General features: G+C 37.0%; 2 protein-coding genes across 2 annotated transcripts; both read left to right on the top strand.

Annotated features, from left to right (window-relative positions):
• Positions 1 to 9,018: 9,018 nt before the first annotated feature.
• Positions 9,019 to 13,742, top strand: LOC122043596 (bidirectional sugar transporter SWEET5-like). The gene is made up of 6 exons (XM_042604209.1): positions 9,019 to 9,086; positions 9,175 to 9,211; positions 12,857 to 13,073; positions 13,167 to 13,328; positions 13,426 to 13,545; positions 13,629 to 13,742. Exons 1-6 carry the CDS (start codon positions 9,041 to 9,043, stop codon positions 13,740 to 13,742), a joined length of 696 nt encoding a protein of 231 aa, XP_042460143.1. The 5' UTR covers positions 9,019 to 9,040.
• A 27,448-nt stretch (positions 13,743 to 41,190) lies between these two features.
• Positions 41,191 to 126,522, top strand: LOC122040960. Its single transcript, XM_042600458.1, has 6 exons — positions 41,191 to 41,381; positions 92,778 to 92,902; positions 94,061 to 94,122; positions 118,163 to 118,197; positions 118,267 to 118,386; positions 126,466 to 126,522. The coding sequence occupies exons 1-6, from the start codon at positions 41,354 to 41,356 to the stop codon at positions 126,489 to 126,491; spliced, it is 396 nt and encodes a 131-aa protein (XP_042456392.1). The 5' UTR covers positions 41,191 to 41,353; the 3' UTR covers positions 126,492 to 126,522.
• The last annotated feature ends 17,657 nt before the right edge of the window (positions 126,523 to 144,179 follow it).

Here is a 144,179-nt window from a genome sequence, read left to right as displayed (position 1 = left end):
AGGTTCTCTTAGGTCGTCTGTTTCTCAAAATACAATGGCAAAAACGACGCACGCAACCAAACACTGGTTGTTCGTGGTGAACTGAGAATGCACCCGAATGTTATCACAAGTAGTTCAACCGAATGAATGCACGACTAAGAGAAAATAATCGGGGAACGAAGGTAGACGAACTCTTTTACTTTCGCTCTCACTATTTTTCTTACTTTGCTCAAGATCCAACCTCCTTATATAGGAGCACTCACCTTGCCTGCAATGAATAACTAAATTATGATCATTTAATACTGGATTTAATATCGTCATTAATAGGTTGAATGTCTTCATTAATGTTGAAATGCTACGAAATTGTCATTAATTTTATATTAATGCTTCTGTTATATTCTTTAACATATAGCAAAAAGATATTCAGATGGTAAAATATTGATTTATACACTTACATAAATATAATAAATCTAATGGGAAAAAATTATTTATTGGTCATTGAATTATAATTGAATAATTTACTCTAATAATTTTTAATATGTATTATATTATTTTATCATTCAATGTTTTTAATATAATTAAAATTTCAAAATGTTTTTTCAAATAAATAAATTTCAAAACGAATATAAAATATAATTAGTCTTAAAGAATAATATTTAAATATTTTTAAAGTTATTCCAATTAGATAGGAAAAAGCCATCATATTTGATTTAAAATATATTAATCATATTTTAATCGGTAAATTTAACTAAATCTATTATTTATTTTACCATAATATTAAGTATTTTTAAAAATAATATAATATTGTGCAAGGATATATTAATTGTAAATTTAAAAATTAAAAATAAATATATAATTTTAGGTTTATTTTCAGACTCTTTCTTTTTTGAAATTTAAAGAATTTTTATTTGAACTAAATATTTAAACCTATTTTGAAAGTACTATTTCATATTTAAACTACTATAAAATTTTTACTCTATATTAATTTAAAACTTTCTTTTTCAAAGTTAAATAAGAAAGAAATAATTAAAGATCAAATTTTAAAATTTATTAAATTTGAAAGAGATTTTCGAATAGCAAATTAGAGTAGTCTTCATAGCGGCTTAAGCCGAACGTGAATCGAATACACAACCTTCTGAACTGGAGTCAAACGTACTACCACTGCGGCACGAATCCATTTTATATAAATTGATATGATATGTGTATTCTTATTCTAAATAATGGTATAGAGAACCACTCAGGTTTTTTATTTTTTAATAGTTATATATTTAATTACTTATATTAATTTTTTTATATTTATCTTTAAATATTACAAATGAAAAAAATGGTTGGGAATACCGTCCACGTTTAAATATAAATGGAAAAAATAAACTTCAAATCATGAAAAATGAAGTTTTTTTTTTCAAGGTAGTTGATCCGGTTGTAAGAACAGGGCCCCCCGTTCGGTGGAGTCAACGTCACGTGGAAGTCAAAGTGGCAGGTAGCGGGTCGGAGAGGGGTGGGTTCGGCCGGCCGGTGTCTAGTTGATGGTTAAAGGCGCCCTGTCGAAAGTCAGGGTTCCGGCACTCAGCGGACAAGATCGCAGGGCCGATCGGACTGCACGCTCGGCCAAAGCCATCAGGTAGCATACTGCTAATAGTCTCCACAAAGCACGTGATTAAGAATCTCCCTAAGTAAACCACCGTATACATCCGGCCGGATGTCGCGGAAGATGGCCGGCCAGACGCCCTCCAGGGAGTAAGGGCAAAAGGACAAGTGACACCTTTTTCTGACAGCGGGTATGTTCTACTTGTAGGCCATACTCCAAATCTTATGACAGGGGGTTCCGCTGTCCCATCGAGGATATGCTTGGACTGTAGCAGTATGGGTCAGGTAAGCTCACTGACAAGCCCTTACTGGGGTATTGGCCACGGACACGTGTACATCTCGGTATGTGTACACTCGCTTCTCCGTTGCCCTATATAAAGGCTCTCATCCTTCGCCGGAGGTACGCGTTCTAATATTTTGAGAGCCACTTTTTCGCTGCTTGCTTGCCTGACTTGAGCGTCGGAGGGTCGTCGTCGGGAACCCCTTCCCGGCCCGACTTTTGTGCAGACTCGCCGGAGATTCGTGCGACCAGACGGAGGCCTACGTCATCGACTAGGAGAGCGCCACGTGCCCAGCGTCCGTTGGTTCAGCGATTCGGACAGGATCAAATTTGGCGCCGTCTGTGGGAACGCTCCTTCATCTGAGCGGAAGACCGTCGAGCTCCGACGTTAAATATCGAGAGACGAGCCGGCGTCTATAAACCTTCCGAGCGGAAGACCGTCGAGCTCCGACGTTAAATATCGAGAGACGAGCCGGCGTCTATAAACCTTCCGAGCGGAAGACCGTCGAGCTCCGACGTTAAATATCGAGAGACGAGCCGGCGTCTATAAACCTTCCGAGCGGAAGACCGTCGAGCTCCGACGTTAAATATCGAGATATGAGTCGGCGTCTATAAACCTTCCGAGCGGAAGGCTGTCGAGCTCCGATGTTAAATATCGAGAGACGAGCCGGCGTCTATAAATCTTCCGAGCGGAAGGCCGTCGAGCTCCGACGTTAAATATCGAGAGACGAGCCGGCGTCTATAAACCTTCCGAGCGGAAGACCGTCGAGCTCCGACGTTAAATATCGCGAGACGAGCCGGCGTCTATAAACCTTCCGAGCGGAAGACCGTCGAGCTCCGACGTTAAATATCGAGAGACGAGCCGACGTCTATAAACCTTCCGAGTGGAAGACCGTCGAGCTCCGACGTTAAATATCGAGAGACGAGCCGGTGTCTATAAATCTTCCGAGCGGAAGGCCGTTGAGCTCCGACGTTAAATATCGAGAGATGAGCCGGCGTTTATAAACCTTCCGAGCGGAAGGTCGTCGAGCTCCGACGTTAAATATCGAGAGACGAGCCGGCGTCTATAAACCTTCCGAGCGGAAGGTCGTCGAGCTCCGACGTTAAATATCGAGAGATGAGCCGGCGTCTATAAACCTTCCGAGCGGAAGGCTGTCGAGCTCCGATGTTAAAAATCGAGAGATGAGCCGGCGTCTATAAACCTTCCGAGCGGAAGGCCGTCGAGCTCCGACGTTAAATATCGAGAGACGAGCCGGCGTCTATAAACCTTCCGAGCGGAAGACCGTCGAGCTCCGACGTTAAATATCGAGAGACGAGCCGGCGTCTATAAACCTTCCGAGCGGAAGGCCGTCGAGCTCCGACGTTAAATATCGAGAGACGAGCCGGCGTCTATAAACCTTCCGAGCGGAAGACCGTCGAGCTCCGACGTTAAATATCGAGAGACGAGCCGGCGTCTATAAACCTTCCGAGTGGAAGGCCGTCGAGCTCCGACGTTAAAAATCGAGAGACGAGCCGGCGTCTATAAACCTTCCGAGCGGAAGACCGTCGAGCTCCGACGTTAAATATCGAGAGACAAGCCGGCGTCTATAAACCTTCCGAGCGGAAGACCGTCGAGCTCCGACGTTAAATATCGAGAGACGAGCCGGCGTCTATAAACCTTCCGAGCGGAAGACCGTCGAGCTCCGACGTTAAATATCGAGAGACGAGCCGGCGTCTATAACCTTCCGAGCGGAAGACCGTCGAGCTCCGATGTTAAAAATCGAAAGACGAGCCAGCGTCCATAAATCCTCCAAGCGGAAGATGCTAACAAAAAGGATGCAATTGCCCCAGAAACTCGCCTTCAATATCGTTAGATTGTCTCTACGTTCCGCTCGGCCCAGCACCCAAGGGTACTTCATCGGTATTTAGCGAGCGATCTCTGCTATCAACGCGGAATATTAAGTAATTAAGTAGTCGAAATATTACATATTAAGCCGAGCGGAAGGGCAATGCCAAATACTTAGTAACCTTTCGAATACCAGAGAGGTGATAATAGGCGAGCGACCAACACACATATTCACCAGCAAAAGGACATAGTACATGAAAGAAAAACATTGCATTAAAATTAAAACTTTAGGCCGAGCGGCCTAAGCACAAAAAAGGATCATTTTTTGGCTTAGCGACCCAACTACATCTATCGACGTTTACTCAATGAAATCATAAAGGGTCTTGGGGATGTTATCCAGAAGCGCCACCTGATCGCCGGCCGGAATAGTAGTGGACTCCGGAAGAAGGCCCTTAGACTTCAGATATGTCATGGTGGCAGTCATAGCCAAGTCGAAGGCTGTGTACATCCGCTCGCAGATTTTCTCCGAGAATTCGGGCGAGCGGATGTAGCCCTGTCTCAGAGCAGCAACCCGACTCAGCTCGGCCTCTTGGTACTCTTTGAAGGCCAATTGAGATGCAGCGAGGGATTCCTGCAAAGTGGTCAGCTCGTCCTTATGCTTGGTGGCGTCGGCCGAGCGGCCCACCTTCTCTCTGTCAAGTTGCTCCGTCAGCTCCTTTACCTTCAGCTCCAGGCCCCAAGCCTCCACGTTCTTCTTTTCTAAGTCGGAAATGGCCGTGTTTTTCCGAGTGGTAGCTAAGGTTATTTTTGTGTCGAGCGACTTGACTTGTCGCTCGGACTCGGCCAGGGCGTGGGTCTGATCGGCCGTCTTTTTCTGCTCGGCCGCCAGCAAATCTTGAGCCTTCTTAAGCTTCTTCTACAGCTCGGAGTACGACGGGCCTTGAGAGCCGGACGGACCGCATGCCGCCTTCAGCTGCCTTAACTCCTCATCCACCATGGCTAGGCGGTTGGAGACTGCAATCTCCTCCACCCATCTCTGGCAAAATAAAATTAGAATTGTTAGTGGCCGATCGGAAAAAATGCATACAAAACTTCGGAGAAAGCGAACTTACCCCCGTGGCCTCCTGCATGTGGCTATTGGCCAAGTTTCGGAGGGGGATCAGCGCGATGCGCGCCCGAGCATCAGCCCACGTCTCAGCTAGGGGCCCTTTCAAGGTAATGGTGTGCTCGGGCGCGGTTGGTCGGTCGGCCTCTGGCAGCAGCTCTTCAGTCGGGAGATGAAGAGTGACCCGAATCGTGCGGCCATGACCGGGGGTCGTCCGACCGGCGATCGGAAGGGGATCAGAAGCCGCCGCAGAAAACTGGGAATGAATGGTTGAGCGCTGGACTGAGTGACGAGCGGGCGGAAGGGTGCTGACCGGAGTAGCCTCAATTGGAGCAGCCGGCTCGTCCCATTCAGAAGGCGTCTGGTCGGACGAAATGGCTTCGACCTCTGGCGCCTTGCCCCGAGCAGTCGCAGTGACCCGCTCGGATGGTTGGACCGCGGAGGTAGCCGACCGAAGGGGAGTCTCCACTCGGCGCCTCTTTTGTAGAGGTTGTCCCTCTTCCCGAGCGGAACCTTCTTCAAGGGCAGTTTGTCCTCCGCTGGGAGTGGCTACGCTTGCCACGTTCTGTTGAGAAGCCGGAGCGGTTGACTCAGCCTGAGTCCCACTTTCTCCTTCATGGGATCCGACCGGCTAGATACCCAGCGCTTCCATTTCTTTAGCCGCCGCGGCTTCTAGCGTTGCCGCCTTCCTCTTCAAAACGCCGGCCATTACCGAATTCATGACGATGTCCGCTGCAAAGGAAAGAAGCGAAATCAGTTAGCAATCAAAGCAAATGCCCAAGTAAAATTCTTACCGAAGCAGGTCGGAAGAGGAGTCCGTATGGGACTCAGGCCGAAGATGTACATCACTCCTTCGTGAAGAAGCTTATTGATGTCAAGTCGCAGACCGGCTAGCATATTTGCAGCATGGAGGTAGTCCGGTCGGGTCTTGAATTTCTTCAGCTCGGGAGTGGGGGGTAGGTTGACCTGCCACTTGGTCGGGAAGTTGGCCTGATCGGGCATACGGATGTAGAAAAAATAACCCTTCCAATGTTTATTGGAAGAAGGTAGTTTGTTGAAGAAGACTAAGCCGGGCCGAGCTTGGAACATGAAGGTGCCCAGCTCGGCTTGCTTGGGATAATAGAAATAAAAAAAGACCTCCGGTCGGAGGGGGATGTTGTGAATCTTGAACAAAACAACAACACCACAGAGGAGACGAAAGGTGTTGGGTACCAGACTGCCGAGCGGAACACCGAAAAAATTACAAACATCTATGATGAACGGATGTACAGGGAAACGCAGACCGGCGGTAAACTGGTCGCGGAAGACACAGAAAGCTCCGCGCGGCGGCCTGTGCGGCCGGGCGGAAGGACCGGCTAAAAGAAGTTCAAAATCTTCGGGGATTTCAAAATTATCGGTTAGAGTGTCAAAGTCACGCTGATCAAATCGTGACTGCATGGTAGTGTACCAAGGGCCAAGGGACTGGTCTTCGGGATGGGAAGAGCTAGCCATAGGCCGATCGGAAGAAATCAAAAAGGCAAAAAGGCAGGAGAAAAACAACAGCAAGCGAAAAGAGGTTTCAAGGATTGAAACTGGGGAAAGAAATACGGAGTAAACACCGGAAGCAAGAAAGAAAAGGTATAGAGCCTTCCTGCGAGGAAAAAGGATCAAGGAAGAGGTGTCGGAGAGCGTCGGAAAGCAGGAATGGAATCGTCAGAGCACCGAAACACCAGAGACAAAGGTAGAAACCGCGAAAGCAAATGAGGGGAATAGGAGAGAGCGAAGATTTTATATAGCGGGGGCCGGGCGGCCTCCGCCGTTGGATCCAGGTCATGGGAATCCAAGTGCACATCGTGCCGTCCATTTCGAACCGCCTCGATCCCATCAAAGCACCACACCGCCGCCGCCGTACGATGACGACAGTTCGCCACGTGGCGTTCGGTCATTCGATGCATTTAATGAGCGCATGCTCAGCCTTAATGTCGAAGATTGGCACGGGTTACGAGGAGATCCGAGGAAGGTTGCTGTTGACTAACCTTAAAGGCCATCCCTGCGAAAAGTCGAGCGGATTAGATATGCTTAAAGGCGCCGCCCGGCTAGGCTAACAGTCCAGTCAGTCGAACTAATCGCCTCCTTCGACTAGACTTGAAGGGGAGGCAAGTGATCCGGTTGTAAGAACAGGGGCCCCCCGTCCGGTGGAGTCAACGCCACGTGGAAGTCAAAGTGGCAGGTGGTTGGCCGGAGAGGGGTGGGTTCGGCCGGCCGGTATCTAGTTGATGGTTAAAGGCGCCCTGTCGAAAGTCAGGGTTCCGGCGCTCAGCGGACAAGATCGCAGAGCCGATCGGACTGCACGCTCGGCCAAAGCCATCAGGTAGCATACTGCTAATAGTCTCCACAAAGCACGTGATTGAGAATCTCCCTAAGTAAACCACCGTATACGTCCGGCCGGATGTCGCGGAAGATGGCCGGTCGGACGCCCTCCAGGGAGTAAAGGCAAAAGGACAAGTGACACCTTTTTCTGACAGCGGGTATGTTCCACATGTAGGTCATACTCCAAATCTTATGACAGGGGGTTCCACTGTCCCATCGAGGACATGCTTGGACTGTAGCAGTATGGGTCAGGTAAGCTCACTGACAAGCCCTTACTGGGGTATGGGTCACGGACACGTGTACACCTCGGTATGTGTACACTCGCTTCTCCGTTGCCCTATATAAAGGCTCTCATCCTTCGCCGGAGGTACACGTTCTAATATTTTGGGAGCCACTTTTTCACTGCTTGCTTGCCTGACTTGAGCGTCGGAGGGTTGTCGCCGGGAACCCCTTCTCGGCCCGACTTTTGTGCAACCTCGCCAGAGATTCGTGCGACCAGACGGAGGCCTACGTCATCGACTAGGAGAGCGCCACGTGCCCAGCGTCCGTTGGTTCAGCGATTCGGATAGGATCAGTAGTGTTGATAAAAAAATTGATAGGAGCTTAGCTTAAAATGGATAATATAATATTATTATAGAGATATATGAATTTTTTTATCTTAATAAATGATATTAAAGTTATGGTCAAAATCAGATATCATATGAGATGATGTAGAACAAATTGAAAATATATGAAAAAAAATTATGAGTTTAAAAGTTAAAAAAATATCTCGATTGGTACGAGTTCTTTAAAGTAGAGCTTAAAAATAAATCCAGAATTTAGGCACAATATCATACTATTGCGAATATATGTGAAATTATTTTTTATCTTACCAACTCCCTATCATTAATTACTCGACTTAATAAATAATTAATAATAAAAATATTATTATTATCAAGGAAATTACGAGATTTATTTTTATATTATAAACTTGTGATCATTAGTTACGTTGACTTAATCAATAATTATTATGATTAATTATAAAAAATAGAGATTCAGCTCTCTTATCTTATAAACTTACTATCACTAGTTGAATTAATCAATAATTAATAATAAATAATAAAAAACATTATTATTATTAATAAAATTAAGAGATATTTATTTATTTTCTTATGAATTTAATATCATTAATAATTGACTCAATCGATAATTAATATTAAATAATAAAAACGTTATTATTATCAAGACAATTAACTCATTTAATTATCCATATTATTTAAACTATTTTATTATTTAATGAAACTTTTTTTTCACTAAATACCTAAATAATTTAAACCTTTAAAATTCTCTTTTTTTTTTCTAAAATATTCGCTTAAATTACACGAAAACATAAATTAATAATTCAAGAATAATCTATCAAATTATTAAATAATATTTAATCCATTAGATTAACTAAAACTTATTCATTCATTAGACCATGTTTTTTAATCTATTATGCTAATTAACTAAAATAATTTGAACTTTTCTTTTTATATTAAAAATGGAATATCCTATCTTAATAAAAAAAGAGTGAAATTCACTAAGTCCAACAATAACAAATGATTATAACATTATCCATAGATATTATGAAAAAATATAACAAACTAAGTCATATAATTAGGATATAAAATACAACCTTTGCATGCCCATCGTAAGATCTAGAGAAAGAGGGACAGCTCCACCGTGGAAGAGTAGAGGAGTTAGCAACATACTCTTGGATATTACAGATTCATCCTCCTCCTTTTTGGCACGTACAAATTATCTGATTTAGTTTAGTTTTTTAATATGTTTTTCTTTTTAATTAATTCATTTGGATGAAATGGAAAGGTATATTTGATTTGATTATACTTTCATTGATTTACAATGCAGAATTTGAGTTAACAATATTACAATAAAGATGATTATCAACCAAAGCATCATCCGCAACATCATTGGAATAATAGGTATATGCATTTATTATACTTTAAAAAAATCAATAATTTCATATATCTTCCAGAATCTATGATAAACAAAAACTCATCTTCATTGCAGGCAATGTAATCTCGTGTGGTTTATTTTTGTCGCCCATGTAAGATTTTAAACTCTTTATTTTTCTTGTTATTGATAATTACTTACAAAGATTCACTACAAGAATTATGATATTCGGCGACGCATTTTTGCGTCGCCAAATGTTAGGCAAACGCGTCACCAACCATTTGACGACGCAAGAACGCGTCGCCGGGCTGCGTCGCAGTTGGTTCGTTGGTAAATGTCAAATATCACATTTGGCGACGTGTTATGTAAAACGTCGCCAAAGGTGTAAGCATATGGTGACGACTCATAGCCGCGTCGCCAAATGTCTTACCATTTGGCGACGTGTGCCATGCATCGCGAAATGCAGTTTAAAATGCGAGCTATGATTATTTTCTGCGACGTACCTTATATGTCGCCAAAAGTACTGGACATTTGGCGACGCATGAAAAGCATCGCAGAAAGTTATACATATATTTTAATATTCTAATATTTGAATTTATTTAATTATTATATTTAATATTAATATCAAATAAAATAATTAAAAAGAACCACAATCAATAGATCTGCAAAACAATGATATTATAACTAATCAAATGTTTTTAACAACGATATATAAGTAGTCAAATGTTGCCAAAAACATAACATAGTAGACAACAACTAGATAAAGTTGAAAAAAAACTACATAGTCATTTTGGGATTCAAGGGAAATACTGGAGGAGATCAAGTCGAAGAACATGCTGGTGGAAGCTGAAAAGTGAAACCAGGAATGGCTTGTTGAAGCTGTTGCAATAATGCATCAAATTTTTGTTGTTGCTCACTAATTGTCTTCTGTTGCTCGCCTATAGTATGTTGTTGCACATCAATCATTTGTTGCATATCCATAATCTTTCGACTCTCGTCATGATGCTTTGAGTTGATGTTTGTTGCTCTAGGACCACCTACTATAGATAGTTTAGGTAATGGACCTAAACCCTTAACGTAGCGAGACCGTGTACCTAAAACTTGCGTCATGATACTGATATCTTTGGGCTGATGCACATCATTGATACTAGAGTCAGACACTTCCCCTTCCTGCTGAGTCAATCGAAGTTCCACCATTTCAGCCTAAAAGAAAAGAAAATATTAATATATAAGGAAAAAAAGATTAACTCATTCTGATGCAAGGTAACCTGAAAATATATTGAATCCAGGAAAAAAATAACAAGTCTTGATAAGTTCGCATTAGCGGGTAAAAGTTCACCTGCACAATTCAATTTTCCTTCTCTAAATCCAACATTCAAACTGAAATAATGTTTAGAAAATTGGTCCAATGCTAATCTTGGTAATGTTTTATGCCAATACCTCCCACATACCATGTCATACCAATCATAATGGTAATCATTTTCATTATATCAATGGAATTTTACAGTGCACTACATTGTTGTGCACTGTAAAATCCGATCCAAAAAATACTTACATATTTTTGTGCAGCCCAATCAGTCTTCCACTGTCCTCCTTTGCGATACAATTTCTCGAAGGTGTCGACTGCACTAGGAAGTTCTCCCGTCTCAAGATTGGCCTAAAAAGACAAAAAAAAAAAAGAAGTTATTATCATTTTACACAAATAGGCAGTGCAAGAATCTTTGGTGCATTCTACACCAATTGTAAAACGATGGGTTACACAAATAGACAGTGAGAATATTTGAAAGCAACTCAATGGGTTACACAAATAGTCTCTTGCACAAGGGAGAAAAATATTAGTTTAGATTGGCTCGTACACAAATGAACAATAACTTGTTGGGTTAAAAAAATGAATGTCATGCAAGATTAGCCTTAAAGTAATGTTACACAATTAAGTATACAGAAATATTGCTTTCAAATAGACTTACATCATCATGATAGTGTTGGACTAAAGTTTTAGATCCATGAGCACCCTCAAGTGGCCTACTAAATCGATTATTAGTATTTTTCTCAGATTTTTCCTACAAAAAAAGAATAATATTAGAGCAATTAGTATGAAATATTTATCAACTAATCTAATTATTACTAACCATTTGTTCTTTTTTTCCAAAATAATCACAAAGAAAATTCCAATCCTCTTGGCTTTTGTGTGAAATACTGTGAGAAAAATATCCTCTTGGCTTCTATTACTAATCTAATTATTACAATACTGTCTAGCTCGATAATACTAACTCAAAGAAGAAATATAGTTTATTTTTAGGTTGAAACCTCTCAGAAAGAATCTAGCTAGGATATTTACTGTCAGAGCTCATTGTGTGAAAATATCAAATTTTATCTCTTTTAGATTTTGAATGTTGACAAATAAGTAAATGTGGACATAAATATCCCACCACCTTTTAAGTTTTAACGCATTTTTAATGTAATCCTGAGTTCATGAATGATTATATAAATTATCTAGAGATCTTTGCTTAACATTGAATGTATGGTTCTCTAGTTTATTATTAGTTTAGCTCGCTTGTTTTCAGTTCACTTATTGTTCAGCCCAAATTATTTTTGCGACTTACATTTATTTGAGATATGAATCTTTACATCTTATTTTCGTCAATTTACAAAAAAAACTAGATCAAGATACTAGTGGCATTCTCACAACAATTTGCCATCATTCTTTTCACTGTTCATGCATATCTAAATGGACAGATTCATCTTGTCCCGGTAAGAAATGTGGTTTCTTTATATTGATGCTTATTTGGAACTTCTCCACCCATCCGTTTTTCCATCAAATAAGCTATAGTTAGTTCTGTTCTCATAAAACACATTGGTTGAGAATTTGAGACTAAACAAAAACCCAAAGATATATGTAGAGGGAGCTATGAAATCGCAAGGAAAAAAATATCAACCATTTGGCAATTTTGATGAGGCGGAAGAGAAATAGTTTGGGTGGGAGAGAAATTACCTCAAGATGAATCAGACGATGACGACGATGGAGGTTCTCTAGCGTCGCCTGGTCCGCAAGAGAAGAAGATGAGGTGTCGTCGGCTGGTCCGCAGGAGAAGAAGATGAGGCGTCGCGGTCTTGAGAAGATACTGAGGGCGGCGATTAGGGATTAAGCGCACAATCCTAATAGAAATTAGTAACATTAATATAAATAAAATTTATTTTATAAAATTTCGCATTAAAATATAATAAAAGATCTAACATAAACTATAAGAATGCGATTTTTTTAATAACTTTAAATAAACCCCCATAATAAATTAAAGTTTTATTAAAACATAATTTTTAAAAAATAAATATATAATGTGGAAAACTTTAAAATTATAATTAAGTGGGAGTTTTCACAGATTTAGAAATTTTTTATTCTTGGATTTAGCGGCGCTTAATGTCTCCACGTCGCCAAATGACCACAATTTAAGGCGGGAAAACTTCCCGCTAATATTAGCGACGTTGAATGAGGAGTGTGTTGTCAAAGTATCACATTTGGCGACGCATTTTCTATGTTGTGTCCTTTTAGCGACGTGGAATGATGTACACGTCACAGAAGACCTTCTTTTGGCAACGCGTATGATTTAACGCGTCGCTGAATGACACCAAATACATATGGAAAAATTTCCTCTTAATATGTTATCTTTTAGCGACGCAAAATGCTCCAAGCGTTACCAAAGGGTTACATTCTGCAACGTTGACCGCATTGTGCGTCGCTAAAAGTCATAATTCTTGTAGTGATTATATGTTAATTTAAATGCAACTCTTCCACGATTTATAGGCCGACGTATATACAAATCATCAAGAGCAAGGATGTGAAGAAGTTTTCGCCAATCCCTTACCTCGCTACATTACTCAATTGCTTGCTTTGGTTTTTCTATGGGTTGCCCATTGTCCACCCCAATAGCCTTCTCGTGATCACCATCAATGGCATCGGTATAGCCTTTGAAGTATTCTACCTCACTGTTTTTTTAATCTATGCTGCTCGCCAAGGCCGCGTAAGTATAACATGTCCATTATTTTTTCCTCTATCATATTTGTACCATCTAAAACTTCTCCCTAACCAATCTACTCATATAAATTCAATTTAGTTGAAGGTCATGAAACTATTAGCACTTGAGACGGTGTTCATGATAGTTGTAGTAACTTCAGTGCTTTTGTTGATCCACACAACCACTAAGAGATCCTTAGTTGTGGGTATCCTCTGTATCATCTTTGGAACTTGCATGTATGCCTCCCCTCTTGTTGTGATGGTAAGAGCATTCTATCTTATGCCTAATTTAACTATGACTTATATTTTATATATATAGAGAAAGAGAGTCTCATAAATTTATTATTATACTTTTGTAGAAACTTGTGATTCAAACAAAAAGCGTGGAGTTCATGCCTTTCACACTTTCTCTTGCTAGCTTCCTCAATGGAATTTGTTGGACTAGCTATGGTTTCCTCCCCTTCGACATCAATCTCCTCGTAAGTATTTGTATAATTAAGTCCATATATATAATCTTGATCAATCAATTAATATATATTTTTCTATCACTTTCTTTCATTAGGTTCCAAATGGTTTGGGAACTCTCTTTGGCCTTGCCCAACTAGTTCTCTATACTTGTTATTTCAAGTCCACATCGAATAAGGATGCTAGAGCTGAAGTGGAGCTCCCCGTCTAAAGATTTGAGTTTTGAATTTTGATTAATATATGTTTTTATATTCTTTCCTATATTAATTAGCATTAATGATTAAACAAATCAATCTCTTTTTTTTTCTCTATGTGATGTATTGCGTCATGAAGTATGATCTAACAAAAAAAAAAATTATTTATTGATCATCAAATTATAATTGAATAATTTATTCCAAGAGTTTTTAAAATTATATGATCTTGTCATTCAAAAATTTTAAAATAATTAGAAAATATAAAATAATTTTTCAAATAACCAAATTTCATAATGTATATAACTAGTCTCAAACAACATCTTTAATTTTTTTTTTTTAAAAAAAAAGTTATTCCACTAGAAAGAGAAAAAGTTATCCTTAGAATATATTAATTTCTCATTGATTAATGATTAATCTTATTTTAATCGGTACATTTAACTAAATATATTATATATTAATAATATAATATTGTATAAGAATACTTTATTAATTTTAAATTTAAAAATTAAAAATAAATATATACTTTTAGCCTTATTTTCGAGCTCTTTCTCTTTTTAAATTTGCAGAATTTTTATTAGAACTTTAGAATTTTAAAATTTAACTTTTTTCAAAAAATTTAAATGATGAAATTAAATTTGTAAAAAAAGTATGAAACCTATTTTGAACGTACTGTTTCATATTTTAACTATCATAAAATTTTAATTCTTGATTAATTACAAACTTTTTTCTAATTGAAAAAATAATTAAAGATCAAATTCCAAAAATTATTAAATTTTAAAGAGATTTTAAACTAAGAAATGATAATCACTAAAAAAAAAATTAACTACAGAATTAGAGACAAATATATTTTCATCTTTAACTTAGAGACGACATTATAAATTCGTTTCTAAATATAGACGGAACTATAGAGCCGTTGCAAAAAGGATCGTTAATAATAAAAAGAAACATAGTTAATTTGGAATTATTAGCGAAGAGAAAATAATATTCATCGTTGAATAGAGATGAAATTTAGTGTATTAAGTTTCCATTGGTAATTATTACTACGACATTTAAATGGTATTGACATAGCCTTTGAATTAGTATTCTACCTAATCATTTTCTTAATCTATGCTTCTCGCCAAGGCCGTGTAAGTATAACATTCCCTAAATTTTTTCCTCTATCATATTTGTTGTATCATCTAAAACTTCTCCCTAACCAATCTATACATGTAAATATAATTTAGTTGAAGGTCATCAAACTACTAGTACTTGAGATGGTGTTCATGATAGTTATAGTAACTTTAGTACTCTTGTTGATCCACACAACCACTAAGAGATCCTTAGATGTGGGTATCCTCTGTATCATTTTTGGAACTTGCATGCATGCCTCGCCTCTTGTTGCACGGGTAAGAACATTATCTCCAATACCGAATTTAACTATGAATTATATTTTTATATATAGAGAGAGAGTCTTATGAATGTATTATTATATGTTAGTGCAAATTGCACTAATAATCTAGTTTTGATTAGGGATGTAAATGAACCAAACGGTTCGCGAGCTATTCGGAATTCGATTCGGTAAAAAGCTCGTTCGAGTTCGTTCGTTTATCTTATCGAGCCGACCTCGAGCTCGATTTCGAGCTCGACAGTTTTATCGAGCCGAGCTCGAGCTTAAGGATATTCGGCTCATGAGCTCGCGAATATATTCGTTTATAAGCTCACGAGCAAAAAAAATGAGCCTTAAAATGAGCCTTAAATCGAGCCAAAAAATGAGTTTTAAAACGAGCCAAAAAAACGAACTCTAAAACGAGCCTTAAAATGAGCTTTAAAATGAGCCAAAAAATGAGCTCTAAAACGAGCTCTAAATGAGCCTGAAAACGAGCCCGAGCTCACTTAACGAGTTAGGCTCGTTAACTTTGATAATCGAGCTAATAACGAGCCGAGCTCGAACTATTCGCGATCTTGATAATTCTAAAACGAGCCGAGCTCGAGCCTTGTGATAAAAGCTTGATTCGAGCTCGAGCCCGAATATAACTTAAACGAGCCGAGCTCGAGCCTAATACTGTTCGGCTCGGTTCGGCTCGTTTACATCCCTAATTTTGATGTATGATAAATATGTTAAAATTAGATGTGATGTTTTACTAATCTTTCTACCAAGTGTGCAGGAGTTGTTTGGTATGAAGGACCTGACACTAAACTGAAATCCAGCTAGATCCGTGGACTCATAGCTAGTGGGAAGTCTATATAGGTCTGTGAGGCCCGATATCTGGCAGGAAGTCTGGTTGGATCCGCGGGACCTAACAACCAGCCGAAGTCCTATTGGGTCTGCGGACCTGACAACTAGTGGGAAGACATGGTGAGTTAAAGGCAAGTCAAGTGACTATAGTTGATTAGTGGAGGTAAGCAACTGGATGAGAGATCCAGTGAGGGCGTGTTCCCCGTTGAGGGAACTATAAATGTTGGTTCAGCTTAGGTCCATTTGGGAAACCTAAGCTGAGACCTTGACTATATCCTGATCTCGAGATATAAAATACGATACCTAAATAATAATTAAATAATACGATTATTTGATAAATAATCTTATTGGAATTTTTAGAAATTTTCTAGGATTTAAATGGAGTTCGTATGAGCTATTTAAGGGGATAAAGCTATTCGGTATAGAGAAAGTCTGTTTGGAATAACCCTTTTGTGGGAGTTGATTGAGATATCAACCTTAGGTTTAATTAAAACTACCTAAGTTATAAATATTCCTTTTCATCCTTACTCGTTCCCTAAGCTTCCACTGCTGATTTCCCTTTCCTCTCCTTCCTAACCCGACATTGATCCTCGCCGCCTTCCGACGCCGCGATGCTTCTTCTCCCCTCATACATAACCACCGACCAAGGAGAACCCCGAGCCTATCTCATTTCTCTTGATTCATGTCGCTGCCCTTCCCTCTCGCGATGCCCCGATCGTGTCGTCCCCGTCAAGCCATCGATCATCGATTCTACCGGTCGTTGTGGGAGCAGCCGTCGGCCCTTCTTCGGTCATGAGCAGGAAACTAGGGGTTTCCCCAGCCACCGTCACCCATCCTTCTCAAGGGTCTAGGTCGGCAACGCTGATGCCACCAATCATTGCGAGAGTGCAGTGTCCATGGTGTATCGCCCCTTCATCCTTTTTCCACCGGTCATCACGGATCGCCACAAACAGTCTCTGCTATTCATCATCGTCGCCACCCTTTCTTCTTCCGATCCCGTTGCTGGCTCTTCACCGCCATCGCCTAACCTAAATCTACCAACATCATTCCTCTGCTCCAGCCATCATAGTAGCTCACGACCATTGTTGTTGTTTGATTCTACCAGCATCTCATTTGAGATTGGGTAAGTGTTAGTTTATAGGTTGTTGAAGTCAAGCTCAATTTGGATTACAAGGTTAATTAATGGATTCATTGTTTGGATTGTTAGGTTTACAAGGGAAGGAGTTAGCAAACAGTAGTGGATCGCTGCTGTTGGTTGTGAGTCACTTTCAGTGACACCTAGTTGCAAGACTTGGGGTAAGTCATGTTGAGATTTGATTTCTTTTCTACATTGGATTTGATAAGTGAATTGATGATGAAGTTGAGTTAGTAGAGATATGAGTTGCTTTATGGGAATGTTGATTGTCGAATATGAGTTATGGACTTGATTAGTTGATATACATATTTTAAGCTTGGTATTGATTAATCTAAAAGATGTTTGTGTTAATTGAGGATTAATTGATACATGATTTATTATATTAGTTGGATTGTTAGTTTAGATCTTGAATTGATTGGTGGATTAAAGATGAACTTATAATTTAGTTGAATTTGGATTTTTAGGTGAAATTAAACAGTTACCGAATCAAATTAGAATTGAGCTTTAGGTTTAGCTAGTTGTTGTATATGTGATTAGCTAAACTGTATATCATGTGATTTGCAGGACGTTGGTTCGAGAAGACTCGACGTGAGGATTGTTTAGTACGGACTATTGATAAAGATGGATACTTCTTGCTTTATCTCTTTAGTATATTGATCTTAGTACATGAGCTATATTTTCGGATAGTTTCTGTGTTTATCTTTAATTCACTCGTATTTTTCTTGTGCTTGAAGCTTATCCACTCAATTTTTGAGCTACTCGTTTCTGTATCTATACAGTCTCTCATTGTTATCCATGATATTTAGCAGATACCAATTATCAGATACTAAATATTAGATATTGGATACTAGATACCATATACCAGATACTAGATATTAGATATTGGATATATAGATACTAGATACCATGCTTATTTGCTTGAATGTGGTTATTTACACACCTTACTGAGCATGCTGGCTTCATGTAGCATACCTGTTTTCTGTTTACATATATATGTTGGAACCCCAAGGTGTTTTGATGTGATCAAACAAGTTAAGTTAGGTCCTGTTTTGTCTAACCCTTGTGTCTAAGTGTGCAGGAGCTTAGGAACACAGGAAGTCGAGCGGAAGACGCGGCTAGCGAGAAGAACGACATGGGGAGAGAGCCGACGGGCTCGGTACATCCGAGGGACGAGGTGACCGTGGAAGAGTACACCGGTGGACGAGAAGAACGTGCGCGACGTTCGAGGGACAAGAAATCGGGAAGGAAAGCTGCTCGAGGAGAAGGCCGGAACTTGGGTTCGGGTGAGCCCTATTCCGAATGGTCGAGATCACCCAAGCTAGCAGAGCCGAAGCGAACAAGACCCGGACCGAGACGAGCTGAACTGGAGATGAAAAAGTCAACTTCTGTTGACTTTAAGGCTTGGGGCGCCCGGAACCATTCCGGGCGCCCGGAGCAACCCAGGGCGCCCGGGATGAAGTTTTTGACCAGATCAATTTTAACGCGATCTGAACGTTGGGGGATAAAGTTTTATCCCCCCAGGGCGCCCGGAACCCCTTCGGGGTGCCCCGACCAATGCTATAAATATAGCACTGGTTTGCATAGATTTTTCAACTCAACTTGTAATTCGTTTTCTCTGTGCTTTCTATTCTTTTGTACTCTCAACGCTGTAAGAGGCTACTCCACCCAGAGAGAATCAGATAGTGCGCCATCTTTGCCTTGGATTAGCAATCCTCTGATTGCAAACAAAGTAAACCCTCTGTGTCTGAATTTGTTTCTAATTAGTCTCTTTCATTTATTATTACAAGTTCTTTTAAATTAGTTGAATATCCGAGAAAGGTTTGTGGTTTATTTTTTGTAGGGAAATTCAGCCCTCCCCTCTTGTCGGCCTCCAAAGGGATCAACAAGTGGTATCAGAGCAAGGCGCTTCAGGAGGACTAACCGCCGATCGAAGCAACGAGATGGCCGGACCAAGCATCGTTCCACCAAAATTCGAGGGGGACTTCACAGACTGGAAGCGTCGTATGGAGGTATTCCTAAAAACTAATTTTGAAATTCGGTTTATTATGCAGTATGGTTTTGTAGCTCCGATGAATCAAGTTGGAGAAGAAAAAGAAGAGAGCCATTGGACAAAGAAGGAGCAGAATGAGTCTGTAGCGAACATGCATGCGGAATATCACCTGCTGAGCATGTTGCTGCCTCAAGAGGTCAACCACATCGGAAGTTATTCATCTGCTAAAGAACTTTGGGAGAAGTTCCTGGAACTCCACGAAGGCACGTCCGAAGCGAAGCTCGCTAGAAGAGACATCCTCTGGAACAAGCTGATGAACATCCGTCTGGAAAAAGGTGAGAAGGTAGCCAATTTACATGCGAAGGTAAAAGAACTGATTACTGGTCTCGAGAACCTCGGAGAAACGGTAACAAATCGGGACACAATACTCTATGCACTCAACGCGTTTCCCAGAACTTCAGAATGGACATCAATCGTCGACGCTTACTACATTTCGAAAGACCTGGAGGTAAGTGTTGGGATCCTTTGGATGGCTAGAGGGGGGGGGGGGGGGGTGAATAGCCTCCACCAAAATCTTAATCTTTTCACAAAAATTCTAAGCGAGTTTGTTAGCGCAGCGGAAAATAAGCAAACAAAAAGAAATTATACGAGAAAAGAACCAAGCACCACTAACACAAGATATACGAGGTTCAGGGATAACTTGCCCCTACTCCTCGGCGTGTCCGTAAGGTGGACGAGCCCTTGATCTTCGGTAGATCACACCCCGGATGACTCCGGCTAATGAAGCTCTCCTTCTCGATGGAGAAACCTCTCCACAAAGTCTTCGAACAGATTTAAAATGAAGCACACAAGACTTACAGATCACAGTGGCTCAAAGAAAATCGAAGTAAGCTCACAGCCACGAAGATGATGAAGACAGAGTCCAAGAACACAGCAAGCTCTCAACCGAAACACACACAGCTTTTCACTTGCTTCTTGTTCTCTTTTCCTTTCCAGCATACACTGCTTCTTATGTCTCTGCATTCGATCAGCCTGCACCGGATCACTGCCAACCTGCACCGAATCCCTGCTGCAAGCTACGGCGTCGCCAATCGATTCTCTTCCTCTTCTGATTCTCTAAGCTCACACCAATAGAACCACGGTCTTCACTGGTGCCTCTGAGCTCGAACCAATCACCAGGAGTTAAGCCAATCGCCGCCTGATCACTGCCAGAAACACAGCCAATCGCAACCTGTAGCCGTTGCTGCTTAAAATGCATTTGACGCAGAGAAAGCAGTGGAAAGATCCTTTGTCTCATTCCTTTGATGAGGCTTAATTTGAAACTAAGCACTGGTATGGTATCTGCAACCTGTATCTCCAAAAGACTCACAGCAGAAGGTTAAACAGAGATGGGCAAAAAGAAGTGCGAATCAGAAAATATCAGAGAAAGCGCATGCACAATGAACTTAATTGTGGATCGGTCAGCAGACCGATCACAGACCCTTGGACCGATCAGACAACATCCTGATCGGTCTGAGGCTGGTCTGATCGGTCGTGACGACCGATCAGATTGAATGTGGATCGGTCTATAGACCGATCCAACGCCCTTTTCCTTCTGCGACCGATCAGATTGCACTCAGTGTGCTACTGAGTGTTTCCTGATCGGTCACCAGACCGATCAGAAAATTTAGTCTCACTAGATCGGTCTGCGGACCGATCAGTCATCCAAAGTATCACTAGATCGGTCTGTTGACCGATCCAACGCCTATGTGATACTAGGATTGGTCCGAGAACGAGCTACCGAGCCCTCTCTGACCTAATCCAGTCCAGAGAACGAGCTCCCGAGCCCTCTCTGACCTAGTCCGGAGAACGAGCTGCCGAGCCCTCTCCGACTTCGTCTGGTCCAGAGAACGAGCTACCGAGCCCTCTCTGACCTAGTCCAGAGAACGAGCTACCGAGCCCTCTCCGACTTCGTCCGGTCCAGAGAACGAGCTACCGAGCCCTCTCTGACCTGATCCGGAGAACGAGCTACCGAGCCCTCTCCGACCTAGTCCGGAGACCGAGCTACCGAGCCCTCTCCGACTTCGCGTGCCAAGTTTCCAACTTGGACTTTTCTCTTCCACATGATCAACCTTGATCAGTAATCAATCCGAGTTCAATTAACATCTGATACAAACTTAAATTAGTGTCAACATCAAAACAACAGCCAGGTCAGACTGTATCAACAGTAAGTACTTTAGAAGAACTGTTCTCCACTCTTGAATTGCATGAAACCAGGTGTGCAGGAACAAAGGAATCAAGCCAGATGATCGCACTAAACGCAACCAAAAGGGATGAACCCGAGTCAGATTCAGAAGATGATCAGGAAGCATACATGGTAAGAAACTTTAAAAAGTTTTTTAGATCTAATAAATTTAAAGAAATGTAGAATAAAAAGAATCCAAGAAATAGAAGAAGGATGCGTTGCTACCAGTGTCAAAAGGAAGGACACCTAAAAGAAGATTGCCCTGAACTAAAGAAGGACAAAGGCAAGATTCCCAAGAAGCACAAGAACCTAAAAGCTACTTGGGACGACATTTCTTCATCTGAGTCTGAGATTCAAGAATATGCCGGGACAGCACTGATGGCAAGCTACGAAGGGCAAAGTACATCAGAACCCAACATCGATGAAGGGGGAGCGACCTCAGATGAAGGTAGCGAAGCAGGGGGAGATTCAGGCTTCAAGTCTGATATGGTAAGTGAGGTATGTCTCTTACCCCTTGATCAACTTTATTTTGGTATTAAGGCAATGGTAAAATCCATGTATAAATTAGAAAATAAAAATACCAAATTAGAAAATGAAATTTTAGAAACAAAAAGAATTTTGGCAAAATCATGTCTTATAGAGGATTTTGAAAAATTGAAAATTGAAAATGAAAAACTAAAAGAAGAAATAGTAAGGCTGAAAAAGTCCAACGGTTCAAATGGTTCTGATTTTAAAAATTATAGAGGACTAAACTGATATTATAGGCTTCACCAAAATCAAATTAGAAAAATGTCAAAGGCCTATGTACCTAGAAAATATTTAATTAACCCTATAGGTAGGAATCTCTATTGGGTTCCGAAAACATGTTTAACTTAAAATTTTAAATTAAACTTAGCATTTTTCAGCAAGAAAGTTAAACAGATAGTTTCTTTATAAGGCTTTGTCTAAAGAAGTGATTGTTGCTCCAATAACCAAGAAGGCCTAGTGCCTCGCCATGACCTGGAAGCCAAAATACTGAAATCAAATGTTTAATCAACTTTTTGGAAAAAGTATTAAAGTTAGAATTAAATAATACTTAAAAGTTGTTAAACATTTGTTTTAAAAATTTTGTTTAACTTAGAAAATGTTTCTGTTGCAAATATGCTTTAAAGGGTTATTCAATTTGTTTTAGAAAATATTTTCAAAAATATTCAGTTTAAAAACAAAAAAAAATTACTTAGAAATTTTTTTGGAAATTACGTTAGAAATTTTTTTTGACTTAAAATTTTTTTTTTAAAAAAAAATTTGCCTTAGAATTTTTTACTTATGGAAATTTTTTTTTAAAGGAAATGTTGAAATAAGTTTCACACTTAAATTTTAAGAAATTTTTTTTAACACTTATGATTTTTTTCTGAAAAATATTTTACTTAAATTTTTTTTATGAAATTTTTCGAAAGAACTATTCTGAAAAGTGTCTTTACTTAGACATTTTTGCAAAAAAAAACTTTTGAAAATGTTCTCAAATTACTAAAAAGAATTATGGACTTATTTACATATTTAAAAGGAGTGTTTCGGAAGAAATTTTTTTTTACCTTAGACTTGTTAAAGGGAACTCCATTTTTTATATGATCAAAGGGGGAGAAGTATGTTAAGTCTAGGGGGAGGTACATTTTAAATCTTTAGACTTATTTGTAAATTAATTATTTTTATTACAATTTGTTTACCCTACCTTAACTTGGGTTGCTCACATCAAAAAGGGGGAGATTGTTGGAACCCCAAGGTGTTTTGATGTGATCAAACAAGTTAAGTTAGGTCCTATTTTGTCTAACTCTTGTGTCTAAGTGTGCAGGAGCTTAGGAACACAGGAAGTCGAGCGGAAAACGCGGCTAGCGAGAAGGATGGCACGGGAGAGAGCCGACGGGCTCGGTGCGTCCGAGGGACGAGGTGACCGCGGAAGAGTACACCGGTGGACGAGAAGAACGTGTGCAACGTTTGAGGGATGAGAAACCGGGAAGGAAGGCTGCTCGAGGAGAAGGTCGGAACTTGGGTTCGGGTGAGCACTATTCCGGATGGTCGAGATCACCCAAGCTAGCGGAGCTAGAGCGAACAAGACCCGGACCGAGACGAGCTGAACCGGAGACGAAAAAGTCAACTTCTGTTGACATTAAGGCTCAGGGCGCCCGGAACCATTCCGGGCGCTCGGAGCAGGCCAGAGCGCCCGGAACCCTTCCGGGCGCCCGGGATGAAGTTTTTGACCAGATCGATTCTAACGCGATCTGAATGTTGGGGGATAAAGTTTTATCCCCCAGGGCGCCCGGAACCCCTTCCGGGCGCCCCGACCAATGCTATAAATATAGCACTGGTTTGCACAGATTTTTCAACTCAACTTGTAATTCATTTTCTCTGTGCTTTCTATTCTTTTGTACTGTCAACGCTGTAAGAGGATACTCCGCCCAGAGGAGAATCAGATAGTGCATCATCTTTGTCTTGGATTAACAATCCTCTGATTGCAAACCAAGTAAACCCTCTGTGTTTGAATTTGTTTCTAATTAGTCTCTTTCATTTATTATTACAAGTTCTTTTAAATTAGTTGAATATCCAAGAAAGGTTTGTGGTTTATTATTTGTAGGGCAATTCAGCCCTCCCCTCTTGTCGGCCTCCAAAGGGACCAATAGATGACTGTTGTATTTTACGCATTATGTCATTGCATGCATGTCGACGACCATGTCTCCCTTGTGGTTGAGAGGGTCGTTGGTCAGGGTCGCACGCTCGGCCACTCATGAGTAGTGGTAGCTGGAGCGTGTCGATTGTCCTGACGTGCTCCCACTCGCTCACTCATGGATAGTGATAGTTGGAGTTGCGAGCAGCAGAGACCCCCATCGCAGGCATAGCTGGTTAGCTACTATGCAACTGCCCCCTCGACCACTAGAGAGTAGTGGTAGCTGCAGTGGTGTACAGTCTGTCATTGTCCCGGCCTCTCGACCATACAGGGGTCATGGTACGAGGGGTGGGCGGGAGTGACCATCCGTGCATATGTTGTTATTATTTATACTATTGTTACTTACTTATGCTACTATTGCTTATTTATGCTGCTGTTGCTTACTTATGTTGTGGCATTAGTATATCCATATGTGAGGTATGCTTACTTATGTTGAGTTATATACCTGTGGTATGTGTTTAGACACTGGGTTACTTATTGTTAATAAGTATATACCTCACATGTTACCCATGTAGTTATGAGCAGTATTGTAGCAGGTCTTTACTACACCTAACCTTCTATTACTAGCCTAGGATATGGTTTCAGGTATGGACATTTATTATGATATCACTGTTGTATTTGCTATTTTCCCTACGAGACTGTATATCTTTATATCTCTAGTTCTTTACTATATTCATGCACTATCTGTCTATTAATCGCTGAGTCTTAGTACTCACCACCCTGTAAATTGGTTTATTTCGCTAGGTAGCAGGTACAGGACTTACGGAGTGGCTTGGACAACCTATCCGCCAGTCCAACGTCACATCTGAGGACGATCTTCTGGTTTTGGTTTCCTTTGCTATTTGTGTTTTGGTTTTGTGATCTTTGTATTGTAATAATTCGATGTCGACTTGGAGTTTTGTCTTGTGGTATCTTGTATTGGTTTGGTAATGTTGTGTCAAGACGAGCCGACTCGCAGTTAGTTATTTTGTTCGTTTCATGTTCGTTATTTTGTGATTTCTGCTGTGCTATGTTTTAACCGAGTGAGTTGTATTATTAACTGCATGGTTATACTATGTTTCAGTCATGTGGATTACATTATTAATTGCGTAGATGTGTGTATATTTCAGCCGTATGTGACTGATGTATTTTATATATATATATATATATATATATATATATGTCTCAGATAGTTAGATTGAGAAAAAGTTATCATAATAGACTTAAAATATATCAATTCCCCATTCCTTCATTTTTTTTAATCAATATACTTAACTAAATTTATTATTTTACCATAATATTATATATATTTTTTAAATAATATAATATTGTATAAGGATGTTTTATTAAATCTAAATTTAAAAACCAAAAATAAATATATACTTTTAGGCTTATTTTCAAACTTTTTTTTTTTAATTTGAAGAATGTTTAGTTGAAGTTTGAAAATTTAAAAATTAACTTTTTCAAAAAATTTAAATGATGAAATTAAATTTGTAAAAAAATCAACCTATTTTGAATGTACTATTTCATATTTTAAATATCATAAAATTTTAATTCTATGTTAATTTCAAATTTGTTTTCAAAGTAAAAGAAACATGATAATTAAAGATAAAATTTTAAAAATTATAAAATTGGTAAGAGATTTTAAACTAACAAATGTCAGTAGTCTTCATAAATATTCAATAAAAATTGATATTTATTTATAAATTTTAAAAGGAAAATTTTAAATTCGTGAAAAAATAAATCAAGATTTTTAATTGAATTATCTATACTTTTATGAATTTAGTTAGGAGTTTACATAATCTTCTGATTTTTTTAATATCGAAGATATACATGCAGATCATTGAAAATTTTGATAATAGATTTACTTTCACATATAATACGATGTAGAAATGGAACCAATAATAATAATTAAGTCTTATACCACCTTATGAGTTGGCTATGTGCAAGTGAATTCAACCTTCAAAATCCAATCGAAGACAATTAAGATCAAGTCGACCCGAGACGGTTGTGCGTGGTGAGATGCTGAGCTCATATCTGCTGAACTCTGACTTGGTTAGAGGCTAGAGCACAACTTTCAAAACATGCTAAAACATTTCAGCTAGCTTGTCCATCGGCTAGCTATAGAGGCACATCAAGTTCTCATGATTTAAAACATGGAAAAAAATTGGATATTGGCTCCCATGATCTTGAGCAGAATAATAGTGTTGGCGAACAATCTACGGTTAGAGATTTATGGATATTAATTGAATTTAAATATATTAAATTAAATTTACTTATTTATTAAAATGATCTGAACTGATAAGTAGTTGTGCGGGCTAGCTCCCGAGCGAGCTTACAACCGGTCGGGTGAGCAAAGAGACTGAGTGGCCGAGTGAGTTGAGAGATCGTCTGACCGAGCGAGTTGAAGGTCAGATGGGCAGATTAGTCGAGCGAGCTTGGCGATTGAGTGCCGAGCGAAATTAAGGCCGGTCAGGCAGATGGACCGAGCAAAAGGGCCAGCGGTCGAGTGAACTGGAGGTTGGTCGAGTAGTAAGGTCGAGCAAGTTCGACCAGACAGAGAAGTCGACCGGGTGAGAGGCCGGTCGGGCGAAGCAGACAGACTGAGAGAGAGGTCGATCGAGCGAAGTAGATAGACCGAGAGAGAGCCCGGTTCGACGAAGCAGACAGACTGAGAGAGAGGACGATCGCGCGAAGCAGACAGGCCGAGAGAGAGGCCGATCGAGCAAACAGATCGAGTGACCGACAGAGAGAGCGTGCAGCCGACCGGACGGGAAGGCCGACTGAGTTATCTGCCAAGTAAATTTTGCCGAGTAGAACGACCGGACGGGCGATGAGGCCGAGCGGGCGCTTCAACCGAGTGAGCGATGAGAGCAGCCGAACGTGTGAACCGAGACTTGCGATTCACAGTTTCCTTGAAACAGATTCGCCCCACATCCGGCTGTGCTTCAAGGCTTTCTTGGGTCGTCTGTTTCCCAGGATATAACGGTGAACCATGATTCCCACCAAACGTTGCACGACGAAGGAGGGAACGTAGGTGGATAACTTCTGCTGTTTTTCTATACGTGTAATCTTTAATACATCCATTACACAAGTAATAAAAAGATTTACGTGACAAAAAAAATTGATTGTTCCGATCGGTCCGACATTTAAGGGATAGTAGATTGCTAACATGCATGCAAAGACCTCATCCAAACCACTCTAAATGCACTAACCAAGATGTAAGTTTGGAGCTTGGTAGTCAAACACTATCCCATTTGCTGAGATCTCGATGTAAGTAGTTTGGATAAATTATTTTCTGAGCAATTGTATGGACACTGAAATATTGCCTTGTCTGAAAGGGAAAAGGAGAAAAAAGGATGAGCATCTTCTTTTGAATCTCTGAGGAGTTCACTATGAAGGATAAGAACGATGGTGAGACATATTTGGTAAGGTAAGCAAATTTAAAAATAAATTGACATTGATAGGGAAGATCCAGAGGAATACTTGAGGCACAAAAAGAAGGTGAATAAAAAAAATGAATGGTTCAATCCTACAATTGCCAAAATGATTTGCTTGAGAAAGATCAATGCCTAAAGTTGAAGAAATAAACTGACAAGATAGGAACCTCAATAGAAAAAACAAAGAACAAACATTCTAAAACATGAAGGTCGTTTGGGATGAGACTAGCTCTATGTTGAGTTTTAATTCAAACTATTTCTTTTATGTTTTGGTAATGTATATATGTAAGTATTTAGTTCCACATTGTTAAGCTAAGAAGGTTAGAAGGCCTTATATATGGAGTCCTTCCATGCTTGCTTAACAAAGTTAAGAGGACCTACACGCATGCGCGGCCCGAGCCCAAATCAGGTGGTTTCGGGGGGTTCGAGCCGGAAATCCATAAACTGGGCGCGACGTACGACCTAGTTTGTTTTTGCCAGTCTTTGGTTCGCTTGTAGGCGACCTCACACTGCCTCTGTTCCTGGTTAAACACACTCTAAAGCATTTTGCTTTCTCCTTCTTCCCTCTCTAGTGTGTGCACTGCCTTCTTCTTCTTTTCCGAGTTTTCCCTTATTCTGAGGCTTGGTTCTGCGATCTGAGGTTGAGTCCGAGTGTGTCGTTCGTCTTGGAGTGCACCTACGGACGACGCGAGTGGTTGTCGGATCTTAGGAGGATTTTACCGGAGAGCCTCTGCACCGTGGGCGACAATAAATTCTCTAAAGATAGTCGACAGGCATGCCGACACTTCAACCGGAAGATAACAATTTCTGAATCTTACTCTTTTATTTACCTGTTTATTGCATGCTTGCTATTTTGGTGCAATTTACTACTGTTTAGTACTCTCCTATCAACAACAATTTTAGAGAATTTATTGTAAGTATCAATAGACATGATGAATGATAGGGTAACGGGGTCTGATGAGGCTAGCGTCAGACCCGAGAAATTTTTCGGGCAAAACTTCAGACGTTGGCAACAACGGATGAAATTTTGGCTTACTACGCTAGGGCTATTCTCCGTTATAGAAACAGATCATCCTTCACCTGATGAAGAGGAACCTGCATATAGTACTGCCTTACAGAGGTTTAAGCAAAGGGACTATCTCTGCCATGGGAGGATCTTGTCTGCCCTCTCAGACGCACTATTTGATGTGTACTGCTCAACAACTTCAGCTAAAGAGCTATGGAAATCTTTGGATAAAAAATACAATTCCGAAGATTCTGGTTTAGAAAAGTACACTGTGACAAAATTCCTAAACTTCAAAATGGTTGAAGGAAAATCTGTGGTTGAGCAGACACATGAATTCCAAGTTCAAATTCATGGTCTTGCTGAAGGAGATATGTCATTACCCTAAAAATTTCAGGTCTTGTCTATCATCGAAAAATTACCTCCGAGTTGGGAAGATTTTGGCATGACTCTTAAACATCTAGAAGATTTGATGATTGCCTTAAATATCGAAGAAGAACATCGGAAGCAACATAAAGATGATGATAAAAGAATGCCTATGGATTTTATTCCAAAGGTAAACGTAGTAGTCTCATCTGACAAGAAAAAATTCAAAAATCAGAAAATGAAGAACAAGATGAAACCCAAACCAAAGGTTCAAAAGAAAAATGGAACCAAGTCGTGCTGGGCATGTGGACAAGTTGGACATTATGCCAAATTCTGCCCTAAGCAAAAGGACAAGAAGAAAAACCAGAACAATATGTCCAACACCAAGGCACAAGCAAATGTTGTGACTGCTAGTGACGACACCAGCGATAGGTTTGTTACCTTCAAACCCGAACTAAACTTGATCTATCAACCCAATGAATGGTTAGTTGATACAGGTGCTAATGTGCACTATTGTGCTGATCACTCTGCCTTCCTTACTTATTAGGTAATTGAAGGCACTTCCGTGACAATGGGGAACCATTCTGTAGCCAAGGTGTTTGGGATAGGACAAGTTGACCTGAGGTTCACCTCTGGAAAAGTCCTGTCACTGCATGAGGTGCATCATGTTTCAGCGGTCCGTTAGAATTTGATTAGCAGGTCAAAGTTAGTCCACGCTAGTTATGAGCTAAACTTTAAATATAATAAAGTTGTAATATTACATTTAGGAACATTTGTTGGAAAAAGTTACCTTAATGAAGGTTTATTTAAACTCAATGTAGAAAATGTTACTTTAAATAAATCTACTGATATTAGTTGTTCATACAACATTGAGTCTTATGATATATGGCATGACAGATTAGGACATGTCAATTTTAATACCATAAAAATGATGATGAATCTAGACATGATTCCTAAGCATGCTATAAATGATAAGAAAAAAATTTAAAGTTTGTGTGCAATATAAACAACCCCGTAAACCTTTCAAATCAGTTGATAGAAATTCTGATATTTTAGAATTGATTCATACTGACTGTTGTGAGTTTAACGGTGTAATAACGAGAGACCATAAACGATATTTCATTACCTTCATTGATGATTACTCTCATTATTGTTATGTTTATTTGCTGAAAACTAAGGATGAAGCTTTAGACAAATTTATGATTTTTAAATCTGAAGCTGAGAATCAAACAAATAAATCTATTAAGAGGTTAAGGTCTGATAGGGGTGGAGAGTTTACCTTGAACCTGTTTCAAAAATTTTGTCAAGATGCAGGTAATTCACGAGGTAACTGCTTCATATAGTCCTCAATCCAACGGTATAGCAGAACGAAAAAATCGAACCCTTGAAGACATTATTAATTCCATGTTAGGCAGTTCTGGGTTACCCAACTTCATGTGGGGGGAGGCTATATACACTGCATGTCATGTGTTAAATAGAGTCCCCATGAGGTCAAGGGATAAAAGTCTATATGAGCTTTGGAAAGGCCGGAGGACAAGTTTGAAATACCTTAAAGTGTGGGGGTGCCTTGCAAAGGTATTAGTACCTGAACACAGAAGGAAAAAACTTGGTCCAAAGACCGTAGATGGTATCTTCTTAGGTTATGCTCAAAATAGTATTGCATATAGGTTTCTGATTATTAAATCTAAAATTCCTGGAATAGATGCAAATACTATTGTAGAACTTCGCGATGCTATATTTTTTGAGGATATATTTCCTATGAAGACGAGAACACCTCAGTCTATATCTAGTATTCCTATTAGAGATAAGCCAGCTGCCATAGAGGTATCATTATCCGTGGTAGGTACACCTTCCTCAAGTCACTCTAGACTAGATGAATCTAGTGAGTGTACAGAACTGAGAAGGAGCAAGAGGCAACGTGTGTCTACTGATTTAGGTCAGGATTTTATCACCTATAATATAGAAGGTGACCCTGTGACATATAATAGAGATGTTATGGCTTCTCCTGAAGCTAAGCACTGGAAAGAGGCAATTAAAAGTGAAATGAACTCTATTATCTCTAATGTCACTTGGGAGTTGGTAGATCTACCTCCTGGGTGTACCACTATAGGATGTAAATGAGTGTTTAAGAGAAAACTAAAACCTGATGGGTCAGTAGATAAATTCAAAGCATGTCTAGTTGCTAAGGGATTCAAACAGAAAGAAGGGGTTGACTATTTTGACACTTATTCAACTGTTACCAGAATTACTATAATCCGAGTGTTAATAGCATTGACATCCATATATCATCTTGAGGTCTATCAAATGGATGTTAAAACGACATTCCTTAATGGATTTCTTAAAGAAGAGATATATATGGATCAACCTGAGGGACATGTAGTTTCTGGAAATGAGAATAAAGTCTATAAGTTAGTCAAATCACTTTATGGTTTGAAGCAAGCCCCAAAGCAGTGGCACGAAAAATTTGATAGAGCTATGTTATCGTTTGACTTTGAAATGAATGACTCTGATAAATGTGTGTATGCTAAAATGAAAGGTGATAATTGTATTATCTTATGTTTATATGTAGATGATATTCTACTTTTTAGTTCTAACCTTTCTATTATTAATGAGACTAAGGTCCTCTTAAGTGGTAAGTTTGATATGAAGGATATGAGTTGTGCTGACATGATTTTAGAGCTGAAGTTGACTCGTTCAACTGATAGAATAGCAATTTCTCAGTCACTCTATGTTGAGAGAGTATTAGAGAAATATGGCTATAGCCAAGTTAAATCTGTCGTCACACCCTATGATCCTTCAAAATCTCTACACAAGAATAAGAGTGGTGTGACAGTGTCTCAATTAAGATACTCACAAATAATAGGTAGTCTAATGTATTTAGCAAATTATTCTAGACCTGATATTTATTTTGCTATAATGAAATTGAGCAGGTTTACCAGCTGTCCAGACAAAACGCATTGGGATGCATTAGACAGAGTACTCAGATATCTAAAATGCACTATATCCTTGGGCTTGTGGTATATGGAAGATTCCCTGCAGTTCTGGAGGGATATAGTGATGCTAGTTGGATAGCAGGAGACCTAGTTTGTTTTTGCCAGTCTTTGGTTCGCTGGCAAGACTTGGTCAAGTCCCACACGTGAGGAAACGATGCACGCTTTGGTTTTGTCCCACGCGTGAGGAAGCGGAAGCGCCACACTTCGAGCCGGAAATCCATAAATCGGGCGCGATGCACGCGATCATCGTGCGCAGGGGGGGTGCAAATCCCCAGCTCGTGGGCCTCACGCTTGCAGGCGACCTGGTTTGTTTTTGCCAGTCTTTGGTTCGCTGGCAAAGCTTGGTTAAGTCCCGCGCGTGAGGAAACGACACACGCTTTGGTTCTGTCCCGCGCATGAGGAAGCGGAAGCGCCGCACTTCAAACTGACGCACACTTTGGTTTCTGGTGTGCGTGCACTGCTTCAGAGTGTATAAATACACTGCCTCTATTCCTGGTTAAACACACTCTAAAGCATTCTGCTTTCTCCTTCTTCCCTCTCTAGTGCGTGCACTGCCTTCTTCTTCTTTTCCGAGTTTTCCCTTATTCTGAGGCTTGGTTCCGTGATCTGAGGTTGAGTCTGAGTGCGCCGTTCGTCTTGGAGTGCACCTACGGACGATGCGAGTGGTTGTCGGATCTTGGGAGGATTTTGTCGGAGAGTCTCTGCACCGTGGGCAGCAATAAATTCTCTAAAGACAGTCGGCACGCCGACGCTTCAACCGGAAGATACCAATTTCTGAATCTTACTCTTTTATTTACTTTTATTACATGCTTACTATTTTGATGTAATTTACTACTATTTATTACTCTCCTATCAATAACACTCTATTGGAGGATATCGAACCAAACAACTGAAATCTGCTAATACTTCTAAAAATCTACAATAAAGCAAGAAGAACAGAAAAATAAAACAAGTTATTGAAAAAGGACAATGTATTGTTGGGATATGATTACGCTAAAACAGTAATCTAATATATAATTGCACCAATAAATGACGAGCATGCAATAAACGGTAATAAGAGTAAGGTTAAGAATTTGTGTATCTCCGGTTGAAGCGTCGGACTTGCTGACTGTCTTTAGAGAATTTATTGCCGTCCACAGTGCAGAGGCTCTCCGGCAAAATCCTCCCAAGATCCGACAACCGCTCGCGCCGTCCGCAGGTGCACTCCAAGATGAACGCCGCACTCGGACTCAACCTCAGATCGCAGAAACCAAGCCTCAGAACTCGAACTTGGGAAGAAGAAAGGAGAAAGCAGAGAGCAGAGGAATGCTTTTCTTTGGAGTGAGTTGAGAAGGAAGTGAGGCAGTGTATTTATACGCTTGAAGCAGTGCACAGGAACCAAAGTGTACGTCGGTTCGAAGAAGTGCGTTGCTTTTGCTTTCTTACGCGGAGACCAGCCAGGTGCGTCTCTTCGCTTCGCTTTCTCAGATGCGGACCAAATCACGCACAGATACCATCAGGTGCGAACCAAACCGAACTCAGGTAGCCAAATCAGACTGGCAAAAACAAATCGGGCCGCCCGTAAGCGCGAGGCCCACGAGCTGGGGATTTGCACCCCCCCCCCCTGCGTGCGATGTTCGCGTGTGTCGCGCCCGGTTTATGGATTTCCGGTTCGAACCCCCTGAAACCACCTGATTTGGGCTCGGCCCGCGCATGCGTGTAGGTCCCCTTAATTTTGCTAAGTATGGATGGGAGGACTCCATATATAAAGCCTTCCAACCTTTCTTTTCTTAGCAATGTGGAACTAAAATCTTACACTTATGCATTACCAAAAGCAAAGGGAATAATGTGAATTAAAACTCAACAATCCCCCACTAATTCAAATTATTTTAGTTGAAAATAAAGATATGTTCTGAGTCTTGGTTGCAATGAGCTTTCAGTGAAAATACCTTCCGGTTTGAATTTTCACCTAAGTACACCAATTTTATTCACATAGGTTTGAAGAGAACTGAGTCTTGATCTTAAACCTTTTATATGTGAAGATCAATTGGTAACAACTCATCACTGGCGATGATTGAATCCTTCTGGGTTGGTGCATTACGTCCATGCCACCGAATCTTGTTTCATAAGTGCTAAGGAGAGTTGCCTAGACCCCCCACACTGCGGCCCCATAGTTACACTTACATAGGTGAGTTCTCCAAGGATGTACTGCAAGCATCCTATCATTAAGACCTTGAACTCATTAAGAGCTCCTAAGCTCATCCTTACTAGCAGTCAAGCATCTATCCAGGGAAGAGACTATGAGATTACATCTCAATCAATTTGATGCTTACGATTCATCCTTATAGCTTGTTTATACCACATTGAACCTACTTCTTGTAATATCCAATCAGATAGGTTGGGTTGCTGCTATAGATGAATCCAGGACAGGCCTCAGTCCCATTCCCTTACTGGATCTCTTGATTTTCTCAGAATCAAGCCCTTTAGTGAGTGGATTAGCAATATTGTCCTTTGAACTTACAAAATCCAATGACACCACTCCAAGAGACACTAACTCACGAATAGACTTTAATCGTATTCGTACATGTCTCTTCTATTTCTGATTATACTTGGAGCTTCTAATCTGAGCTATTGTTGTTTGATTATCACAGTGTACTGAAATAGAAGGTATTGACTTCATCATCAAGGGAATTTCATAAAGAAGACTCTTCAGCCAATCAGCTTCAGTTACTGTGGTATCCAAAGCACACAATTCTGCCTCAGATGTAGAACGGGTTATAATCGTCTATTTAACAGACCTCCAAGCAACTGCACCGCCTCCAAGTGTAAAGACATAACCAGTAAGGCCTTTACACTCAGCAGTGTCCGCTATCCAACTAGCATCACTATATCCCTCTAGGACTGCAGGGAATCTCCCATACCACAAGCCCAAGAATGTAGTGCCTTTTAGGTATCTGAGTACTCTGTCTAATGCATCCCAATGCGTTCTGTCCGGACAGCTGGTAAACCTGCTCAATTTCGATATAGCAAAAGAAATATCAGGTCTAGAACAATTTACTAAATACATTAGACTACCTATTATTTGTGCGTATCTTAATTGAGACACTGCCACACCACTCTTATTCATGTGGAGAGTTTTTGAAGGATCATAGGGTGTGACGACAGATTTAACTTGGCTATAGTCATATTTCTCTAATACTCTCTCAATATAGAGTGTCTGAGAAATTGCCATTCCATCAGTTGATTGAGTCAACTTCAGCCCTAAAATCATGTCAGCACAACCCATATCCTTCATATCAAACTTACCACTTAAGAGGGCCTTAGTCTCATTAATAATAGAAAGGTTAGAGCCAAAAAGTAGAATATCATCTACATATAAACATAAGATAATACAACTATCACTTTTCATTTTAGCATACACACATTTATCAGAGTCATTCATTTCAAAGTCAAACGATAGCATAACACTATCAAAATTTTCGTACCACTGCTTTGGGGCTTGCTTCAAACCATAAAGAGATTTAACTAACCTACAAACTTTATTCTCATTTCTAGAAACTACATATCCCTCAGGCTGATCCATATATATCTCTTCTTCAAGATCTCCATTAAGGAATGTCGTTTTGACATCCATTTGATGGACCTCAAGATGATATATGGATGCCAATGCTATTAACACTCGGATTGTAGTAATTCTGGTAATAAGAGAATAAGTGTCAAAATAGTCAATCCATTCTTTCTGTTTGAATCCCTTAGCAACTAGGCGGACTTTGAATTTATCTACTGACCCATCAGGTTTTAGTTTTCTCTTAAACACCCATTTACATCCTATAGTGTTACACCTAGGAGGTAAATCTACCAACTCCCAAGTGACATTAGAGATAATAGAATCCATTTTATTTTTAATGGCCTCTTTCCAATGCTTAGCTTCAGGAGAAGCCATAACATCTCTATATGTCACAGGGTCACCTTTAATATTATAGGTGATAAAGTCCTGGCCTAAATCCGTAGACACACGTTGCCTCTTGCTTCTCCTCAGTTCTGTACACTCACTAGATTCATCTAGCCTAGAGTGACTTGAGGAAGGTATACCTTCTACGGATAATGGGGCCTCTTCGGAAGCAGACTTATCTCTAGTAGGAATACTAGATATAGACTGAGGTGTTCTTGTCTTCATAGGAAATATATCCTCAAAAAATGTAGCATCGCGAAGTTCGACAATAGTATTTGCATCTATTCTAGAAATTTCTGATTGAATAATCAGAAATCTATATGCAATACTATTTTGAGCATAACCCAAGAAAATACCATCTACGATCTTTGGACTAAGTTTTTTTCTTCTGTGTTCAGGTACTAGTACCTTTGCAAGGCACCCCCATATTTTAAGGTATTTCAAACTTGTCCTCCAGCCTTTCCAAAGTTCATATGGGCTTTTATCCCTAGACCTCATGGGAATTCTATTTAACACATGGCATGCAGTGTATAGAGCTTACCCCCACAAGAAGTTGGGTAACCCAGAACTGTCTAACATGGAATTAATCATATCTTCAAGGGTTCGATTTTTTCGTTCTGCTATACCGTTGGATTGAGGACTATATGGAGCAGTTACCTCGTGAATTATACCTGTATCTTGACAAAATTTTTGAAAAAGGTTCGAGGCAAACTCTCCACCCCTATCTGACATTAATCTCTTAACAGATTTATTTGTTTGATTCTCAGTTTCAGATTTAAAAATCATAAATTTATCTAAAGCTTCATCCTTAGTTTTCAGCAAATAAACATAACAATAACGAGAGTGATCATCAATGAAGGTGATGAAATACCTTTTATGATCTCTCATTATTACACCGTTAAACTCACAACAGTCAGTATGGATCAATTCTAAAATATCAGAATTTCTCTCAACTGATTTGAAGGGTTTTCGGGTTTGTTTATATTGCACACAAACTTCATATTTTTTCTTATCATTTATAGCATGCTTAGGAATCATGTCTAGGTTCATCATCCTTTTCACGGTATTAAAATTGACATGTCCTAATCTATCATGCCATATATCATAAGACTCAATGTTATATGAACAACCAATATCAATAGATTTATTTAAAGTAGCATTTTCTACATTGAGTTTAAATAAATCTTCATTAAAGTAACATTTTCCAATAAAGGTTCCTAAATGTAATATTACAACTTTATTACATTTAAAGTTCAACTCATAACCAGCACAGACTAACTTTGACCCGCTAATCAAATTCCGACGGATCGCTGGAACATGATGCACCTCATGCAGTGACAAGACTTTTCCAGAGGTGAACCTCAAGTCAACTTGTCCTATCCCAAACACCCTAGCTGCAGAATGGTTCTCCATGGTTACGGAAGTGCCTTCAATTACTTGATAAGTAAGGAAGGCAGAGCAATCAGCACAACAGTGCACATTTGCACCTGTATCAACTAACCATTCATTAAGTTGATAGATCAAGTTTAGTTCGGGTTTGAAGGTAACAAACCTATTGCTGGTGTCGTCACTAGCAGTCACGACATTTGCTTGTGCCTTGATGTTGGACGTATTGCTTTGGTTTTTCTCCTTGTCCTTCCGCTTAGGGCAGAATTTGGCATAATGTCCAATTTATCCACATGCCCAGCACGGCTTGGTTACATTTTTCTTTTGAACCTTTGGTTTGGGTTTCATCTTGTTCTTCATTTTCTGATTTTTAAATTTCTTCTTGTCAGATGAGACTACTACATTTGCCTTTGGAGTAAAATCCATAGGCATTCTTGTATCATCATTTTTATGTTGCTTCCGATGTTCTTCTTCGATATTTAAGGCAATCATCAAATCTTCTAGAGAGATTTTACCTCTCCGATGTTTAAGAGTCATGTCAAAATCTTCCCAACTCGGAGACAATTTTTCGATGATTGATAAGACCTGAAATTTTTCGGGTAATGGCATATCTCCTTCGGCAAGACCATGAATTTGAACTTGGAATTCATGTGTCTGCTCAATTACATATTTGCCTTCAACCATTTTGAAGTTTAGGAATTTTGCCACAGTGTACTTTTCTAAACCAGAATCTTCGGAGTTGTATTTTTTATCCAAAGATTTCCACAGCTCTTTAGCTGAAGAGGTTGAGCAGTACACATCAAATAGTGCATCTGAGAGGGCAGACAGGATCCTCCCATGGCAGAGATAATCCCTTTGCTTAAACCTCTGTAAGACAGCACTATAGGCAGGTTCCTCTTCATTAGGTGAAGGAGGATCTGTTTCTATAACGGAGAATAGCCCTAGCGTAGTAAGCCAAAATTTCATCCGTTGTTGCCAACGTCTGAAGTTTTGCCCGAAAAATCTTTCGGGTCGGGCGCTAGCCTCATCAGACCTCGTTACTCTGTCATTCATCATGTCTATTATGCTACAATAAATTCTCTAAAATTGTTGGGATATGATTACGCTAACACAGTAATCTAATATATAATTGCACAAATAAATGACGAGCATGCAATAAACGGTAATAAGAGTAAGGTTAAGAATTTTTTGTATCTCCGGTTGAAGCGTCGGGCTTGCCAACTGTCTTTAGAGAATTTATTGCCGCCCACATGCAGAGGCTCTCCGGTAAAATCCGACAACCGCTCGCGCCGTCCGCAGGTGCACTCCAAGACGAACACCGCACTCGGACTCAACCTCAGATCGCAGAAACCAAGCCTCAGAACTCGGGAAGAAGAAAGGAGAAAGCGGAGGAATGCTTTTCTTTGGAGTGAGTTGAGAAGGAAGTGAGGCAGTGTATTTATTTATACACTTGAAGCAGTGCACAGGAACCAAAGTGTACGTCGGTTCGAAGAAGTGCGTTGCTTCTGCTTTCTCACGCGGAGACCAGCCAGGTGCGTCTCTTCGCTTTCTCATATGCGGACCAAATCACGCACAGATACCATCAGGTGCTAACCAAACCGGACTCAGGTAGCCAAAACAAACCAGGCCGCTCGTAAGCGCGAGGCCCACGAGCTAGGGATTTGCACCCCCCTGCGCGCGATGTTCGCGTGCGTTGCGCCCGGTTTATAGATTTCCGGTTCGAACCCCCTGAAACCACCTGATTTGGGCTCAGCCCGCGCATGCATGTAGGTCCCCTTAATTTTGCTAAGCATGGATGGGAGGACTCCATATATAAAGCCTTCCAACCTTTTTTTTTCTTAGTAATATGAGACTAAAAACTTACACTTATGCATTATCAAAAGTAAAGAGAATAATGTGAATTAAAACTCAACATGTATGCTAGAAGAAAGATTTAATATTATAGCGCTTTGTGATAAATTGCATACATCAGGATTCAAGAATTAGAATTAGAAAATTAATCACTAAGGAAATAAATTGATTCTTTGACATCAACATTAGAAAAATCGTTATTGGATCACAAAATGTTAATATGCTAATTGGTAGTCAAAGGATTATTTTTAGCAAAAAACTTGACTTAGGATAAGGGATATAAGAAAGAAAATTTTTACTTTAGTTTATAAGCAAAGAGGGAAAGTAAAACTAGAAAAATAATAAGAACGTGAATACCTAAACAATTTTTAGAGAAGTCAGTTGAACCCAACTTGTTTTAGGTACCAAAGTCAATACATTTAGGGTCAACCATATTAGCATACATTCAAATATTATCATATGGTTGACATGACATAAATGTTTAATGTATTTTGAAGAAATTATTTTTTTTCAAAATTTTGAAATTTGATATACTATTTGCAAATCATGAATTTTATATTTGATTTATGAGCTTGATATGTAGTTTCTGAATTGGTATCTAAAATCATCATTTTGACATGCAAATTTATGCAAATGATTTTTTTTTCCTAGCTAATAATTATGTATCAAAGTAAGGTCGGTATAAATTTTAATTTTTTCTAAAATTTAATGAAAATTTAAAATTTACCACTGAAGTTGATTTCTAACTTTAGTTTTGTAGATGTAGTAGTCAATGGAAACAGATATATTAATTGATTGATATACCCTAGTTATTTGATTCTTGATTTTTAATTGATTGACATGCTTGGCAAAATCTCAAACATTTAGTAACACCAAAAGACACTTGATAAATACAAAATAGTATGGCAAAATAAAATCAAATATGGAGTTAGTAAATCAAGAATCATTGAGCAAATCTAAGTATTAGCTTAAACCAATTGTAACTTTTTAAATTTGCTTGCAATATTGAAGGTCAAGGAAAAATAGAAAAGTGAGTACAAATTTGTGATGTAGGTAAATAGGAAAGATATGCTTGAGTTTGTTCTTGATTAAAAGAAAGGAAATAGGTAAATCATAATTTGTATTACTACTTAAATTCTCATTTGACTTCTTTAATTAAAAAGTGAATTATTAGAACTAATAGTCTGAGAGCGACCTCGCACTAGCACCATAAAATCCTCATTAGTGATATATAACAATACATAAATAAAGTTATTGTGAGCTACCTCGCACTACCACAAACTCATCAAGTTCAAATCGACAATATTTCATATTGTGCTTAACATTATTTGATTCTTGTTAAAGATTTTCTCCACCTCTTTTAAAGGAATCATTATATTTTATTAAGACAACGTTACAAATTTATTTTGTTTATATCGTTGTGAGTTTAATTAGTTTATGCCATTATAAGTTTAATTTATTCTTTTTTTATTATAAAGTTATTTAGTCTTTAATTCTACTACTGCAAACTCTTATTGTTGATTGTTTTATTTAGTTATTTTTACTATCAACTCATAAAATTAGTAAACACGTTAGTCACCCTTTCTAGTGTGATTATGATCTTATAAATTGGTATTAAAACAATTTATAAGTCACTCTAATTATCCATGAGACAAGACATGGTGTGGTGGCGTAGTTCACCGATAAATAGTATTAGTCTATGCATAGGATTTGATATGAGAAGTTTAACATCCTTTGATTAGAACCATGGATATTTGAATGATAATTTAAATATCCTACCATAATATAATGATCTTGAGGACCAAATCAACTTTACAAAGATGTTATTTGTAATTGACATAAAAAAAAATCACCTAGTCGATCAGTATCACAAATCAATCTCATCCGTGTGAATGAAAAAGATTGTATCCTTAAATATTTATTTAATTTTGGCTATGAAATTCATCCATTAAACAAAAAGAGAGGAGTTTGTAAAAAAAAAACTAAGGAAAAATAATCGTGGCCATTAGAAGATAAATTATTGGTTTTTTCAAAATAAAAAATAATTATAAGGTTAAATATTATTTTATTTTTTAAAAAATACATTTTAGTAAAATGAAAAAATGAAGAAGACAAAATGTCAAAATCTTTTCGCATTTACTTTAAAAATTATGGCCCTCCCCTTTTTTATACCAGCCTTGTTTCATTCGATAAAACAAAATAAAAAATTCGAAATGCTATATAGTCCCAAAGCAAGAAGAGCAACAGCATTAAGGGCAACGGCATTATTTTTCGCCACAAGGAAGGGCAACGGCAGACGAGGGAGGGGGAAGCGGGGAAAGGATGACTCCTAAACCCTACGCCCTGGCATGGAAAGAAGACGCTTTCCCCCTGAACCCTTTGCTCTGCCCAAACTTCTTGAATAGAGGAGACGAGGAATGATTTCTCTTGACTTCACATCAACCGGTAGGCTTTCCAATCATTTGATGCAATCTGGGAAATAGAAGTGTTTCTTTGGTTGAAAAATGTCGTTTTTCTCTTCCTAGTTCCATATTTATCAGAACCTTGTGATGATTTTGTTCATTTGCTGCCAGCTAGGATTCCAATAATTTTCTTCTAGCGGTTTGAGATTTTTCCATGTGTTCTCTTAAACTTCCTTTCACCATCAATAATTTTTTTTTAAAGATTTTGATTCTTCTATTAGTGAGATTCTTGAAGATAGAGGTATTTAAACTTTTAATAAAGCAACTACAAGTTGAAAACCTGAACGCTTCTTTGTCTTTCTTTTTCTTGATTTAGTTTTAGGTTGTTTTCATCGTGAGATATAAAGATTTAGAGTTTTCTTAAATCATCCTGAGAGACGTCTTGATTGGAATGATTTTCTTATCGTCAATATGGTTATAGGGATAAACGATGTTGTGGAATTCAGATTTTTGTTAAACCAGATATGTTCTACTATTTTCTTCCAATTACTTGTGTAAGCGGCGCACAGTGAGGCTGAGAGCAAAGTTTCATTGAGCCGCTTGCTTAATTTGTTTGATGATTCTGTTGGAGACAAGTGTGATTTCTTTCCTCCAATCTATACAGGTGCTTGCTGATAACAAGCATATTTGTTATAGATGAAACCCTATCTTTTGCACAGTGTTCAGTGTTCATCCTAGTGATTATGTCTTCAAGAATGTTTGTGAAACAAATAATTTCTTGAAAATCATACTTATGATGGATTTCCACTCTTTAAAGTTCTTCCAATCTGTAAAATTTTTCTTGAATACTTGGCTGTAAAAAACTTCCCAAAATATGGTAGGTCTATGAGCTTGAATGACACACCCTATACATAACTGGTTAAGTTTTGTTTGCAATGTTTGATAGATAGGTCAATAAATCAACCATCAAATTTCATTATTAACTAGTATGCATCAATTTAAGTTATGTTTAACATCTTAATTTTTTTCCTTGTTTGAAGTGCTTCTAAACATTTGCCTTCTATTAAATTGAACTAATTAGTTTTGAGTTTAAAGAGTCTGAGTAATCTTTCTGTTTGTCTATAGTTACATTTACAGTATTATTTTTAATGGCAAATAAATAGTGTGATGGTCATTATAAACATTGTATTTGAAACTTGAAACTAGGCCAACTATAGGCATCAAAATTCTTCAATAGTACAACCTATATCAAATCACTTGAATACACTACAATTCTTAAATGATATCGTTAGGTTATAGTTGTTCTAAAGTCTGTGCTTTGGATCGTTAGGTTATAGTAGTCAATTTAGATAGGCTGAGCTGGTAGGTGTTGTAGGTTTAAATTTCTTATATCTTAGATGATATCGAGTGAGAGGAATTCTCCCTCCCTCGAACTAGGAACTAAACACTATGGAAACATAAGAATTTGTGAAACATCATTAGATGATTAAAACAACATGAAAATATGTCAATTGAGAGGAATTCTCCCTTGAACTAGGAACTAAACACTATGGGAACATAAGAGTTTGTGGAACATCATTAGATGATTAAAACAACATGAAAATATGATTAATGGTGGAGATTTCTATGTTATCAAACACTTCTCTCTGTTTTCTAGATGCAAAAGCTTTGAACTAGCTACTTTTCCTACTATTCTTATGCCATAGTTAACTAATTGTTCTTTGTTAATTTCATTTGCACTGACTTGAAAAATTTAGGCAAATAAAAGTAATAAAGGGTTTGTTCTCTCTTGTTTCACAAGATATGCACAAGCTATTATTCTCACACAAATGACATGATTTGATTTTAATATATTTAGCTTTATAGATTTATGATAATTTATGATGTAATTTTTAATTATTTTTTTGCCCACAATATAGACTTTTTATTTGGTTTCATATTGATAATTGGATGTTGGTTCAATGAATGTCACTATTTATCATTGAATTCAAAATTCAATGAATATCATCATTAAGCCTCACTTGAGTCTAACTCAAGTCTAGCCTCACTTGAGTGTAATTTAAGTCTAACTCAATCGAGTCTTATTCAATTAATCTAATTTGGATTACTCTTAATCTAATTTGGTTCATCATATGAACCTAATCCTCTTAGTTCATCATATGAACCTAATCTCCATCTAATTGCCCTTTGTGTGTAACCCTACATGTTCTTGTAACGTTGGCAATGCTCCTAAACCCATTTAGAAGAATAAGTAATGAGCGGTTTCTACCAACACATCATTACTACCCAAATTACAAGAATGTTGAGATTCAACATCACCTTTGTGACTACTAATTGTGACTCTCACAATATGTGACAATGTCCTTCTATCATTGACATCTAGATTGATCAATTGAGACATAGACCGTGTCATCCTCTAATCAATCTATGTCTTGAACTTCAAGTAGACTCACTCTAAACAAATGAGCTCAATATCTCATATTGACTCATTTGGGCATGACCATGCACTTAGTGGTCTCACTCTATCAAGACTCATGATGTCACTTCCGTCATATAGGAGAGATAGATCCCATCTACATTACTCACATCCTTTCGCATAGTTTGTTACATACCCAGTAATCGCCTTTATAGTTCACTCAATTACAGGTGACGTTTGACGAAGCCAAAGTACGTAACTCCTTATGTAGGGAACCATGGTGACTTCAGATCCAAGGACCGATAGTCACATGAGAAAGTATATGACACTCATATAACAATCCATGATACTTTCTCATGACGGGTCATTCAGTATACATTTTCCAATGCATACCCATGTGTCAACTTGATATCTCTATATCCATAACTTGTACCCTTGTTGCGAAGCCCTTCGTTTATCCCGCTCGTCCAAAAAGATGCCGGATCTCGAGAGTGTTAAGCGTATACTCCTCTATATCTATCCACACGGACAATAGGTGGAGAAGAACAACTTAGAGTGTGCTAGCACTCTTGGGTGGCTCGGCAATGGAGGAGAGGGAGAGAGAGCTAGAAGAGATAAAGAATAATGATGATCCGTTCATAATAAAAAATAAGAGTAAAAATGACTTAAGTATAATGCTCATTAACTCCATTAATGAGTCTCATTAATGAGTATTTAATGAATATTCATTCTTCATTAAATGACCATTTTGAAACTTCTCTTCTCTTCATAATTTGAATCGAAATTTGAATCTAATATTCAAATTGAATTCATAATTCAATGAATGTCACCATTTATCATTGAATTTAAAATTCAATGAATATCATCATTAAGCCTCACTTGAGTCTAACTCAAGTCTAGCCTCACTTGAGTCTAACTCAAGTCTAACTCAATCGAGTGTTGCTCAATTAATCTAATTTGGATTACTCTTAATCTAATTTGGTTCATCATATGAACCTAATCCTCTTGGTTCATCATATGAACCTAATCTCCATCTAATTGCCCTTTGTGTGTGACCCTATAAGTTCTTGTAATGTTGGCAATGCTCCTAAACCCATTTAGAAGCATAAATAATGAGCGATATCTAGCAACACATCATTACTACCCAAGTTACAAGAATGCTGAGATCCAACATTACCTTTGTGACTACTAATTGTGGCTCTCACAATATGTGACAATATCCTTCTATCCTTAACATCTAGATTGATCAATTGAGGCATAGACCGTGTCATCCTCTAATCAATCTATGTCTTGAACTCCAAGTAGACTCACTCTAAACAAATGAGCTCAATATCTCATATTGACTCATTTAGGCATGGCTATGCACTTAGTGGACTCACTCTATCAAGACTCATGATGTCACTCCCATCATATAGGAGGGATATATCCCATCTACATCACTCACATCCCTCCGCATAATTTGTTACATACCCAGTAATCGCCTTTATAGTCCACCCAGTTACGGGTGACGTTTGACGAAGCCAAAGTACGCAACTCTTTATGTAGGGAACCATGGTGACTTCAGGTCCAAAGACTGATAGTCATACTAATAGTCACATGAGAAAGTATATGACACTCATATAACGATCCATGATACTTTCTCATGGCGGGTCATTCAGTATACATTCTCCAATGCATACCCATGTGTCAACTTGATATCTCTATATCCATGACTTGTACCCTTGTTGCGAAGCCCTTCGCTTATCCCGCTCGTCCAAAAAGATGCCGGATCTCGAGAGTGTTAAGCGTATACTCCTCTATATCTATCCACACGGACAATAGGTGGAGAAGAACCACTTAGAGTGTGCTAGCACTCTTGGGTGGCTCGACAATGGAGGAGAGGGAGAGAGAGCTAGAAGAGAGAAAGAATAATGATAATCCGTTCATAATAAAAAATAAGAGTAAAAATGGCTTAAGTATTTTCATCTAAGGAAAATACTTAATGCTCATTAACTCCATTAATGAGCCTTATTAATGAGTCTTAATGAGTATTTAATAAATATTCATTCTTCAATAAATGACCATTTTGAAACTCCTATTCTCTTCATAATTTGAATCGAAATTTGATTCTAATATTCAAATTGAATTCATAATTTAATGAATGTCACCATTTATTATTGAATTCAAAATTCAATGAATATCATCATTAAACCTCACTTGAGTGTAACTCAAGTCTAGCCTCACTTGAGTCTAACTCAAGTCTAACTCAATCGAGTCTTACTCAATTAATCTAATTTGGATTACTCTTAATCCAATTTGGTTCATCATATGAACATAATCCTTTTGGTTCATCATATGAACCTAATCTCCATCTAATTATCCTTTGTGTGTGACCCTATAGGTTCTTGTAACGTTGGCAATGCTTCTAAACCCATTTAGAAGCATAAGTAATGAGCGGTATCTAACAACACATCATTACTACCCAAGTTACAAGAATCTTGAGATCCAACATCACCTTTGTGACTACTAATTGTGGCTCTCACAATATGTGACAATGTCCTTCTATGCTTGACATCTAGATTGATCAATTGAGGCATAGACCATGTCATCCTCTAATCAATCTATGTCTTGAACTCCAAGTAGATTCACTCTAAACAAATGAGCTCAATATCTCATATTGACTCATTTGAGCATGACCATGCACTTAGTGGTCTCATTCTATCAAGACTCATGATGTCACTCACGTCATATAGGAGGGATAGATCCCATCTACATCACTCACATCCCTCCGCATAATTTGTTACATACCCAGTAATCGCCTTTATAGTCCACTCAGTTACGGGTGACGTTTGACGAAGCCAAAGTACGCGACTCCTTATGTAGGGAACTATGGTAACTTCAGGTCCAAAGACTGATAGTCATACTAATAGTCACATGAGAAAGTATATGACACTCATATAACGATCCATGATACTTTCTCATGGCGGGTCATTCAGTATACATTCTCCAATGCATACCCATGTGTCAACTTGATATCTCTATATCCATGACTTGTACCCTTGTTGCGAAGTCCTTCACTTATCCCGCTCGTCCAAAAAGATGTCGGATCTCGAGAGTGTCAAGCGTACACTCCTCTATATGTATCCACACGGACAATAGTTGGAGAAGAACCACTCAGAGTGTGCTAGCACTCTTGGGTGGCTCGACAATGGAGGTGAGGGAGAGAGAGCTAGAAGAGAGAAAGAATAATGATGATCCGGTCATAATAAAAAATAAGAGTTAAAATGGCTGATGAAAATACTTAATGCTCATTAACTCCATTAATGAGCCTCATTAATGAGTCTTAATGAGTATTTAATGAATATTTATTTTTCATTTTGATACTCCTCTTATCTTCATAATTTGAATCAAAATTTAAATCTCATATTCCAATTGAATTCATAATTCAATGAATGTCACTATTTATCATTGAATTTAAAATTCAATAAATATCATCATTAAGCCTCACTTGAGTCTAACTCAAGTCTAGCCTCACTTGAGTCTAACTCAAGTTTAACTCAATCGAGTGTTACTCAATTAATCTAATTTGGATTACTCTTAATCTAATTTGGTTCATCATATGAACCTAATCCTCTTGGTTCATCATATGAACATAATCTCCATCTAATTGCCCTTTGTGTGTGACTCTATAGGTTCTTGTAACGTTGACAATGCTCCTAAACTCATTTAGAAACATAAGTAATGAGTGATATCTAGCAACATATCATTACTATCCAAGTTACAAGAATGTTGAGATCCAACATTACCTTTGTGACTACTAATTGTGGCTCTCACAATATGTGACAATGTCCTTCTATCCTTGATATCTAGATTGATCAATTGAGACATAGACCGTGTCATCCTCTAATCAATCTATGTCTTGATCTCCAAGTAGACTCACTCTAAACAAATGAGCTCAATATCTCATATTGACTCATCTGTGCATGACCATGCACTTGGTGGTCTCACTCTATCAAGACTCATGATGTCACTCCCGTCATATAGGAGGGATAGATCCCATCTACATCACTCACATCCCTCCGTATAATTTGTTACATACCCAGTAATCGCCTTTATAGTCCACCCAATTACGGGTGACATTTGACGAAGTCAAAATACGCAACTCCTTATGTAGGGAACCATGGTGACTTCAGGTCCAAGGACTGATAGTCATACTAATAGTCACATGAGAAAGTATATGACACTCATATAACGATCCATGATACTTTCTCATGGCGGGTCATTCAGTATACATTCTCCAATGCATACCCATGTGTTAACTTGCTATCTCTATATCTATGACTGATGAGATCAAGTCATCGTGTTGACCTACATACTAGTCTCATCGCATTAACATTGTTCCTGAATGTTAAAACTTGACTAGGAATGATTAAGAGTAGTGTTCTTTATATCATCTCACTATTAATTCAACCAATCGATTGATATAGATAAGAACTTTCTACTCAAACACGCTATTATACTTATTTATTTGACACCAATATAAGTAAGTATAATAACCATAAAGAAATGCCTTAATTAATATATAGGAATATGATACATCGAGTCCATATAACAATTATCATATAATTAGCTCTAGGGCTCTAACTAACATTCTCCCATTAGCACTTGTGCCAATCAGTGTAGGCTCTAAGGCCCAATGACCTAGTGTGACCATCATGCTTTCTCTGTGCCAAAGCCTTGGTCAAGGGATCAGCGACGTTAGCCTCTGTGGGTACTCTACAAATCTTCACATCTCCTCTATCGATGATCTCTCGAATGAGATGGAAGCGCCGTAGTATGTGTTTGGTCCGCTGGTGTGAGCGAGGTTCCTTTGCCTGTGCAATTGCTCTATTGTTGTCATAATAGAGCTCTATAGGATCAACTATGCTAGGAACCACCCCAAGCTCAGTAATGAGCTTGCGGATCTAAACTGTCTCATTTGCTGCTTCTGATGCAGCAATATACTCGGCCTCTGTTGTAGAATCAACAATTGTGTCCTGCTTCGAACTCTTCCATTCAAGCAAAACACAAACTCAGACTGCGATCTATAATCATCCTGGTCAGTTTGGAGGTTGGCATCACTGTAACCCTTTACAGCTAGCTCGCTCTCGCCTCCAAATATCAAGAAATATTCTTTAGTCCTTCTCAAGTATTTAAGAATATTCTTGACCGCTATCCAGTGGCGTTCACTTGGATCTGACCGGTATCTGCTCGTCATGCTCAAAGCATACGAAACATCAGGACGAGTACATAGCATGACGTACATGATAGATCCTATGGCTGAAGCATAAGGGATCTTATCCATGCGGTCTCTCTCCTCTCTAGAAGAGGGACTTTGAGTCTTTGAAAGACTCACACCATGTGACATCGGCAGAAATCCTTTCTTGGAATTCTGCATGGCAAACTGTAGTAATACCTTGCCAATATATGTACTTTGACTTAGGCAAAACAATCTCTTAGACTTATCTCTATAGATCTTTATGCCTAGAATACAGGCTGCTTCACCTAAGTCATTCATTGAGAAACAATTCCCTAGCCAAGTCTTTACAGACTGCAGCAAAGGGATGTCGTTCCCAATGAGTAGTATGTCATCCACATACAATATAAGGAAGACAATTGTATTCCCAACAACCTTCTTGTAGACACAGGGTTCATCTTCATTCTTGATGAAACCAATCTGTTTGATCGCATCATCGAATCGAAGATTTCAGTTCCGAGAAGCTTGATTTAGTCCATAAATGGACGTATGCAATTTGCATACTCTGCCAGTATGCAGTGGATCTAAAAACCCTCAGGTTGTGTCATGTACACATCCTCGAGCAAGTTTCCATTCAGAAACACGGTTTTGACATCTATCTGCCAGATCTCATAATCGTGGTATGCTGCAATAGCAAGCATGATCCGAATGGATTTAAACATCGCTACTGGAGAAAAAGTTTCATCATAGTCAATACCATGAATTTGCTTGAAACATTTAGCTACCAAGCGACCCTTATAGTCCATCCATGTCAGTCTTTCTCTTAAAGACCACTTACACCCAATGGGTTTGACGCCTTCAGGTGCATCAACCAAAGTCCATACTTGGTTGGTGTACATGAATTCCATCTCGGATCTCATGACCTCTAGCTATGACTCAGAATCTGGTCTCATCACAGCTTCCTGATAGGAGGTAGGTCATGATGGTCAGACAAGAGAAATTAGTATCTCTCAGACTGACGACGTACCCTATCAGAACTGCGAAGAGGTAGGTCTATTTGAACTGGTTGTTGTTCCTCAACTCCTTGTGGAACAATCTCATCATCCACAACAATTTGTGGTTCTAGTTCAACTTCCATCAATGCTTCAGTGCTATGGTCTATATCTTGAACTTCTTCAAGATCGAACGTACTCCCATTAGTTTTTCTAGAAACAAAGTCCCTTTCTAGAAATACCCCAGTCTTAGCCACAAACAATTTGTGTTGACTGGGAATGTAGAAGTAATATCTCTTCGTTCCTTGGGATATCCTATAAAATAGCATTTAGCGGATTTGGGTCCTAGTTTGTCCGAGACTTGACGTCGAACATAAGCATCACAACCTCAAATCCTTATAAAAGACACCTGGGCATCTCTCCAGTCCATATCCTATATGATGTCTTTATTACAGCCTTGGATGGAACACGGTTAAGTGTGAAGACTGCTGTGTCTAGAGCATATCCCCAAAAGGATATAGGAAGATCTGTGTGACTCATCATAGATCGTACTATATCTAATAAGGTACGATTCCTCCTTTCGGGCACACCATTCCACTGTGGTGTTCCAGGAGGAGTGAGTTGGGATAGTGAGATGATAGTGAGATGATATAGAGAACACTACTCTTAATCATTCCTAGTCAAGTTTTAACATTCAGGAACAATATTAATGCGATTAGACTAGTATGTAGGTCAACACGATGACTTGATCTCACCAGTCCTCTGACTTTGCTTGCTCATCAGTTTTCCCAAACCACTTTTTTTAGATATAGAGATAGCAAGTTAACACATGGGTATGCATTGGAGAATGTATACTGAATGACCCGTCATGAGAAAGTATCATGGATCGTTATATAAGTGTCATATACTTTCTCATGTGACTATTAGTATGACTATCAGTCATTGGACCTGAAGTCACCATGGTTCTCTACATAAGGAGTTGCGTACTTTGGCTTCGTCAAGCGTCACCCGTAACTGGGTGGACTATAAAGGCGATTACTGGATATGTAACAAATTATGCGGAGGGATGTGAGTGATGTAGATGAGATCTATCCCTCCTATATGACGGGAGTGACATCATGAGTCTTGATAGAGTGAGACCACTAAGTGCATGACCACGCCCAAATGAGTCAATATGAGATACATATATTGATTAGAGGATGACACGGTCTATGCCTCAATTGATCAATCTAGATGTCAAGGATAGAAGGACATTGTCACATATTGTGAGAGCCACAATTAGTAGTCACAAAGGTAATGTTGGATCTCAGCATTCTTGTAACTTGGGTAGTAATGATGTGTTGCTAGATATCGCTCATTATTTATGCTTCTAAATGGGTTTAGGAGCATTGCCAACATTACAAGAACTTATAGGGTCACACACAAAGGGCAATTAGATGGAGATTAGGTTCATATGATGAACCAAGAGGATTAGGTTCATATGATGAACCAAATTAGATTAAGAGTAATCCAAATTAGATTAATTGAGCAACACTCGATTGAGTTAGACTTGAGTTAGACTCAAGTGAGGCTAGACTTGAGTTAGACTCAAGTGAGGCTTAATGATGATATTCATTGAATTTTAAATTCAATGATAAATGGTGACATTCATTGAATTATGAATTCAATTTGAATATTAGATTCAACTTTCGATTCAAATTATGAAGAGAAGAGGAGTTTCAAAATGGTCATTTAATGAAGAATGAATATTCATTAAATACTCATTAAGACTCATTAATGAGGATCATCATTATTCTTTCTCTTTTTTAGCTCTCTCTCTCTCCTCCATTGCCGAGCCACCCAAGAGTGCTAGCATATTCTAAGTGGTTTTTTTTCACCTATTGTCCGTGTGGATCTCGAGAGTGATCCGGCATCTTTTGGACGAGCGAGATAAGCGAAGGGCTTCGTAACAAGGGTACAAGTCATGGATATAGAGATATCAAGTTGACACATGAGTATGCATTGGAGAATGTATACTGAATGACCCGCCAAGAGAAAGTATCATGGATCGTTATATGAGTGCCATATATTTTCTCATGTGACTATTAGTATGACTATCTATCTTTGGACCTGAAGTCATCATGATTCCCTACATAAGGAGTTGCGTACTTTTGCTTCGTCAAACGTCACCCGTAACTGGTGGACTATAAAGGCGATTACTGGGTATGTAACAAGTTATGCGGAGGGATGTGAGTGATGCAGATGAGATCTATCCCTCCTATATGACGGGAGTGACATCATGAGTCTTGATAGAGTGAGACCACTAAGTGCATGGTCATGCTCAAATGAGTCAATATGAGATATTGAGCTCATTTGTTTAGAGTGAATCTACTTGGAGTTCAAGACATAGATTGATTAGAGGATGACATGGTCTATGCCTCAATTGATCAATCTAGATGTCAATGATAGAAGGACATTGTCACATATTGTGAGAGCCACAATTAGTAGTCACAAAGGTGATGTTGGATCTCAAGATTCTTGTAACTTGGGTAGTAATGATGTGTTGCTAGATACCGCTCATTACTTATGTTTTTAAATGAGTTTAGGAGTATTGCCAACGTTACAATAACCTATAGGGTCACACACAAAGGGCAATTAGATGGAGATTAGGTTCATATGATGAACAAGAGGATTAGGTTCAGATGATGAACTAAATTGGATTAAGAGTAATCCAAATTAGATTAATTGAGTAAAACTCGATTAAGTTAGACTTGAGTTAGACTCAAGTGAGACTAGACTTGAGTTAGACTATGATTAATGATGATATTCATTGAATTTTGAATTCAATGATAAATGGTGGTATTCATTGAATTATGAATTCAATTTGAATATTAGATTCAAATTTCGATTCAGATTATGAAGAGAAGAGGAGTTTTAAAATGGCCATTTAATGAAGAATGAATATTCATTAAATACTCATTAAGACTCATTAATGAGGCTCATTAATGGAGTTAATGAGTATTAAGTATTTTCATTAGATGAAAATACTTAAGCTATTTTTACTCTTATTTTTCATTATGAACGGATCATCATTATTCTTCATCTCTTCTAGCTCTCTCTCCCTCTCCTCCATTGCCGAGCCACCCCAGAGTGCTAGCACACTCTAAGTGGTTCTTTTCCACCTATTGTCCGTGTGGATACATATAGAGGAGTGTACGCTTGACACTCTCGAGATCCGACATCTTTTTGGACGAGCGGGATAAGCGAAGGGCTTCGCAACAAGGGTACAAGTCATGGATATAGAGATATCAAGTTGACATATGGGTATGCATTAGAGAATGTATACTGAATGACCCGCCTTGAGAAAGTATCATGGATCGTTATATGAGTGTCATATACTTTTTCATGTGACTATTAGTATGACTATCAGTCCTTGGACCTGAAGTCACCATGGTTCCCTACATAAGGAGTTGCGTACTTTGGGTTTGTCAAACGTTACCCGTAACTGAGTGGACTATAAAGGCGATTAGATATGTAACAAATTATGCGGAGGGATGTGAGTGATGTAGATGTGATCTATCCCTCCTATATGACGGGAGTGACATCATGAGTTTTGATAGAGTGAGATCACTAAGTGTATGGTCATGCCAAATGAGTCAATATGAGATATTGAGCTCATTTGTTTAGAGTGAGTTTACTTAGAGTTCAAGACATAGATTGATTAGAGGATGACATGGTCTATACCTCAATTGATCAATCTAGATGTCAAGGATAGAAGGACATTGTTACACATTGTGAGAGTCACAATTAGTAGTCACAAAGGTGATGTTGGATCTCAACATTCTTGTAACTTAGCTAATAATGATGTGTTGCTAGATACCGCTCATTACTTATGCTTCTAAATGGGTTTAGGAGTATTGCCAACGTTACAAGAACCTATAGTGTCACACATAAAGGGCAATTAGATGGAGATTAGGTTCATATGATGAACCAAAAGAATTATGTTCAGATGATGAACTAAATTAGATTAAGAGTAATCCAAATTAGATTAATTGAGTAACACTCGATTGAGTTAGACTTGAGTTAGACTCAAGTGAGGCTAGACTTGAGTTAGACTCAAGTGAGGATTAATGATGATATTCATTGAATTTTGAATTCAATGATAAATGGTGACATTCATTGAATTATAAATTCAATTTGAATATTAGATTCAATTTTCGATTCAAATTATGAAGAGAAGAGGAATTTAATGAAGAATGAATATTCATTAAATACTCATTAAGACTCATTAATGAGGCTCATTAATGGAGTTAATGAGCATTAAGTATTTTCATTAGATGAAAATACTTAAGCCATTTTTACTCTTATTTTTCATTATGAACGGATCATCATTATTCTTTCTCTCTTCTAGCTCTCTCTCCCTCTCCTCCATTGCCGAGCCACCCTAGAGTGCTGGCACACTCTAAGTGGTTCTTCTCCACCTATTGTTCGTTTGGATACATATATAGGAGTGCACGCTTGACACTCTCGAGATCCGACATCCTTTGGGACGAGCGGGATAAGCGAAGGGCTTCGCAACAAGGGTAACACTTTTTATTAATACAGTTCTAAGGTAGATCTAGGTCAGAAACATGTACATGATTTATTTTTATATCTTCGCACGGATCCGTGGCAAGACTTCGAGGTTTCCGCAACGCAAAAAGCGATTTTTGCGGCTCGAAAACCCCAACTATGGTATCAGAGCCACGTGCGAAGTATATACAAGTTTATATTTTATTTTTATGAAAATATTTCTGATCTGTAAGTTTCTGTAAATTTGTTATTTTTTTAGATTTTTTGAGTATTTTTCTCGTAGAAGCGAAGCAACAAGTGCTTGGACACTTGTAGGTTTTGACTACCGAGAAAATTTTTCCGAAACGGCATGGTCTCGCCCAAATCGTTTTGTGACAGCGGCTTAAGGCGCTGGTTGATCTAGATGGGACACTCGCGATATTCATTTCACGAGAAGGGGCGCTGCCCCTAACCCCGTAAGGGGCATTGTCCCACGATCAAGATGATGCATTAGATGTGTCATGCCTCATGCTCGCGACCATGAACTCTGAGATTCAGAAGCAACATGAGTTGATGACTGCTTATGATATGGTTGAACATCTTCGTCAACTCTATCAAGGACAAGCAAGGCACGAGAGATTTGAGATCTCCAAGGCATTGTTTCAGTGCAAGATGCAAGATGGGACTCCCGTAGGTCCATATGTGCTCAAGATGATTGGGTACATAGAGAACCTATAGAGGTTGAGATTCCTACTTGGCCAAGAGCTGGCCACAGACTTGATCTTGCAATCCTTGCCAGAGAGCTATAGTTAATTTGTCATGAATTATAACATGAACGAAATTGACAAGCCACTGCCTGAGCTTCTAAGTATGTTGCAAACTGCTGAGCTCAACCTTAAGAAGGTAAAGCCCAACTCTATTTTGATGGTGCAAAAGCATAAAGGCAAGACACTGAAACCTATAGGAGGGGTTGCTAAGGATACTACCTGCTTCCACTGCGGTTAGACCGGGCACTGGAAGAGGAACTGCAAAGTATATCTGGAAGATCTTAAGAAGAAGAGAAGTGAGACTTCTACTTCAGGTATATATGTTATAGAAGTCAATCTATCTATTTCTGCATCGTGGGTATTGGATACCGGATGTGCTTCTCACATTTGTACTAATGTGCAGGCGCTGAGAAATAGCAGGGCATTGCCGAAGGGCGAGGTGGGCCTACGAATAGACAATGGAGCACGAGTTGCTGCTGTTGCTGTAGGAACTTACTATCTATCTCTGTCCTCTGGGCCTTTATTAATATATAGGAATATGATACATCGAGTCCATACAACAATCATCATATGATTGACTTTAGGGTTCTAACTAACATTGGAGGTATATGATATTGATTTCTTAATTTTTCTAAAAAAATTTAGTGCAACTTTACTCATATTCTAAAGGGAAGTTTTATAAAAAATAAAATCAAATACATTATCTTTGTTTCTCTTGGGGATTTCCTTATGTTCTTGTTATTTATTTATTTTTTTTTTATGTGCACACCTCTAGAATATTAGTGTTTAGCATATCTTATGTAACTTTGAGTTTAAATTACTTTTTTTTTCTTTATGACTGAATCTCTTGAATAAATGTACTTTTCATGTATGAATTTGAATATTCTTAAGAGAAAGTTGTCTGTGATGACTTGTATTGAGTTAGTAAAATTTTAAACTTAGTTTTTTTTTTGTTGTCTTTGTGTTGTGTTTATTTTTTTATTGTTATTTTTATTTTTGTCCCTTTCATTTCATTCTTATTTGTTTCATTGTTCTTTTATCTCTATGTCCTTTTTTTTGCTGTCGTGTTGTCTTATATTTTTTCAAATTTTTTCTTCTCATGCTACTTTTCTTTGATTTCTTCTTCTTTCTTTATCTTTATTTTATTTTTTATGTTTTCCACTGACTTAATTTCTTTTAATTGGTCCCCTTATCTTATTTTCTTCTTGAATTAATATCTTTGTTCTCTTCTTTCAATTTATCTCTTTTGTAGGTTTTTTCTTTATTTTGATTGTCTTTGTGTTGTTTTTGTTTCTCATCTTTGTTTCTCTTGAGGACTTCCGGATGATACTATTCTTTATATTTTTTTGTGCACACCTAGAGAATATTAGGATTTAACATATGTTTTTTATGTAATTTTGAGTTTAAATTTCTCATTTTCCTTATGATTGAATATCTTGTATCTTATTCTCTTAAATGAATGTATTTTTCATGTATGGATTTGAATATTCTTAAGAGAAAGTTGTATGTGATCACTTATATTTAATTATTAAAATTTTAAACATAGTTTTTTTTTATTGTTTTTATGTTGTGTTTATTTTTTTTATTTTTGTCTCTTTCTTTTCTTTCTTCTCTTTTCTCATTGCACATTAGTTCTCATCCTTGTAATGTTTTTTTATTACTTTCTTTTTTCCTCCTATTTTCCCTTTTTATCTAATCATTTTTCTTGTAATTTTTTTTTTCAACATCTCTTTCATTTCATTCTTATTTACTCTTTTATCTTTTTGTTCTATCTCTTTTTTAAATTTTTTCTTCTTATTCTACTCTTTGATTTCTTCTATTCTCTTAATCGTTATTTCTTTTTTTATGTTTTTCACTATCTTAGTTTCTTTTAATTGGCCTCTTTCTCCTACTTTTCTTAATGAATTAATATCTTTGTTCTCTTCTTTTAATTTATCTATTTTGTTTGTTTTTTCTTTATTTTCATTGCCTTTGTGTTGTTTTTTTTTCTCTTCTTTGTTTCTCTTGAGGATTTCCTTATGATCCTATTCTTTATATTTTTTTGGGCACACCTTTAGAATATTAGTGTCTAGAATATATTTCTTATGTAATTTTGAGTTTAAATTTCTATTTTTCCTTATAACTAAATCTCTTTTATCTTTTTTTTTCTAGAATAAATATATTTTTCATGAATGAATTAGACTATTCTTAAGAGAAAGTCGATGACTTATATTAGTTAAAAAAATTTTAAGCTTAGTTTTTTTTTTTGTCTGTGTTACGTTTATTTTTTATTTTTATTTTTATCCCTTTCTTTTCTTTCTTCTTTTTTCTCGTTGCACATTAGTTCTCATCATTGTAATATTTTTTTATTATTTGCTTTTCTTCTCATATTTTCTTTTTTATTTAGTCCTTTTTTTGTATTTTTTTTCAAAACCTCTTTAATTTCATTGTTTTTTGTTTTGTTGCTTTTTTTTTAATCTTTTTTTCCTATTTTTGCTATGATTTCTTTCTCTATTTCAAAATTTTCTTATCAGGATACTCTTCTTTGATTTCGTCTCTTTTCCTTATCCCTATTTTCATTTTGTGTTTTCCATTAGCTTAGTTTCATTTAATTGGTGCCCTTCTCTTATTTTTTTTCATGAATTAATATCTTTGTTCTCTTCTTTCAATTTATCTCTTTTGTAAGTTTTTTTCCCTTCATTTTCATTGCCTTGTTTGTTTTTCTCATCTTTGTTTCTCTTAAGGATTTCCTTATTATCCTATTCTTTATATTTGTTGTGTACACTAGAATATTAATGTTTAACGTATGTCTCTTATATAATTTTGAGTTTAATTTTTTCCCTTATGACTAAATCTTGAATAAATGTACTTCTCATTTATGAAGTTGAATATTATTAAGAGAAAGTTGTATGCGATGACATATATTTAGTTAGTAAAATTTTAAACTTAGCTTTTTTTTTTGTTATCTTTGTGTTGTGTTTATTTTTTTATTTTTATTTTTATTTTTATTTTTGTCCCTTTCTTTTCTTTCTTCTTTTTTCTCGTTGCACATTAGTTCTCATCCTTGTAATGTTTTTTTATTACTTGCTTTTCTTCTTCTATTTTTTTATCTAATCCTTTTTCTTGTAATTTTCTTATTTTTTCAAAACTTCTTTCATTTCATTTTTATACATTCTTATATTGATCTTTTATTTTTTTGTCTTATTTTTGGAATAACTTGTCTTCTCTTTTTCAATTTTTTTTCTCATGCCATTTTTTTTATTTCTTCTCTTTTCTTTAACTTTATTTTCTATTTTGTGTTTTCCACTTGTTTAGTTTCTTTTAATTTGTCCCATTCTCTTATTTTTCTTCTTGAATTAATATCTTTGTTCTCCTATTTCTATTTACCTCTTTTGTAGGTTTTTTTTCTTTATTTTCATTGTCTTTTTTTTCTCATGTTTGTTTCTCTTGAGGACTTTCTTATGATGACCTTATTCTTTATAATTTTTTTTGTTCACACCTCTAGAATATTAGTGTTTAGAATATGTTTCTTGTGTAATTTTGAGTTTAATTTTTTTTCCTTATAATTGAATCTCTTGTATCTTATTTTCTTGAATAAATGTATTTTTCATGTATGAATTTGAAAATTCTTAAGTAAAAGTTGTATGTGATGATATATATTTAGTTAATAAAATTTTAAACATAGTTTTTTTTTGTCTGTGTTGCATTTATTTTTTATTTTCATTTTTGTTCCTTTCTTTTCTTTCTTATTTTTTCTTGTTGTACATTAGTCCTCATCCTTGTAATATTTTTTTTATTATTTGTTTTTCTTTTCCTGTTTTTATTTTATATTTAGTTATTTTTCTTGTGTTTTTTTTAATTTTTCAGCACCTCTTTCATTTCATTCTTTTTTGTTTTGTTGCTTTTTTTTTTTTTTTATCTTTTTGTCCTATTTTTGTTGTGACTTGTTTATCTTTTTCAATTTTTTTCTCATGCTACTTTTCTTTGATTTCTTTTCTTTTCTTTATCTTTATTTTCTTTTTTGTATTTTCCGCTAGCTTAGTTTCTTTTAATTGGTCCCCTTTTCTTATTTTTTTCATAAATTAATATCTTTGTTCTCTTCTTTTAATTTATCTCTTTTGTAGGTTTTTTTCTTTATTTTCATTGCTTGTGTTGTTTGTTTTTTCTCATCCTTGTTTTTCTTGAGGACTTCTTTATTGTAACGACCACCCTTCTTACTACTACTATTCTCTAAGGATGACCGTTACTTAACTACTAACTCTATTTGACCGGTATGATTAAAAATCACATGGAAACCCTACCGAAAAATTTCGGCAGAGTCTCCCCTGTTCCGGTGACCTTATTCAACAATACATACAATATATACTCAGCCACAAGCGGCTGGAACACATATCAATCAACCACGCAGTATAATAAATCCAAAATAAAGAAAACAACACAAGAAATCATCACACAAGATTACAATTCTTCTACTACGTCCTAATCATAGTAAAATAACATATACTATCTCAAATACTCCTAACATAACAAAAGACAATAAAAACTAAACTAAAACTTCTTTCCTAGTCCCAAGGCTTCCATAGTCCTGACATCACACACCCTTCGAACACCTCCTTATCGCCTTCCTTTCTATATCTTTTCCTTTCCTGTATCTGCAGTAAGAGGAAGTGTAGTCTATAAGCAAAATTTGCTTAGTAAGCGCTATCTAATTCACAAAATCTCGATATGCATGAGGATATACTGAAATCTAAAACTGAATGCTCAAAAGGAAATCTATTCATGCTCATCTACTAGTGAAAGAAACATACTGAAAGGCTAAACATGTAAAGTAAATCTATACAATCATGCTAGCATAAAGAACTAAGCTTACTGAATTCTAAACACCTTCTGAATCTTATTTCACTTGTTTAAAGACTTATTCTTTAAATACTTTATACTTATGTAAAACTTTCAGAAACTTATACTTATAATACTTCAAAATAATAATCAACTTCTTCTTGGGCCCGGCAACTGTGCTTTTACTTTTGTAACGACCCGACCCATTCGGCGGCCCATTTGGCGGCCCATTTGGCGACCCTATGGTCGTCGACCGTCGACCGTCGGCCGAGCCGTTACTACTAGGTTATCTAAACCTAGGGACGACTATGGGAGCCCAGCCCAAGGACAGAGAGTCCAGTACAGTGACACTGATAAAAGTAAAATACTTGTTATCTTTTAATACTTCTATATAATGCCTCGGCATTTCCTTTAGCACCTTGTGTGCCAAAATCCCTAAAGTCTTGACTTTGGGATCCACTTAAGGCCTTGGCCTTCTTCTTTCTTTTCTTTATCTTTCTTATACTTGTTAATACTTCTAAAAGAATACTTCTTTAAAAGAAACTGAAATGTTTAAACAAAGTCTAACTTTGAAATGCTTAAACCAAAAATCTGTCTATTATGCTAATAAAATTCTGCATATTAAGCTTAATAAAAATCTATTTTAAGATTGGAATTCTGCATTCTTAGCTAATAAATTTCTATGCTATAATCTCTAAAGCAAATCAAAATTCACAGAACCGGATTGTTCATTCCTATAAGTCCTTTATACATGACTCGTTATATCAAGGATTAACTCTACCATAATCTGTCCGAACCTTTAGAAAACCTTAGCTATTTAATGATACGGAAATATCAGGGATTGACTCTACCATAATCTGTCCGAACCTTTATTACATCAAGAGAAAACAAATTCAATCAACATTTATGCTACTACCTTAGCCTTCCACAGAAATGGATCAAAACCATCAAAGAACACAACATCTTCATTCTTATGTCTAATTCTATCAAAATCTGCGTACAACAGTACTAGAGAAAATTCCAACAGAACATCATCAATCAAAAACTTAGTCCCCATAAACCCAATCCAGGTTTCCAGAACCAATAACAAAAACACACATCTCCATCCCTAGGTCTTATTTCCATCAGCAATCAGTCCACTAAACAGCAGCAATAAGAAAAATGAAAAACTTCTCTAATCAAACCTTAATCTATCAATGATCTGCTCAGCAACCGTAACTCTCTGTGAAGACAATACACGCTAAGCTAGCACAAGCAACCCAACACAACAATTCCAATTGTCCAGCAATTAAAACTAACTCAGAAAACAACCTTGGATCCAAAACACAGGAAAAATCTAAACCAAGATGCTACCCAATGCCATTAAACTGCTACATATACTTATACCTGCCTTTTTTTTTTAAGAATCCAAATTGAGATACTTTGACAGAATTAAAACAAAGGAACATAAACCTAAATTCTACATGTTCCGAAAGCATGAAAGAGAGGCTAAATCCCTAACCATAATTTCTGTGCAACACAATCCGAAACAAAGAAAGAAACTAAAACTCGAAACTAATTCTCCTGTTCTTCATGCTTAAACTCAATCAATCCTCCTCTTCTTTCTTTAGGGCTCACGGCAGCATACAAAGCCAAGAAGAAGTCAACAACAGAAATTAAAATCCCTAAAGCAAGCTACAAAGATCAACACGGTAGTAAGCTCCATAATTCATGAGCACTAAGATCCGAAACCTCAAATTCACAGCAACAAAGCAGAAAATCTCGGAACTACTCTTCCCGCAGGTGAGTGAGCAACTTACATTGGTTCCTTGGACTTACAGCCGGCGAGAACAATTCTAGGGCTTCGGAGAACTCGAGCTTTCGGTCCCTCCTTGTGCTCACGGCTCCTCCTCGACGAGAGGAACGCAAGGAGATGAAGAAGCCTTTGAATGAGCCTTTGGCCGGCCACCGGAGACGCCCTAAAGCTCGGCTGCGTTTTTCGCCCGAGAGGAGTCGCCGACGCGAGAGAGGAGAAGAAGAAAAGAGAAAAGAAAAATAACTTAACCCCTCTCTTACCTATCCTTTTATAACCTAGGGTTATGGCTTAAGATCAATTCGTGATTGATTTGTTCACGAAACATCAGCGTGCTCGCTTGGTCCGCTGGAAAGTCGGATTCCCGAAGGTCTCGGGTTCGAGCCGCCCTCGGCTCCTTTTTAAACGGTATTTTAATTTCATTTCTTACAACTACTTAACTACATTTAATTCCCCTATATTATAACAAAACTTGCTTAGCTCAGTTGGTTGGCTGACCTTGGTTAAGGTCTAGTTCGGTCTAGGGTTTAGGGTTCAAAACTCAACCTTAACACTTTATATATATATATATATTTTTTTAAACTTCTTTCGTTTGGTAAAAATATCAAACAAACTCCAAAAATTACATAAAAATACTCTATAAATTCCTAAAAATATCTAAAATTTTTCTAAAGTATTTCTAAATATTTTAAAGTACTTTTAGAACTCCTAATGAGGAAAATTGGGTCGTTACATTTATAATCCTATTTTTTTATATTTTTTTGTGCACACCTCTAGAATATTAGTGTTTAACATATATTTCTTATGTAATTTTGAGTTAAAATTTTTTTTTTTTCCTTTTATGGTTGAATCTCTTGTATCTTATTCTCTTGGAATATATGTACTTTTCAGGTATGAATTTGAATATTCTTAAGAGAATGTCGTATGAGATGACTTATATTTAGTTAGCAAAATTTTAAACTTGGTTTTTTTTTTTTGTTGTCTTTGTATTGCGTTTATTTGTTATTTTAATTTTTATTTTTGCCCGTTTCTTTTCTTTTTTCTTTATTCTCGTTGCACATTATTTCTCATCCTTGTAATATTTTTTTTATTTCTTGCTTTTCTTCCCCATCTAGTCCTTTTTCTTGTAATTTTTTTTAAATTTTTTCATCACCTCTTTCATTTCATTTTTATTTGTTTCATTTCTCTTTTATCTTTTTGTCCTATTTTTGCTGTGACTTGTTTTCTCTTTTACAAATTTTTTCTTCTCATGCTACTCTTCTTTGATTTCTTCTCTTTTCTTTATCTTTATTTTTTTTTTATGTTTTCCACTAGCTTAGTTTCTTTTAATTGGTCCATTTCTCTTATTTTCATCATGAATTAATATTTTTGTTCTCTTCATTCAATTTACCTCTTGTCATTTTTTTTCTTTATTTGATTGTCTTTGTATTGTTTTTTTACTCATCTTTCTCTCTTGAGGACTTCCGTATAATCCCATTCTTTATATTTTTTTGTGCACACCTCTAGAATAATAGTGTTTAGCATATGTTTCTTATGTAGTTTTGATTTTAAATTTCTTATTTTCCTTATGACTGAATTTCTTATATCTTATTCTCTTGAATGAATGTATTTTTCATGTATGAATTTGAATATTCTTAAGAGAAAGTTGTATGTGATGATTTATATTTAATTATTAAAATTTTAAACTTAGCTCTCTTTTTTTTTTTTTTTTTGTTGTTTTTATGTTGCATTTATATTTTTTATTTTTGTCTCTTTTCTTTCTTCTTTTTTCTCATTGCACATTAGTTTTCATCCTTGTAATGTTTTTTCTTACTTGTTTTTCTTCTTCTATTTTCATTTTTTATCGTAGTTTTGTTTTTTTACAACACCTAGTTTATTTCATTTTTATTTGATTCATTGCTCTTTTATATTTTTGTCTTATTTTTGCTGTGACTTATATTCTCTTTTTCAATTTTTTCTTCTCATTCTATTTTTTTTATTTCTTCTCTTTTCTTTATTGTTATTTTATTTTTTATATTTTCCACTAGCTTAGTTTCTTTTAATTGGCCTCTTTCTATTATTTTCTTGATGAATTAATATCTTTGTTCTCTTATTTTTTATATTTTCAATTTATTTATTTTGTTTGTTTTTTTTCTTTATTTTCATTGTCTTTGTGTTATTTTTTTCTCATCTTTATTTCTCTTGAGGACTTTCTTATGCATATTCTTTATATTTTTTGTGCACACCTCTAGAATATTAGTGTTTAAGATATTTTCTTATCTAATTTTGAGTTTAAATTTCTTTTTTTTTCCTTATAACTAAATCTCTTTTATCTTATTCTCTTGAATAAATGCATTTTTCATGAATAAATTTGAATATTCTTAAGAAAAAGTTGTATGTGACGACTTATATTAATTAATAAAATTTTAAACTTATTTTTTTTATCTGTGTTGCGTTTATTTTTTTATTTTATTTTTGTTTCTTTCTTTTCTTCATTGCACATTAGTTCTCTTTCTACTAATATTTTTTTATTATTTGCTTTTCTTTTCCTATTTTCTTTTTTATTTAGTCATTTTTCCTATAATTTTTTTCACCACCTCTTTAATTTTTTCAAATTTCATTATTATTTGTTTATCTTTTTATCTATTATCATTTGTTTATCTTTTTATCTTTTTTTCCTCTTTGATTTGCTCTCTTTTCTTTACCTTTAATTTCTTTTTTGTATTTTCCTCTGGCTTAGTTTCTTTTAATTGGTCTCCTTCTCTTATTTTTTTTCATGAATGAATCTCATTCTCTTCTTTCAATTTATCTTTTTTGTAAGTTTTTTTCTCATTTTTGTTTCTCTTGAGGATTTTCTTATGATCCTATTCTTTATATTTTTTTTCACACCTTTAGAATATTTGTGTTTAGCGTATATCTCATGTAATTTTGAGTTTAATTTTTTTTCCCTTATGACTATATCTTGAATAAATGTACTTTTCATTTATGAATTTAAATATTATTAAGAGAAAATTGTACGTGATGACATATATTAAGTTTGTAAAATTTTAAACTTAGCTTATTTTTATTATCTTTGTGTTGTGTTTATTTTTTTTTTATATTTTTATTTGTCCTTTTTTTCTCGTTGCATATTAGTTCTCATCCTTGTAATATTTTTTTATAACTTGCTTTTCTTTTTCTATTTTTTATCTAATCCTTTTTCTTGCATTTTTTTTTTTATTTTTTCAACTCTTTCATTTCATTCTTATTTGTTTCATTGTTCTTTCATTTTTTTTGTCTTAATTTTGGAATGACTTGTCTTATCTTTTTCAATTTTTTTTTTCTCATGCCACTCTTCTTTGATTTCTTCTCTTTTATTTAACTTTATTTTTCTTTTTGTGTTATCTTTGTGTTGCATTTATTTTTAATTTTTAATTTTAATTTTAATTTTAATTTTTATTTTTGTCCCTCTCTTTTCTTTCTTCTTTATTCTCGTTGCACATTATTTCCCATCCTTGTAATGTTTTTTTATTACTTGTTTTTCTTCTCCGAATTCTCTTTTTATCTAGTCCTTTTTCTTGTATTTTTTATTTTTATTTTTTCATCATCTCTTTAATTTCATTGATATTTGTTTTGTTGCTTTTTTATCTTTTTGTCCTACTTTTACTGTGACTTGTTTCTCTATTTCAAATTTTTTCTTCTCATGATACTTTTCTTTGGTTTCTTCTGTTTTCTTTATCTTTATTTTTTTTTAATGTTTTCCATGGCTTAGCTTCTTTTAATTGATCTTCTCTTATTTTTCTTCATAAATTAATATCTTTGTTCTCTTCTTTCAATTTATCCTTTTTGTCATTTTTTTCTTCTTAATTTTCATTGCCTTTGTGTTATTTTTTTATTCATCTTTCTTTAGGATTTCCGTATGTTCCTATTCTTTATATTTTTTGTGCATACTTCTAGAATATTAGTGTTTAACATATGTTTCTTATGTAATTTTGAGTTTAAATTTCTTATTTTCCTTCGAACTATATCTCTTGTGTTTTATTCTCTTGCATGAATGTATTTTTCATGTATGAATTTAAATATTCTTAAGAGAAAATTATATGTGATGATTTATATTTAATTATTAAAATTTTAAACTTATCTTTTTTTTGTTGTTGTTTTAATGTTGTGTTTATTTTTTTATTTTTGTCCATTTCTTTTCTTTCTTCTTTTTCTTATTGCACAGTAGTTCTCAACCTTGTAATGTTTTTTTATTACTTGATTTTCTTCTCCTATTTTCCTTTTTTATTTAGTCATTTTTCATGTAATTTTTTTTTCAACACCTCTTTCATTTCGTTCTTATTTGTTTCACTGCGCTTTTATCTTTTTGTCCTATTTTTGCTGTGATTTGTCTTCTCTTTTTCAAATTGTTCTCATTCTATTCTTTTTGGATTTCTTCTTTTCTCTTTATCGTTAGTTTTTCACTATCTTAGTTTCTTTTAATTAAGTCTCTTTCTCTTATTTTACTTGATGAATTAATACTTTTGTTCTCTTCTTTCAATTTATCTATTTTATTATTTTTTTTCTTTTATTTTCATTGCCTTTGTGTTATTTTTTTTTCTCATCTTTGTTTCTCTTGAGGACTTGCTTATGATCCTATTCTTTATATTTATTTGTGCACAATTCTAAAATATTAGTGTTAAGAATATGTTTCTTATGTAATATTGAGCTTAAATTCCTTTTTTTCCTTTAACTAAATCTCTTTTATTTTATTCTCTTGAATAAATGTACTTTTTATGATTGAATTTGGATATTCTTAAGAGAAAGTTGTATGTGATGATTTATATTAGTTAAGAAAATTTTAATTATAGTTTTTTTTGTTGTCTTTGTGTCGTGTTTATTTTTTATTTTTATTTTTATTTTTGTCACTTTATTTTCTTTCTTCTTTTTTCTCGTTGCACATTAGATCTCATCCTAGTAATATATTTTTTAATTTAGTTTTCTTCTCCTATTTTCTTTTTTGTTTAGTTTTTTTTATTGTATTTTTTGAACACCTCTTTAATTTCTTTGTTATTTGTTTCGTTGCTGAAGTTTTTTTTTTTATTTTCATTGCCTTTGTGTTGTTTTTTTTCTCATCTTTATTTCTCTTGAGGATTTTTTTATTATCCTATTATTTATATTTTTTGTACACACCTCTAGAATAATAGTATTTAGTGTATGTCTCTTATATAATTTTGAGTTTAATTGTTTTCCCTTCTGACTAAATTTTGAATAAATATACTTTTTATTTATGAATTTGAATATTATTAAGAGAAAGTTGTATTTGATGATTTATATTTAGTTAGTAAAATTCTAAACTTAGCTATTTTTGTTGTCTTTATATTCTGTTTATTTTTTTATTTTTATTTTTGTCCCTTTCTTTTCTTTTTTCTCGTTGCACATTAGTTCTCATCCATGTAATATTTTTTTATTACTTGCTTTTCTTCTATTTTTTTATCTAATCCTTTTTCTTGTAATTTTTTTTTAATTTTTTCAACCCCTCTTCCATTTCATTCTTATTTGTTTAATTGATCTTTTATCTTTTTGTCTTATTTTTGAAATGACATGTCTTCTCTTTTTCAATTTTTTTTCTTATGCCACTCTTCTTTGGTTTCTTCTCTTTTTTTTTTAACTTTATTTTCTTTTTTGTTTTTTTCCACAAGTTTAGTTTTTTTTAATTTGTCTCCTCTTATTTTTCTTCTTGAATTAAATTTTTGTTCTCTTCTTTCAATTTTGCTTTTTTGTAGATTTTTTTTCTTTATTTTCATTGCCTTTGTGTTTTTTTGCTTTTTTCTCATGTTTATTTCTCTTGAGGACTTCCTTATGATCCTATTCTTTATATTTTTGTGCACACCTTTAGAATATTAGTGTTTAGAATATGTTTCTTATTTAATTTTGAGTTTAAAATTCTTGTTTTTCGTATATCTGAATCTCTTTTATCTTATTCTCTTGAATAAATGTACTTTTCAAGTAATAATTTGAATATTTTTAAGTAAAAGTTGTATGTGATGACTTATATTTAATTAATAAAATTTTAAACTTAGTTTTTTTGTTGGGTTGCGTTTATTTTTTTATTTTTATTTTGTCCCTTTTTTATGTTTCTTCTTTTTTCTCGTTACACATTAGTTCTCATCTTTGTAATATTTTTTTATTATTTACTTTTCTTTTCCTATTTTTTATTTAGTCCTTTTTCTTGTATTTTTTTTTAAATTTTTTTAACACCTATTTCATTTCATTCTTTTTTGTTTCGTTACTCTTTTATCTTTTTATCCTATTTTTGTTGTGACTTGTTTCTCTTTTTCAATTTTTTTCCTTTTCATGCCACTCTTCTTTGATTTTTTTTTTATTTTCTTTTTTGTGTTTTCCACTGACTTAGTTTCTTTTAATTGGCCTCTTATTTTTCTTCATGAATTAATAGCTTTGTTTTCTACTTTCAATTTATCTCTTTTGTCTTTTTTTTTCTCTTTATTTTCATTGCCTTTGTGTTATTTTTTTATTCATCTTTCCTCTTGAGGACTTCCGTATGATCCTATTCTTTATATTTTTTTTGTGCACACCTCTAGAATATTAGTGTTTAGCATATGTTTTTTATGTAATTTTAAGTTTAAGTTTCTTATTTTTCTTATAACTGGATCTCTTGTATCTTATTTTCTTGAATGCATGTATTTTTCATGTATGAATTTGAATATTCTTAAGAGAAAGTTGTATGTGATGACTTATATTTAATTATTAAAATTTTAAACTTAGCTCTTTCTTTTTTTTCTTGTTTTTATGTTGTGTTTATTTTTTTTTAATTTTTGTCCCTTTCTTTTCTTTCTTTTTTCTCATTGCATATTAATTCTCATCCTTGTAATATTTTTGTATTGCATGCTTTTCTTCTCCTATTTTCCTTTTTTATCTAGTCATTTTTATTGTAATCTTTGTAGCATGGATACGGGTACGGGTATCGTATCGAACACGACATGGATATGGCGATACGAAATTTTTTGAAAATATAAGACACGATACGGCTAGGATACGACGATTATTAAAATATATAAATATTATATATATATATATATATAATATAATATAAAAAATTAAAAATCCTAGAATAGAAAATCACATTACATCAATCATAATATCCATTACAAACAAAAAGTAAACATAACAAAATATAAAACACCAAATCCATCTTAAACAAGTAAAAAAATCAAACATCCATATCTGTATCATCACCAACACCACTTTCGTCAGTAAACAAGTGTCACGCCCCAGGTAGTCCCTGTCCGAAGAAATTTCGGCAGCATCTCCCCTGTACGGCGGACAATATGAAGCTCAGTATACATATATCAATACCTCGGCCACACTCGGCCGAAACAATACAGACAAATAGTAAAACAATCCACGCAGTTATATTCAATATTTCTACACAGATATAATATATGATCAATCCACGCAGTTTAATAAGGAAAGACGATATAGAACCCCGAAGATATATGTAAACAGCCTACTCCACTACAACGAAGAAAACAAATCCACGAAGTAATGAAAATACAACCGCAGCGGAAAACCAAAAGTAGTAAACCCGAATGTTCAATGTAAAGTCCACAATACAAACCCACAATACCAGTATATAAGATGCAAAAGCAAAATATAATCCGACACAGAAAATCCTCGCGATAATGGGGCTAGCGACTGGAATATCTCTCGACGGCCTCAACCTGAAAAATAGTAACAACGGGGTGAGTTCAAAGAACTCAGCAGGTAATCCAATAGATATGTACAGCAACATATAACTACCAGTAATATCCTAAGGTACAGTCTCCTAAATCATAGGACCTACAGTACAGTCTCCTAATAATATAACAGGTATGCATAGCTGAATAAACTGTAATGAGTAACCAGAAGCATGTAATACAGTTTACAGCAAGAATAATAAGAAATGCATAACTGAAATAAACTGTACTCACCTGCGAGGCTTGGGCGAATGACTGTGGACATACACAGATAAAGATAGTCAGAACAAATACGCATGTATCCTGTATGCATGTCAATCATATGCAGTCACCCAAGTGCATCATCCAATATGCAACAATCACAATAAATGCAATCTGTGCATATGATGCAATATGACATGGTCACCCCTGACGCCAGTCTGTATCTCACACACAATGGTGAGACCGCGTGGGTAGGGCTGTGACACCGTGCACTCTGTCGTCACTACCCCTGAAGAGTGACCGAGTGGACGGGATGCTGTCGGAGTACACCTATCCTCCTACCTCAAACATAGTGAGGGAGCGCAATGCTCTCAACTCCCGGTACGCGATGACGGGGAGGGATCCCTGCCTGCAACCACGCTGCAGTCGCACTACCCATGAGCACCAGCGGTGCACCACCGAGCAACCGCCATACACACCCTGGGTGTTGACCCATGCAGTAGACACGTTGTGTGCAGGCCCTCATGTAGCCGGCCGACAAGCTCAATAATAATGGAGTCGTCCATCGCCCAGCATGCAATCATGTGGTATGGTGCATGCGGCTACAGAATGTCATACCTGAACGTATCCTCCTCCATATACGTAGGTGCCCAAAAAGGTAAACGTAGATATATAACAGAGATATAAACAACATGAATCCAATAATATATAACAAGTATCTCCAACATCTAATCATGGGTAGATAAGCACTATAAGTAACCATAACCACGAACACATATACACATGGCAGGAGATAAAAGTAAACCCGACTAATGTAAAGCATCTAACAGTAGAAGCATGTGATAGGTATCAACTAAGCTAAGAACAGGGAAGAAATAAATCTACCATCTATCACTAGTAACTATATATAAACTATACATATCATAAGACAGTATCAAAAGATAAGTCAAAGGGTACCCGCCTCAAAAGAAGGTACAATCCAGTCCTAATTCAATGTCGGGATGCTCGTCTCGAATCAGAGTCCTGTGTAAATAAATACATTTACATTTATTTAGCTAGAATACAAACAAATAGCTAAATAAATCCTAAACAGAAATTTAGGGACAAACCCTAACCTATAACCCTCCACCTTTCTAACGGTTAATTAGGAATAATTTCCTAATCCTTAGTTACCAATTAGACTAGTTATCTAATACCTAAACTAAATCCAATAGTCGATTAGGGTTATTTGTCTTAACCCTAATCATTCCATTTAGGTTAATCTAAGCAATTAGATCTAATCACAAATAACCACTACTAGAATCCAAACCTAAATAATCAAATCCAACAATGGTCTACATCTAAGATCAAATCTACATCCAACTACTCAACCAATACATAAACCCTAATTCATCCACACTAAGATCAATCATCTAAACAAAACAAACCCTACACACCTTACCTCGATCCAGTTGCTGTTGATTGCTGGAACCAGAGAAGCTACCGGTTGAAGTGTTGTCGGAACCAAGAACAACTCCACAGCAAGAACAGAACAAGACCTCACCTTGCTGCTATCAATCTGATCAAGCAAGAGGTCAAGCGATGGAGATCACCAATCAAGCAAGAACTCTCCTAGCCTCTGCCGACAGCTCAAATGATCCCATCATCTTCAACCGAGACCTAATCAACCACAAGAAGATGAGGATCAAGAACAGGGTATCGGTGAACAGAGAAGAGATCGGGGGAATGGCTCCCGGCGATCTAGGGCACAAATCAAAGAACAGGAAAGAGGAATAAGGTTCGGATTGCTTACCCATTGAAGCCCTAATCGCCCCTTCCACGCCGGCGATCGGGTGGCACGGCTCGATCCAGATCCGGCCAAAGAAGAGATGGATCGCACTGTGAGCAGTGCGAGGAAAGGAAAGGGAAGGTCGATTGGCTAGGAGACAACACGAATCAACCCCCCGCTGTGCCCTAGTTGCCGTATCGCCGACGATCGATCGTTGAATCCACCGAACCGCAACCCCTCGATCGAAGGAGATCGGTACTCCACCAATCCCGTCGTGCTCCAGCAAGCTCCGGTGACTCCACTGGTTTCCGTCGAGGTCGACAGCCGCCGGAACCGTCGGCTTTGCTTCGTCCGCAAGAGAGAACAGAGAGAAGGGAGGGGAGATCGGGAAAAAGGAGGAAGAGGCTCGATTCGGGAAAACGGCGTTTGGTTGAGGAATAAAAAGGAATTTATAATTAAACAATTCCTCACTTAAACGGGTATCCCAAACAGGCTTTATCCGTACCCGTAATTAATCCCCCTCAAAACTCGTCGTACGAGCTCCGAAAAATTTCCAGAAAATTTTTAAAAATTCCGGAAAAATATTATAAGGCTATTTCTGAAATAACCCTATTTATTTAAATTTTTTCCGAGATCTCACATCCTCCCCTACTAATAAAAATTTGATCCCTAAATTTCGCTATAACCAATAGCAAATACTGAAATATAACCATGCAGTATAAATACTGAAGATACTCTAACCCACATACCTCAAGTAAAAAGATGAGGGTATCGAGCTCGGATCGTATCCTCCAGCTCCCAAGTAGCCTCCTCGTCAGAATGATGCTGCCATCCGACTTTAACCAACCGGACAATCTTGTTCCGTAGCTGACGCTCTCTGTGGTCCAGAATCTGCACCGGAACCTCCTCGTAAGTAACATCAGGCTGAATAGGAACAGATATATCTGACAGAACATGTGCCGGATCAGATACGTATCTCCTCAGCATAGATACATGGAATACATCGTGAATGCCAGCTAGAGATGGTGGTAGCGCCAGACGGTAAGCTACTACTCCAATCCTCTCCAAGATCTGGAATGGTCCAATATATCGGGGAGCTAGTTTACCTCGGAGACCAAATCTCTTCACCCCCTTCGTGGGTGAAACTCTCAGAAATACATGATCACCAATGGAGAACTCCAGGGGTCTCCGTCTCTGATCAGCATAACTCTTCTGACGGTCCTGAGCCTCTGACATCCTCCGTCTGATAGTGCGAACTAACTCTGCATCCTGCTGAGCTCTCTGAGGTCCTATCAGCTGGGCCTCCCCAACCTCTTCCCAGAGGATGGGTGTCCGACAAGGTCTACCATACAACGCCTCAAACGGTGCCATCTGTATAGCTGAATGATAGCTGTTGTTGTAGGCGAACTCCACTAATGGCAGGTGGTCCTCCCAACTGCCTCCGAAATCCATAACGCAAGACCTCATCAAGTCCTCCAAAGTCTGAATGGTCCGCTCTGACTGCCCATCTGTCTGCGGATGGAATGTCGTACTGAAACGAAGCTGTGTGCCCAAGGCCTGCTGCAGACTCTGCCAGAATCGGGACGTGAACCGTGGGTCTCTATCAGATATAATGCTCAACGGAACTCCATGCAATCTGATAATCTCTCGACAGTATAATTCAGCTAATCGATCCAGAGAATCAGTCTTCCGGATTGCTAAAAAGTGTGCGGATTTGGTTAATCGGTCAACGATTACCCAAATCGCATCATGGCCTCGTCGAGTCCTAGGCAATCCTACCACAAAATCCATAGTAATATGCTCCCACTTCCACTCTGGAATAGGGATCCTCTAAAGTAAACCAGCAGGTCTCTGGTGCTCAGCCTTCACCTGCTGACAGACAAGACATCTAGCTACAAAATCTGCAATGTCTTTCTTCATACCGTTCCACCAATAGGAACGCCTCAAATCACGATACATACGGGTCCCACCTGGGTGGATAGCAAATCTAGAACGATGCGCCTCCTGAAGTAACTCCTCCATGACCGGGTGAGACTGAGGTACACATAATCTACCTCGGAAATAAACAATCCCCTCGTCGTCTCGTGTAAACTCAGTCTGCTAATGAACTGTAAATGTTGATCTCCGGCCTGGGCCTCTCGAATCCTCATCCTGATCGACGACTGAGCAACCATGGTAACAAGAATACCCTGCTCTGTCCGTCCCTGCTCCTCAAGGGCCAACTCGGAGAATCCCTGAATCAAGTCCGTGACTGTAACTCGATGACAAGCTAAAGTCTCTCTGGACTTCCTGCTCAGTGCATCAGCAACCACATTAGCTTTACCCGGATGGTAGCTAATAGTACAATCATAATCCTTCAGGAACTCCATCCATCTCCTCTGTCGGAGATTGAGTTCCTTCTGGGTGAAAATATATTTGAGACTCTTATGATCAGTAAGAATCTCAAAAGTAATACCATAAAGATGATGTCGCCAAATCTTCAAAGCAAAGATAATAGCGGCTAGCTTTAAATCATGTACTGGGTAGTTCTTCTCATGCTCCTTCAACTGACGAGAAGCATAAGAGACTACCCTACCGTGCTGCATCAATACAGCGCCCAAGCCCTGAAGAGATGCGTCTGTATAAAGTACGAATCCATCATCACCAGAAGGTAAAACCAAGACTGGTGCTGATACTAATCTCTGCTTCAGCTCCTGGAAGCTGGTCTTATAATCCTCTGACCACGTGAACTTCACGCCCTTTCTGGTCAGACGTGTCAACGGCATAGCAATACGGGAGAAACCCTCAACAAATCGTCTGTAATATCCAGTCAGTCCTAAGAAACTGCGGATCTCCTGGACTGACTTCGGCTGCGCCCAGCTAGTGATAACCTCGATCTTCTGTGGATCTATTGAAATACCTCGGCTTGACACCACGTGTCCCAGGAAACCCACTGAGGAAAGCCAAAATGCACACTTGCTGAACTTCGCATATAGATGATGTCGTCGAAGAGTCTCCAAGACTATGCGAAGGTGCTGCGCATGTTCCTCCTCGGAACGTGAATAGATCAATTTGTCATCGATAAATACAATCACAAACTGATCCAGGTACTCCAAAAAGATACGGTTCATCAGATCCATAAATACTGCAGGAGCATTGGTAAGCCCAAATGGCATTACCAAAAACTCCTAATGTCCGTATCTGGTGCGAAATGCTGTCTTCTGAATATCAGAATCTCTAACTCTCAGCTGATGATATCCAGACCGCAGATCAATCTTAGAATACACTGATGTATCTCTAAGCTGATCAAATAAATCCTCAATCCGTGGCAAGGGATACTTATTTCTGATAGTCACTGCATTCAACTGCCTATAATCGATGCACAACCTCAGAGTATCATCCTTCTTCTTGACGAATAATACAGGAGAACACTAAGGCGGAATACCGTGGGGTTCTCCACAAGGACATCGGAATGCTCCTGCTCGTGCATGCCATATGCAGCTGCTGCAGGAGGGGTTGTCCTCTGTTGACGATGCGAAGATTGGGCTTTCGACCCGCCTCGCTGAGTCCCGGACTGACCCAACTGTCCTCCCGGAATAGAAATCCCGGAAGCTACATGCTGAGCCTTCAGCGAACAGTCTTGGCTCAAGTGCCCAGACAGTTTGCAATAATAGCAAACTAACTGTCCCAGGGTGCATGCAGAGGTGATGTGATCTCGGAATCCACATCGAGTGTAGTGTCACCGGTGGACTGTTTCCGATTCTGTTTAGAAGACCGGAAACGTCCAGATGAAGATCGTCCTGACTTTTGGGGTTGGCCAGATGACCCAGAAGTACTCTGACCCGTCTGAGTGTGGCTGCTCTGCTGCTGTCCAGTAGTCTGTGACTGCTGGCTCTGTCCGGAAGTCCGATCAGTCTGCTTCCTCTTCTTGTCTACTTTCACTCTCTGATGAGCTGACTCAATCATAAGAGCCCTATCTAGTGCCTCTGTGTATGATACTACACCAAAACCGGCAATCTTCACCTGAAGATGCTCGTCTAGTCCCTGGATAAACTGGAGCATACGAGATATGTCCTCGGCAACCAACTCAGGACAGAATCTAGCCAACCGATTAAATTCGGCATTATACTCTATCATTGAGCGGTTATTTTGCCGAAGACTCATAAAATCCTGCCGACGTGTCATCTGATATGCGCGGGGAAAATACTGACTCTTAGATGCCTCCCTAAATCTCACCCAAGTAATATGCTGCTCGCCTATAATCGAGCGCTGTGTGTCCCACCAGATCTCTGCCTCATCTCGTACCTCAAGTACGCAGTAGTAGGCACGCCTGGAGTGGGTGTCGAGTATACTAAAAGTGATACCACTAATGATATAGTCGAGGTATGTACCTCTGAAGTCGGAACCGTTGGGATCTTATAATCCGACGTGCCTATAATATCCTGACGAGTCTGTCCTTGACGGACAAGCTCAACCCTAGCAGATCTCTCTGGAGACTCTATCTCCAGAGAATCTATCGGCCTCTTACGTGGATGACCACGTCTCAATATCGAAACACGTGTATGTACCATATCAGTAAACAAAATATTACCCAGATATCACTGCAGGTATAAAAACTATAAAATTACCTGTTTTACCTATTTGCCGTCTGGAGATATCCTATCGCTGCTTAGCCCCAAATAGAACCAATAAAACCTCGTCAAAATGCCTTGGAATTCCGAAACGAGAAAATCGACGGAAATCCGCAAAATCCGAACATACCGAGAAATGCTCACGAAAGTAAGCATTGTAAATCCGAAACCCGACAAGTAGGTATCGCAAAACTTTGCTCTGATACCAAATAAATTGGTATCAGATAAACCTCGAAAATCCAAAACGAAGAGCAAGTATCGTGAGCCTAGCTCTGATACCAAATAAATTGGTATCAGATAAAATCCAAAAAAAAAAAAAACCAGATACGCTAACATACTCCAGGACACAAAAATCTGAAATCGGAGCCTAGCTCTGATACCAAATAAATTGGTATCAGATAAAATCCAAAAAAAAAAAAACCAGATACGCTAACATACTCCAGGACACAAAAATTTGAAATCGGAGCCTAGCTCTGATACCAAATAAATTGTCAGACCCCAGGTAGTCCCTGTCCGAAGAAATTTCGGCAGCATCTCCCCTGTACGCCGGACAATAAATAAATTGTCAGACCCCAGGTAGTCCCTGTCCGAAGAAATTTCGGCAGCATCTCCCCTGTACGCCGGACAATATGAAGCTCAGTATACATATATCAATACCTCGGCCACACTCGGCCGGAACAATACAGACAAATAGTAAAACAATCCACGCAGTTATATTCAATATTTCTACACAGATATAATATATGATCAATCCACGCAGTTTAATAAGGAAAGACGATATAGAACCCCGAAGATATATGTAAACAGCCTACTCCACTACAACGAAGAAAACAAATCCACGAAGTAATGAAAATACAACCGCAGCGGAAAACCAAAAGTAGTAAACCCGAATGTTCAATGTAAAGTCCACAATACAAACCCACAATACCAGTATATAAGATGCAAAAGCAAAATATAATCCGACACAGAAAATCCTCGCGATAATGGGGCTAGCGACTGGAATATCTCTCGACGGCCTCAACCTGAAAAATAGTAACAACGGGGTGAGTTCAAAGAACTCAGCAGGTAATCCAATAGATATGTACAGCAACATATAACTACCAGTAATATCCTAAGGTACAGTCTCGTAAATCATAGGACCTACAGTACAGTCTCCCAACAATATAACAGGTATGCATAGCTGAATAAACTGTAATAAGTAACCAGAAGCATGTAATACAGTTTACAGCAAGAATAATAAGAAATGCATAACTGAAATAAACTGTACTCACCTGCGAGGCTTGAGCGAATGACTGTGGACATACACAGAGAAAGATAGTCAGAACAAATACGCATGTATCCTGTATGCATGTCAATCATATGCAGTCACCCAAGTGCATCATCCAATATGCAACAATCACAATAAATGCAATCGGTGCATATGATGCAAAATGACATGGTCACCCCTGACGCCAGTCTGTATCTCACACACAATGGTGAGACCGCGTGGGTAGGGCTGTGACACCGTGCACTCTGTCGTCACTACCCCTGAAGAGTGACCGAGTGGACGGGATGCTGTCGGAGTACACCTATCCTCCTACCTCAAACATAGTGAGGGAGCGCAATGCTCTCAACTCCCGGTACGCGATGACGGGGAGGGATCCCGGGTGCAACCCCGCTATATCGTGCTACCCATGAGCACCCCGGCGGTGCACCACCGAGCAACCTGCCATACACACCCTGAGTGCTGTGCCACTACCCATGCAGTAGACACGTTGTGTGCAGGCCCTCATGTAGCCGGCCGACGAGCTCAACAATAATGGAGTCGCCCATCGCCCAGCATGCAATCATGCGGTATGGTGCATGCGGCTACAGAATGTCATACCTGAACGTATCCTCCTCCATATACGTAGGTGCCCAAAAAGGTAAACGTAGATATATAACAGAGATATAAACAACATGAATCCAACAATATATAACAAGTATCTCCAACATCTAATCATGGGTAGATAAGCACTATAAGTAACCATAACCACGAACACATATACACATGGCAGGAGATAAAAGTAAACCCGACTAATGTAAAGCATCTAACAGTAGAAGCATGTGATAGGTATCAACTAAGCTAAGACCAGGGAAGAAATAAATCTACCATCTATCACTAGTAACTATATATAAACTATACATATCATAAGACAGTATCAAAAGATAAGTCAAAGGGTACCCGCCTCAAAAGAAGGTACAATCCAGTCTTAATTCAATGTCGGGATGCTCGTCTCGAATCAGAGTCCTATGTAAATAAATACATTTACATTTATTTAGCTAGAATACAAACAAATAGCTAAATAAATCCTAAACAGAAATTTAGGGACAAACCCTAACCTATAACCCTCCACCTTTCTAACGGTTAATTAGGAATAATTTCCTAATCCTTAGTTACCAATTAGACTAGTTATCTAATACCTAAATTAAATCCAATAGTCGATTAGGGTTACTTGTCTTAACCCTAATCATTCCATTTAGGTTAATCTAAGAAATTAGATCTAATCACAAATAACCACTACTAGAATCCAAACCTAAATAATCAAATCCAACAATGGTCTACATCTAAGATCAAATCTACATCCAACTACTCAACCAATACATAAACCCTAATTCATCCACACTAAGATCAATCATCTAAACAAAACAAACCCTACACACCTTACCTCGATCCAGTTGCTGTTGATTGCTGGAACCAGAGAAGCTACTGGTGGAGTCGGAACCAAGAACAACTCCACAACAAGAACAGAACAAGACCTCACCTTGCTGCTATCAATCTGATCAAGCAGGAGGTCAAGCGATGGAGATCACCAATCAAGCAAGAACTCTCCTAGCCTCTGCCGACAGCTCAAATGATCCCATCATCTTCAACCGAGACCTAATCAACCACAAGAAGATGAGGATCAAGAACAGGGTATCGGTGAACAGAGAAGAGATCGGGGGAATGGCTCCCGGCGATCTAGGGCACAAATCAAAGAACAGGAAAGAGGAATAAGGTTCGGATTGCTTACCCATTGAAGCCCTAATCGCCCCTTCCACGCCGGCGATCGGGTGGCACGGCTCGATCCAGATCCGGCCAAGGAAGAGATGGATCGCACTGTGAGCAGTGCGAGGAAAGGAAAGGGAAGGTCGATTGGCTAGGAGACAACACGAATCAACCCCCCGCTGTGCCCTAGTTGCCGTATCGCCGACGATCGATCGTTGAATCCACCGAACCGCAACCCCTTGATCGAAGGAGATCGGTACTCCACCAATCCCGTCGTGCTCCAGCAAGCTCCGGTGACTCCACTGGTTTCCGTCGAGGTCGACAGCCGCCGGAACCGTCGGCTTTGCTTCGTCCGCAAGAGAGAACAGAGAGAAGGGAGGGGAGATCGGGAAAAAGGAGGAAGAGGCTCGATTCGGGAAAACGGCATTTGGTTGAGGAATAAAAAGGAATTTATAATTAAACAATTCCTCACTTAAACGGGTATCCCAAACAGGCTTTATCCGTACCCGTAATTAATCCCCCTCAAAACTCGTCGTACGAGCTCCGAAAAATTTCCAGAAAATTTCTAAAAATTCCGGAAAAATATTATAAGGCTATTTCTGAAATAACCCTATTTATTTAAATTTTTTCCGAGATCTCACAACAAGACTGACTCCAACTCAGGTTCATCAAGAGACAAATTGGCAATTTCAAGGATAGAAGCACCCTCTATGTCCATGGAATCAAATCCAGCTGCTCTAACATCCTACATCTTACTTTCTCCTTCACTATAATGTAGACTCCTCCTAGATAAAAGACGAAGATTATAGTGAACATACACCAAATCTTCCGCTCTTTGTGGTATTATCTTGTTCCTCTTCAATGAGTGTATGAAACTGTAGGTGCTCCAATTTCTCTCACAACAAGAAAAAGAAGATGGTTGTCCAAGTAGCTTTAAAGCTAAACTTTGAAGAGTTGGTGCAGAAGCACCATGGATAACCCACCACTTAGTTGGAGACATCAAACCTCGATCACGCATTGCATCATTATTAGAAAAATCATCAATGGCAGTTGAAAAAGAGGCAAACTCCTCATTGACACTTCTTCGTTCGGATGAATTGGAGTAATATCTTTCAATGCACTTTTTCCTTTCCCTTGAAACTTCAATGTCCCTATGAGGAGGAAGACGATTGGGAGATTCTTGGAGCCACTCATGGCTATAATACCTATATAAAAAGATTGATAGTTTAACATCATTCACAAACTAATATTTCTAATTTGCTAAAACTTAGAAAGTTAAAATTTTTTAGAGTTTTACCTTGGATTCAAAGAATACACCAAACAATGTAGAGGTGTATTGCTTTTATTCCATCGCTCCACCAGAATATTATGAACAACCTTATAAAACGTTGAATCTTCACTATGAGTCTCCTTTGAGATAGCAACTCTCATTTTCTCTATCATTTCGTCTCACCACTCATAGACTAAATGAAGACAAGGTTGATCAGTGTCTGCTTTCCTTAGCATCTCATAAATCAGACTTGTGAAAGTAAGTATATAATCATTTTTTTCCCAAAATTGATCATCCAGTATCTTGTATTTCACTACTCTGGCCTTCACTACATCATTCTCCTTGTACACATCCCATCTTTCACTAATCACCATGTTTTCAAGACATTTCTTGATTTGTCTGAACCTTTTAAGCATAATGATCGTGAAAGCAAATCGAGTATCTGCAAGTGATAGCATCTTCAAGTTTGAGTTATCGTTGAACATCGATAATCTCATATTGTGATTCAGGATAAAATTCTTGATCATTGAAGCATCATTTGCTACTTTTGCTATCCACTTGCACTCATCAAAGTCTTCTTTGTTTTGTAGAGAGTCAGTTGGTGTACAAATATTCTTCCAAGCAAGATTCAATGTGTGCACAACACAAGGAGTCCAAAATATATGTGGATACTTTGCCTCAACGAGTAACCCAGCATTGCAAACAGGAGCATTATCGGTGACTACTTGGACAACATTCTGATGTCCCACTTCATTTATAACATTAATGAGCAACTTAGAGATGAAAATCTTATCCTTGTGCTGGCCTTCACAATTTATAGTCTTCAAAAACATAGGACCACTTTCACACACGGTTATGATATTAATTAACGGTCTTCTTTGCACATCCGACCACCCATCACTACAAATACTAACCCCCTTTTGTTTCCAAGCAGTTTTTGTTGGCTCCAACAACTTTTCAATTTGAGCTTTTTCTTTTTGAAGAAGTGAAGTTCTCAATAAATTGTATCCAGGTGGAAGATAACCTGGAATCGTTCATTGAGTAGCCAAACTGAAAGCACGAACATAATGAGGATTCCTAGCAATATTGAAAGATAATCCCCCGGTGTAAAAGAGCCTCGCAATTTCAGAGTGAAGCTCATATCTAGCATTCAAGTTAAAAGCTTTTTCAAGAGGGTCAAGTTGTCCTTTCCTCTTCTTTGTTAGAGTTGGATCATCATTTTGCAAAGGATCAAGACCACTAAATGATGATTTTGAAGCCATGTTTGATGATGCAGATGACAAAGGCAACGAAACTTCTTTCGGTTTAGAATTCTTCTTTCTCAATTCTGCATCATCCACAAGTTGTTACATACGCTTCATTTGATCCATTGTAACAGCTGTACAACCAGTAATTCCAGCCCCTTTTTGTTTTAACAAATGTGCTTTTACCCTCGAATATGATCCTTTGCACACTTTAGTACATATATTGCATGACCAAGTGACATTTCCTCCTCCAACTGTCTTTTCCACCTCGGTTACAAATTTCCACATTGGTTACAAATTTCCACAGAGGAGAATAATCATCAATATCCTCTTGTCCACTCTCATTTTGAAAACTTTCCATAGCGAATAGGCTGGAGAAATAACATAAACATATTGATCAATAGACTTTCCAGTTTACAACAAATTAAAAAAATGTTGTTCTATTGACCATTGCACTATTTTCACACTGCACTATTTGCACACTGCACAGGAAGCCCTAACCAAAATGTGCAGTGCAACCAAAATGTGCAGTGTTAAAACTGATATGAGAAAGGTCTCATGGATGTGCAGTTCTTTTTTTTTCAGATGAAAGAAAAGCGAAAAAACAAAAAAACAACTTCAGAACCGTGATTTCAGAAGAAAAAATAGAAAGGGAAACTTGCCAGAAACTAGAGGACGGCAGCGAGTAGTGACGAGGCGAGCATGGCGAGCAAAGGCGAGTAGAACAATGGCGAGGCGAGCAGAATAATGGCGACTCTGGCGAGGCGAGCAGAGCAGGCGAGGCGAGCAGAGCAGGCGAGGCGAGCAGAGAAGAGAAGCGACGAGAGCAGAGCAGCGGGGAAGGTTTGCAGCGAGCAGGGGCGAGAGTAGGGAGGAAATAATCGGGAGCAATACAAAACCAAAGGAATTTAGGGTTTTGTTATGTCAAATTCATTTTAATTTATTTATTAATCAATCCTTAGAAATTTATTATTTTTCAATTTGAGCCTTATAACTTTTAGGTTTTTTACATTTGAGCCCAAATATATCCGGAAATGTGTCCCATCCGTGTCCTAGCCGTATCCTAACCGTATCCGGCTGGTCAAACTTTTAAAAAGTCAATGACACGGATTTTGCCGTATCCGACATGCGTATTTGCGTGTCGTGTCCGTATCCGTGTCCGACACTTGAAAAAAAAAACTGCAAGTGTCCGTGCAACATAGCTTGTAATTTTTTTTTTCAACTCTTTCATTTCATTCTTATTTGATTTATTGCTCTTTTACCTTTTTATCCTATTTTTGTTGTGAATTGTCTTCTTTTTTTTTAAAAAATTTCTTCTCATTCTACTCTTCTTTGATTTCTTCTCTTTTCTTTTTTGTATTTTTCATGTATAAATTTGAATATTCTTTTGAGAAAGTTTTATGTGATGACTGGTATTTAATTATTAAAATTTTAAACTTACTTTTTGTTTTTTTTGTTGCATTTATTTTTTTTATTTTTGTCTCTTCCTTTTCTTTCTTCTTCTTTTTCATTGCACATTAGTTCTTATCTTGTAATTTTTTTAATACTTGCTTTTCTTCTCCAATTTTCCTTTTTTATCTCATCATTTTTCTTGTAATTTTTTTATTTTTTCAACTCCTCTTTCATTTCATTCTTATTTGATTCATTGCTCTTTTATCTTTTTACCCTATTTTTGCTATGACTTGTTTCCTCTTTTTTCGAATTTTTTCTTTTCATTCTACTCTTCTTTGATTTCTTCTCTTCTCTTTTTCGTTATTTTCTTTTTTGTGTTTTCCACTAGCTTAATTTCTTTTAATTGATCCCTTTCTCTTATTTTTCTTGATGAATTAATATCTTTGATCTATTCTTTCAATTTATCTATTTTGTTAGTTATTTTTCTTTACTTTCATTGCCTTTGTGTTGTTTTTTTCTCATCTTTGTTTATCTTGAGAACTTCCTTATGATCCTATTATTTATATTTTTTTTGTGCACATCTCTAGAATATTAGTGTTTAGAATATGTTTCTTATATAATTTTGAGTTTAAATTTCTTTTTTTCCTTATAACTAAATATTTTTTATTTTATTCTCTTGAATAATTGTACTTTGAATGAATGAATATCAACATTATTAAGAGAAAGTTATATATGATGACTTATATTAGTTAATAAAATTTTAAATTTAGTTTTTTTTGTTGTCTTTGTGTTGTGTGTATTTTTTTATTTTTATTTTTGTCCTTTTTTTTCTTTTTTCTCGTTGCACATTAATTCTCATCCTAGTAATATTTTTTTATTTTTTGCTTTTCGTCTCCCATTTTTTTTATTTAGTTCTTTTTCTTGTATTTTTTTAACACTTCTTTAATTTCATTGTTATTTGTTTCGTTGCTCTTTTATCTTTTTTTTCCTATTTTTGCTATGACATGTTTGTCTTTTTAAAATTTTTTCTTCTCATAATACTCTTCTTTGATTCCTTCTCTTTTCTTTATCTTTATTTTCTTTTCTGTGTTTTCCACTAGCTTAGTTTCTTTTAATTTGTCCCCTTCTCTTATTTTTCTTCGTGAATTAATATTTTTATTCTCTTCTTTAGTTTATTTTTTTGTAAGTTTTATTCTTTATTTTCATTGCCTTTGTGTTATTTTTTTTCTCATCTTTGTTTCTCTTGAGGATTTCCTTATGGTCCTATTCTTTATATTATTTGGTGCACACCTCTAGAATATTAGTGTTTAGTGTATGTCTCTTATATAATTTTGAGTTAATTTTTTTTCCGTTATGACTAAATCTTGAATAAATGTACGTTTCATATATGAATTTGAATATTATTAAGAGAAATTTGTGTGTGATGATTTATATTTAGTAAAATTTTAAACTTAGTTTTTTTTGTTGTCTTTGTGTTGTGCTTATTTTTTTATTTATATTTATATTTATATTTTGTTGTTTTCTTTTCTTCGTTTTTTTCGTTGCACATTAGTTCTCATCCTTGTAATGTTTTTTATTACTTGCATTTCTTCTCCTATTTTTTTATCTAAACCTTTTTTTTGTATTTTTTTGTATTTTTTCAACCTCTCTTTCATTTCATTCTTATTTGTTTCATTGATCTTTTATATTTTTGTCTTATTTCTGGATTAACTTGTCTTCTTTTTTCAATTTTTTTTTTCTCATGCTACTCTTCTTTGATTTCTTCTCTTTTCTTTAACTTTATTTTCTCTTTTGTGTTTTCCACTAGCTTTGTTTCTTTTAATTTGTCTCTTATTTTTGTTCTTGAATTAAATTCTTTGTCCTCTTTCAATTTAGCTCTTTTGTAGGTTTTTGTCTTTATTTTCATTGCCTTTGTGTTTTTTGTCTTATGTTTGTTTCTCTTGAGAATTTCCTTATGATCCCATTCTTTATATTTTTTTTTGCACAACACTAGAATATTAGTGTTTAAAATATGTTTCTTATGTAATTTTGAGTTTAAATTTTTTTTTTTTCATGTATATTATCCTCTTGAACAAATGTACTTTTCATGTATGAATTTGAATATTCTTAAGTGAAAGTTGTATGTGATGACTTATATTTAGTTAATAAAATTTTAAACATAGTTTTTTTTGCCTTTGTATTACGTTTATTTTTTTTTAAATTTTTATTTTTATTTCTGTCCCTTTCTTTTCTTTCTACTTTTTTCTCGTTGCACATTAGTCTCATCCTTGTATTATTTTGTTATTATTTACTTTTCTTTTCATATTTTTTATTTATTCCTTTTTCTTGTATTTTCTTTTTTATTTTTTTCAACATCAATTTCAGTTCATTCTTTTTTGTTAGTTGCTCTTTTATCTTTTTGTTCTATTTTTATTGTGACTTGTTTCTCTTTTTCAATTTTTTTTCTTCTCATGCTGCTTTTCTTTGATTTCTTTTCTTTATCTTTATTTTCTTTTTTGTGTTTTCCACTAGCTTAGTTTCTTTTAGTAGGTCCCTTTCTCTTATTTTTCTTCATGAATATTATATATCTTTGTTCTCTTATTTTAATTTACATCTTTTGGAGATTTTTTCCTTTATTTTCCTTGCATTTGTGTTATTTGTTTTTATCTTTGTTTCTCTTGAGGACTTCCTTATGATCCTATTTTTTTTTTATTCACATCTTTAGAATATTAGTAACTCCGCCCATGACGACCGGTCATGCCCGGTCCCAAGCCTGGATAAAAGAGGATGGTTGCGTTAGGTTGCCAGTCAGCGTCAAACTATGACAAATATTTAATGAATGAATCCATTAAACTATCTCTAGAATATCAGTGTTTAGCATGTCTCTTATGTAATTTTGAGTTATAATTTTTTTTTTCCTTATGACTAAATCTTGAATAAATGTACTTTCCATTTATGAATTTGAATATTATTAAGAGAAAGTTATATGTGATGACTTATATTTAGTTAGTAAAATTTTAAACTTAGCTTTTTTGTTGTCTTTGTGTTGCATTTATTTTTTTATTTATGTTTGTCCTTTTTCTTTCTTCTTTTTTTCTCGTTGCACATTAGTTCTCATCTTTGTAATGTTTTTAACTTGCATTTCTTCTTCTATTTTTTTTATCTAATCCTTTTTCTTCTATTTTTTTTTTCAACCTCTTTTATTTCATTCTTATTTGTTTCATTGTTCTTTTATCTTTTTGTCTGATTTTTGGAATAACTTGTCTTACTCTTTTTCAATTTATTTTCTCATGCCACTCTTCTTTGATTTCTTCTCTTCTTTTTAACTTTATTTTCTTTTTTTGTGTTTTCCACTAGTTTAGTTTCTTTGAATTTGTCTCATTCTTTTATTTTTCTTCTTTAATTAAAATCTTTGTTTTCTTCTTTCAATTTAGCTCTTTTATAGGTTTTTTTCTTTATTTTCATTGTCTTTGTGCTTTTTTTTTCCTCATGTTTGTTTTTCTTGAGGACTTCTTTATGATCCTAATCTTTATATTTTTTTTTGTGCACACCTTTAGAATATTAGTATTTAGAATATGTTTCTTATGTAATTTTGAGTTTAAAAATTCTTTTTTCCTTATAACTGAATCTCTTGTATCTTATTCTCTTGAATAAATATATTTTTCATGTATGAATTTGATTATTCTTAAGTGAAAGTTATATGTGATGGCTTATATTTTGTTAATACAATTTAAACATAGTTTTTTTTTTCTATGTTGCGTTTATTTTTTTATTTTTATTTTTGTCCCTTTCTTTTCTTTCTTCTTTTTTCTCATTGTACATTAGTTCTCATCCTTGTAATATTTTTTTTATTATTTGCTTTTCTTTTCCTATTTTTATTTTTTTTTTACCTTTTTTCTTGTATTTTTTTGTTTTTTCAACAAGTATTTCATTTTATTCTTTTTTGTTAGTAGCTCTTTTATCTTTTTTGTCATATTTTTGTTGTTACTTGTTTCTCTTTTTTATTTTTTTTCTTCTCATTCTTTGATTTCTTCTTTCTTCTTTTTTCTTTATCTTTATTTTCTTTTTTTTTGTGTTTTCTACTAGCTTAGTTTCTTTTAATAGGTCCCCTTTTCTTATTTTCTTCATGAATTAATATCTTTGTTCTCTTTTTTTAATTTATCTCTTTTGGAGTTTTTTTCTTTATTTTCTTTGCCTTTGTGTTTTTTGTTTTTTTATCTTTATTTCTCTTGAGGACTTCCTTATGATCTATTCTTTATATATTTTTTTTATGCACACCTCTAGAATATTAGTGTTTAGCATATGTTTCTTATATAATTTTGAGTTAATTTTTTTTTTCGACTGAATCTCTTGTCTCATATTTTCATGACTATATGTACTTGTCATGTATGAATTTAAATATTCTTAAGAGAATGTTGTATGAGATGACTTGTATTTATTTGGTTAAATTTTAAACTTTGCATTTTTTTGTTGTCTTTGTATTGCGTTTATTTTTTCTTTTTGTCCCTTTTATTTCTTCTTTATTCTCGTTGCATATTATTTCTCATTCTTGTAATATTTTTTTATTACTTGCTTTTCTTCTCCTAATTCTCTTTTTTATCTAGTCATTTTTCTTGTAATTTTTTTTCAACATCTTTTTCATTACATTCTTATTTTTTTCATTGCTCTTTTGTCTTTTTGTCCTATTTTTATTGTGGCTTGTTTTCTCTTTTACAAATTTTTTCTTCTCATGCTACTCTTCTTTGATTTTTTCTCTTTTCTTTATCTTTATTTTTCCTTTTAATGTTTTTCACTAGCTTAGTTTCTTTTAATTGGTCATCTTCTTTTATTTTTCTTCATGAATTAATATTTTTTTCTCTTCTTTTAATTCATCTCTTTTGTCTTTTTTTTTCTTTATTTTTTTTTGATTTTGTGTTTTTTTACTCATCTTTCTTTCTCTTGAGGACTTCCGTATTATTCGATTCTTTATATTTTTTTTGCACACCTCTAGAATTTTAGTGTTTAGCATGTGTTTTTTTTTTGTAATTTTGAGTTTAAATTTCTTATTTTCCTTATGACTGAATCTTTTGTATCTTATTCTCTTGAATGAATGTGTTTTTCATGCCTGAATTTAAATATACTTAAGAGAAAGTTGTATGTGATGATTTGTATTTAATTATTAAAATTTTAAACTTAGTTTTTTTAAAAAAAATTTATGTTGTGTTTTTTTTTTATTATTTTCCCTTTTTTCTTTCTTATTTTTTCTCATTACACATTAGTTTTCATCCTTGTAATGTTTGTTTATTACTTGTTTTTCTTCTCCTATTTTTCTTTTTTATCTAGTCATTTTTCTTATATTTTTTTTTCAGCACCTCTTTCATTTCATTCTTATTTGATTTATTGCTTTTTTATCTTTTTGTCCTATTTTTGCTATGACTTGCCTTCTCTTTTTCAAATTTTTTTTTCTCATTCTACTCTTCTTTGGTTTCTTTTTTTTTTTTTTATCTTTATTTTCTTTTTTGTATTTTCCACTAGCTTAGTTTTTTTTATTGGTTCCTTTCACTTATTTTTCTTCATGAATTAATGTCTTTGTTCTCTTCTTTTAATTTATCTTTTTAATAGGTTTTTTTTCTTTATTTTCATTGCTTGTGTTTTTTGTTTTTTCTCATCTTTTCTTCTCTTGAGGACTTCCTTATGATCGTATTCTTTATTTTTTTTGTGCACACCTCTAAAATATTAGTGTTTAGCATATTTCTTATGTATCTTTGACTTTAAATTTCTTTTTTTCTTTATAATTGAATCTCTTATATCTTATTCTCTTGAATATATGTACCTTTCATGTATGAATTTCAATACGCTTAAGAGAATGTTGTATGAGATGACTTATATTTTGTCCCTTTCTTTTCTTTCTTCTTTATTCTCGTTGTACATTATTTCTCATCCTTGTAATCTAGTCCTTTTTCTTGTATTTTTTTTAAATTTTTTCAACACCTCTTTCATTTCATTTTTATTTTCATTGTTCTTTTATCTTTTTATCCTATTTTTGCCGCGATTTGTTTTCTCTTTTATAAATTTTTTCTTCTTATGCTCTCAAAATTGTGAGGTGTTGTTTGAATAAGATCAATAATCTATGAATGAAATATAATTTCAAGAAGTAAATTAAAATGGAAAGAAGCTTCTAAGTCTTGCAAGCTCATTGTGTCTTTTAAGATTAAAGAGGGATTGTATGTTTGCCATACAATCAGAAACACTTTATAGATCAGGGTCTTGAGAAGTTAAGTGACCGCATATTCAAAAAATTGATGCAGCAGAGATTTGAAATGCAAGAAAACATGAAACAACTATATAAGAGATTATTTGTAGCACTGATAGACGATTCAATAAGAAAAGAATGTTAATATGACATAATCATGTTCAAAGAACCAATAAATTTGATAATTAGACGAGTTGAATTGATTGGAATTGAAAGTATGAGAGTCACGGAGGCCACAAAAACTTCAGTCGATATTAAAATTGATTCCAAGATTTGGGTACTTCTGCAATAATGTTTGAGAGTGTGAGATAACATCTATATTTAATTGATCTCAAATTCTTTTTAGAATAAATCAATCAAATCAGACTTATTGTTTCAAATAATAGTTAAACAATACCGCCCAATTGCAATTTAATCATGCTACTCAGTCTAAACTATGCCTCGACATTGCGTTCCAAGGCAATGTATGTCGGAATCAAAATCGTGTCTTTTTGGACATGCGATTGCATTTTCGTGTAACAAACTCACATTTAGATTTAAGTTCGGTTAAAAAAAGTTTAAAAATACGATTTTCTTTTTTAAAAAATAAGGCAATTGCTCGAGGAAACAATGTAAACATACTCACACAGTTTATAAGCAACTCACACGGTTAAAAGTAAACACGATCACGTAGTTGATAAATACACATCTGAAACAAAACACGGCGGAAGTAACAAAATAATGTACGTAAAATCATAAAATAACTAACTACGAGCCAGCCCGGCTTGACACAACAATATCAAATCAAATACAAGAAATCATAAAGCTAAACTTTAAGTTCGCGTTGAGTTATTACAATGCTAAGTTTACAAATTCAAAACACAAATAAAGCAGGAAGCAAAATCAGAAAATCATTCTCAGATTTGACATGGGATCGACGATCAGGATCCTCCAAGTGTCCTTGTATCATCTATTTGTTCCCTAGCGAAAGAAAAATTAGTTCAAGGGGTGGTGAGTGTTGGGACTCATAGGTTAATAGATAACCTATCCTCCAAGTCAGTTTCTAAACATATGCAATCGGTATATAACTCAACATATGTAAGTATATCACATGGATACAATAAAATAACAAGATAAGCAAACAACAACATAAGAAAATATAATAACAAAAGCATATGCACGAATTGTCACTCTTGTCCACCCCTCTGCACCACGACCCTTGTATGGTCTAGGCTAGGACGATGACAACTATACAACACTCCAGCTACCACTATCCATGAGTGACCGAGTGGGGCACGACAGGATAAGCGATATCTCCAGCTACCATTACCCATGAGTTGTTGAGTGTGCGGCGATGACCAACGACTCACTCAACCAAAAGGAAGACGTAGTCATTGGTATGCATACAATGATATGATGAGTAAGATGCAACCGTCATAACATGCGTTGATCAATGACTCATTCAACTACAAGGAAGATGTAGTCATTGGTATGCATACAATGACATGATGAGTAAGATACAACAGTCATCACATTTATAAATATAAATCAGGTATGCTACAATAAGCCGACATGTTCAATAAGGTACATGAATAAAAAATAATTAAAGTAAGTAAACATGGTATCTAGTATATGCTAAAAATCATGAATGACAACAAGAGACTATATAGATATCAAAACAATTATTTCAAAGATCATGCAGGTAAGTATCAAACTAAGGAAAAATATGAGTGGATTCAAGATAAATACAATCTATCTAAATATCTAACTTATGCACTAAGGTCAAAGTACTAAAGAATAAAAGTAAGAAGTACTCGCCTTTATCTGTCGATCATGCTAAACAATCCCAAGTCGAGATACTTGTCTTGAATCAAAGTCCTACATCAACATATGTACGGTTTCAACTAATTCGAGGTACACCAATTAGCTAAATCCAAGCCCCAACTTAATTAGGGAAAATCCTAGTCGAATGATCATTAATTATCCTAATTAATGATTAACTTCAATTAATCCAAGCCACCACCAATCACCACTAATCATGACACTAATCAAATCCAAAATAGAAATGAAATCAACTCTAAAATTCACCCAAATCCGGATGCTCTACTGTTGACTTGAGATTGTTGTGCCTACTGTTAGAAAAGTGGCTGGAGCTGTAGATCACCGCCGACGAACAGTGCTGACTAAAACTACTAAGACTAGCCAAGCATCAAATTTCTGTATCCCAATATAGAGAATGAAGTCAAACCTCGGCCAATCTAACTCTAAGCATAACTTACCCGTTAACCAGATTCGTCGATCCCTCGGATGAACGCTGGATGTAGCTGTGGAGGTGAGTCGGGCAAAGGACAAGGTGATGCTGGCGCTAGGGCACCGACTCGACAGTAATCGGAGAAGAAGAGTGCCAGGGCAATGTGACACAGACCTCAATCAAGTGGCACTGGTGTAATCGGGCGACGACGTCGCGCAGAGATCCGACACAATCGGCCAGTAGCGTCGAGCATAGATCCGATGCCGATGGCCATGGTTCAACCTCGGCCAAGGGAACTGTGCGACAGTGGCAAGGAAATCTAAAGTTCTATCGGCGATGACTCCTTGGGCGGGCATCAACTGCTACCTTACTTATCCATGTGAATGCTACAATTTTTTTAGTCTTATTTGCTTCCAGGTGAATTCAAACATGTTATAAAATTGGCTTTATTATGAAAATGAATATGGTTTGACTAACCATCTTCAAGATCACTGATCCAGAATGGAGTCAGACAATTCCTATTCTGAAACATAGAACAAGTGGGAAGATTCTAGTACTTTCATTGAGTTACCTCATGCTGGAAGGTTTTGATTTATGAATGATTCGGTGGATTAAAAATAACAAAAGAAGAGAAATGAGAGTAGGCTATTATAAGCACTTACTCATTTGTAATTAAAGGATTTTAAATCTGAAAATTGTGGAAAATAAATAGCAACAAGGGTGTTTGGTAGATAAATTTGTACTGTTAGGAAGTATCACTTATTTTTCTTCTTGAGAGTAGAGAGTTAGAGGATTGGGATCTTCAAAGTTGAAGATTGAGTACACCTAATAGGATTTACCATGTGCTATTGGAGTGAAATTTGAAACCATGCTGGTAATAACCTATAATTAAACCTCATAATTAAAAAAAAAAAAAATCCTGTATCATATGTCATAACTGACCTTCTTGGGCACTCGACCAAACTCAAATATATGGTTTATTAATAAGTTAATCTGCATACCTTTTTCAAAATATTTAACATTAACATCGTATATATAGGAAAACATGAGAATATCGAATACAAAATATTGAAAAATTAGAACTGAACATGATCAAGTTATAGACGAGTTGACTTGCCATTTTAGTTTTTTTTAAAGAAAAAATTTGTGCATTCCGGCTCATGGCGGTGATGGGATTTCCTGTAATTCATTTCCTTGCTACTATACGGATGAACTTTTGCTATTTATTCATTCAATTAGCTCTTGTGCTTTTCTTTTTACTAAATGTGAGAGCTTCTTGGTGTAGATGGAGTACTAGCTATAAATCTAATGGAGATTTTCAAGCATTCAATTGGTGGAGTGTCATATGGAGTAGGTATTACTGAATTCGAAAAAGGTCAAGCACAGCGGGAAGGGAGAATATTGAATGAGGTATATGTATCCCTTTTTAGAGGGATAGTAATCAACAATTATTCACTTTGGATAACCAGATATTAATTATTTTTACAAAGTTTTGAATAAAATAATAAATTCCATGTGTGCACTGCGATGTAAATATAAAGGAAGATAATATTGCATGAAAATCAACATAAACAAATGCATGTGCACTACTATTTAATGAAGGTTATTTAAAAGGTCAAGGAGCACATTCAAAGGCTAACATTTGAAGATTATAGGCCTTAATTGTACAAATCCCTTTCTTCATACTTGAGCCTCATTGTAAATACTCCAAGTGCTTGTACCATTGACATTTTTATGACAATGAGAAAACATAGTGGTTCATTTGGGATGACCTGCCAAAGGATCAAGGTCATGGAGTAGGAATGGGGGTTCCAAACCATGTTAGGTTGATTGTTAGCGTGCTTTGCTTTTGTCTTTTAATTTCCTCTACATAATTGTCTTGCTAAATTTTTATCAAGGTTTTTATTTGTGTTAGCCCAAGGAACATCCACAATTCACCACTTCTAGCGAATCCAACAATCATCTATATTGGTTCCGACATCATATTACACTGGAGTTCTCTTAATTTGAATCATAGGTTATTGTATCTTGGGATAACAATTGTCAATAGACCATAAATATCTTGATAGGGCAATATTATCTTAAAGAGAAAGTGTCACACCCTATCTAAGCTACGATTGCTTAGAAGCAAGATTTACTCATTGTATGTGATCTACAATAATGTTAGAGCAAAATACAATCTCAAATATAACTAAAATTCATACCTCCAGATAAAACAACAATATAATCGGGTAGTGGTGTGATTGCCCCAACAACACCTACACATGGAGGTTAAAGAACTCCAAAATGTAAGTTGTAAAGTGGGTAATTGTTTCCCAATGCCTACTCATCCTCTTGCTCCTCTCTTTTTTCTTATGTTTCCACTGCTCAGGTGGTGAGGGAACACTACTTAGGGATGACTGCTACTATGCGACCACTTCCTAAGATCTGCATGTGACGCTTTTGATGCGCGCCTCATCTCTTTGATCTCCACCATTTTGATAGTTGATACTAATGTCATTCTCAATTAGGTTGCTTTTGATGTCTCTTTGGGATGACCTTCATGATTTTTTCTGTGGAGTTCTGTAGATTTATTTATGGGAGAACTTGGCAATGGATGATGTGGTGGTGATGTCAATGGTGTTGAGGAGGTAAGACATAACAACCTGTGTATCATAGAGTGATCGCTCTTTACACTAATCCTCTTGGGAATTCCTTTTTTCCTCTGACGTGAATCACAGTTAATTCTTTGCTATATTAATGTTATTTCCCTTGACTTTTTTTGCATTGTTTTCTTTTTGCTTAAGATTAAAAAGACTTGCCTTTTCAATTTTTTCTTTTCTCATATACTTCGCTAGGAATCAGAGATGTATACTCATTTATGTTTCCAAGGTTTAGTCTTTGATCCTTCTACTGTCTAAGAAAACTTCCTACCTACTGCATTCTATTTACAAAGCTTTCAACTTATGTGACCTGCTATAGTTCCTCCTTTCTTACATCTTTAAACTCATTTTTTATGTTATAAAATGAGATAGGGAAATTTATGTGAAAGAAATGATTTGAGAAAGTCCAAATGATCCTAACTATAAAGGTATTGCATCCATAATTTTATATTGAGAAATGATTTTATGCTGCTCTTTCAATGCTGAATGGAACTTTGATCAATGTCTTCTTTGGATCACTTTATCCTTTTGACAATCACCACCTTATATGAATAATTTGAGAACTAAGTGACATCAACTTATACTTTTATATGGCATTCTTGTTTCTTACAATTATGTAATATGCATAGCTTATTAGATCAAATGAGATCTTTTATATGGCATTCTTGTTTCTTACAATTATGTAATATGCATAGCTTATTAGATCAAATGAGATTAAAGAAGTTTAAGAAAATGAAGGTATGCAAAAAAAAAAGAAAAAGAAAAAGAAAAAGAAAAAGAAAAAGATATGTATATTATTTTTATTGATTTAAGAAAACCTGATAGGGTCCTTGACAACTATCAAGTGGTTTTAATGTTGAAAGAAATGTCTAGTAATTATATTGATTTGATGAAAGATATATATGATTGTGATTAGTTTTATAGCAATAGGTCTGTGAAAAATGAGTTTACTAAAACATGAGTTTTACATCATGATTAAGCTATAAATTTGTCCCAAAGAATCAATAGCTATAAATTTTTTTGCTAGATTTTTTATATTATAAAACTCAATTGGAATCTAAATCAACATAGAAATTGGGTTTATAGCACTCCATAGTATTTTTTTTCTTATCTGACTTTAAAAGATATCGATGAGGGGCTCGAGAAATTTAAGTTAAATTCGAGAGAGTGTGAAGAAGAAAAGTTTGCAAAATTTCTTTCTAAATCAACCCAATTTTGCCAAATTGCAATTGATCTAATCTATTTTTGTTCTCTATTGGATCAAATTTCAATTGTTGTCATCGCTTTTCTAGTAGAATCTAGCACATTTTTTAAATAATTTATTCAAATCTTGTTTTTCTTTTTGTAACTTCTACAATGATCTTATGAGATGACATACTTTGTGAAAGATTTTGATCAGCCTTTGCTGATACAACATTCAAAATGGGCAATCTGTATAAGTATCAACCAACTTGACAACTATGGGTTTTGTAAAGCTTTGAAGAAGGTTGGTACAACATACACTATATTATTATGTATGGAGAAATTGATATTCTTAAAAATTATCCTTTTTCAAAGGATAAGTCTCATCCTTCATATATGATCTTGTTATCAAGAGAAAAGAAAGTGATTACAATCTCACACTATTGATGCTTCCACATTAATATTTTGCCTTGCAAAACTCTCTAATATCTCTATTTTTTTCCATATCTTTTATGTTTTCAATGTCATCTTCAAATCTTGTTTTATGCCCTCAATGAGGAATTCAAGATGAAACATTGTTTTTAGTTCATCTCTTTAATCTATCTTTGAATATGTTGCTATTAACGATTTTCAATGGTTCTTAGATTTCTACACCTCACGTTCTTGTATACTGTGCTTCTATTTAGAGTTTTAGACAATATAGAGAAATGTAGAAAATAAAGCTTCCGGCGATGGGTTCAGTGGAGGTGGTCGCGTCCGCTGCCGCCGGATGCTTCCGGGATCTCGTGTCCGATGCCGCCGGACGGGTCCGGGATTGCGTTTGTTGCTGTCGGACCCTTCCAAGAATGCGTCCGCTGAAACAACCCTAAGTTTTTTTCCCACGCATCATATAACATTCCAATAAATAAGAAAATTGTTTGTAATTAGTAAACCAGTCATACATCCTGATGATATAAATTGAAAATTACTTTATTATCTCTAAATCATAAACGTTATTTATTTATTATTTATGCTGAATCGGAAGGTCCTCGAGAGTGTATTGTCCAGCCTAGCCAAGGGTCCAAGCTTCCAACGTTGTCCGTTTCTACACCTGCCACAAACCAAACCTAGTGAGTTTAACTCAACACCTCCAAACCATAGCAGCAAAATTCCTTAACTAGTCGCATGCATCATTAAATCTACCTTTACTTGGAAATTGTTGTCAAGCATACAAGTAAGCAGACATATAAGCATTTTTCCATAAAACATTAAACTATAAGTATCACACAACATTATTTTGAGTATCCTTCAATCATTACATTATGGAGCATTTTCCTTTAGCATTTATCGTATATTATTCTTAGGTGGAGATACATTAGTCATCCTTTATCCTTTATTTGATTGATCAATCTGTTTAACCATGGTACCAAGTGGTGGAGCGTCAGCAACTCTCGTCACTGGGCCGTGGCTAAATATGGAAATCTGGTATTGGGGTCCCTTTGGGGCCTTGTCCTATAAACGGGGTCCCTCTAGACCTTGAATCTCACAGAATTTCCATTAATCCTCATCATCATTGTCATTTTCCATTTTTTCCCCATCATTAAATAAACATTCATACCATTCATTTAAATAAAACTCACATAAATATGTATATCATTAACTACATGAGCACAATAAGCATGGATATCACTAACTAAATAAAGCTAAATAAACATGATTATCATTTACTATATAAAGCTAATTAAACAATCATACCATTAATTACATGAGCTCGATAAGCATGGATATCATTAACTAAGTGAAGCTAAATAAACATGATTATCATTAGCTTTATATGAGCTCGATAAGCATGGATATCATTAACTAAGTAAAGCTAAATAAGCATGATTATCAATTACTACATAAAGCTAATTAAACATTCATATCATTAATCTACATGAGGCTCAAATAAGCATCCATATTATTAACTACGTGAAGCTCAATGAATATGAACATCATTAACTATTTAAAACTAAATAAACATCCACACTCCTAGACCTCCTCGAACATCAAGTGACCAACCATCCGTCAAAATCTGCTACACACCCTTCGACAACTTCTCAAACCTTGTCGCAAATAGCCCAAGTAATCCTTCAGAAAATCTGCTGCTTATATCTCCTAATTCCCCCTCAAAACTTTGCTGCACGTACCCCAAATCCCCTAAAAAATCTACTGCTCTTAGCACTCAGATCTCTCTCGAAAACCTACTGCATATGACCCCTATATTTCTCAAAAACCTGCTGCTCTTAACCCTCAAATCCCCTTCGAAAATTTGCTATGTATAACCCAGAAATCTCCCAAAAATCTGCTGCTTTTAGCCTTCAAATCTCCCTCGAATACCTGCTGTGTATAACCTAGAAATCTCCCAAAAATCTGCTGCTCTTTGCCTTCAAATCCCCCTCGAAAATCTGCTATGTATAACCCAGAAATCTCCCAAAAATTTGCTGCTCTTAGCCCTCAAATCCCCCTCGGAAATTTGGTGCGCATAACCCAGAAATCTCTCAAAAACCTGCTACGTATACAAGTTCAAAGGCGTGAGAAGAAAATCGAAAAAAAACTGTTGTATATACAGATTCAAAGGAGTAGAAGGAAAAGTTGAAAAACTGCTGCGTATTCAGATTCAAAGGCGTAGAAAGAAATGTCAGAAACCTGTTGCATACATAGATTCAAAGTAGTAGAAAGAAGGGTCAAAAACCTGCTACATATACAGATTCAAAGGAGTAAAAAGAAAAAGGTTTAAGAGGTGCCTTGCTCAGAGGCTTGCTGTTGGCGCAGGTGACGAGGAGCAATGGTGGGGCGTCTCTTTGGCCTCGTTCTTCCTTCCAAGGTCGAAGCCAAGAGCTCTCCCTCCCCATTTCTTTTCTTCCGCCGAGAGCCCTCCTTCCTCTTTTCTTCTTTATTTTTTCCCTCTTCACCACCCCTCTTATAAGTACTAAACCCTAGGGTTAGGTCTAGGTCTCACCAATTGGGCCAAGCTCATGTGTCAATTAGTTGGTTATAAGCAAATTAGCCCCCCCTTTAAGTAAATAAAAAACCTATTATGATGCTCCCCTTTTTTTTTTATTTTTTTAAAAAGTCGGGCCTTACAAATCCTCTCCCCTTTAATTGGATTTCGTCCTCAAAATTTTTAAACTTACCAATTAACTCCGGGTAGCGGTTTCGCATGTCAGCTTCTGTCTCCCAAGTGACCTCATCAGCGTGGTTCAACCACTTGACCTTAACCATCTTGATTGTCCTGTTCCGTAGCTTCCTCTCTTGCCGGTCCAGTATTTGTATGGGTCTCTCTTCATAGGATAGATCTGGGGTAAGTTGTAGTGGTTCGAAATTCAGCACGTGGGAGTGATTTGACATGTATTTGCGCAGCATTGAAACATGGAACACATTATGCACCCCTGCAAGATTAGGTGGCATGGCCGCCTGATATGCTAATGTTCCCACCTTGTATAGGATCTCAAAGGGCCCAATGAATCTCGGGCTAAGCTTACCTTTCTTGCCAAATCTCATAACACCCTTCATCGGTGTTATCTTCACAAAAACGTGATCACCAACTGCAAATTCCAGGTCCCTTCTCCTTTTTTCTGCATAGCTCTTTTGTCGACTTTGAGCAGTCTTCATTCTCTCTCTAATCCTGACTACTAGGTCTGCCGTATGCCTCACGATTTCTGGACCCACCTCTGCCCCCTCTCCCACTTCATCCCAATGAATGGGGGATCTGCATTTCCTTCCATAAAGTGCCTCATAAGGAGCCATGCCTATAGATGACTGATAACTGTTATTATAAGTGAACTCCACAAGCGGTAGCTTTGACTCCCAGCTCCCTTGGAAATCGATCACACACGCTTGTAGTAAGTCTTTCAAAATTTGTATCACCCTCTCTGATTGACCATCTGTTTGGAGATGGAATGTTGTACTAAATAATAGTTTGGCCCTTATGGCCGAATGCAAACTTTTCCAGAAAACCGAGGTGAACCTCGGGCCTCTGTTAGATACTATAGAAACGGGAATCCCATACAATCTGACTATTCCCGGACGTACAACTTTGCATACTGAGTCATGGAGAAGATTATCTTCACTGGTAGGAAATGTGCCGACTTAGTGAGTCGATCGACTATCACTCTTATGGCATTAAAGCCTTTCACCGTCTTCGGTAGACCCATTACAAAATTCATGGTGATGTTCTCCCATTTCCACTCAGGAATTGAAAGTGGCTTAAGCATCTTTTCTTTGACTTGTTGACAAGTTAAGCATTCCGATACGAAACGTGTGATGTCACGCTTCATACCTAGCCACCAATAAAGTAACTGCAAGTCCTTATACATCTTTGTACCCTTGGATGTATAGAATATGGAATATTATGAGCTTCTGTCAAAATCTCAACTCTAAGTGAGTCAACACCAGGAACCCAGAGTCGACCCCGGTATTTGACAATACCATCTTTGACTGAATATAAACCCAAACCCTTAGATTCATCCTTCTGTATCCACTTCTGTAGCTGCCCATCAATAGCTTGTCCTGTCCGAATTTTGTCCCTCAAGGTAGGTTGTATGATTAGTGTGGTTAAGTTGAGAGCCTGGCCCCTAGCATATATCTCGAGGTTAAATCCTTGAATTTCTGTTTGAAGAGGTTTCTGTACTGATAGTTGTGCGATGACTGCTGTTTTCCTACTCAAGGTATTAACAACCACATTAGCTTTCTCGGGGTGGTAGCTAATATCATAGTTGTAGTCCTTCACAAGCTCTAGTCATCTTCTTCGTCTCATGTTCAGCTCTTTCTAGGTGAAGATGTACTTTATGCTTTTGTGGTCAGTAAAGATTTTGCACTTCTCCCCATACAAATAGTGTCTCCATATCTTGAGAGCAAACACCATTGCTACCAGTTCAAGGTCGGATAATTCTTTTCATGCACTTTTAACTGTCAGGACGCATATGCAATGGCTCGATCGTGTTGCATTAGAATCGTGCCCAATCCTAGCTTCGAAGCATCTGTATACAACACATACTCTCCCTGTCTTGATGACATAGCTAAAACTGGCGCGGTAGTAAGCGCTTGCTTCAACCGCTCAAAACTGTCTTGACAATCAGCTCCCCATATAAACTTAGCATTCTTCCTTGTCAGGGCCGTCAAGGGCACTGCAATGGAAGAAAAGCCCTTGATGAATTTTCGATAGTAGCCCGCCAAACCCAAGAAACTGCGTATCTCAGTTGCATTTTTAGGCATTGGCCATCCTCTGACCGCCTCGACTTTAATAGGATCTACTTCTACCCCGTCCTTTGAAATAACGTGGCCCAGGAATGCTACTTTCTCTAACCAGAACTCACACTTGCTGAACTTTGCAAACAACTTTCGGTCTTGCAATATCTGCAAAGCGATCCTCAAGTGTTGACTATGCTCCTCCCTGCTCCTCGAATAGATCAAAATGTTATCTATGAATACAATAATGAACTAATCGAGATACGGTTGAAATACGCGATTGATGAGATCCATGAAGATCGCTAGGGCATTTGTCACTCTGAATGACATCACCATAAACTTATAATGCCCATATCGCGTCCTGAAAGTCGTCTTGTGCACGTCCGTTTCTTTTACCCTCAGCTGGCGGTATCCTGATCGGAGATCTATCTTCGAGAATACCGACGTCCCTTGCAACTGATCAAATAAATCTTTGATTCTTGGCAAAGGATACTTGTTTTTCACTGTCACAAAATTCCCGATAATCGATATAGAGCCTCATACTTCCATCCTTTTTCTTCACAAATAGCACCAGTGCGCCCCATGGCGAAAAGCTTGGGCGAATGAACCCTTTATCCAGTAGCTCTTGAATATGATCCTTCAGTTCTTTCATTTCTGTCGGTACCCGGTATCAGCTCAATGGAAAATTCCACCTCCCTTTCCAGAGGAATACCAGAGACATCCTCAGGAAATACGTTAGGAAATTCTCGGACAACTTCGACATCCTCCACCTTATGACCGACTACATCAGGTATCGAAATAACATTGGCTAGAACTCCTTGGCATCCCTTCATCATGAGCTTCCTTGCACTGATGCAAGAAATGAGGTGCAGCCTCTGTCTGCTCCTGGTTACCTCAAAAATAAATGGCTCCCCACGGGGTGGTTGACGGACACTAACCCCCGTCGAAAGTCGATCGAAGCTCCATTCTACAATAATCAATCCATTCCCAGAATAATGTCGAACTTAGGCATTGACAACACAATGAGATCTGCCTGAACCACATGCTCCTGTAGTCTAAGCTCTATGTCCTTCGCTATCCTGGTAGATACCATCTGCTCGCTAGAAGGTCCGGTGATTCTAAATCAATCCCCCTTGTCTTCTAGTAAGATTCCTAGTTGCTCTACGAAGGCCTCGGATATAAATGAGTGTGTAGCTCCCGAATCCAGCAAAGCATATGTAGCTACACTTGCGATGGATATCCTACCTGTGACAACAATACCATTATACCTACTTAAGCATAATAATTATCGAAAATTACCGGTTAAGCCCTTTAACATTTCGAATCAATCAAATTTTTGTCCTTATTATGTTTGGAGCTCTATATTTCTTGTCTATATTTTGGTTATTGGAGGTCCCATCTTAGATCATGTAAATCGGCCATGCTTAACATTTTATGCGATAGGCAATAAATACATTAAATTAGTTGGATTACCTGTGACAAGCGTAGTGTCTGGCTCTGCTTCCTTGGCTTGCATCACAAATGCTCTTCCGGTCATCGGTTCTCGCAACTATGGACATTCTTTAGCTTTATGCCCGTCTTCTCCGCATTTGAAGCACTTGTAGGTACCCCACAGACACTGGCCATAGTGCTGTCGATTGTACTTCTTGCACAATGACTTTTCCTCTGTCTTTAGGGTAGTTGCTTCCTGTGGTTGTTGCTTCATTTTCCCTTGAGGCTTCGGCTATCCTTGTCCTTTCTGTGGTCCGGTATATAACTTCTTATTCTGTTGTTGTTGCTGTTGTGGAGGAGGCCTCTTCCTCTGCACTTCCCACTCGATATCTTTCAAGGACTGCTCGACTCTGAAGGCTCTAGTGACAGCGTCCTGGTATTCAGTTGGATCGGCCAACAGAACGTCCCGACGGATGGTAGGCCTGAGACCATCCAAAAAGTGCCTTAATTTTTCAGTAGCATCATTTGCAATTAGAGGCACAAAATGACATCCTCTATCGAACTTCTTGACAAACTCAGCAACAGACAAGTCTCCCTGTCGGAGACTCATAAACTCCCTCTTCAACCTCGATCTCACATCAGCGATAAATACTTTTCGTAGAAGATCCTCTTGAACTCCTCCTAGGTCAGGGTATTCTGATTAATCCCCTTTTCAGATCCCTCCCATCATAGAGAAGCATCATCCTTCAGCAGATATATGGCACATTAAATTCTGTCAGTGTCAGCTATGTCCATGTATCGGAATATCACCTCCAAAGATTGAATCCACCCCTCAGCAACAAAGGGGTCGGTAGTGCCAGCAAAATCCTTAGGGTCCATCCTTTTGAACTGCACATACACGTCCTCCTATCGTCTCCTATGGGCATTACTAGTATGCCGCTCCAGGAGTCGAGCCATCCCTTCCAGTATACGGGTAGCAGCATCCGGTAGCGGAGATAGGGGATTAGGCGCGGCATGTCTCTCCTCCTCACGTTCTCCACCATCACGGCCATCTGCCCTACGCCTTTGATAGACCCGTCTTGGAGGCATACCTGCACATATCATCCAATCCCACTCGTAACCATCTTACACTTGTTCGAAACATTTAAACGCCTAACTTTTATAACATATAAGCATTTAAATTCAGCATATACAATTCAAAGCGATAATAACTCACACACTTGGAGCTCAACTCTTGGACTTCCTGGAACTGGCAGTACACATCCCTTACAAGATCCTTACTCTGATACCAACTGAAATGACCCTAAGTTTTTTTTGTACTCATCATATAACATTCCAAGAAATAAGAAAATTATTTGTAATTAATAAACCAGTCATACATCCTGAAGATCTAAATTGAAAACTACTTTATTATCTCTAAATCATAAACTTTGTTTATTTATTCTTTATGCGGAATCGGAAGGTCCTTGGGAGTGTACTGTCTAACCTAGTCTGGTCAAGGGTTCAAGCCTCCAACGTCGTCCGTTTCTACACTTGTCACAAACCAAACCTAGTGAGTTTAACTCAACACCTCCAAACCATAGCAGCAAAATTCCTTAACTAGTCGCATGCATCATTAAATCTACCTTTACTTGGAACTTGTTGTCAAGCATACAAGTAAGCAGGCATATAAGCATTTTTCCATAAAACATTAAACTATGAGTATCACACAACATTATTTTGAGTATCCTTTAATCATTACATTATGGAGCATTTTCCCTTAGCATTTATCGTATATTATTCTTAGGTGGAGATACATTAGTCATCCTTTATCTTTTGTTCGATTGATTAATCTGTTTAACCATGGTACCAGGTGGTGGGGCGTCAACAACTCTCATCACTGAGCCGTGGCCAAATATGGAAATCTGGTATTGGGATCCTTCTGGGGTCTTGTCCCATAAACGGGGTCCCTCTGGGCCTCCTCATCATCATTATCATTTTTCATTTTTTTTTCCCATCATTAAATAAACATTCATACCATTCATTTAAATAAGACTCACATAAACATGTATATTATTAACTACATGAGCTCAATAAGCATGGATATCACTAACTAAATAAAGCTAAATAAACATGATTATCATTTACTATATAAAGCTAATTAAACAATCATACCATTAACTACATGAGCTTGATAAACATGGATATCATTAACTAAGTGAAGCTAAATAAATATGATTATCATTTACTATATAAAGCTAATTAAACAATCATACCATTAACTACATGAGCTTGATAAGCATGGATATCATTAACTAAGTAAACCTAAATAAGCATGATTATCAATTACTACATAAAGCTAATTAAACATTCATATCATTAATCTACATGAGGCTCAAATAAGCATACATATTACTAACTACGTGAAGCTCAATGAATATGAACATCATTAACTTTTTAAAGTTAAATAAACATCCACATTCCTAGACCTCCTCGAACATCAAGTGACCAACAATCCGTCAAAATCTGCTACACACCCTTCGACAACTTCTCAAGCCTTGTCATAAATAGCCCAAGTAATCCTTCAGAAAAGTTGCTGCTTCTAGCTCCTAATTCCCCTTCAAAACTTGCTGCACATATCCCAAATCCCCTCAAAAATCTACTGCTCTTAGCACTCAAATCTCCCTCGAAAACCTACTGCGTATGACCCCGATATCTCTCAAAAACCTGCTGCTCTTAACCCTCAAATCCCCCTCGAAAACCTGCTGTGTATAACCTAGAAATCTCCCAAAAATCTGCTGCTCTTAGCCTTCAAATCTCCCTCGAAAACCTGCTTTGTATAACCCAGAAATTTCCCAAAAATCTGCTGCTCTTAGCCTGCAAATCCCCCTCAAAAACCTGCTATGTATAACGCAGAAATCTCCCAAAAATCTGTTGCTCTTAGCCCTCAAATCCCCCTTGGAAATCTGTTGCGCTTAACCCAGAAATCTCTCAAAAACTTGCTACGTATACAACTTCAAAGGCGTGGGAAAAAAATTAAAAAAAAAACTACTGCATATACAGATTCAAGGGAGTAGAAGGAAAAGTCGAAAACTTGCTGCGTATTCAGATTCAATTGCGTAGAAAGAAAGGTCAGAAACCTGCTACATACATAGATTCAAAGGAGTAGAAAGAAGGGTCGAAAACCTGTTGCATATACAGATGTAAAGGAGTAAAAAGAAAAGGGTTTAAGAGGTGCCTTGCTCGGAGGCTTGCTGTTGGCGCAGGTGACAACGAGGAGCAGCGGTGGGGCGTCTCTTTGGCCTCGTTCTTCTTTCCAAGGTCGGAGCAAGAGCTCTCCCTCCCCCTTTATTTTCTCCCGCCGAGACTTTTCCCTCCTTTCTTTTCTTCCGCCGAGAGCCCTCCTTCCTCTTTTCTTTTTTTTTTCCTCTTCACCACCCCTCTTATCAGAACTAAACCCTAGGGTTACGTCTAGTCCTCACCAATTGGGCCAAGCTCATGTGTCCATTAGTTGGTTATTAGCAAATTAGTCCCCCTTAAGTAAATAAAAAGCCTATTATCATGCTCCCCCTTGTTTTTTTTAAAAGTCGAGCCTTACATCCGCTGCCTCCGGATGCGTCCGAGAATGCGTCCACCATCGCCGGACGCGTCCGTCGCCACTAAACAAGTCCCAAATGCGTTAGCCACTGCCGAATGAGTCCGGGAATGCATCAGCCGCCACCGGACCCGTTCGGGAATGTGGTCGCTAGATGTAGGACCCCGTGGTTGTTTTGATGTGATCAACCAAGTTTATGTTAGGTCCTGTTTATTTTTGATTCATGTGTCTAAGCGTGCAGGAGCTTAGGAGCACAGGAAGTCGAGCGGAAGACGCAGCTAGTGAGAAGGACGACACGGGAAGGGAGCCGACGGGCTCGGTGCGTCCGAAGGACGAGAGAGCTGCGGAAGAGTACACCGGTGGGCGAGAAGAACGTGTGCGACGTTCGAGGGACGTAAAGCCGGGACGGAAGACTGCTTGAGGAGAAAGCCGAAAATTGGATTCGGGTGAGCCCTATTTCGGTTGGCCGGAATCACCCAAACGCGTGAAGCTTCGGAAGTCAAAACAAAGGAGAAAGCAAGCTAGAAATGAAGCTCAAGGCGCCTTCATCAAGTATTGGAGGCGCCTCCACCTTGGAGGTGCCTTCATGCTTGTTTGAGGCACCTCAGCCCTGGTCAAAACGACCGTTGTCGACCGGATAGAGTTCTATCCATTCACCCGAGCTGAGGCGCTTTGGACCTCAGTTGGAGGCGCCTTCGACTTACGGGATAGAATTTCCAGGGGCTATAAAAGGATCCCTGGACCTAGGAATGAGATATCAATCAAGCAATCAACTCTGTAATCAATTCCTAGCAATAGTTCTGAGCTTCTAGTGTGTAAAATACTTCTCCGCCTTCAGAGAAGGAGATCTTTCTGAGCTTGTTCTACTGCCTTGGATTAACAACCTTCTTGGTTGTAACCAAGTAAATTGCTATTTTTTTTTGTTTACTTTATTACTGTTGCATTTTTTTTTAGTTGAAAGTCTTGAGGAGGGTATACTCTTTTATTGTGCAGGCAATTCACCCCTCTCTTACCGGCCCCGCTGCACCAAAAAGTGGTATCAGAGCCCGAAAGCCTCAGAAGGACTAACCGCCGACTGAAGCACAAAGATCAAGACAATGGCCGGCGCGAACATTCATCCCCCAAAGTTCGATGGAGACTTTGCTACGTGGAAACGCAAAATGGAGGTATTTTTCAAAACAGAGTTTGATATTCTTCTTATTATGAAATATGGTTTTGCAACACCTAAAGACAAGGAAGAATACAACTGGACGAAGAAGGAGCAAGTAGATTTTGTGGCCAACGGAAAGGCGGAATTCCACCTGCTCAGCGTTCTGCCGCCCCAGGAGGTAAGTCGGATCGGAAATTATGAGTCCGCTAAAGACCTCTGGGAAAAATTCCTGGAGCTTCACGAAGGTACCTCAGAAGCAAAATTGGCAAGGCGGGACATCCTCTGGACTCAGCTAACGAACCTCCGGATGAATAATGATGAGAAGGTAGCGCAACTTCAAGCGAGGATCAAGGAGCTAATAACTCAACTCAACAATCTCGGAGAATCGGTAACGAACCGAGACTCGATCTGATACGCGCTCAACGCCTTCCCTAGAACTCCTGAATGGGCGTCCTTAGTAGATGCTTACTACATCTCTAAGGACTTTGAGGTAAGTAGTTTAGAAAGTTTATTTTCTACTTTCGAACTTCACGAGTCTCGACTTGCAGAGCCTAAACAAATAGAGAAGTCAAACCTCAACATTGCCCTACAAGCCGAAAAGGACGATCCCGACTCCGAAGCGTCGATTGACGAAACCAAAGCGGCGCTACTGGTAAGACGTTTCAATAAATTTCTTAAAACTAATAAATTTCGATCACAACCGAGAAAGCATCAGCTCAACAGAAGGACGGTTCGATGTTACAACTGCAATGAAGAAGGGCACATCAAGGATGACTGCCCCAAGAAAAAAGGTAAGGAAAAGTCTCGAAGACCGACACCCTCTAAACACAAGAGTTTGAAGGCTACATGGGATAAGTCTTCATCCTCGGAATATGAAGTCGAAGCTTTCTCGGGAGTAGCACTGATGGTCAACCATCTTTTTGAAGAAACCAGCTCGGAGATGAGCATAGATGAAGGGGGAGGATCATCAGAAGAAGAAAGCTGCGATGAAGGGGGAGCATCACCAAGTGAGGTAAGTAAGGTACGTGCTCTCACCCCTACTCAGTCATTTCAATTTATCAAAGTGCTTACGAAAGATCTAGCAAAATTAGAAAAAGAAAATGCTAAATTGAAATTGAAATTAGCAAAAGCATGTCCCCTAGAAATGTATGATAATTTAAAATTAGAAAATGAAAAATTGAAAATTAAAATTGAAAAGTTGAAAAATGATCATGCATGCTTAAATAAATTTCCAAAATTAAAACTTAGAATTTATGGAAAATTAAATTGGTATATTAGAAAACATCAAAAGCAACTTAGAAAAGTTCCTATAAACTATGTACCCCCTAAGTTTCTGGTTAATCCAGTAGGAAGGAACCTTTACTGGATTCCAAAATCTTCACTAGACTAAATTTTAAAAAATTAATAATTAAAGCTTTCAGCGAGAAATTAAACACTAAAATTTCTTTATTAGACTTTGTCTAAGGAAGTGATTGTTGTTCCAATAACCAAGAAGGCCTAGTGCCTCGCCACGACCTGGAAGCCAAAATATTAGAATAAAAATATTTAATTAACTTTCTGATAAAGCATTAAAATTAGAATTAAAATAATGCTTTAGAAAGTTTAAAAAAAACATTTTTTTAGAAATTCTTCAAAAATATTTTTGAACTTACAAAATTTTTTATCTTGGATAAAATTTATATTTTAGAAATATTCTCACATAATATTTTTTTTCCTAAGTTATGATTTCTTCTGAAATTAGAAATTTTTATTGGAAATTGTCTTAACTAAGTTTTTCGGAAAATGATTTAAATATTAAATTTTTAACTTAGAATTTTTTTTTTCGAAGAACATTTTTTTTCTAGTTAAAATTTCTTCTAAATTTACACAATTTTTTCAGAAAATTGTCTTCCTTAGAAAACTTAGAAATTGTTTTTAGCTGGAAATGTTTTGTACCCCGTTTTTTTATGTGATCAAAGGGGGAGAAATAGGTATAAGTTAAGCTTAGGGGAAATTAAAACATCCTTTGGTTAATTTTTTTTTGCTTTTCAACAATTGGAATTAGAACTAAATTTTATGCTGCAATTTAGTTTAGTTGCAAATTTAGACTTTAAATGTTAGTTTTGTAAATTTTTTAAATTACTATTTGTCTGTTTTTACCCTAACTTAAACTTGGGTTGATGCACATCAAAAAGGGGAAGATTGTAGGACCCCGTAGTTGTTTTGATGTGATCGACCAAGTTTGAGTTAGGTCCTGTTTGTTTTTGATCCATGTGTCTAAGTGTGCAGGAGCTTAGGAGCGCAGGAAGTCGAGCGGAAGACGCAGCTAGCGAGAAGGACGGCACGGGAAGGAAACTGACGGGCTCGGTGTGTCCGAAGAATGAGAGAGCTGCGGAAGAGTACACCAGTGGGTGAGAAGAACGTGCGCGATATTCGAGGGATGTAAAATCGGGACGGAAGACTGCTCGAGGAGAAGACGGAAAATTGGGTTCGGGTGAGCCCTATTTCGGTTGGCCGGAATCACCCAAACGCGTGAAGCTTCGGAAGTCAAAACAAAGGAGAAAGCAAGCTGGAAATAAAGCTCAAGGTGCCTTCATCAAGTATTAGAGGCGCCTCCACCTTGGAGGTGCCTTCATGCTTGTTTGAGGCGCCTCAGCCCTGGTCAAAACGACCGTTGTCGACCGGATAGAGTTCTATCCATTCACCCGAGCTGAGGCACCTTGGACCTTAGTTGGAGGCACCTTCGACCTACGGGATAGACTTTCCAGGGGCTATAAAAGGAACCCTGAACTTAAGAATGAGATATCAATCAAGCAATCAACTCTGTAATCAATTCCTAGCAATAGTTCTGAGCTTTTAGTGTGTAAAAGGCTTCCCCGCCTTCAGAGAAGGAGATCTTTCAGAACTTTTTCTACTGCCTTGGATTAACAACCTTCTTGGTTGTAACAAAGTAAATTGCTGAGTTTTTTTTTGTTTACTTTATTATTGTTGCATTTTTTTTTGAGTTGAAAGTCTTGAGGAGGGTATACTCTTTTATTGTGCAGGCAATTCACCCCCTCTCTTACCGGCCCCGCTGCACCAACACTGGACACGTCCGAGAACGCGTCCACTGGCACGTCCCGCGTGTGTTCAATGCTTGCGATGTTTTTGTTTTTAAATAATTTATTATTTATATAATTAAACAATTCCTCACTTAAATAGGGTAATTTCAATAAGCTTTTATACCCCTAATTAAATTATCTCGACAAACTATATAAAAAATATATTTAAAATTAAAATCTTTTTATAAATTTTATAAATTTATTTATATTCTAATAATATTATATTTAAAATTTAAAAATTATGATAATATTATTAATTAATTTTTATTATGATATTTTATATATCACTTTTTAGGTTATCATAATTATAATGGCAAGCAATCCATTTTTGGCAGCATCCATTACTCAACCTGAATTCGAAATTTGTCATAGGATGTTAATTGATCCTTATAACCTCGACAAAATTAAATGCAAGCTATGTGAAGATAAAGATGTGAGGGGAGTGTATAGGATCCAAGAGCACGTAGGAAATATACTTGAAAATGTATCTGGTTGTCGAAAAGCATCTCAAGGAGATAAAAATAAGTGTAATCATGCTATTTTAGAAGGGAGGAACTTAAAGAATAATAAAATAATGGAAGAACAAAGTTGTAGAGAAGAGGTGACTATTTCTCTAGATGGAGAAAGTCTTGAAATTGGAGGGAGAGATGGAATTAAAAAAATCTCTTCCATTTGGCCCCATGGATAGATATGCATTTGTAATTGCTCTAGAAAATGTAGGTTCTAGTGGGAGTAAAGTGCTTAACCAAAAAAATATAAATGAAGTTCTTTTTAAAGAGAGAACTCAACAAGTTCAGCAATACGTTGGGAGATGGGTTTATGAAAATGGAATTCCATTCAATGTTGTTGATAATAATAGCTTCAAAACTAATAGAGGCAGTGGATCAATTTGGACCTGGATTCAAGCCTCCAACTCAATATTAGCTTAGGGAGCCACTCATGAAAGCCGAAGTTGAAAGAATAAAGCAACTACTGAAGAAACATGAAGAAAATGTGCAAAGAATGGGTGTTTTATCATGATAGATGTATGGAGTGATAGAAAAAGAAGCATCTTAAATTTGTATGTTGATTGCAAGCTAGGTACTGCATTTTTAGAGTCTATGGAGTTTTCAAACGAGGTACATACATCTGAACTTAGTTTTGAGTATGTTGACAAGTGTATTGAACAAGTAGGAGCTCAGGATATTATTTAAATTGTAACAGACAATGCCACCAACAATATGACTGCAGCTAACTAAATTGATGAGAGAAAAGATATCTGAGATCTTTTGGAGTTCATATGCAACTCATACTGTTAATCTCATGCTTGAAAATATTTGCAAGCTTCCACGATATAAAATGATTATTAAGCAAGCCAAGTCTTTTACCATCTTCATTTATGCTCACCATAAGACTTTGTTATTAATGAGAAGTTTCACGAAGAAGAGAGATATAGTCTGGCCAGGAGTTACCAGGTTTGCATCAAATTTCCTCACATTGCAAAGTTTGATTGAAAAAAAATATAATTTAAGGGTCATGTTTACAAATGATATGTGGGAGAAATGTAAATAGTCAAAAACAAATAAAGGGAAATTGGCTTACTCTACTGTGATGAGCATGAATTTTTGAAAAATGGTGACACTTTGTTTGAAAATATTTGCTCCTTTGGTAAGAGTTCTTCGATTAGTAGCTGGAGATAGAAAGCCATCTATGGGGTTGTTATATGGGGAGTTTCTTCAAGCTAAAGAAGATATCAAGGTGGCCCTGAACAACGTGGAATCAAACTATTATACCACTGTACTTTTGTTGAATCCCTATTTTTATTATAATGATAGTTCTATTGCTCTTTATGAGGAGGTTGCAACGGAGATATTTGAATGTATGGAAATTTTGTATGCCAATGAGTTAGAACTACAGTATGTAATTATTAGCAAAGAATTTGCAAAATACAGAGACAAGACTGAGTTATTTGGAAAAATATTGGTAGTAAAAACATATGAAAAAAATGATGATCCATTTGATCCATGTGTATGGATGGTGGAATACATACTGTGCTCACACACCCAACTTGATAATAGTGGCATTGAGGATACTTTCATTGACTATAAATTCATCTAGGTGTGAAAGAAATTGGAGTGCATTTGAAGGAGTAAGCTTTTATCTTTAAGTCTTTAATTAAAGTATTAATTTTTAAAGTTTTATATTCATGTTACTAACTATAATATTCACTCTCTTTTTTTAGATTCATATAAAGAAAAGAAATAGATTGGATTTCAACAGATTGAGCAATCTAGTATTTGTCCAATTTAATGCTAGATTGTTGAACAAACAAAAAGAGAAAAAGAAAGGAATGTCGATGTCTGTCTTGCAAAAGATGCTTCAAATGCACATAGGTTGGATTGTGGATGGTGGAGAAGATGATGAAATTGAACTAGGTTCTGGGCTCACATGGCAAATGGTTGATGTAGCAAGTGGAGCAGATAAAAATCTACAACTCCAAAGATGTGTAGAGTGAGAACTTCATGAGGATGATTTTGCATCTGAAAAAGAAGAGGATCACAATGATGATATTGAGTTTGTATCTGATGAAGAACAAGTTGAAAATTATGGAGAAGAAAAAGTAGAATAAATTTGATGTTGAGTTTGTGTTTGATGATATTGAGTTTGTGTCCAATGATATTTTAGTAGTTGTATAATTTTGAACTTATTTTAAATTTGATGTTATTGTATTGGGGTTATAATATATGATTTATTATATAAATTATGTTGATACCGAGAAATCCGTCTAGCGACGCCTAGTCTTCGCTTAGGCACTAGGCGCTGGTATGACACTTGACTAGCGCCTAGTGAATTTTAAAACGTTGAATAACATCAAACATTAACTTTCAACGTCAACTTTAAACATTAGAATATTTAAGTGAGTTCATATCATTGAATGTGACCCCTTTACCTCAACCTATGTTCCTTTAGCCTAACGTTTACCTTAGTATTAGGTTTGGTAGTGTTCACTGATATCCTCTAAGCTGGATTCTACAACCCTTTTTTTCTCTGATTGTTAAGGATTCCGGTATCCTCTAAGCCGAACTCTTTACCCGTCAAGTAGCCATAAACAATTCACATTACAACAACAACAACAATCAAGCCTTTCCCCACTAGGTGGGGTCGACTGTATGGATTCTTTTACGCCATTGAGCTCTATCTCCTATTATATCATTATATATATTTAAATAAATTTTATTTTGTTTTATTGTTGCTAAGTAAGTCTTTTTTTTTGTCTTCCTCTTCCTCGTTTGATATGCATGTTTATCATAGTTTCACATCGCCTAACTGGAGCATTTATTGGTCGTTTAAGTACATATCCGTACCATCTTAAACGTGCCTCTCGGAGTTTTTCCTCAATAGATGTAACTCCGACTTTCCCTCTAATGCTCTCATTTCTTATTTTGTCCATCCTCATATGTCCACACATCTACCTTAACATCCTCATCTCTGCAACTCTCATCTTCTGCTCATGTGCTCGAGTCATAGCCCAACATTCAGCTCCATATAACATAGCAGGTCTAACTGCAGTTTTATAGAACTTACCTTGTTTAAGAAGTACTTTATGGTCACAAAACACTCGACGCTCCCCTCCATTTCACCCATTTTGCTTGTATTCTATGTAAGATATCTCTCTCAATCCCTCTATCGTTTTGCAAAAATGATCCTAAATTTTTAAATCTCTCAGTTCTGGGCAACTCGTCCTCTCTTATCTTAACAATTGTTTCATTACTTCTAATATTACTAAACTTAAATTCCATATATTCTGTCTTTAATCTACTAAGCTTAAAACCTTTCCTTTCTAGTATTTCCCTCCAAGATTCTAGTTTAGCATTTACTTCTTCACGTGTTTCATCTACCAAAATAATATCATCTGCAAGCAATATGCATCACGATACTGTGTCTTGAATGTGCGCAATGAGTTCGTCCATAATTAGTGTAAAAAGATAGGGACTTAGAGCTGATCCTTGATATAAACTTATCTTTATTAGAAATGCTTCAGTTATTTCACCTGAAGTATTTACTCTGGTCGTTACATCCTCATACATATCCTTAATTAGTTCAATATATGTTACACTAACACATCTCTTTTCTAAAATTCTCCATATAATTTCTCGTGAGACTCTATCATAAGCTTTTTCTAAGTCAATGAATACCATATGTAGATCTTCTTTTTTCTCCCGATATTTTTCAATTAATTGTCTAAGAAGATGTATAGTTTCTATTGTCGACCTTCCAGGCATGAACTCAAATTGATTTTCTGTTATTGTGGTTTCCTTCCTTAATCTTTTTTTCTATTACTTTTTTCCCAAAGTTTTATAGTATGACTCATTAGTTTAATACCCCTATAGTTTGCACAATTTTGTATATCTCCCTTGTTCTTATATAAGGGAACTAGAGTACTTATCCTCCATTGATTAGGTATTTTTTTCGTTTTCAATATTATGTTAAATAATTTTTTAAGTCATTCAATACCTTGTTTCCCTAAGCACTTCCATACCTCTATCGGAATATCATCTGGTCGAACTGTTTTTTCATTGTGCATCTCATTTAAAGTTTGTTTTACTTCTGAAGTTTGAATTATACGATAAAAATTAAAATTTCTATGCTCATTTGATCTACTTAAATTACCTAAGTTAAGTTGGTTACCTAAAACGTCATTAAAAAGTTGATGAAAATACCTCTTTCACCGCTATTTTATTTCTCCATTGTTTACTAATACCTTATTACATTCATCTTTAATACATTTTATTTGGCTAAGATATCTTATTTTCCTTTTTCTCACTCTGGCTATTCTATAAATGTCTCTTTCCCCTTCTTTTGTACCCAATTTTTGATATAATCGTTCAAAAATTTTATTTTTTATTTCACTCACTACTTTCTTGGCTTCTTTCTTGGCTATTGTATATTTTTTTAAGTTTTCCTCGTTCTTACAAATATATAATTCCTTATAAGCTATTCGTTTTTCCTTCACTTTCTCTTGTACTTTCTGATTCCACCATCAAGATTCTTTACTTAGTGGTGCATGTCCCTTTGACTCACCGAGTACACTCTTAGCTACTATTTTCAACTTTGATATCATCTTATCCCATGCTGTATTAGAATTATCGTATATTTCACATATATTTTGCTTCCCATCCTTTAACTTCCACCACTTAATTCTAGGAATCGTATATATTTTCTTTCTATTGATACTATGCTTGAGGCGTATATCCAACACTACTAACCTATGTTGGGTAGTTAAACTTTCTCTAGGGATGACCTTGCAATATTTACAAATCTTTCTGTCCTTCTTCCTAATCATAAGAAAGTCAATTGTGATTTATTATTCCCACTTTTGAATGTGACTAAGTGTTCTTCTCTTTTCTTAAAAAACGTATTAGCTAATATAAGATCATATGCTATTACAAAATCTAATATAGTTTTCCCTTTCTCATTCCTCGTTCCAAACTCGTAACTCTCATGTACTCTCTCATACTCCTTATTTTTCACTCCGACATGTCCATTTTGATAATCTCCTATTAAAATCATTTCATTTGGTGGAATATTTTGTAATATTTCATCTAAGTCCTCCCAAAATCTTGATTTGGTAGCTTCATCTAATCCTACCTATGGTGCATATACGCTAATTATGTTCATAGTTTCTTTCACCACTATTATCTTAAGGGCTATAATTCTATCCCCTTTTCTAACTACTCCTACAGCATCATTCTTTGACAAACTATCTACAATAATACCCACTCTATTTCTTGCTTTACTCTTTCCAGTGTACCATAACTTAAAACCCGAGTTCTTTATCATCTTTGCCTTCTCGCCTGTCCATTTTATTTCTTGTACACACAAAATACTAATTCTTCTCCTAATCATCATATCTACTATTTCCATTGATTTACCAGTGAGAGTTCCTATATTCCATGTTCCAAATCTTAGATTATTAGTTTTCCTATCATATTTGTTCTTATCCAACTTATGGTGTGAGAACTCTTGCATATTTAACACTACACTCAAGTTCTCATGGAAATGTAGTAGTCCTTGCTGAGATGTTATAGTCGGACCCTGTAACGCGAACTCTTGCATATTTAGTACTACAGCTGAGTTCTGGAGATGTAGCGGTCCTTGTCGAGACGTTGCAGTCGGACCTGCAACGTGTTCTTTCTGGGGAACAACCTAGCATTAGCACAATAGTTTAATGGATCCATTCATTGAATATTTGTCATAGTTTTGACGTTGGCTAACAACCTAACGCAACCCTCCTCCTTTATCCGGACTTGGGACCGGCCATGACCGATCATCATAGGCGGAGTTCACAAACAATTCACATTACTTAAAAAAAATAATTTTATTTTTCATGCATCGAAATTATTACTGCAAGTAAAATTATAATTTCCTTCATTTTTCTATATTTTAAAACGAAATACTAGCAGCTAGTATTAAATGAATTAAAGGTGTTTAGATATAGAAAAAATTTGGAGATGTTGCTTGTCTTCCTCAATTGTTCAAAATACCCAAACTCTCTTCCATCCACCTTTAGACGTATCCATATAAGTCCGAATCTTCAACCCCTCAATCTAGGACTTAAACCTCGACTTGAGACCCACTTACTGGCACCTCAAGTTGTTGTCTCCGAATTGATCCAACTCCTCTCATCTCCAACTACAACTTCTAAACATGATCAATAGCAAATCTTCATCTGAATCTCTTCCCAGCCCTCGATTCAACGATCGACTCATAGTCATACCACTAGACCGAACCTTCCTCTCCAACGAACCACACCTGCACAACCCCAACAGCGATCCACTCTTCTCGCCCAACCCTCCATCCGATGTAGCTCTCCTCCTCCCCTATTCCAGCCTTTATTCCTCACCACAACTACACTTCCCCAGTCACTCAAACACCTCTACAATGTCCCTACGACAGCAACAACTCCCAATTATTTCCAGCATCAAATTTTCAATAAAAAATCTACAAAACTTCGTTAAATTATCACTCCAACAACCCTAAGGCGGCAGCAAGCTCTCGGTTCTTCTCAACATCAGAATTTCAATAAAAAATTGATAAAAACTTTGTCAAATCATCACTCCAACGACCCTAAGGTAGCAGCAAGCTCCCGGTTCTTCCCAGCATTAAAATTTCAATTAAAAATCAATAAAAACTTCGTCAAATCATCGTTCCAACGACCCTAAGGCAACAACAAGTTCACGAAATTCCAGCATCAAAATTTCAAATAAAAAGGGGGTAGAATTTCACCAAAATGTTGCAACGATTGAAAGACGTACTCGTTATCAATAAGTCATGCATCAAGCATCAAAACATCCATATTATGACCCATATAGTGCATAAATAAATGTTAGAAATCTTATCTTAGCATTTTAATGTGTGAAAAATTGAGCGAGGCGTAGGGGAGCGATGGGAGACGATTCGACCACGTTCTCTTTCCATTTCTTAAACTTTGGAACGTTTTTCCAAGGGGTTCCTAAGGATGAAGGTGGCGGTACAAAGGTTGAAGAAAAAAAAATCCTAGAATTCCTTCTCTGTCCCTCCTTAAATAACATGCTAAGGAATTATCTAGTCTCCTCGAGATGGGTAGTTGGCTAGCCTATTTGGTATTGCCATCATGCCAAGGAATTATCTGTTTGATGCAAATTGGTCCTATCCCGTTAATGCATTAGTTAAAACATTAATTATATAAATTACACAACCCGTATTTTATTTAATTTTATTATCATTTTTATTTTTATTTTAAATTTTTATTTTTTTGTACACTACACGTGCACATTGTTTAAAAACAATTTGGTTTGTAGTTTGATCTGGCCGCCGGTGTTAGCTTCAACAATTAGAGTTGTTGCCCATTGGTATCAAAGCACACAGATTTAACTAATTACCAATGATTGAGTAAATAAGAGAAGGGCCATTGAGGAGCGTATTTATGCTTAAACAGGTAATCCTTCTTACTGAAGCTATCTGTGAGTAGATAGTGATGAGAAAATAATTTGGGTACTTAGTGTGCTTTCTTCTTCCAATTGAATTGTATGTTAGATCTCTTGGAAAACCAGGTGACTTGTTGCTCTTTCATCTTCTGTGCATGCTCCAATCGAAGATATTGGAGATCTTAGACCTTCAAAGAATTTATAGCGAGGCATGCTCTTTAAAATTCCTTTAATTAGTTTTGCAATATTCCTTCCTAATTTCTTCCTTCATGCCGGCTATTGAATTTCTGTTTCCACGCGTCAGAAGTAACTTTTGGGTTGCTTAATGGAATTTACCATCAAGGAAAGCTTTGCGTGAATCATTATACCCCATTTGAGGCTTATGTTGGAAGTGAGAGTATTGTTGAGGAAATAGTCATTTATGGTGTGGCTAACATGAATAAGGGATTTGATGCAGATATAGTTGCAAGTCCATAATCATTGCTGAAGATGGTATGTTCTCGCTTTATTGTTAAAAATGTATTTGCACTGGCTGATGATTTATTTTAATATTCTTTGAAGAGGATGACGAGGAAGATGTTCATATGGTCCCTGATAACATTACCGATGCACCAAGGAATGAACATCCAGTTCATCCTATGAATGCATCAGCACCTCTTGTGCATCAAGTCACTCAACAAGGTGAGTTGTTGGAATTATAAAGAAGAATATAATTTATACTTGTGAGTATGAAACATAAGGAATTTTAATAGCTTTTATTTCCTTAAAAATCTAAACAATAACATTTTTGCAAGAACTGCCAATTTTATATTATATATGTACAATGTACATATTCATATATGCTCTCTTTTCTTATTAAGTTATTTTGTTTTCCATTCATATAAATTACAGAGAAAAATCAAGTTAGATATCTTAATCCAAAATGGGTGACTCTCCTACAATGAGATTTGCTACAAGCAAATGGAGGTGGTTACCATCCTAGACTTGTGGTTTTTAGTGAGCAAAATTCAATCTAATGTGGCAGTAGAGGCAATCACTTCCCTACACGTGTGGGTTTTAGCAATCAAGAACCTAGGACGTGGTGACGGAATGCTCTCCAGAGGTGAACGTCTTCAAGAAGCAGGACAGGACTTGACCTCAACATTGCTCGCAAGAGGGTGCAGCAAAAAGGATAGAACCCTGATGTATCTGCCTATGATCTTACGCTACTTGAGAAGAAGATCATGTGATTTCTATTTGTGAAGAAAGGCACTACAAACAATCTTAAGTTGAGACCTTAGTTGGTGAGTCTGAGAGAGGATTGATCATAGTGCTCAACTAGGTTTTGAGGCTTGGTGAAGGCAGAGACAATTGTTGTTCTTATTGTTTGAGACAGTGAGCTTGATCAAGATTATGCAATTGAAAGAGTGGAGGGATTGAATGAGGTACCAAGAGCTTTGATATCATGTATATATGGTACATGAAGAAAATCGAGAAGATTGAAGGGAAAAAATTGGAAGAAGATGAATTGTTATTATTAATTTTCAACTAGACATTACATCAATAAATAGAGATACAAAGTACTGAAATAGGAACAAATAAAAGAAAGGAAACATAAGAAATGAAAATTACTAAAATTAGAGATTATTTTTTGATTTCCCAAGATTCTTTTTTGATTCTATGCAGTCATTATTTCAAAGATTATTTCTTGATTTTATGCAATTAGGATCTATTAATTTTTCAACAGTCTCCCTCAAGTTGGTGCATAAATATCAATCATTCCCAACTTATTAATTGTTCAAAGTTGACTCTTGTAAGTCCCTTTGTCAAGATGTCAATTATTTGTTGGTTAGAAGGTACAAATGATAAGCAAATGGTTCCAGTTTCAATTTTCTCCTTTATAAAATATCGATTAATCTCAGTGTGTTTCATTTATCATGTTGGGTTGGATTATGAGCAATGCTTATTGCGGCCTTATTATCATAGTATAACTTTAATGGCAGTTCTATGTGTTTCTTGAGCCTTTCAAGTATTCTGTATATCCATAACACTTCATAGACTCCCTCAGCCATTGCTCTAAACTTAGCTTCTGCACTACTTCTGGCTATAATACTTTATTTCTTACTTCTCCATGTTACTAGGTTTCCCTATACAAAGGTGCAGTATCCTAAAGTGGATCTCCTGTCATTAATCGATTCTGCCCAATCTACATCAGTAAACACATCAACACTCATTTGATTAGTCTTTCTGAAAATTAGATATTTTCTGGGAGTAGTCTTCAAATATCTCAGAATTCTACCTCAAGGTGTTCTTCAAATGGTGCATGCATAAACTGACTTACAACACTGACTGAAAAAGCAATGTCGAGCCGATTATGAAATAGGTAAATCAGTTTCCCAACTAACCTTTGATGTATCAACATAAACACTTCCTTTTTCCCAGAGTTTTATATTAGGATCCATGGGAGTCTACAGCTCTGCAACCACACTTTCCTGTTTCCTCCAAGAGATCAAGGATATAGTTCCGTTGAGAGACAACAATACCTTCTCTAGAGCCAGCGACTTTCATACCAAGGAAATACCTTCTTAATATTCCCAAATCCTTGATCTCAAATTCAACTGCTAGGCTTTTCTTCAGTCTTTCCACTTCAATCACATCATTACCTATGAGAATAATATCATTCACATACACTATCAGTAAAATAATCTTTTCTTCAATGGAAAATTTTAAGAACAATGTATGATCTATTTGTCCTTGAGTGTATCCTTGCTTCTTGACTGATTGAGTAAATTTCTCAAACCAATCTCTCGAAGACTTTTTGAAACTGTATAAAGACGTTCTTAATTGAAACACCTTTGAGTTGAATTTCTCCTCAAAGGCCGTTGAACTATCCATGGACACCTCCTCTAAATCACCATTGAGGAAGACATTTTTTACATCTAATTGCAGTAAAAGCTAGTTTAGATTAGTAGCAATAGATAAAAGTACTCTCATCGTATTTAGTTTTGGAACGGGAGCAAATGTCTCATAGTAATCAACACATAGGTTTGAGTAAACTCTTTGACCACCAATCTAACTTTATATCTCTCCATTGATCCATCAGAGTTATACTTTATAGTGAAAGTCCACTTGCATCCCATAGTGCTTTTTCCTATTGGTAGTGTAACAATGTTCTAAGTATTATTCTTCTCAAGAGCTCTGATCTCCTCAAGCACAACTTCCTTCCACTTTAGAACTTGTAGGGCTTCTTGTACATTTTTAGGATTGTCTACATAGGATAATTGAGAACAAAAAATGATAAGAGATGAAGACAAATTTAAATATGACACAAACTTATATATAGGATGTTCGGTACAACACTAACTCATGAATCTAGGAGAAAAGGTAACCAATCGAGATTCACTAAGGTACACGCTTAACACATTTCCTAGGAATCTTGAATGGTTAACCTTAGTAAATGCTTATTATATCTCTAAGGATCTAGAAGTAAGTACATTAAAAAAATTATTTTCTACACTTGAAGTACATAAAACTAGATGCGCAGATATGAAGGAGGAGTCCAAACCCAACATTGCTTTAAGGGTAAAAATGAATGAATTAGAATACGAAATGACTCTCGATGATGATTAAACGGTCTTTATGGTAAGAAAATTTTAAAACTTTATTAAAACTAATAAGTTTAATCAAGTCCAGGGTAATAGTAGGAAAAGAAAGGTAAGATGCTACCACTGTAATGAAGAAGGGCACGTTAAGGACAACTGCTCAAATCTGAATAACAAGAACAAGAACAAGGAAAAAGAGAAAAAGGTGACCCAGAAAAGGCACAAGAACCTAAAGGCGACATGAGATGAAATTTTATTAGAATCAGAAATCAACGCCTATGCCGGACTTGCACTAATGGTAAGTCACGAAGAAGGTGATGAAGCAAGCTCATCAAAAATGAGCATCGAGAGTATCGATGAAGGGGGAACAACGTCAGAGGAAAGCAACCTTCAGGAGGGGCGTCTGAGATCGACAAGGTAAGTCAAGTACGATCTCTACCTCCGGATAAATTGTTTAAATTTATAAAAATATTGTCAAAAAGTTCTTACAAATTAGAAATAGAAAATAAAAAATTATTAAAATAAAATAATGAGTTAAAAGGAATTTTAGCGACGTCTTGTCGATTATAGGATTTTGACAAGATAAAAATGGAAAATAAAAAAAAATTGAAAATACAAATAAAAAATCTTGCATGTCCATATGTTCAACAAGCTTAAATTTATAATAGATTAAATTGACATTTTAGATATTATCAGGGTCAAATTAGAAAATTATCATCAAAGTATATTTCTAAAAAATTTTTAATTAATTCAGTTGGAAGGAACCTTTTTTGGGTTCTAAAATTATGCATAAATTAAATTTTTTTTGTATATCATACTTTTTATTTGTTTAGAATTATCAAATAAATTTCTTTACATTATTTTTGTTATAAATTAATAAAAATTTAATTTTTTGTGAAATAAAATTTTATTACACATCTATGGAAAAAATTAAAATTTTTTTGACTATTGTATTATTTTTCTATGATTTTTTTTAAAAAAATTATTATTTTTTAATTTAAAAATATTTTTCAGTGTTATTTTTTATAAAAATTTATTTTTATATGAAACTTTATCATTTTCTCTATCTAAAATAATATTTTCAAAATTTTTTGACCATTGGAGAATTTTCTATAAATTATTTATTCAAATATAAATTTTTAATATTAAATTTTTTTTTAAAAATACATTTTTGAAAGTTCTTTTTTTTTTTTTTTTTGTAAAAATACTTCCTCTATCCCATTATCAGAAATTTTCATACAATTTTTTGAGCTCAGAAATTATTTTTAAGAAAATTTTAATGAAAATGAATCTTTATATAGAAAAAAATTATTACTACTTAAATTTAATTCAATTTTTCTTGTAAATTTTATTACAACTTTGGATGTTTAAACTTAACAATTAGAAAAAATTCTCATAATTTTTGAATAATTAAAAATTATTTTAAAATTATTTTTTTATAAATGGTTTATAAATTGTAAAAAATCTAAATTTTTTAAATTTAAAAGTTCATGATTTTTTTTAGGTAATGATCACCTTATTTTTATCCATGATACTCTGATTTAAATTTGTTTTAAATACACTAAAAATGGAATACTCCATTTTAATGTGATCAAAGGAGGAAAATAGAAGTTAAGTCTAGGGGAGGGTACTTTAATTTTTGCACATTTTTTTTCTAAAATGCAAAATATGTACTTGTCATTTCTATTACTATTTATTTTTGATTTACCCTTAACTTGGAGTTGCTCATATTGTAACACCCCAAATTTTAATATTTGGAGTCCTAATAGTAATTAAAAATATTTAGAAATGCTTTATAAAAATTCTAGAGATTTTTAGAAATTTTTAGAGTATTTTTATGCAATTTTTGGAGGTCGTTTGGTATTTTTACTAAACGAAGGAAGTTTTGACAAAAAAATGTCCAAGCCAAGATTCGAACCCGTGACCTCCGGCTGAACCAAGCTTTAAGTGGATCCAGCTGACCAAGTGGGCAAGCAATTGTTACTTGATTAAATAAAGGAAGAATTTTATTTAAGTAGTAGAAGTTAATAACAAGAAATAATAGGAAGAAAATGGGTTGCAGTCGAGATTTGAACCCACGAGCCGAGCCTTAAGCAACGCGCGCCTGACCAAGTGTTCACGCGGGCAGTTCTGTTTAGAAAAGGGTAGTAAATTTATTTAAGATAGTTAATAGAATATTAAGGTTATAAGAAGAGAACTTAGGGCTTAATCTTTCCGTGACCTAAACTCCTCCCTTCCACTTCTCTCTCGCTCGCGACGGCAGGGCTCGGGCGGAAGCAAGCCAGAGCTAGGGTTTTCACCTCCGACGGCCGGCGAGGGGCTAACGTCGAGAGTTCTTCACCATTTCGGATCCTCTCGTCGAAGGGAAGCTGTGGACGTAAGGAGAGGTCGCAGATTTGAGTTTTCCCGAAGCCCTAGCTACCCCTCTTCGGCTGTGAGTCCAAGGAACCGTGGTAAGTCGCTACTCACCTGCAGTAGAGTAGTTTCGAATTCGAATTAGAGTTTCTTTTGGGTTTGGATTTCACCGTGAAGAATTTTGGATGTGCTAGGGATCTAGTTTCTGCTGGTTCTCGAATTATGTTGTGAAAGTTAAGGTTTAGGGTTCACTGCCGTGAGTTTCCAAGGGAAGAACATGAAAAGGATTAAGTGGAGTGTTTTGCTCCCATTGGTTTCTACCGTGGCACTGAATAGGGAATTGGACTGTGGTTTCGAATTGTTTGAAGCATGCCTGATGAATTCTGTTGCTTTATGTTGTGAACATGTTGCAAGGATTTTAGTTTCAACAGATTTTTAGTTTAATAGAAGCATCCTTTCCTTATACTTGTTTTGTTGGAAATGTTTTAGAATGTGCAGATTCCTGTCTACTTAGTTTGTTCTAGTGTATCATGTATCAATTTGTGATAGCAGCAGTAACATGTTCTTATGCTTTGTTCGGTTGGTTTCTGAAGTTTGCTGCCATGGAAACTTAAATCAGAATTTATCAGATTTGGGTATGAATAGGTTTTAGTTTGAGAATTATGTGTAGCACTTTGGTTTGAATAGCTTTGTGTAGCATGAAGTATGGTTATACTTTGGGACTTTTTCCTTACCGTAGCATTGAGCATGAAGCATAGATGCCTTGGTTTTGGTTTCCAGTAGCATGCTGTGGTTTGTCTTTTGGCTTCCGGATTTTGTGGTAAAGGATTGTGATTGTTAGGGATTTTTAGAATAGCCCCAAGATTTTGTTGCTTCCTTTGCAACTCTATTGAAGCATGGTTAAAAGATTACGGTTATCTTATAAAAGTTTAGCTGTGAATAAGTTTTACATAGGTATTGTTTTAGTTTTCCAGCAAACTTTAATTTGGGTGTAGCCTTGCAAATCTTGATTTGAGGTTTAGATATGCTACTTTCATTCAAGTATACAGATTTGAGGTTTAGATATGCTACTTTCATTCAAGTATACAGATTTGAGGTACTTTATTCTAGCATGAGGTTTAGATATGTTTTCTTGTTACACTCATTCTAGGATACAGATTTGAGTTTCTCTATTCTAACATGAGGTTTAGATATATGTTTCCTTGCTACCGTTTACTCCAGCAAGCTTCACATATGTTTGGAGTTAGCTAGTTCAGTTTTCTTAATTCGAAGCATGCAGTATAGGTTTTAAACCCAACAAGTTTTAGATTTAGTTTAAGCTTGTATGATATGCAGACTTTCATAAGTATTGCTTGCAGATTTTGATAAGTATTGCATGCAGAACTCCAATCTTAAAATAGATTTTTGTTAAGCCTAGGCAGATTTTTGGTTTAAGCATTTCAAAGTTAGAATTTGCTTAAACTGTAAAGCCCGAAAAATTCCCAAATTTATTTTAGAATTATTCTATGATTTTTCTGGAATTATTAGATATTTTTCCGGAATTTTCCGAGTAGCGGAAGTAGCAAAAACAAATAGGTCGCAAACTAGCTTAGGCGGGAATCGAACCCGAGACCTATGGTGAAAGGGATAATGTTAGTAACCAGTTGAACCCAGCAGGGCCGTGCTGAAAGGAAGGAGAACCAAATATATTTATATTAGAGTTGGGTTCATTAAACCACTTAATATAAATAATAAACTTAAGTGGGGTTTGGTTTATTTTGGTTCGGCACCTCTTCACCTCACGCGACTTTCTCTTCCAAAACCTCACCGCCTCTCCCTTCTTCTCCTTTTCCTCACGCACGGCACACCAAGGCAAGGGTCCATAGGATCATCTTCCGGCGACGACTCCAACACGAAAGGGGCTCTTCTCCGCGAGAGGAACGCGAAGACGTAAGCGGTTCGTCGAGCGGACAGTTTTCCGGAAACCCCTAGCGAATAGAATCGTAAGAAAACCTTACGATTGAGGTAAGAAACCCCTCACCTGCAGTATAATTGCTCTCGCTTGTTAGTTATGGCGTTAGTTCAGTAATTTTATAGTTTTCAGTTTTAGGGCATGCTTTTAGTGCACGCCAAGCATTCGGTAGAATGCCCAGTTCAGAAGGATGTACCAATAGGCGTCCTAACAGCATATAAAATGTAATAGAAACATTTTATTCAGTTATTATTAGTTATTACAGCTATATGGATCAGATATCCATTGGGTGGGCTCCCACAGTAGCCCCTAGGTTCAGATAACCTAGCTCTAGGTTCAGATAACCTAGAACAGCAAAGTAAAATAAAACAGTATTCAGTATTTTACTTTTATTCAGTTGGCACTGTACTTGGATCAGATATCCATGGGCTGGACTCCCACAGTCGTCCCTAGGTTCAGATAACCTAGTAACCCTGCTGGATTCGGAACTTGCAATCCCGGGTCTCGTAGGGATGCGCGCACAGTAAGTACAGTTGTCAGGGCCCCAACAGCATGTTTATTATTTTCACTTATTATGTATTAGTTTTCAAAACTCAAAACAGTGATGCTAGTTGAGTTTGATTGCAGCTTCAGTTCAGATAGCTTAGCTCAGCATGTTGTTTCATTTCAGTTTCATGCTCAGTTTATATGTTATGCCATGTTTCAGTTCCAGTTTATGCTTGGTTTGATATGCCATGCCATGCTTGCATGTTCAGTATGTTTTTTCAAACAACATGATTTAAAATCATATTCGCATCGTATGCATGATTTAGTGAGGTAGATGGTTTCTTACTAAGCTTTAAGCTTACAGGTACTACTTTTCTTATACTGCAGATACAGGTAAAAGAAAAGTGGACTAGCGGAGGCTGGAGGGCGATGCTACGATGATGTGTGTGTGTGCAAGGGGTCTGGAATAAAGATCCTTGGGATCTACACGCTTTTATTTCAGTTTTAGTACTTAACACGTCTAATTTTATGAATTAGTCTTGTTACAGCTTAGTAAACTATATCTTGTTTAGTCATCATGTTTAGAATATTAGTACTTACATGCTGGAATGTATTTCCATTGTTTTAGAACTGTTGTGTAATGTTTTGGCACGCCAAAGTCAAATCGAACTCTCGAGTGAAATCGAGACCGATCGGTCTCGGACCGATCGGTCGAGCCTGCTGGATCGGTCGGCCGATCCGGTGAGATCTGATATCTTCTTGTATCCTCCTGGATCGGTCACCGACCGATCTAGTTCGATCTGATAGCCTCGGAGGAGATTTGCAGGTTCTGGATCGGTCGGTACCGACCGAACCTGAAACGAGAGTTGGCAGGGTTATGGATCGGTCGGACCGATCCGAGGCAAAGCATAGAAAGTATCGATCGGTCATCGACCGATCAGTACTCTGGATCGATGCAGACCGATCCACCGCGCATGAACGCAGCGGCACGGAGGCTCACCGATCGGTCTCCCGATCGATCAGGGTGTTCTGGATCGGTCGGTAGACCGATCCAGCTGCGTCTGAAGCGAGGTAAGCTTGTGGATCGGTCAGCCGACCGATCCAGAAGGTGCCACCGTGCCAGTATCAGCTGGAACGATCTGTGAATCGTTCCGACGCCTCAATCGACTCACGGATCGGTTGAAATGTCTGATTACAGCTAGCAGGACATCCAAGAGGCATAGATTGTCTCTCCTAGCATGTGTACAACACTCAGGTACTCTTAGAATGTCAGGTTAAGACTTTATAGTAATTAGTTTAGCAAATTTCAAATTTGCTCAGTTTTCCGCACAGTAGTTTCAGTAGTTAATGTAGCGATCTGGCTCACAGCCTAGCACCCAGGAGTTGGGTCGTTACAGAGTGGTATCAGAGCAGTGTTCCATACTTCCTACACACACATCAGCATTGTACCTGCAGCTTCCAAGTAAGAACATCTCTCACTCAGTTTTGTTTTCAGCTTCCATATCAGTTGTATGTGCTTTCATGTTTGCTCGCATGTTGGTAGTTAATTAATTCATGTTTACAGTGATAGTATTTAACATGTTACCAGTAGTTAACTATAACATGATAGCCTAGTTATATATATATGTTCTTTGCTATTTAGAAAATGGTACGAGGACGTCCAGCTAAGAAAGCAGCAGCGGCTGAGCCCCAGCATGAGGCAGGCAGTTCAGTGCCTCCCCCAGACCTTACAGCATTAGTGGCTCAGCTACAACAGCAGTTAGCTGAACAGCAGCAGGAGATAGCCTCCTTAAAGGCTAACCAGCAGACTACTCACAGAGGTAGTACCAGCTCAGCCTGCAGTACCAGTCCCAGTAGCCCCAGTAGCAGGGGCTAAGAGAGAAGCTTACCTTATCCAGTGGCAGAGAATTAAGCCCGAGAACTTCTCAGGCACCAGCGAACCATGGGATGCTCAGGCATGGTTTAAAACACTGGAGAGCACGATGGAGCTTCTAGATTGGCCAGAGCACGAAAAGGTGAAGTGTGCCTCCTTCTGTTTAACAGGAGACGCACGCATGTGGTGGGAGCGGATTAAACCGAAGTGGCCAGTAAACCAGATGACATGGGCCAACTTTGAGAAAGAATTCTTCGAGGAATTCTTTCACATGCAAGTCACGAACCGACACTATGACGAGTTCACAGAGTTTCGTCAGGGCAACCTATCAGTTCAGGAGGCCGTGAAGAAATTCAACAGGTTGGCCCGTCTGTGTCCAGAACTAGTCAGCTCAGAGAAGGAACGAGTACGCTTGATGCTGAAGATGCTCAGACCAGAGATCGCAATGAATGTGGCTGGTGGTGTTCATAGGCCACAAACCACAGAGGAGCTGGTGAGTAGTGCTCTGATCACCGAGCACTATCAGCACAGCATCACCCAGCAGAAGCAGGTTTCCACAGAACCCAAGGGACAAGCTGGCTCAGGTACTCAGCAGAAACAACAAGGGCATAGCTCCAACTGGAAGGGGAAACGCAAGGCAAGCGGTGATCCAAAAGGAGGACCGGCTGGAAAACATTCCAGACATCCCAAGTGTGCTACTTGTGGGAAACATCATCCAGGAGTTTGCCGCAAGGGTACGCGAGGTTGTTTCGAATGTGGACGGGAAGGGCACATGGCTAAGCAGTGCCCGAACAAGAACGATCTTCCTCGGCCTCAGCCGATACAATATGGAGCTCAACCAGCCCAGCTACACCGATGTATGTTGTCTTAGATGGTCCACAGATCGATCGAGGCGATTAAAGCCCCCACCTACCACGAATGCCGGATTTTCTCACCGACCGAGAGGACGTAGCAAATGCCTCGGCGGTTGTCACGGTCGGATCGGTATTTTCAACATAATGCAACCTGTCTTATTCGACATCGGGCAACCCACTCTTATGTATCCAGGGTTTGCCGAGAAACTAGCAACACCTCCGAAGTACTTGTCAGTTCTTGACAACGCTACCCTCGGGAGACATTATGGCGTCTACGCGCTGGCGTATCAGTCATTATAGCAGACAGGGAGCTTTTGGTGATCCGATAGTGCTAGAAATGACCGACTATGACGTTATCTTGGAATGGACTTTTGGTCAAATACCGTAAACAGAAAGTCACGTTCCAACCTGAAGCGAAGCACTGTTCGAATTCGTCGGGGAGCCAAGGAGAAAGGCCAAGAGGTTTCTCTCAGCTATGAAGGCACGGAGGTTCTTGGATTCGGGATGCACGGGATTCTTAGCACACGTGGTCAGTACCAGTCAGGACCAAGGAGGTCCGAGTCGTTTGTGACTACCAGCAGTCTTCCCTAAGAGCTACCGGCTTAGCACAGACATGGAGATTGAATTTGAGATAGAGCTCATTCCAGCACAAATCCAATTTCCAAGGCACTGTACCGCAATGAAGGAACTTCAGGAGCAATTACAGGAGCTTCTTGACAAGGGTTTCATCGCCTAGTCACTCACCATGGGGAGCACTGTTGTTCGTGAAGAAGAAGGATGGAAGCATGCGCTATGCATAGACTACCGTGCTTTGAACGGTCACAATTAAGCAGTACCCTCTTCCGGGATAGATGACTGTTTGACCACTAAAGGAGCCAGTGTTCTCTAAAATCGACCTCGGATCGGGATATCACCAGGTTAAAGTCAAGGAAGGTGATATACCTAAAACAGCCTTCAGGACTAGATACGGACATTATGAGTTCGTAGTCATGCCTTTCGGCGTGACAAATGCCCCAGCTACATTCATGGACCTCATGAATAGAGTATTCAGAGAATACTTAGACAAGTTTGTCATCGTGTTCATCGATGACATTCTTATCTATTCGAGCACTCGGGAGGACCATGCAGAACATCCGAAGACAGTTTTGCATCCAGCAATACGCCAAATTCACGAAATGTGAATTTTGGCTGGACCAGTAGCCTTTCTAGGGCACATCATCTCAAAGGATGGCATTATGGTGGATCGATAAGATAGAAGCGTAAAGCGGTAGAAACGGTGAAATCGGAGCTTCGGGATTAGCGAGGATATTACAGGAAGTTTGTAGAGGATTTCTCGGGTAGCCTCCCCCGGCTCTTACCGAAAGAGCAGAAATTCCGGTGGACGGATGTGAGAACGAGCTAAAAGGAGACTGACCAGTGCTCCTATTTTGGCTCTACCAGACGACACCAGCAACTTTGACATCTATAGTGATGCCTCTAAGTTGGGACTAGGAGCAGTACTGATGCAAAACGGCAAGGTGATTGCCTATGCCTCCAGACAACTCAAGGATTATGAGAAGAATTACCCTACTCATGACCTTGAGCTTGCAGCAGTCGTCTTCTCTCTCAAAATTTGGAGACATTACTTATATGGAGCTCAGTGCAGAGTGTATACAGATCATCAGAGTCTGAAGTACTTCTTCACTCAGAAGGATCTGAATATGCGACAGCGCAGATGGCTTGAGCTGGTCAAGGACTACGATATAGACATCCTCTACCATCCAGGGAAAGCCAATAAGGTAGCAGATGCGCTTAGCAGGAAATCCAGTGCTACCTTATTGTCTCTTACCGCCATGTCGCCGCCCCTACAGAAGGAGATCGTGGATTTCGGTCTCGAGCTCATCGTGGGACAGCTCTCTACTATGACCTTAGAGTCTACCTTGCTTGGTGATATTCAGTCAGCTCAGGATCAGGACCCTGAAATTCAGAAAATCAAGCAAGGGCTAGCAGAACCAGAAAGTGGAGAATTCAGAGTGTCCGACAGAGGGGTGTTGTATTTTGGTGACAGACTCTGTGTTCCAGATCGGGAGGAGCTACGGAGGCAGATTTTAGATGAGGCTCACAGGACTCCCTATGCGATGCATCCAGGCTCCACCAAAATGTATCAAGACCTGAAGAAACGTTTTTGGTGGCCCGGGATGAAGCGAGACATCGCCAGATATGTTAGCATCTGCCTCACCTGTCAGAGGGTCAAGGCAGAACATCAGCGACCAGGAGGAGTTCTGCAGCCTATACAGATTCCAGAATGGAAGTGGGAGGATATCTCCATGGATTTCATAGTGGGACTACCCAGAACCACGAATGGTTTTGACGCCATCTGGGTAATAGTCGACAGGTTGACTAAATCAGTCCACTTCTTAGCTATCTGAATATCCTATTCCATGGAGCAACTAGCTCAGTTGTATCTCAAGGAGATAGTCAGGCTGCATGGAGTCCCGCAAACCATTATATCAGACAGAGACGGCAGATTTACATCACACTTCCGGGTGTGTGTATGGGCACCAGCTAAAATTCAGCAGAACCTTCCATCCTCAGACGGATGGTCGACGGAGCGAGTGAATCGTACTCGAAGATATGCTCGAGCTTGTGCCCTAGATTTCAAGGAAGTTGGTGCAAATATCCGAGTCTAGCAGAATTTGCATACAACAGATTATCGAGCCACTATCGGCATGGCACCTTATGAGGCACTCTATGGGCGGAGGTGCGGATCACCTTCTGGTATGAGAGTGGTGAGCAGAAGGAGCTAGAGCTTGAGACAGATCTAGTAGTAGATACCACACCGCCATACAGATTCGCGGAGGATAGAGGACAGAGCCGTCGGAAGAGCTATCTTGATACAGCCAGACCCCTAGAGTTTTCTTGGGGATCGGTTTTCCTCGAGTAGCTCCCATGAAGAGTCATGCGTTTGGAAGAAGGGCAAACTAGCTCCCGATATGTGGGACCATACCTTATCACGAAGAGAGTGGGCAAGGTAGCATATGAGCTAGAGCTACCTCGGGAGATGTCAGCGATCCACAACGTATTTCATGTTTCCATCTTGAAGAAGCATATTCAGACGCCACCGGTGATTGAGCCCCGGTTAGTACAGTCGTGATGATCTCAGCTATGACGGTCGGCCTATTCGGATAATAGACCGAGCAGAAAAAATTACGAACAAGGAAGTACCATTAGTTAAAGTCAGTGGCAAATCACACAGCAGAGGCGACTTGGGAGACAGAGGCCAGCATGAGATACCCAGACTTGTTTTAAGTTCGGGGACGAACTTTTATAAGGTATGGGGATTGTAAAGCCGAAAAATTCCCAAATTTATTTTAGAATTATTCTATGATTTTCTGGAATTATTAGATATTTTTCCGAATTTTCCGAGTAGCGAAGTAGCAAAAACAAATAGGTAAAATAGCTTAGGCGGAATCGAACCCGAGACCTATGGTGAAAGGGATAATGTTAGTAACCAGTTGAACCCAGCAAGGCCGTGCTGAAAGGAAGGAGAACCAAATATATTTATATTAGAGTTGGGTTCATTAAACCACTTAATATAAATAATAAACTTAAGTGGGGTTTGGTTTATTTTGGTTCGGCACCTCTTCACCTCACGCGACTTTCTCTTCCAAAACCTCACCGCCGCCTCTCCCTTCTTCTCCTTTTCCTCACGCACGGCACACCAAGGCAAGGGTCCATAGGATCATCTTCCGGCGACGACTCCAACACGAAAGGGGCTCTTCTCCGCGAGAGGAACGCGAAGACGTAAGCGGTTCGTCGAGCGGACAGTTTTCCGGAAACCCCTAGCGAATAGAATCGTAAGAAAACCTTACGATTGAGGTAAGAAACCCCTCACCTGCAGTATAATTGCTCTCGCTTGTTAGTTATGGCGTTAGTTCAGTAATTTTATAGTTTTCAGTTTTAGGGCATGCTTTTAGTGCACGCCAAGCATTCGGTAGAATGCCCAGTTCAGAAGGATGTACCAATAGGCGTCCTAACAGCATATAAAATGTAATAGAAACATTTTATTCAGTTATTATTAGTTATTACAGCTATATGGATCAGATATCCATTGGGTGGGCTCCCACAGTAGCCCTAGGTTCAGATAACCTAGCTCTAGGTTGAGATAACCTAGAAATAGTAAAAAAAAGATTCAATTATTTTACTTTTATTCATTGGCAACTGTACTTGGATCAGATATCCATGGGTTGGACTCCCACAGTCGTCCCTAGGTTGAGATAACCTAGTAACCTCTTGGATTGAACTTGCAATCCGGGTCTCGTAGGGATCTTGCCTGATAAATACAGTTGTCGAGGCCCCAACAGCATGTTTATTATTTTCACTTATTATGTATTAGTTTTCAAAACTCAAAGCAGTGATGCTAGTTGAGTTTGATTGCAGCTTCAGATTAGCTTAGCTCGGCATGTTGTTTCAGTTTCATGCTCAGTTTATATGTTATGCCATGTTTCAGTTCCAGTTTATGCTTGGTTTGATATGCCATGCCATGCTTGCATGTTCAGTATGTTTTTTTCAAACAACATGATTTAAAATCATATTCGCATCGTATGCATGATTTAGTGAGGTAGATGGTTTCTTACTAAGCTTTAAGCTTACAGGTACTACTTTTCTTATACTGCAGATACAGGTAAAAGAAAAGTGGACTAGCGGAGGCTGGAGGGCGATGCTACGATGATGTGTGTGTGTGCAAGGGGTCTGGAATAAAGATCCTTGGGATCTACACGCTTTTATTTCAGTTTTAGTACTTAACATGTCTAATTTTATGAATTAGTCTTGTTACAGCTTAGTAAACTATATCTTGTTTAGTCATCATGTTTAGAATATTAGTACTTACATGCTGGAATGTATTTCCATTGTTTTAGAACTGTTGTGTAATGTTTTGCACGCCAAAGTGTCAAATCGAACTCTCGAGTGAAATCGAGACCGATCGGTCTCGCACCGATCGAGGTCGAGCCTGCTTGGATCGGTCGGTAGGCCGATCCGATCAATGGATATCTTCTTGTCATCCTCCTGGATCGGTCACCGACCGATCTAGTTCGATCTGAGCCTCGGAGGAGATTTGCGGGTTCTGGATCGGTCACCGACCCGACCCGCACGAACAGAGTTGGCAGGGTTATGGATCGGTCACCGACCGATCCGGCAACGAAGCATAGAAAGTATCGATCGGTCTCGGCCGATCGAGTACTCTGGATCGATCGTAGACCGATCCAGCGGCGAAGCACGGAGGCTCACCGATCGGTCTCCCGATCGATCAGTGTTCTGGATCGGTCGGTAGACCGATCCACCTCTTGCGAGGTAAGCTTGTGGATCGGTCGGCCGACCGATCCGTGCCAGTATCAGCTGGAACGATCTGTGAATCGTTCCGACGCCTCAATCGACTCACGGATCGGTTGAAATGTCTGATTACAGCTAGCAGGACATCCAAGAGGCATAGATTGTCTCTCCTAGCATGTGTACAACACTCAGGTACTCTTAGAATGTCAGGTTAAGACTTTATAGTAATTAGTTTAGCAAATTTCAAATTTGCTCAGTTTTTCGCACAGTAGTTTCAGTAGTTAATGTAGCGATCTGGCTCACAGCCTAGCACCCAGGAGTTGGGTCGTTACATAAACATTTCAGTTTCTTTTTAAAGAAGCATTCTTTTAGAAGTATTAACAAGTATAAGAAAGATAAAGAAAAGAAAGGAAAAGGCCAAGGCCTTAAGTAGATCCCAAAGTCAAGACTTTAGGGATTTTGGCACACAAGGTGCTTGATAAAATGCTAAGGCATTTAAAGAACAAATAATTAAGATAGTAAGTATTTTACTTTTTGAAGAAGCTAGTACCCGACTTCCAAGGTTGTCGTTAAACAAATCCAGGTGTCTAATTCCGAGGCCTTGGCCCTGGTAGATCGGGGTCTGCTCTTTTAGGATTGGTGGCTCGCTACCCCAACCTATTAGGGAATGCGCATAAGATGGTACTATGCCTGGGCCCAAGAAGAAAGTTGATTATTATTTTGAAGTATTATAAGTATAAGCTTTTGAACAAGTAAAACAAGTTTTTACATAAGTATAAAAGTATTAAAGGATAAGTTTTAAACAAGTAAGATAAAAGAATAAGTTTAGAACAAATGAATTAAGTTTCACTTTGTTTTAAAATCAGCAAGTTGAGTTTTCTTTTATGCTAGCATGTTATTTAGATTAGCTTACTGTTCTTTGCTATTAGAAGAGCATGAGTAGCTTTACATGTTTAGCATTTCAGTATGTTTGTTTCTTTTACTAGTAGATGAGCATGAGTAGTTTTTCTTTTGAGCATTTAGTTTTAGTTTTCAGTATATTCACATGCATATCGAGTTTTTGTGAGTTAGATAGCGCTTACTAAGCATTTTGCTTATAGATTGCATTTCCTCTTACTGCAGATAAAGGAAGGCGACAAGGTGGCGCAGATGGTGTGTGATGCCAGGACTATGGGAGAGGCTTGGGTATTTTTAAGTTTCCGCATTTTAGTGATTAATAAATATTTGAGATTGTATCTTACATTTCTTGTCATTAGAGATTATTTTGTTTTAGATTGTTAGCTGAGATGAGTTTGACACTTATTTAACTGCGTGGTTGTTTGATATATGTTCCAGTTGCCTGTGGCTGATGTATACTATGTATGTATCTCAGTTTATGGTCACCGGTACAAGGGAGATGTTGCCGAAATTTTTCGGTAGAGACTCCTCGTGGTTTCGATCATACCGGTTAAGTAGAGTTAGTAGTTAAGTAACGGTCACCCTTAGAAAGTAGTAGTAGTAAGAAGGGTGGTCGTTACACATATCAAAAAGGGGGAGATTGTAAGTACCCTGTAGTAGTTTTGATGTGATCAACTAAGTCAAGTTAGGTTCTGTTATGTTTTGACGCTCTGTGTCTAAGTGTGCAGAAACTTAGGAGCACAGAAAATCGATCGAAAGACGCTACTAGAGAGAAGGATGGCACGGGAGAGAGTCGACTAACTCGATGTGTCCGAGGGACGAAATGCTGCGGAAAAGTACGCTAGGGACGAGAAGGAAATGCTCAGCGGTTCCGAGGGACGAGAAGCATGAGCGGAAGACTGCTTGAGAAAGTAAGAAAAGGGGTTCAAGTGAGCCCTATTCCGGATAGCTGAAATCACCCGAAGCGGAGTTGGAGCGGAAGACCCAGACAGGAAGTCAACTCCGAGTTGACCCTGGTTCTGGGGGCCCGGATCACCCGGGGCAGCTAAGGTGCCCTAGGTGTGAGCCCACCATCGTGGGCCGGTTCAACCCATTGCAAGCGACCGGACTAGAAAGTTTATCGAAACTCAATGTGTCGCGATCCGTTGCGACCTGAATAAAATTTTATTCACATCTAGGTGCCTGGAACCCTTCTAGGCATCCCGATTAGGGCTATATATATAGCCCTGATCTCAGAAGCTAAAGACAATATTTGTAAATGCTATACTTTCAGTTTAGCTTTATAATTGAGTGTGTTAACTGCTGTAAGAGGTTTCTCCGCCTGAAAGAGACTTTAGTGGACTTTTTCAACGTTTTGGATTAGCAATTTTCTGATTGCAAACCAAGTAAAATCTCTATGCCTCTTTCTTTTAATTTGCTTACTATTTTTGTATAAATGTTTATGTTAATTAAGTTGTAAAGTTCGAGAAAGATATTTATTTTTTATTTTAGGTTATTCACCCCTTCTAGCTGGTCGTAAGGGGCCTACAATAATCACTTGGTAAACTACTCATTGTCTAACCTCTAGTTAGGACTTCTTTTTGGCTAGGTTAACCTTGACCAAACTCCATTAAACATACTGATAAACAAACAAAAAAAATTTACCGATTGTACCAACAATCTTTGCCTTTTTGATGTTTGACAATATATCTAAATTAGGCTAATTACTTAATCCAACTTATCAAGTCTTATTTAAAAATTAATAGAATTAGGATATCTAACTTAAATCTTTCTTCTTTTCTTTGGCATAATAAAAAAGAATACTAACTCCTTAAATCCTAAGGTTTTTTTTTCACTAACAACAATAGATTAAAGAAGACATCTCCTTTATTTTTTTTTGCGAAATACCACATATTTAAAGGCATTAAATAATTTCAAAAATGTTTTTAAAAAACATCTTTTCAAAATTATTTTCAAGGAACTTTCTTGCAAAATTACTTTCAAATATTTTCAAAAGCAATTTTTAAAATTTTTGCCAAAGGTTAAAAATATTTTACAAGACTAAGATATTTTAAAACTTATGCTTTCAAATAATTGTCCAGAATTTTTGTAAAAGCCTTTCAAATATTTTTAAGTTATTTTTTAAAGTCTTCCTCAAAATGTTTTTGAAACATATTTTTAAAATAAATATTTTTAAAGGTAATTTTTAAATTAATTTTCAAAGGATTTTCACGAATATTTTCAATACCATTTTGAATATTTATTTTTCAAAAATTTGCAAAGCTATTTTCAAAAAGTTTTGAAGATGAAAATTTTCAAAATATTTTTTTAAAGCATTATAAAAATGAATATATTTTCAAAAATAATCTATCTTTTCAAAAGTTTTTTCAGAATATTTTATAAAATAATCTCCTTTTAAAAATGTCTTTTAATAATAGTTCCTCCTCTTAACCTAACACTTCTTTAATATATTCTTGTTATTCATAAGGAGGGTATTCACTTAAGGATGTATAAGCTTAGGTATTAGTCAAAATCTTTTAAAAATGTATAAATTTTGAAAAAAAAAATATATGCATATAATAGCACTCAATCAATCATGAATTAATCACCAAAATTTTTAAAATAAATTTAAGAAAATAGTTTTAGGAATTTTTCAAAATTCTATTTAAAAATATTAATTTTCCTAGCGTCTCATCCATTTTAGATTTTTAAATATGGTAAATTTATAGTTGTGTAAGATGATTTATTTAATTGAAGTTTTATATTATTTAATTTGAGTTCTTAAAACTCAGAATTATATTAGGATTAAACTTTAAGTTTAAGTTATCAAGTTAAATAAATTAAGATGGGTTATGTCAAATTTTTGGATTTGGATTAAGATTGATTTTGCATTGAATAAATCAATTTTGAATTTAAATTAGAATTCAGATTGACAATTAATTAAGTAAAATTTAATTAAGGTTAAAGTTAATTAAAGTTAAAGTTAATTTTGATTAAAATTTAATTGAATTAGAGTTAAATTAACTTAAAATTGGAATGAAAATTAGTTAAGTTAAAATTAATTTTATTTGATCTTTCTGATTTAGTTAATTATTTTCAAATTAAAATAATTATTATTTAATTAAAATTAATTATTAATTAGTGAAGAGCATCTGTAATATTTGATTTGTTGATTAAGAAATTAATTTATACATAAAAGTCAGTCTAGCATACAAAGTTTTTGTCAATGCGAAGAAGAGTTAATTATGTCTATTATATACAATCTTATCTAACATTATAAGAAGTTATTTTTGTCACTCAAACCTATTACCAGGCGATATGATAATAATTTTAAGACTTCTCTTCGAGAAATTAGTTTACTCTAAAAGTGTAATGCACATGTGTGAAACTTGATCCATTCAACTAGTTTTTATCATAAAAGCCAATGTGCATAACGGTTGTGCATTACATTTTTCTAGTGGAAAATGAGGCCTTATTTTTTATTATTTGGAGTTGGAAGTGTATATATATCCTAAACTCTCAAAAAAATAATAAAAAAATTAATGCGAGATACTCACGGATGAGTAGGTAGGGTAACATTATATATATATATACATATATATAAATATAGTTTTGGTTATGGCCCACATCATAAGATGCACACTCCATGCATGAGCACCTTATGTAATTTTTTTTAAATTTTTTTTTAGAGCTTAGAGTTTAGGATTTATGTTAAATAAAGTTTTTTTAAAAAAATTACATTAGGTGTTCACGGGATGTGCACCATAAGATGTGAGGCATAACCTTCCTCATATATACACACACAGAGTTTTGAATACTGTCTAATTCCTCATCCAACGACATTTGTCTATGACTGAGTGGTCGAGGTGCCCAAAAGTGATCCAACCGCCCAGAAGTTAATTCACTTGGTGCCTAACCACTCAATCGTAGACGAGCGTCGAGGACGGGGAGTCGGTTAGCGTATAAGTTCTCTCTCTATATATATCTCGTTGGGTGTTTAACATCTCTCAAACATAGAGATATTATACAACAACTAAGCCTTTTCCCACTAGGTGAAGCCGGTTGTATGAATCATTTTATGCCATTGAACTCTATCTTCTATTATATTATCATCTATATTTAAATAAATTTTATCTTGTTTTATTATTGCTAACCAAGTCTTTTTTTTGTCTTCATCTTCCTCGTTTGATATTCTTGTTTATCATAATTTCACATCGCCTAATTGAAGCATTTATTGGTCATCTAAGTACATGTCCGTACCATCTTAAAAGTCTCTCAGAATTTTTCCTCAATAGATGCAACTCCGACTTTCTCTCTAATGCTATCATTTCTTATTTTGTCCATCCTCGTATGTCCACACATCCACCTTAACATCCTCATCTCTGCAACTCTCATCTTCTGTTCATGTGCTCGAGTCATAACCCAACATTCAGCTCTATATAACATAGCATGTTTAACTGCGATTTTATAGAACTTACCTTTAAGTTTAAGAGGTACTTTACGGTCACATAAAACACTCGACGCTCCCTCATCCTGCTTGTATTCTATGTAAGACATCTTTCTCAATCCCTCCATCGTTTTGCAAAAATGATCCTAAATATTTAAATTTCTCGGTTTTGAGTAACTCGTCCTCTCCTATCTTAACAATTACTTCATTACTTCTAATATTGCTAAACTTAAATTCCATATATTCTGTCTTTAATCTACTAAGCTTAAAACCTTTCCCTTCTAGTGTTTCCCTCCAAGATTCTAGTTTAGCATTTACTCCTTCACGTGTTTCATCTACCAAAATAATATTATCTGCAAACAACATGCACCACAGTACTGTGTCTTGAAGGTGCGCAGTGAATTCATCCATAATTAGTGTAAAAAGATAGGGACTTAGAGCTGATCCTTGATGTAACCCTATCTTTATTGGAAATTCTTCAGTTACTCCGCCTGAAGTCTTTACTCTGGTCGTTACATCCTCATACATATCCTTAATTAGTTCAATATATGTTATGCTAACACCTCTCTTTTCTAAAATTCTCCATATAATTTCTCTTGGGACTTTATCATAAACTTTTTCTAAGTCAATGAATACCGTGCGTAGATTTTGTTTTTACTCTCGATATTTTTCAATTAATTGTCTAAGAAGATGTATAGCTTCTATTGTCGACCTTCCAAGCATGAACCCAAATTGATTTTCTATCACTGTGGTCTCCTTTTTTAATCTTTTTTCTATTACTTTTTTCCAAAGTTTTATAGTATGACTCATTAGTTTAATACCCATATAGTTTGCATAATTTTGTACGTCTCCCTCGTTCTTATATAAGAGAACTAGAATACTTATCCTCCATTGATCAGGTACTTTTTTCATTTTTAATATCATGTTAAATAATTTTGTAAGTCATTTAATACCTTGTTTTCCTAAGTATTTCCATACCTCTATCGGAATATCATCTGGTCTAACAGCTTTTCCATTATGCATCTCATTTAAAGTTTGTTTTACTTCTGAATTTTGAATTCTACGATAAAAATTAAAATTTCTATGCTCATTTGACCTATTTAAATTACCTAAGTTAAGTTGGTCATCTAAACCTTCATTAAAAAGTTGATGAAAATACCTCTTCCACCGCTCTTTTATTTCTCCATCGTTTACTAATACCCTATTACATTCATCTTTAATACATTTGATTTGGCTAAGATCTCTTGTTTTCCTTTCTCTCACTTTAGCTATTCTATAAATGTTTCTTTCTCCTTCTTTTGTATCCAATTTTTGATATAATTGTTCAAAAGTTTCATTTTTTGCTTCACTCACTACTTTCTTAACTTCTTTCTTAGCTATTGTATATTTTTTTAAGTTTTCCTCGTTCTTACATGTAAAATACCGAAAAAGGGTAGATAATAATAAGGGAATTTTCTAGAATTTTTGAGTTTTTTTCGGAAATTTTTCGGACCTTATATGGACGAGTTAATGGGGGTAAAAATGGGGCCCGGAAGAGCCTGTTTAGGCGACCCCATTTAAAAGAGGAAAAGTTTATTTTCCTTTCTTTTTTTTTTTTCCTTCTCCCCACACGCTGATTCTTCGTTTCTTCCCTGTGTGCTCGACACCTCGCCCGACGCCGCCTCCTCCTGTGCCCTAACCGCTCCAAGGCGGTTTCTTTTATCTATCCCTTTTTTCTTCCGCGACGTCAAGCTCTCTCTCCTTCTTCCTTCCGAGCCGCACACCCAACGCCTTCTTCTTCCCTGTCTCCGCCACTGAGATCGGGACGCGCCGCCGCCCCTCTCAGCCGGAAGCCACCTCCAAGCAGTGCCCTGGATCACCAATCGCCCACCTCTGCCCTAGCCTCTTCACCGCTGCACACCGCCGCCTTCTCTCGAGTTGTGTTGCAGCGACGAGACGAGTTCGAGCGCCGGCCACCAGGTTCGAACCAGCGCTTCTGTCCTTGCTATGCCCTAGGTTGGCATCGCCTTGATCGTCAGCCGCTGAGCATCTTATCCCCTCTCTACGCAGGCACCCGAGGCTCACCGGAAAGGAAATCGAGCATCCGAGGCTCCACCTCACTCTCTGCCCTGTATGCCGCTGTTCCTGTTAACACTGTACCCTAGATCGCCGGAAGCCGAGAGCTGGAGAAGGCGACAGAGAGCAACAGTAATTCGCCGGTGAGATTAAAGGTGAGGTTGTGCCCTGTGGTTTTGAATAAGTGGAGTATCCGGTTGTTTGATCTCAAGATGAGGTGTTTTCTTGGTTTCCAACAGCGGCTACACTTTCCGACAACAACCATCCCTAGCCGTGGATCTACAGTTGCTGTGAGATTGAGGTAAGGGGTAGAGAAACTGTTTCTCTTATTGTAGTGTACACATAATTGAAGCTAGGAAAGGATAAGAAATGAATAGTACAAAAATTTATTTAAGCTTAAGTTGTTTATGTGAAAATGGATTAGGTTTTGGAATTGATCTGATGGTATGATTAGGGTTAAGGTAAATTAACCCTAGTTAATCGTTGGATTTATGTTAGCTTCTCGAGAATTTGATTTAGCTAATTTATTTATATGAAATTAGCTAAACCTGGATACTATGTATTACAGGACTTTGACGCGAGACGAGTATCTCGACGTCGGATTTGGATCGGATTGGACTTTTCGATTGAGGTGGGTACTTTTGACTTTATGTCATTCGATATGCATAATAATATTTTTAACATATAGCAATGATTGTGTTCTCATTTGCTTCGGTTGATCACTGCCCGATCTGATACATGCTTGTTTGTTTATTTGTTATGCACATCATGTTAGTACTTATCTGATTATCTATGTTTATAGGGGTAGTGACACAACCATGATATATATTATGTTCAGGACCTAGGGTTTTTCATATCCTATCTGATCTGTGTACCTTTGATTTGATTCATTGTCCTATAGTACACATTTTAATATTTATATATATGGATATTGCTATGCTGTTCAGGATATTGCCATGCTTAGTGTCATGCACCATTCACATGATTGCATGCTGCGCGATAGTCTGCTCTATTATTGTTGAGTACATCGCCAGTTTCATCTCTGTCGGTGCTCCGTTGGTCCGCTCATGGGTAGCGTGACGCAGCGTGGTAGCACGTCAGTTTGGCTCTGTCAGTGCTCCGTTGGTCCGCTCATGGGTAGTGTGACGCAGCGTGGTAGCATGTCAGGGATCCCTCCCCGTCAGTGTGTACCAGGAGATGAGAGCATTGAGTTCCCCCATTTATGATTTGGGGTAGGAGGATAGGTGTACTCCGATAGCATCCCGTCCACTCGGTCACTCATCAGGAGTAGTGATATCAGAGTGCACGGTTGTCACAACCCTACCCACTCGGTCTCACCATTGTGTGTGAGATGGCTGACTAGCGTCAGGGTAACCATGACATTTGCATCATATGCATGATGCATTTATTGCTTGTGTTTGCTGCATTTACTTGCTACATTTTTATGGATGCATATGATTGACATGCATACAGGATTTATGATACTCTCGGTCTGACGACCTGTTGTACTTATACCCTGGTCCTGGTTAGTACAGTTTTCTCCTGCTTGGTTCAGTTGCATTTATCCTTCTTGTATCAGGAGACTGTACGCATGATTTGTGCTGGTTGTTATTTTCTTTAGTATGCATATCAGTTGATACTCACTGAGTGTTGGACTCACACCCTCCTCCGTTACTATTTTCAGGTTGATGTTGTCCGGAGAGTTCCAGTCGCTAGTCCCTGCAGTCCACGAGGACGTGTGTTGATTGTTTAGTTTTTCTTGTTCAGACTTGTTCTGTTTTGATAACTTAGACTTGTATTTGTTTACTTTATGGATATTGTCGAAGAGTTTTATTGGTTTTGTTTTACTACATGTCTGCCTAGATGGCAGAAGAGGTGAGTTGATTTTATCGTCGGATTTGAGCTTTATGGGTGTAGTGGAGTAGGACATCAGTTTTGTGCTTTATGAGTGTAGTTGAGTAGGGTTGTTTTTGAGTCTTCTTATCACTGTTCTAGTTTGTTAATTATTAACTGTGTGGTGATTGCATTATATTATTGTTATTGTTCTGACCGTGTTGGCCGATGTATATGTGGCCCTGAGGGCATTGTAGAAGTTTTAGATTGTCACTCGTACAGGGGAGGTGTTGCCGAAATTTCTTCGGACATGGACTCCCCCGGGACGTGACATTACAAATATATAATTCCTTATAAGCTATTCGTTTTTTCCTTCACTTTCTCTTGTACTTTCTTATTCCACCACCAAGATTTTTTACTTAGTGGTGCATGCCGCTTTGACTCACCGAGTACACTCTTAGCTACTATTTTCAACTTTGATACCATCTTATCCCATGTTGTATTAGAGTCATCGTATATTTCATCTAATTCTTATACTTCTATCTTTTCCTTAAATATATTTTGCTTCCCATCTTTTAATTTCCACCACTTAATTCTAGGAATCGTATATATTTTCTTTCTATTGATACTATATTTAAGGCATATATCGAACACTACTACCCTATGTTGGGTAGTTAAGTTTTCTCCAGGGATGACTTTGCAATCTTTACAAATCTTTCTATCCTTCTTCCTAACCATAAGAAAGTCAATTTACGAATTATTATTCCCACTTTTGAATGTGACTAAGTGTTATTCTCTTTTCTTAAAAAACGTATTAGCTAATATAAGGTCATATACTATCGTAAAATCTAAT

This window comes from Zingiber officinale, chromosome 2A, assembly GCF_018446385.1.
Source record: "Zingiber officinale cultivar Zhangliang chromosome 2A, Zo_v1.1, whole genome shotgun sequence".
Taxonomy (NCBI): domain Eukaryota; kingdom Viridiplantae; phylum Streptophyta; class Magnoliopsida; order Zingiberales; family Zingiberaceae; genus Zingiber; species Zingiber officinale.
Note: the sequence above shows the minus strand (reverse complement) of the source record. Positions and strands in the feature narration are given on the sequence as shown.

Excerpts from the sequence above, each read along its gene's own strand:
- LOC122043596 (XM_042604209.1), top strand. The coding sequence starts at position 9,041 with ATGATTATCAACCAAAGCATCATCCGCAACATCATTGGAATAATAG. Across the intron at positions 9,087-9,174 it reads CAACATCATTGGAATAATAG|GCAATGTAATCTCGTGTGGT; the intron begins GTATATGCATTT and ends TCTTCATTGCAG. Across the intron at positions 13,546-13,628 it reads CCTTCGACATCAATCTCCTC|GTTCCAAATGGTTTGGGAAC; the intron begins GTAAGTATTTGT and ends TTCTTTCATTAG.
- LOC122040960 (XM_042600458.1), top strand. The coding sequence starts at position 41,354 with ATGATTTCTCTTGACTTCACATCAACCG. Across the intron at positions 92,903-94,060 it reads AAGGGAGAATATTGAATGAG|ATTTATTTATGGGAGAACTT; the intron begins GTATATGTATCC and ends GGAGTTCTGTAG. Across the intron at positions 118,387-126,465 it reads GCATCAAGTCACTCAACAAG|ATACAGGTAAAAGAAAAGTG; the intron begins GTGAGTTGTTGG and ends CTTATACTGCAG.